Raw genomic sequence first — 144,179 nt, 5'->3', positions numbered from 1 at the left:
AGAATCTGCTTGCAATGCAGGAGACCCTGGTTCGATTCCTGAGTCAGAAAATTCCTGGAGAAGGGATAGGCAAGCATACATTCTTACAGCCAACAAACTTATTCAGTAGCCAGGGCTTCCCTGGTGGCTCAGACGGTAAAGAATCCACCTGCAACGTGGGAGACCCAGGTTCCATCCCTGGGTTGGGAAGGTCCCCTGGCGCAGGGCATGGCCATCCACTCCAGTATTCTAGACTGGAGAATCCCATGGACAGAGGAGCTTGGTGGGCTACAGTCCATACAGTCCAAGATCCCCTGGAGGAGGGCATGGCAACCCACTCTGGTATTCTTGTCTGGAGAATCCCATGGACAGAGGAGCCTGGCGGGTCCATGGGGTCCCAAAGAGTCAGACGTGACTGAGTGACTAAGCACATACACACAAATCACAAAAGCATAAAGTATGTTTTTCATTCTTCAAGACTTCAGTAAAATTTAAATTGCTTATTAATGCTTTTTTTATGTTCAACTTGCATCTTCCATGAGTATCACAGCATGCCAAGGCCAGTCCCATTTTATCTTGTTACAAGAGGTTTTGCTGGATGAGAATGAGAGAAAGTAGGCGTGTTCAAACTCTCCTGGAGCATCCGGAGGATGTGCAGTTTTTGGAGCAGACTTCAAGGAAAATGGAGCCAGGGGAAATGCAGGAGTACAAAGGCAGGATAAAATTTTGCAAATGATAAGCAGAGGAAGGCAGACTTTGGTTGGTCTTATCTCTAGAAACTCTCATATGCGGAGAAGACAAGGATTTAAATGTGCCAAGCAAATGTTGCCTGGGAAAAAAAAGAGCAACCTAAAAGTTGAGAATTTATGCTTTATTTGGTGGATTTCTGAGAATTTCAAGTCCAGAAGACAGCTTCTCAGATTGCTCTGAAGAACTGCTCCCAAGAGGTAGGGGAGCAGCCAAAATATATAGGAGTAGTCAAACATCAATAGATTAAGTTAAAGAAAACCAGACATCTCATATCAATGCATTTAGTACTTTTCTATGTACAGGAAGATATAAGCATCTGGATTCATTAAAATAAGTCCTTTTATATGCATCTTAGCTGACTTGTTGTTTAGTCATTAAATTGTGTCTGATCCTTTGTGAGCCCATGGACTGTAGCATACCAGGCTTCCCTGTCCTCCACTGTCCCTTGGAGCTTGCTCAAACTCATGTCCATTGAGTCAGTGATGCCATCCAATCATCTCTGTCCTCTATTGCCCCCTTCTCCTCCTGCCTTCAGTCTTTCCCAGCATCAGGGTATTTTCCAGTAAGTAGGCTCTTCATATCAGGTGGCCAAAGTATTGGAGCTTCATCTTCAGCATCAGTCCTTCCAATGAGTATTCAGCGCTGATTTCTTTTAGGCTTGTCTGTTTTGATCTACTTGCCATCCAAGGGATTCTCAAGTGTCTTCCCAAGTGCCAGAACTTGAAAGCATCAGTTCTTCAACACTCAGCTTTATTTATAGTCCAACTCTGTACATGCCTAGTATTCTGCTTTCCTTCATCCTGAATCCCTTCGGGGTGCACAGCTGGACATGGTCACAGTGGCTGATGGCTTCAACATCCTTTGTCTACTGACCAGGCAGATTCCTTCACACAGTCTCACCCTTGTTGATTGTACTTCTCTTGGTCTCCTCCTAGAGCTGGCCTCTCTCCTCCACTTCTACTTTTGCCTTTAACTGAGTGTATTTAAGGCGGTGGCTTTATCCATTTTAGAAATTTGTTTCCCTGGGTCTTTCCCTTGTGAGAAACGGAATATTTCCTGACATATCAATAAACAAAGGGTAACTTCCCTGGTGGCTCAGCAGTAAAAATTCTGCCTGAAATTCAGGAGATGCAGGTTCAATCCTGGTTCAAGGTCTTGAAGGTCTTGACTTTGTTTCTGTCTCCACCAGCTGTGAAACACTGGGAGGAGCATCTCAGGTAAAGAATGCAAGGAATTACTTCAACTCTCTTCCCCACACCAATGGAAACATATGTGTCATGAAGAGCTGAGGCAGACTCAGAGTCCACAGCTCTTAATTATTTCTCTGCTGACCACAATGACTCTCTTTCCAATGGACTCCTTGACCATTCAGAGTCGCCTGCTTTTTCATGTGCCATGGAAGATGCAGATAGCATGGCCCACAGATTTAGAGGGGAACCCATGCCACTCATCCACGTGGGTTACTCAGGTCTGAGTCCTGCATGCGGATACAGTCCATGCTAATCTCAATCTTGTTTGTTGCCCCGTTTTCTGATGGTTCACCCACAAAGATCAAGTCAATGGGCTGAACTCAACAGATGGGTCTGCCATAAAGGAAAACAAAAGTGTGTTAGGTTTGGGAATTGGGAATATCCTCTGGAGAAGGAAATGGCAATCGACTCCAATATTCTTGTCTGGAAACGCCCATGGACAGTCTGTGGGGTCGCAAATGAGTCAGACATGACTTAGTGACTAAACGGCAGAACAGTCGTCAGCAACTGCAACCATCATCTAAGGTGAACTGGTGAGACCTCAGGCAACTCAGGAAGGAAATAAAGAATATCTGCCATCTAGCAGCCATCAGAGGCCGATTCCTGGAACTGCAGCAGTGTATGTCATGGCTACAGTCTGGTCATCACATAGTTAACTTTTTTTCTTGGTGGAGGTTTCAGTGTCTATAAGACAGATGGCAGGAGATGGCTCAGAATGTTATCTATAGCTCCTGAGAAGAAACTAAATGTCCTTAACTATGCTTAATGACTAAACTGATACTTGTTGGACTCTTTTCCTTTGTTTCTGCATTTTCTCAGTTTTGCTCTTTGGCAAAAGTAGTTCCACAGGCTGAGGACACGGGAGGCAAGGACCATAGGGCCCTGCTCTCTTTCAAAAGGAATGATTTCATGCACCTAGGCTCTTTAATCATCTCATGCCTAGAAAAGCATTAAACTCCCTAACCTGAGATATCTAGCTTTCTTTGTTAACAGATATCTTTTGTTCCTTCTACTTGCCCTTACTTACAAAACTCCTATATATCCTCCCCCGCACCACTTCACCTCCTCAAGCAGTTTTCTCTGGGTTGTTTGAGGTGCTGCCTCCAGGGCATGAAGTCCTCAGCTTGTCCACACAGTAAAACGTAACTCAACTTTTGGATTGTGGGTATCTTTTTTGGTAGACACAAGTGTACATGTTATTAAATTTTTGTCTGATTTGCTCCTATTAATCTATTCTGTGTCAGTTTAACTCTTCAACAGCCAGAAGAACCTAGAATGGTAGGAGGAACATTTTTGTTCACCAGCAACTCCCTGCGAGCTGCTTGGTGGAACTCCTGGGGGTGTCTACTGTTAGCATAGTGTGGGGAGGCCAAGAACTGTCCAAGGATGCTTCTTCCCACAATATGTCGGGGACCAGCACGGGGAAAGATATTTTTCTGGCTTGCTCCTTTTTTTTTTTTTGAGTTCTCTGGTGATTTGAGGGTCTTCTCCAACTGTGAGGGTGTCTCACCTGGTTAAAAGCTGACAGTTGTTGTGAGTGCATGGCAATTAAAACTGGATAACATCATTTGTAAACATTATCCTAAAGCAGGCTGTCCCAGCTGTGGGTGGCTCTTTTGAAGGCATTGGATTTGCTATCAGAACGTAGAGATTTGTTACTCTGTACTCAAGTGTTCTCATCACTATCTCATTTTTGTTTTGGAATTTTCTGTGAGCTTTTTATTTCAGTTTTTTTTTTTTTTTTTGTCTGCTTCTGGAAGGGTTGTGTGAGATGGGAGGTTGGCAGACTTTGTGCCCTTTAATGTAGGAAACAGTGAGGAGAAAATAGGCATTTCTCTTGCATAGTATCACAGATCAGGAATGACCGGCAAAATAGCCGTCTGGTGATGAGATACCTGCTGTCCAAACGTTCCAGTTGCTGAGATCAGTGCCAAACGCAATGCCTCGTGAGCGTGTGGGTGTTAAAGGTGTGCTTCTTCCAGTGCTGCCAAATATCTCCATTTTGTCTTTGGGTTGTAATTTGCAATTTAAATACCAAAGGCAAGACTATATTTTAAAGGCAGAAATAAAACATGAAACTACTGTCACTGCTGTGGAAGGACGATCAGAATGGAGTTGGTGTTGCTAAGAGAACTCTCTAAAGTGGAGGTTGGCACCCACTGAGAACGTAGGACTCACATGCTTCTCGGCCTGGATGGAATCTGGCTCAGTTTAGTTCAGTTGCTCAGTCGTGTCCGACTCTTCATAACCTTATGAACTGCAGCACGCCACGTTTCCCTGTCCATCACCAACTCCTGGAGTTCACCCAAACCCATGTCCACTGAGTCAGTGATGCCATCCAACCACCTCATCCTCTGTCATCCCCTTCTCCTCCTGCCCTCAATCTTTCCCAGCATCAGGGTCTTTTCAATTGAATCAGTTCTTTGCATCAGGTGGTCAAAGTATTGGAGTTTCAGCTTCAACATCAGTCCTTCCAATGAACACCCAGGACTGATCTCCTTTAGAATGGATTGGTTGGATCTCCTTGCAGTCCAAGGGACTCTCAAGAGTCTTCTCCAATGCCACAGTTCAAAAGCATCAATTCTTCTGCACTTAGCTTTCTTTTTTTTAATATAAATTTATTTATTTTAATTGGAGGCTAATTATTTTACAATATTGTATTGGTTTTACCATTCATCAACATGAATCTGCCTCAGGTATACACGTGTTCCCCATCCTGAACCCCTCTCCCACCTCCCTCCCTGTACCATCCCTCCGGGTCATCCCAGTGCACCAGCCCCAAGCATTCTGTATCCTGCATCAAACCTGGACTGGCAATTCATTTCATATATGATATTATACATGTTTCAATGCCATTCTCCCAAATCATCCCACCCCTTCCCTCTCCCACAGAGTCCAAAAGACTGTTCTATACATCTGTGTCTCTTTTGCTGTCTCACATACAGGGTTATCGTTACCATCTTTCTAAATTCCATATATATGTGTTAGTATACTGTATTGGTGTTTTTCTTTCTGGCTTACTTCACTCTGTATAATAGGCTCCAGGTTCATCCACCTCATTAGAACTGATTCAAATGTATTCTTTTTAATGGCTGAGTAAGGATGAGATGGCTGGATGGCATCACTGACTCGATGGACGTGAATCTCAGTGAACTCCGGGAGTTGGTGATGGACAGGGAGGCCTGGCGTGCTGCGATTCATGGGGTCGCAAAGAGTCGGACACGACTGAGCGACTGATCTGATCTGATCTGATCTGAATACTCCATTGTGTATATGTACCACAGCTTTCTTATCCATTCCTCTGCTGATGGACATCTAGGTTGCTTCCATGTCCTGGCTATTATAAACAGTGCTGCGATGAACATTGGGGTACACATGTCTCTTTCAATTCTGGTTTCCTCGGTGTGTATGCCCAGCAGTGGGATTGCTGGGTCATAAGGTGCCGGGAGCCGGCGAGAGACATTCTGCTCGTGACAAAGGTCATGAGGAAGGAGGCTCGGCATACGCAAAGGTGGGATTGAGCCTCGGGAGTCTCCCCGGATATTCTCGAGTATCTTCCCCCAAAAAACCAGAGTCTGCCTACTTTATTGCTTTGTGCTTTCACCTCTGACTTTACTGGGGGCTGTCCCCCACCACCATCTCGCTCTCTCTGTCAAAGAGTTAACTTACAGCTCCAATTAATAAAGTTCCTGGGCAATTAGGAGTGTTTAAATCCAAACCCCTCAGATGGCTCTCTAACTCGCCTGACAAGTTTACCCGGACTCCTGCAGCTATGCATATGATTGTTTACAGTCTCCCAGCCTCAAGAGGCCCGGGAAGCTTAAGATATTCAAATAGCTTAGAGCCTCTCAGAGAATTAGAAACTGTCAGAATAAGACTAGTAAAGGATTTCATTGATGAGTCAATGTTTGTTGCCAAGTTTTCACATCCCCTGAATTGTATCCTTGAATGTATATTAATTAATATAGTTGGTATATAGAAAAAATAAGTAGTGGCCTTGGTGTTAGTAACTTTAGACCCTTAAGGTAATAAATTCTTTCCTTTGTTGTAAACCCATTACACATCTGCCCTATAGGAATGCAATTTTATCTTCGGAAGATGGCACCAAACCTTAAAATAATTACTCTTAGAGAAAATAAGTCTTTGTTGATAAGTCCTTGTCAAGAGTCATAAAATGTTGGTAGGCCTTCTGGCCAGAAGATGATGTAAATCACCTAAACCACTTGTATACGATAAATTTGCAGGAAAGAAACCCTGGTTTTTGATAAGAATCAAAGACTGCTGACTTTGCATCCCCTATTATCCTCTATGTGTAACTTAGGGTATATAAGCCCCTGTTGAAAATAAAGCTACGGGCCTTGTTCACCAACGCTTGGTCTCCCCATGTCATTCTTCCCCTCAACTTCCAGCTGAGTCTCCATCTGGAGCGCGGAACCCACCACGCTTACTAATTATGCCTGGGCTGCTAAGACCCACTCAAGAAGGTGTCTAGGGTGAGGCACCTTCCGCTATTCGAGAGGGCGCCTGCGGCCTACGTAAGTGGTGCAAACTTCTTGTCTTGAAGTTTTATTGGTCTCCCGCGTAAACCAAGCTACTCAGCCTCTTTTCTCCACTGAATTTTCCTACTGAGCTATCCTCATTCTATTATTCTTTATATCTCTAATTAGCATATAAATAGTCGCCTAGGCCGTCTCTCCTTCGAATACCCTGGATCAGCTGGGGCTGGTCCCCGGCAATAAGGCAGTTTTATTTCCAGTTTTTTTAAGGAATCTCCACACTGTTCTCCATATGCACTCAGCTTTCTTTATAGTCCAACTCTCACATCCATACATGACTACTGGAGAAACCATAGACTTGACTAGATGGACCTTTGTTGGCAAAATAATGTCTCTGTTTTTTAATATGCTAAGTTGGTCATATCTTTTCTTCCAAGGAGTAAGTGCCTTTTAATTTCATGGCTGCAGTCTCCATCTGCAGTGACTTTGGAGCCCCCCAAAATAAAGCCAGCCACTGTTTCCACTGTTTCCCCATCTATTTGCCATGAAGCGATGGGACCGGATGCCATGAAACATTCACAGCCTAAGAGTTGAGAGCTCCGTTCTATTCTGCTTGGACTTTCAGAATTTCTACCCTGGGGGGTGGGGGGCAGCAACATCTCAGGTAGCCCCGAGAGAACTACTCCGAGTTGGTGAGCAGAGGAGCTGGGTTATACAGAAGACTTGCAAGAAAGGGCAGGCAGTCTGAACGCCAAAGGATCATTTTTAATTAAGGAACACCAGATATCTCAGGTTGAGGAATATATCACTTTTCTGTGTTTGGTAAGATGCAAGAGTCTGGGCTCAGTGAACTCATTCCCTTGACATGCACCTCAGCTTGTCTGAAGTGAGTGTCTTGTCTCCACACCCCGAGCTCCTCAGTGCTCTTTGGGGGAGCACCTGCCTCTGAAGGTGGCTGGATGGCAGGCGTTCTCCTTCCTGAGTTTCCCTGGGCTCACAGGCTCTCACTGGACGGCTGCAATCTCTGTTGACCGGGACATTCTTTGTTTACTGCTTCGGTGGGAAATAGTCCATTTCTCATGACCTTTGACTTATTGTCTTAATGCAGCCTCGACCATCTAGACCATCTGCCCAATGTTCCAGAAGCTCGAAATACTTATCAGGTCCCTTACTCTAAAATAACTCATGGCAGCCTACCTATTAAGGACAAATACTCTCCTTTTCTGCATCAGGGTGGATCATTATTCTTGCCAGACAAGTTTAGCAAGCTTGTAGCTTTTACCTGTGTAAGCTCCTGACTTTTTCTCATCCCCAGAACACTTTTATCTAAAAATGTGTCTCCTAAATTGCAATTCCAAGATCCTAAATACTTTTATTTTTTGTAGACCTTGGCCTTTCTTGGTTGACACTTACACATGTGTGAAAATATAAAATAAAAACACCTATTAGTAATTATATGCGCCACTAAAATAAATTTTAGTGGGCTTGAAATAGCATTTTTAAGTCAATCTAAGACATTGGAAAGATACTGATGAATCTTTTAAAAAAATAATTTATCCTTTCTACTCTTCTGTTGACTGCAAGGTAACTCTACAATGTGAGAAAGTCTCCCAGGATAAATAGTATATGAAATTTCATATCTTTTCCCCTGGAATTGGGACTTTGTTGCTCGATTACTTCCCTTACATATTATAACCTCTGTTTTGTGACTATATTGGATGTGCTCCCTAAGATAGTTTATGAGATTGAATTTTGCAATTTAACATGATAGGTAAGACAGAATCCTGGTTGTTCTACTTCAGGTAAAAACTTAGGGAAACGAATCACCAGTCCAGGTTCGATGCATGATACAGGATGCTCGGGGCTGGTGCACTGAGATGACCCAGAGGGATGGTATGATGAGGGAGGTGGGAGGGGGGTCAGAATGGGGAACACGTGTACACCCGTGGCAGATTCATGTTGATGTATGGCAAAACCAATACAATATTGTAAAGTAATTAGCCTCCAATTAAAATAAATAAATTTATATTAAAAAAAAACTTAGGGAGATGTTTGGAAAAACAATGCTTCCTTCATACCTATAAATACATCCTCCCCTGGACGGAGCCTCTTGACACTTCAGGCTGGAGAAGCCTAAGATAAAAGGGCTTCCTGGGCTTGGCACATCCCTGGGGGTCTGCTGCAAGGCAGGGTCTCGGATGTGGGATGCCAGGAGGTAAGTGGAAGGGACTGTGGAGGTGGTGAGGCTCAGCAGAGTCCAAATCCAGCCTTGGAGATGCCACAGGGTGGAAGCCTGGCGTGAAATGAACACAGTGTTACCACAGAAGGAACTGCGAGGCCGTAAAGGGGCCCAGAGAAGGTGCTTGAGGTAGGCAAGTTCACACCTTCACATTTCAACATATATTTGCTTAGCACCTGACCTGCCTCTTGAGAAACCTACATGCAGGTCAGGAAGCAACAGTTAGAACTGGACATGGAACAACAGACTGGTTCCAAACAGGAAAAGGAGTACATCAAGGCTGTATACTGTCGCCCTGCTTATTTAACTTATATGCAGAGTACATCATGAGAAATGCTGGGCTGGAAGAAGCACAAGCTGGAATCAAGATTGCTGGGAGAAATATCAATAACTTCAGATATGCATATGACACCACCCTTACGGCAGAAAGTGAAGAGGAACTAAAAAGCCTCTTGATGAAAGTGAAAGAGGAGAGTGAAAACGTTGGCTTAAAGCCCAACATTCAGAAACAAGGATCATGGCATCTGGTCCCATCACTTCATGGCAAATAGATGGGGACAGTGGAAACAGCATCAGACTTTACTTTTTTGGGCTCCAAAATCACTGCAGGTGGTGACTGCAGCCATGAAATTAAAAGATGCTTACTCCTTGGAAGGAAAGTTATGACCAACCTAGATACCATATTCAAAAGCAGAGACATTACTTTGCCAACAAAGGTCCATCTAGTCAAGGGTATGGTTTTTCCAGTGGTCATGTATGGATGTAAGAGTTGGACTGTGAAGAAAGCTGAGCACTGAAGAATTGATGCTTTTGAACTGTGGTGTTGGAGAAGACTCTTGAGAGTCCCTTGGACTGCAAGGAGATCCAACCAGTCCATCCTAAAGGAGATCAGTCCTGGGTGTTCATGGGAAGGACTGATGCTGAAGCTGAAACTCAAACACTTTGGCTACATCATGTGAAGAGTTGACTCATTGGAAAAGACCCTGATGCTGGGAGGGATTGGAGGCATGAGGAGAAGGGGACAACAGAGGATGAGATGGCTGGATGGCATCACCGACTCGGTGGACATGAGTTTGTGTAAACTCCGGGAATTGGTGATGGACAGGGAGGCCTGGTGTGCTGTGATTCATGGGGTTGCAAAGAATCAGACACGACTGAGCGACTGAACTGAACTGAACTGAACTGTGGCACTGAACTATCTTCATCACATGAATGAGCTTACTTAACCCTCATCAAAATCTCCTGAGCTGAATTGCATTATTGTCCCCACTTTACAGATGAAGACATGAGTTATAGAAGCTATGTGATTCCCAAGGTCACTCATGTATGAAGTCAAGGTATTTGAATCTGGCAGTCTGAACTTGAAGTCTACATTGTTATATTTCTGAATGATACATTCAGTGTGATATTACTTATGTCTTAAAAAAGCCTCTCCACATTATGACTTCTGTGAGTAGTTAAATGTGATGTGTGCATGCAAACACAGAAGAAAATGTCTTAGACTTAAATGTATATGAAGTTGAATGGTGGTTACCTCTAGGAAGAGTTGAGAGGAAGGTCAAGATTGAGATGGCCTTCAAATGAGCTTTAGACTTATCTGTGGGGACTTCCCTGGCAGTCCAGTGCATTGACTTTGCCTTCTGGTGCAGGGGTTGTGGGTTCTATCCCTGGTCAGGGAACTGACATCCCACAAGCCTCATGGCCTAAACAACAAAACAAACAAACAAACAAAACAACAAAAAAGGAAATATTATAACAAATTCAATAAAGACTTAAAAAATACAGGGTGTTCTTATTTTTCAATTCATTGTGGATGCAAGAGTGTACCACATATGAACAACCAAATGATAGCTCATTTCCGGCCCTCCCCCCACTTTCAGATTCTCGAGAATAGTCCTGTTTCCCTTCATTCCCTCTGCAAATCTTGTAAGCGTTAAAGAGCATAAAGGATTAAATTCATTAGCAATTTTATAGGGAAATGTTTCTTCACATTCCTGTGCACACATTTCTATTCATGATATTCAGTATTTGATGGGCAAGCTTTCAGCTGATGAAACAGGGACACAGCCTCCCTCCCTCCGCAGAGCTGAAGCATTATCATCACATTTTGCAATCTTTCAGCACTGGCGATCTGCAGAGCTTAGAATGGTATTAGCGTGGGATGGAAGCTCTCGCCTTATTTGTCTTAAGGAGCATGACAGAGGAATACTTTACAAGCACGACAGAAACTCAGTGAGTCGTTATCAGGAGCCACAGTCCCATTTAAAGCACTCTTACACCCATGATGTCCTTTGAGGCGCTGGACTCTCTGAGGGAAGAAGAGCATGACTTTCTTTAACCCATTATCCAGACGAGAAAACTGAGATGAGGAAGGGGATGTGACTTGCCTTGGTCACAACCACTGAGAAGCTGAGAGTCAAAGCCAGGTTTTCTAAATTCAAATGCTCTTGCATTTTCACTAGACTGTGTTGCCTCACAAAAAAAAAAAAAAAAAATCTTTCAGGGTTGACCAGATGCTCTTTTACATTTACAGACACTATAAATTGCATTGTATACATTTTATAATTTGCAGTGAGACCGAATAGTAACTAGGACAGCTAATTTAAAAGGAGAAAAAACCTGGGCCCCTGTGAATAAACTATATGGTGAGTGAGTGTTTGCTGACACTTTCAGTTAAAGGGATCTTTATTACCGTTTGACTTCTGGTGTTTACATTAGATGTGAAAGTTAAAGATAAACACCACTTCGGGGAGACATTAAAATGTTACAAATGAGCTTTGCTTTATTTAACTGTCACCATCCTTGGAATCCTATGAAAGCGCTCCTTTTGCCTTTTAGGAATGCATGAATGTTTTCTTTTTTTCATAGGATATCACAGGTAAGGTCTGAAAAACATATTAGGATTGTCTTAGTTTAAAAACAATTCCAATTATGCAGTATTAAAATTGGAAGAAATCTCGAGGTAAACTTTTTTCATTTTCTGTCTCATGCCCTCCTTCACCTTTCTCAGCTAGATATCAACTTTCCTTGAACCTGTACTGTACTCTTTCAAAACCCAGCTCTCATTTGGGGAAGAGGTAAATTGTTATTTTTTTCATTGATTTGTGATCTGCAACGTTTTACTTTTTATCATCTTGTCCCAGTTTTGTCTTTCAGACACACACAGGTGGGAAGATGTTTTGTAAGAAAACAACAAAGCGCTATTCCTATGGAAGCTCTTAGGGCTTCCCGGATGACTCAGTGCTTCCTGCAATGCTGGAGCTTGATCCCTTGTGGGCAGGTCCCCTGGAGGAGGAAATGGCAAGCCCCTCCAGTATTTTTGCCTGGGAAATCCCATGGACAGAGAAGCTGGGTGGGCTACAGTCCATGGGGTCTCAAAGAGTCTGACATGACTGAGTACATACATACATGTAAGCTCTCATACAACACAAAATCCATCTAACCCTCCTTCTGCTTTGGCCAGCAATGAAATAATCTGCTGACATTAAGCTGTGGCTTGAAGAAGGACTTCAGCCTTCCCCTTATCACCATGCAAACCTTCCATGTGGTAAATGAACTGCATTCTTGGTTTAGCCATAAGTGTGCTTGCTGCGCAGAAGCAGTGTCATGGTGTCCCAAATGAATACACAATCTTGGCGAGAACAATGAGTTTGCAAACCTTGTTTCTGGAGAGTCTCTGCCATCTGACCACAGCCCCTTAAGCCCACATCTGTAAAAATTCTGAAGACTCCAGTTGTCTCTTTCTGCCATAACAAATTACTACACAGTTGGTGGCTTAAAGTAACAAAAATTTATTCTTTTGTGATGCTAGGGCTCGGAATGCCAACAGAAGTCTCATTGGGCTAAAATTCTTTATGAATGCTTCATTCCTATCTGAGAGAATCCATGTCCTTGCCTCTTAAAGTTCCTAGAGGCTACCTAATTTAGGTGACCAAAAGTTCCTAGAGGTTCCCAGTGCTGTTTCTCTATCTTCAAAGACAGAAATGTGACATCTGTCTGCCTCTGCTTCTATCACCACATACCTTTCTCTGGACTGCTCTGTTCTGTCCTCCAAGTTTAAACACCCTTCTGATTATACTGAATCAGCTCCAATAACCTAGTACCATTTCTGTACTTGAAACTCACTTGATTAGCAAATTTATTCTATCTGCACCCTTATTTCTGCCTTGCCATGTAACCTAAAGTATTCACAGGTTCTGAATATTGGGGTATGGACATATTTAGGGGTCATTATGAGAAATGCTGGACTGGAAGATACACAAACTGGAATCAAGGTTGCCGGGAGAAATATCAATAACCTCAGATATGCAGATGACACCACCCTTACGGCAGAAAGTGAAGAGGAACTAAAAAGCCTCTTGATGAAGGTGAAAGTCAAGAGTGAAAAAGTTGGCTTAAAGCTCAGCATTCAGAAAACGAAGATTGTGGCATCCGGTCCCATCACTTCATGGGAAATAGATGGGGAAACAATGGAAACAGTGTCAGACTTTATTTTTCTGGGCTCCAAAATCACTGCAGATGGTGACTTCAGCCATGAAATTAAAAGACGCTTACTCCTTGGAAGGAAAGTTATGACCAACCTAGATAGCATATTCAAAAGCAGAGACATTACTTTGCCAACAAAGGTCCGTCTAGTTAAGGCTATGGTTTTTCCTGTGGTCGTGTATGGATGTGAGAGTTGGACTGTGAAGAAGGCTGAGCACCGAAGAATTGATGCTTTTGAACTGTGGTGTTGGAGAAGACTCTTGAGAGTCCCTTGGACTGCAAGGAGATCCAACCAGTCCATTCTGAAGGAGATCAGCCCTGGGATTTCTTTGGCAGGAATGATGCTAAAGCTGAAACTCCAGTACTTTGGCCACCTCATGGGAAGACTTGACTCATTGGAAAAGACTCTGATGCTGGGAGGGATTGGGGGCAGAAGGAGAAGGGGATGACAGAGGATGAGATGGCTGGATGGCATCACTGACTCGATGGACGTGAGTCTCAGTGAACTCCGGGAGTTGGTGATGGACAGGGAGGCCTGGTGTGCTGCAGTTCATGGGGTCGCAAAGAGTTGGACACAGTTGAGCGACTGATCTGATCTGATCTGATCTGATTCTGCTTACTGGGCTTCCCTGGTGGCTTAGATGGTAAAGAGTTTGCCTGCACTGAGGGAGACCTGGGTTCAATCCCTGATCTGGGAAGATCTCTTGGAGCAGGGCATGGCAACCCACTCCAGTATTCTTGTCTGGAGAATCCCCATGGACAGAGGAGCCTGGTGGGCTACAGTCCATGGGGTCGCAAAGAGTCGGACACGACTGAGTGACTAAACACACACTCTGCTTACTGTGCTGAACTTTCCAAAGTCTTCCCTTTTCCTGCCTGTCCATTCCCATCATCCTTCTGCATATGGCATGATGCTAAATGCACACCTTTCTGATTGCTTCCCCAGGGCTTTTGTTTATTTATAATATATTGGGGACCACCATGAATAAGATGCTCTGTTAGGTGCTAAGGATTTTGCACCTAGTAACAGATGACTACTGCCTAGAATTATGAGACTAGTAATAAAGATGTGTATGAGATGCTATTGTAGGCTAGGTTTGCCAGGAGGCTGACTGTGAGACAGAGACAGTTTGCAAGAGGCTTAGAGAAGACTTTTAGGATTAGCACCTGAGGATTAGATGGGATGTAAGTGGGAACCAATAGGGAGAGAATTTGGCTTGTGATAGAGCTTTCAGCTGAAGCTCCAATACTTCGGCCACCTGATGTGAAGAACTGACACACTGGAAAAGACCCTGATGCTGGGAAAGATTGAAGGCAGGAGGAGAAGGGGAAGACAGAGGATGAGATGGTTGGATGGCATCACCGGTTCGATGGACATGAATTTAAGTAGACTCCAGGAGTTGGTGATGGGTAAGGAAGCTGGCATGCTGCAGTCCATGGGGTCACAGAGTCAGACACGACTGAGTGGCTGAACTGAACTGAGGCTTTCATTGGAAACCTCGGGTAACCTGATGGCGGTCTGATGACAGGATAATCCTTCAGAACTGTTCCACGTTGGGGCAAGGGTGCAGGGCTTTTGTACCCCTGTGGTAACCAGTGATTTAGTGAAGGTCTCTCCATGAAGCAGGCATGACCTTGGGTGAGGCCACTCTCTTTGGCTGAGGCAATCCCTGAATGCGGCCGACAGCCAAAGGCTATTCACTAACAGCACCCTGAGCAGCTGGGGTCTTCACTTATGAAGGGAGATATGAGTGTGGATTACAGATCCATCTCTGGGGCTATGGAACCATCTAGCAAAGGCATCATTTTTAGTCTGACAGCCAAATGCTATGGAAGTGGCCTGACTCTTCGCTGGACCTTGGTATGGTTAAGAGCTCATCTGTCAGTCACAGTTTGGTCCTGCTTTTCTCCACCTGAATATAACCTCACCAAACACAACATCAGGCAAAGTCACTGTGACTGTGATAGATTGAGACAGGAACAAAGCCACTGAGCAGTCATGTCTACAGTCGGACAAAGATAAGAATTTGTTCAAATAAGAATTTGTCCAAAAAAGACCAAACATTCCCCAATCTTGGCTAATATGAGTGCCTCCTGCTTTTTTTTTTTTTTAAACCAAATATAGCTTTAACTTTGCTTTGCTTCTCCTATCTTCTAGATAAGAATTATTAACATACCAGAAACAATTATTAACAATTGTTTCTGGTTAAGATACTGAAGAATAGAATTGTCCCCACTTTCTGACAACATCCAAGCAGAAAAAAAGCCCTGATTCCTTGAACTCCTCTCCCCTCTAAACCTAACACAAGCCCAAACCCCATGATGAGGTCTTTCGAATGCCCCTTAACCAGATGCCCTTTAACCAGAGCTTCTCTATTGGCTCAGAGGGTAAAGAGTCTGCCTGCAATGTGGGAGACCTAGGTTCAATCCCTGGGTCAGGAAGATCCTCTGGAGAAGGAAATGGCAACCCACTCCAGTACCCTTGCCCAGAAAATCCCATGGACGGAGGAGCCCAGTACACTACAGTCCATGTAGTCACAAACAGTTGGGCACAACTGAGAGACTTCACTTTCACTTTAACCAGATACTCCACGGCTCTCCATGTGTGTGGGCTCCCTGTGGCAACAAGTTGATAAACCCAGCTTTACAGGTATGTTCCTGGTGGTCTTTGGTTGGAGGGCATTGACAACTGAGTCCAGGGGTAGAGACTGTGCCTGACACATAGTCCTACAATAAATATTTGCTAATAGAAGGTCTTATTTAGCTTTGAATTCTTGTGCTTTGAATATTCAGTAATGAGTAATTTATTGGGTATTAATATGCTCAATACATTGTAGAATATATTCTGTTAGTTGATGAATGAGAAAATGAGCCTCTTCTAAAAGGGTTAAAGACATTTTAGAAAAGAGTCACAGGGGGAGACATGGGAGACCCACAGGGCAAATTTATGAAAACCAAAGTATTTCAGTATAACGAGGAACAGGACGCCAGAGGATGTCAGGCCTTTTCTTCTGCGGCCCTGGGCTGAACTTAGTGAATTATCTCTTACGCTTTGTTTTCTGCTTTTCGTTTCCCCTGGAGACTTTACTTTTGAAAGACTACTGTGATGAGAGGTATACCAGGCATTCCTGGGGACCACGGTTAACTGCTGGAACATCTGGGGAATCACAGGAGAACTCTAGAGTGACTTGAGGGCCTTCTCTGAGCAATGTGGATATACCAGCTCTGAACTGCCACTGTGTCTGCTACCTTAGAAACAAGGCACCAGCATTTTCAGAGATTCCCGAAGCTTCCTGGACAGTTTTGAGGTGACACTGTTCATGGGGACCCTGTGAGAAATCAGCAGTTTACCAACCTGTCCGCTCCATGTGTCAGCTTCCTCTTGATCACACCCACCCTCAGGATATGGACTCATTACTTCAGATATTTTCCCCCAGGCCCCCTTTTTTTACTGTCTTGTCCCTTCTCTCCAGGTCCCAGGATTTCAGCACTTATACAACTTTCACTTGACCAATACCAGCTCTGAAAAATTATTTGTTGAACTCATTGACAAGGTACAAATGACTGATCAGGTCAAATTTCCAAAGGGGGCTTGCAGTTCTCCAGGAAGCAGGAAATACATGTCTATAGAATTCAAGCATCCCAAGGGCAACTGGCAAGTGTGTGGGGACAGTTTAGAGTCTCAGTCTTTCCACTGCCCTTGGAATGGTAATTCAAGGCTTTGTCTACTTGGAGGGGCAAAAACCTCTTTCACATGCATGGTAGGCTTTTTGACCAGATTACTTTGGGAAAATGAAGCAAGCTAAAACCATGCTTGTTGAGGAGAGAGTGATAAGGATATTCTTTCTGCTTCTCAAAAAACCAGAATTCATAAGAAGTGAACACTAAGAAGTCTAGAATATACTCTGTACAAATCGACTCTGCTATTTTTAACCTGCTTCCCTGGGTCATTTTAATTATATCTGAAAGATGAGTTGTGAGAGGAAAATGAATTAAATTTCCTTTTATAAGTAATTACAATGCAAATTTAAAACTCTTATACCCTGTTTCTGAGGAATGACAGGGGTGGAGATTTTCTTTCTCTTTATATTTTTACTTTCCTCCCTATTCATTTAAGAAAAGATGTCATGATTAAGTGGAAATAGAAAAGCCATTATAGGGAGTTAACAGTAAAAGGCAACTCAATTTCCTTGTTGCTTTCAATGTTTACAGTGGTGTGTGGGTTCTCACTCCATCCTTCACCAAAGTAACCAAATAACGGAAAGCCTTTCAATGCACTGCTGAAAGTTCTTCCCTTTGTTAAAGGTGAAAGTGAAAGTCGCTCAGTCACTTTCGACTCTTTGCGATCCCATGGATGATACAGTCCATGGAATTCTCCAGGCCAGAATACTGGAGTGAATAGCCTTTCCCTTCTCCAGAGCATCTTCCCAATCCAGGGACGGAACCCAGGTCTCCCGCATTGCAGGCGGATTCTTTATCAGCTGATCCACCATTAAAGATAAACTAATTTTGAAAGTTTTGCTGGTCTACATCACGTACTTTAATTCAGGTGCTTATTTGGTTGGAATGCTGTAAAATGAAGGTCCTTAAGTGTTCTGTTAATTTAAAAGACAGTGAAAAGTGGCACTTATTTCTGATCATGATTCTGATATTTTTAAAGGAGACTTTTTGGTGACCTTATCCATTTAATTAGTGGGTATGAAACAGTGCAGAGCACTGTGGTCTTTGACCCCCATGTCCTCAGCCTGCCTTTTGTCCATGGAAAAACTTTAAACAAAGCCTAGGTTTGATGAGAGAAGTGAGAAAATGCAGATTAAAAAAAAAGAAAAACAGTCAAAGGAGACCAAGTAATAGTTGTTTAGTCATTAAGCAAAGTCAAGGACCTTTAGCTCCTTTGCATGGGCTATGGATAATATTCTGAGCCATACCTTGTGAGCTTCTTTATAGATTCTGAAATTCCCACAAGGTGGGAGAAGCTAACTACTTGATGACCAGACTGTGGCTGTGACGTAGGCTGCTGTACCTCTAAGAATCAGCCTCAAAGAAATGTGAACAACCGACCGTGGAACTGAAAACTAACTGCACCTAAAACAATCACGATGATGCGGGTCAGGCCACTGATGATCAACTTCAAGATGACTATCGGAACTGAGAGTGATCAGTTCCTCAAGGATCAATACAAAGAAATAGAGGAAAACGATACAATGGGAAAGACTAGAGATCTCTTCAAGAAAATTAGAGATACCAAGGGAACATTTCATGCAAAGATGGGCACAATAAAGGAAAGGAATGGTATGGACCTGACAGAATCAGAAGATATTAAGAAGAGGTAGCAAGAATACATAGAAGAACTATACGAAAAAGATCTTCATGACCCAGATAATCACGATGGTGTGATCACTCACCTAGAGCCAGACACCCTGGAATGTGAAGTCAAGTGGGCCTTAGGAAGCATCATTATGAACAAAGCTAGTGGCGGTGATGGAATTCCAGCTGAGCGATTTCAAATCCTAAAAGATAATGCTGTGAAAGTGCTGCACTCAATATGCCAGCAAATTTGGAAAACTCAACAGTGGCCACAGGACTGGAAAAGTTCAGTTTTCATTCCAATCCAAAGAAAGGCAATGCCAAAGAATGTTAAACTACCATACAATTGGACTCATCTCACATGCTAACAAAGTAATGCTCAAAATTCTCCAAGCCAGGCTTCAACAGTACATGAACCATGAACTTCCAGATGTTCAAGCTGGATTTATAAAAGGCAGAGGAACCAGAGATCAAATTGCCAACATCTGTTGGATCATTGAGAAAGCAAGAAAGTTCCAGAAAAAATCTACTTCTGCTTTATTGACTACACCAAATCCTTTGACTGTGTGGATCACAACAAACTGTAGAAAATTCTGAAAGAGATGGGAATACCAGACCACTTTACCTGCCTCCTGTGAAATCTGTTTGCAGGTCAGGAAGCAACAGTTAGAACCAGACATGTAACAACAGACTGATTCCAAATTGGGAGAGGAGTCCATCAAGACTGTATATTGTCACCCTGCTTATTTAACTTATATGCTGAGTACATCATGTGAAATGCCAGGCTGGATGAAGCTCAAGCTGGAATCAATATGGCCAGGAGAAATATCAATAACCTCAGATATGCAGATGACACTACCCTTATGGCAGAAAGCAAAGAAGAACTAAGGAGCCTCTTGAGGAAAGTGAAAAAGGAGAGTGAAAAAGCTGGCCTAAAACTCAACATTCAAAAAAATGAAGATCATGGCATCTGGTCCCATCACTTCATGGCAAATAGATGGGGAAACAATGGAAGCAGTGACAGACTTCATTTTTTGGGGCTCCAAAATCACTGCAGAATGTGACTGAAGCCATGAAATTAAAAGACACTTGTTCTTTGGAAGAAAAGCTATGACCAACCTAGACAGCATTTTAAAAAGCAGAGACATTACTTTGGCAACAAAGGTCTGTCTAGTCAAAAGTATGTTTTTTCCAGCAGTTGTGTGTGGATATGAGAGTTGTATTATGAATAAAACTGAGTGCTGAAGAACTGATGCTCTTGAACTGAGGTATTGGAGAAGACTCTTGAGAGTCCCTTGGACAGCAAGGAGATCCAACCAGTCAATCCTAAAGGAAATCAGTCCTGAATCTTCATTGGAAGGACTGAAGTTGAAGCTGAAACTGCAATTATTTGGCCACCTGATGGGTAGAACTGACTCATTGGAAAACATGCTAATATGCTTATCACATGCATAAAATCAATCTTGACTCCATAGAGTTAAAAAAAATAACATTGAATAGTATGACTATTGTCTTACAAGTGATCATACTTTCTGATGGTCAATCAAACATATATCCTTTAGTGGACAATATAGAAGAATATTTGTGGAGTATGTAAAAGAAAGGATGGAAAAATAAGTTCTGTAGAAATTTAGAAGACATTCCCCAACTGCCTGGAGCAGTTGAATAACTAGGGATTTAGTTGAATTCCAGAAGATGGTAAGTGAGGCACAGACTGACTAAAAGTTTGCCAAGATCATCCCCTCCTCCTTCTAGGTAAAGTGATAGCTGATGGTACTCAGCCTCTCTTGCAGCTATATGTGCCCATATGATTGTGTTCTGACCACTGAGATGCAGGCAGAAAGGATGTACTTCCTCCAAACCTGGCCCATAAAAGATCCTGCACTCTCCCATGTTTTACATCTTCCCTCTGTGAAAACTCAGAATCAGGGGGTCCAGTGGAGAACCATGAGGTCCCTGGGGACAGAAAAGTTACTAGATGGAAAGAATGGTCCTCCAAGTGACTGCATGGGGAAGACTGACGCCTTCAACTCTACCCACAATGGAACCTAGGTGAAAAGTAAGCTTATTCGTTAAGCCCCTGAGATCTGGGGTTGTTTCTTGTGAAGATGCCTACTCTGAATAGTATAATACTGTTCGGTGGTGTAGGTAAAAGGAAAACAGAGGAATAAGTGAAGCCTAGAATGTTCTACATCTGTGCTTCTAAAGATAACAATCTTTTCCATGAATATACGTGGACTTTTAATAAGTTGTTAAGAACTTGAGGCAAGAAGTACCAGTATTTAGTAGTATATCTTGTGGCTCCTTTTAATATCTGTGTTTTTTTTTTTTTTTTCTGATTAACCCCCAAATTTCAGAAACTATCCTTCTAATCACTTGTTATGTTTTTGCATATGTCATCAGTTTTCTGGTCTTAATGCATCCTAATAAGAAGTGTTGGGAGCATGACATACATTTTTATGCCCATGTCATAGTAGAATAAACCGAAGTCCCCCAAACATAAAAAGCCATTTTCCTGAAATCGCATACCTGGTAGGCAGGAAGAAGGCAGGGTTTAGACTTAAGTCAGTGTCATGGCTCCAAATCCAGGGTTGTGTTAACTGTGCCCCACAGTTTCTTGTATGAATAAATGCCTTCTCTATGGATGCTTCAAAACATGGTTGACCATTGACACAATTATGAAGAGAGTTATGTATAACTTACAGATGGCTCTTTAAAAATTGTAAGTCCCCATTTTGCCAGGAATGTCACAGAAAATTTAGGCTTGTTGTAGTAAGACTTTTTAACTTTAAAAAACACTTGGAATATTTTCACAAATAGATTTTCTGGCTGAATATAACCTGGATCACCAGATTTTGAACTCAAATATAAGGACGTTCAGTGTTACTGCAGTTTTGATGTCAGAACAATTTTTTTCTCTGTAAGCAACTATTTTGTCTGCTTCTTCTCCCACCCTCTTTTCCCCTGTTTTCCTATTTATAAAGTATTTTTTTTTCTCAGAAATTAAAGAAATATGAACTTGTGTACAGTTACATATGCACATTTTCTTTGATTTTGCCTGGATTCACGTGAACTCTTTCAATCTGAAATTTTCTTCTTTTACAAACCAAATAGTCTAATGTTTGTTGTTTATGGTATAGCCTTTATTTACTTTGTTATCTTCTTCTGGAATTGTGGTTTTACATGTTTTAGATCTCTGGGATGGGTCCTTCATCGTTCTCTTGGTTTTTCCTTATTTTTTCTTTGTCTTTATTTTCTTGAGTTGCTTTTGTAAATCAGACATTTGGCTTGCTACATCATACAATGTATTGTTCATGGCTCCCAAAGCATTTTGAATTTTGCTAGTCATGTCTTTCGGGAGCCAAATCTTGTCACTATTTCAACTGAGTAAATTTCTCTTGAAATTTATTCAGAAAATTCATCAGAAATTGCTATCTGAGAAATTTTCTTGTCTTCTTGGAGGGAATTTTGCATGAAAATATTTGCCCTGAATACTTAAAATGGTCACCTTCTTGGGTTTTGTTTTGTTTTGTTCCCACTACGTCTGGTGATTTTCTCCCATCTTTTGTAAAGCTAAGGTGACCACAATTTTCGTTATTTCTAGCTTGCTGGAGCAAAGTTCCTTATGGCTCAGATTTCCCCCAACCTGAGATAATTTTCTGGAAAAGTTCTCCATTTCATTTTTAAGTGTATTTCTCTTTTGGTTGCACTTATTGGCCAAGTATTATTTTTCTATCACTCGGTGAAACATTAACGCAAGTAGAGTAACTTAAAACTGCACCCATGTTTTATCTCACAGTTCTGTAGTCAGAAATCTGGGTGGGCTTGATGGGGTTTTTTATTCTTGGGGTTTCACGCTCCAAGTCCTGCCTGGGTTGGGCTCCCATGTGGAGGCTCTGAGGAAGAACCTGATTCCAAGTTCATTCAGAAACTGGTAGGATGAAGTTTTCTGTGGCTGTGGATCTGAGTTCCCTCCCTGCTCCATTGCTGGCTACCTTTGACTCTTCAAGACCACCAGCACTCCATCCCACAAGTCCCGTCCGTCTCCAAAGAAGCAATGCTACGTGGAGTTTTCCTGCTTCAAATGTCTCCAACTTCCACTTCCAGCCTGAGTTTAAGGGCTCATGTGATTACATCAGCGCTGTCAGGATAACAGCATAAGCTGACCCAGGAGGCATGCATGGTGAAGAACCCGCTTAGACAGTCATCCTTTAGAACAGCTACAAACAGGGATAAAAGCTCTTTCATTTTTACCTTCATTTTTTTTTCCATTTCCAACATTACTAATTACTTTTTGTAGATTCAAATTTCTGACTGACATATTCCTTCTGTCTGAAGAGCTTTCCTTACTTTTTTTTTTTTTTTTAAAGAAAATGTCTTTTGGCAATAACTTCCCCCAGCTTTAGTTTACCTAAGAAAATCCTCCTTGTGTGTGTGTGAGTGTGTGTGTGTGTGTGTTTAATTAATTGGTCTGTTGGCTGTGCCGGGTCTTCCTTGCGAGTGTGGACTTTTTCTGGCTGCAGTGAGCCAGGGCTACTCTTTGCTGTGGAGCGCCGGGTTTCTCACTGAGGTGGCTTCTTCCATCGTGAAGCACAGGTGCTCAGTGTGAGGACTTCAGTAGCTGCAGCTTGAAGGCTCTAGAGCCTAATCTCAATAATCGTGGCACATGGGCTCAGCCCCCTGAGGCATGTGAAATCCTCCTGGGCCAGGATCAAATCCATGTCTCCTGCCACTGCCAGGCAGACTCTCAACCACCGGGCCACTAGGGAAGCCTTTCCTTTGTGTTTTTAATAAAAGGTATTTTCAGTGAGTGTAGAATTTATGTTGACAGTACCTTTTTCTTTCATAACTTTAAAAATATCACCCATTGTCCTATTCATATGATTCTTAATGAGAAGGTTCCTATAACTTTTGTTCTTCCATCGGTAATATATCTCTTTTCTTTGGATGCCCTTACATTTTTGGTTTATAGCAATTCAAATAATATATGTCTTGGTTAAATTTTTTTTTATCCTGCTTGGTGTTCTCCGAGATCCTTGGGTTTGGAGTTTGATGTCTGTTTTTAATTTTGGAAAAATCTTGGCAAAATACTTAATATCCATCAAAATGTCTTCTTCTTCTGTGATTTAAGTCATATATATCTTGGACCATGTGATATTTTCCTACAGTTCATGAGAACGGTTTTTATTTCCACTCGTTTCCCTTTGCATTTCAGCTTGGATAATTTCTAGCTCCAAGTTTATCGCTTCTTACCTTGGCCATGTTCAGTCTACTAAAACCCATAGAAATTATTCTCCATTTACAATTTTTTTCAAAAGCATTTACTTTAGATTCTTTATTATAAGGACCAACTTTGTTGGAGTCCTCTGAACTTATGTGTTGTCTGCGTTTTACGTTAGTATCTTTAATATCTTAATAAGTTATTCAAATGCTCTGTCCAATAGTTCCAGTATGTTTTTCATACCGAAATCTGGTTCCAATGATTGCTTTATCGCTTTGCAGTGTCCTTTCTCTTGCCTTTTAGTGTGTGTGGTAAAACCCAGACATCTTATCTAGGAGAGTAGTTAGTAAAAAAAATATATATTTTTTATGTTTAGAAATAAAATGCCTTTTCTGTTTAGGTTTTAAAGTTGAGGCAAGAGTACATTAGTCTAGTTAGGAGTTAAGTTGTGCTCGGGGTTTGCTGTTGCCATAGTTACCCCGAGGGTACTGCAGGCATCAAATTCCTTTAACAATACCTTGTGTTCAGGGTGTGGGTTGGTTTAACAGAGGTCATTTTCTCAATTTCCACTTTCTCTTGGGTTTGGGTTTTCCTCTGTGCTTTGCCCTGAAGAGATTATATCTCTTATACCTCTTTCAGTTTTACTCTCCTATAACTTTCACTGAGATAGCTAGCTGTAGGTGGTAGAGGTGGGGGTGTAGAGGAATCCTCTGAGATGCCTAGGAAGCCTCAGTGTTAAGCAGACACTTCACTCCTGGCTCTCAGCTCTGTGGTGTGTCATCTTCTCCAGCTTTCGTGTGTGGGCCCGCAAGCATGCTGCCCCACCCCCCAGCATTGTGCTCTGTGGACTTCTTCCTTCCGCCAGCGTGCTAACATAACAGACTTTGTTAGTTACCCTTCCCTGTGTTATTTAGGGACGATGGTAGAGATGGGTCCAGGTAAAATTTCAGTAGTGGCTGCTGTTCCACTTCTCAGAACATTAGTATCTGAGAAACCTTCTCGGGATTCTCCCAGTCTCCCTCTGAACATCTGTGGGTTTGTGGACAGACAGTGTGCACGAGAGTGTGAATCCTCTAATATCTGTGGCTCCTGAAGGTGGCATATTCTCACACTCGTGCAATTAATTAATTGTAATTTGTTATACTTTAACAACTAATTAAAATATTTTTGCTGCTTCTTCATCTGTGTGCTCAGTCACTTCAGTCGTGTCTCACTCTTTGCAACCCCATGGACTGTAGCTCTTCTGGGCCCTCTGTCCATGGGATTCTGCAGGCAAGAGTACTGGAGTGGGCTGCCATTTCCTCCTGCAGGGGGTCTTCCTGACCCAGGGATTGAACCCACATCTCTCGCATTTACTGCATGGGCAGGTGAGTTCTTTACCACTAGCCCCACCTGGGAAGCTCACTTCTTCGTACTAGCTTATATGACGTCCAGCAGCCTCTGCCCCAGGGAAAGAAACCCTTGGTTCCTGTTTCTCCCTCCAGGTACCATTGTCTTTCCAGATGTCACATTGTCTATTTTATTTCTCCATAGTCTAAACTTTCTGGTGAGTCCCGGAAAATTCAGCAATTTGCAGTTTGTCTTTTGTTAGAAGTTTGGATGCTATTTTTCATCTCTCCATGTATCCAAGCTGAAACTGATATTTTAGTTGAATAATTTTGAGACAAAATCACTGCAGATAGTGATTGCAGCCATGAAATTAAAAGATGCTTACTCCTTGGAAGGAAAGTTATGACCAACCTAGATAGCATATTAAAAAGCAGAGATATCACTTTGTCAACAAAGGTCCATCTAGTCAAGGCTATGGTTTTTCCAGTGGTCATGTATGGATGTGAGAGTTGGACTGTGAAGAAGGCTGAGCGCCGAAGAACTGATGCTTTTGAACTGTGGTATTGGAGAAAACTCTTGAGAGTCCTTTGGACTGCAAGGAGATCCAACCAGTCCATTCTGAAGGAGATCAGCCCTGGGATTTCTTTGGAAGGAATGATGCTAAAGCTGAAACTCCAGGACTTTGGCCACCTGATGTGAAGAGTTGACTCATTGGAAAAGACTCTGATGCTGGGAGGGGTTGGGGGCAGGAGGAGAAGGGGACGACAGAGGATGAGGTGGCTGGATGGCATCACCAACTCGATTCACATGAGTTTGGGTGAACTCTGGGAGTTGGTGAAGGACAAGGACGCCTGGTGTGCTGCGATTCATGGGGTCGCAGAGTCAGACACGACTGAACAACTGAACTGACTGAATTTTGAGACAAATATTTAGCAGCATCGAGAAAGCACACCCATGAAACTCCTGGAAGCAAAGAAGGACAGGGAAGTGTGGTGCACTGTAGTCCATGGGGCTGCAAAGAGTCAGACATGACTGAGCACCTGAATGACAACAACGAAAAGCACACCCAGGACTTCCCGGGGTCCAGCGGTTGAGACTCCGCATTCCCAATGCAGGGGGCCCGGGTTTGATCCCGTGTGCTGTAGCTAAGACCCTGTGCAGCCAAATAAATAAATATCCATCAATAAATAAAATAGAAAACACATCCAATACAGCAACACAACCACCACAACAATCAGGTTATTCCTCATTCATCGAGAGCAGCTGTCTGGTTATTTGCAATCATATAGGTAACCAAAACCGCTCCCTGTTTTATTTGAAAGCAGGCATGCTAGTTTGGCTTGTGAATTTTGTGGAAGAAAGGTAAGTCCCCTCACCGCGGTGCTCCCACAGTGCTTTCCTGGTGCTTGTATTGTCCTGTGGCACAGAGCTGTGCGCCTGTGGCCCCTCCAGACAGAGTCCCTGCAGCAGGCGTGGGGTCTCACTTACCTTTTTTTTCCTGTTGCTGAGCAGAAAGCCTGGTACCCAGTGGGGACTTGATATGCGACTGCTTAATGTTGCTGAAGGTCTTTGGATCATTCAGTGAGATGGTGCATTTTCTGAGTCTCTTGAGTTCTCAGAGAGATAAGCCTCCACAGATGACCAAAGTCCTCTTCCAACTATTTGACCTATATTCCAACTATTTGACTATATCATCCAGTAAAAAGCACACAACTCAGATGTGCTCTGAGGAGGCCTGGGGCATCTACCTAGGTGGTCTGTATGCCCCGAGATGCCTTATTTCTTTAGCTGGTTTCTAACATCTGGTATTAAATTTCAATTTATCTACTATGTCTCATAGTTGGATGTATTTTTAATGCTCATTGACAAACAGCATTTTAATTTGAACTCTCTCAGGCTCGAGGCTTACATTAAGTGGACAAGTACATGCAGACATGGAGGAAAGATGGAGAACACTGACTGCCTTCATCATGGGTGTGCAGCTCAGCAGAAGTGATGCTGAGTGAATCTTAAACAGTCTAGCGAAGTGAAACCCCCTCATCTGTGAAGTCAGTGGAGACGACACTCGGTGTGTGGCAGAAGCCCTCACAGCTGCTCCTCAGCACTGCAGCTGGACTTGGGGATTTGTGTTTGTTAAAAGGCTCACTGTAAGCCATGGAAGAGAAAAGTTTGACCCTGACTTGCAACAAATAACTCTTGAGCTGCTGGTCTCTGCTGCTCTAGGGTCTTGATAGATGTGGAAGGAACCCATTGTTTGTTGTTTAGTCGCTAAGTTATGTCTGACTCTTTGTGGCCCCCATGGACTGTAGCCCCCCAGGCTCCTCCGTCCATGGGATTTTCCTGGCAAGAATCCTGTGGGTTGCCATTTCCTCCTCTAGGGGATCTTCTCGACCCAGGGATCGAACCCACGTCTCCTGCATTGGCAGGCGGATTCTTTACCACGGCACCACCAGGAGAGCTGTGGATAATGGGCAGTGGGGTTTAATCTGGAAGAAGAAACTTGCTCCCCTGTAGACCCAAAGGCTTTGACTGTGTGGATCACAATAAACTGTAGAAAATTCTTAAAGAGATGGGACTACCAGACCATCTGACCTGTCTCTTGAGAAACCTGTATGCAGGTCAGGAAGTAACAAGTTAGAACTGGACATGGAACAACAGACTGGTGCCAAATAGGAAAAGAGTACGTCAAGGTTGTATATTGTCACCCTGCTTATTTAACTTATATGCAGAGTATATCATGAGAAATGCTGGGCTGGAAGAAGCACAAGCTGGAATCAAGATTGCTGGGAGAAATATCAATAACTTCAGATATGCAGATGACACCACCCTTACGGCACAAAGTGAAGAGGAATTAAAAAGCCTCTTGATGAAAGTTAAGAGGGAGAGTGAAAAAATTGGCTTAAAGCTCAACATTCAGAAAACTAAGATCATGGCATCTGGTCCTATCAGTTCATGGCAAATAGATGGGGAAACAGTGGAAACAGTGTCAGATTTTATTTTTTGGGGCTCCAAAATCACTGCAGTTGGTGATTGCAGCCATGAAATTAAAAGACGCTTATTCCTGGGAAAGAAAGTTATGACCAACCTAGATAGCATATTGAAAAGCAGAGACATTACTTTGCCAACAAAGGTCCATCTAGTCAAGGCTATGGTTTTTCCTGTGGTCATGTATGGATGTGAGAGTTGGATGGTGAAGAAAGCTGAGTGCCGAAGAATTGATGCTTTTGAACTGTGATGTTGGAGAAGACTCTTGAGAGTCCCTTGGACTGCAAGAAGATCCAACCAGTCCATCCTAAAGGAGATCAGTCCTGGGTGTTCATTGGAGGGACTGATGTTGAAGCTGAAACTCCAATACTTTGGCCACCTCATGTGAAGAGTTGACTCATTGGGAAAGACCCTGATGCTGGGAAGGATTGGGGACAGGAGGAGAAGGGGACGATGGAGGATAAGATGGCTGGATGGCATCACTGACTCAATGGACATGGGTTTGGGTGGACTCTGGAAGTTGGTGATGGACAGGGAGGCCTGGTGTGCTGCGATTCATGAGGTCGAAAAGAGTCAGACACGACTGAGTGACTGAACTGAACTGAACTGGCCCCCAAAAGGGAGATTCAGTGGGTGACAGTTGCTATTACCATCATTGCAATTATCTATTTTTATTACTGGCTTCACGAGCCTGCTTTCACCGGTCCTCCGTGACCCTTATTGCACAGTCTCAGAGAAGCATGTCTGACCTCTCTTTGTGCTCAAATCCTTCACTTGGTGAGGTTCTGAGCACCTGAGCTTGCAGATGTCTGGAGTCTTGCCTTGGTCCTTTCACAGCCTGGGCCCCGTGGCAGGCTTTTGTTCTTCACGCATGTTGAAGTCCCTGCTCTTGGGAGGATCATGTAGCCCCACCTTCCCGATGTGTGTACGGCCATGTGATTTATCTTGGCCAGAACAATGGAGGAAACCTGGAGTGCCACTGCCAGGCAGGGCTTCTGACACAGGATACATCTAATCAAGGCTTAAGTCCTTGAATGAAAGTGATGAGCTGAGGTCCACTGATAATGGTGATAGAGATAATGTGAGTAAGAAATAAGCTTTTCCACTCTAAGTCAAGGGCTTTTTAAATTTGTTATTGCAGTACAACCCAACCCATCCCTATTACTACAAGCCTTATCCTTAAGTTCTAGCTCTGGGTTAGAGTTGTCTTTACCTGTCAACTGCCTGTCAACTTATGTAGATTTTGACTTCCTCTCAAGTTGCTCTGCCCTTCTAATAACCAGATGGGTGGAGTAAGGCTACAAGCTGATGCTTCTGCCAGACCCACGCCTGCTCAGACTGTCTTCTACTGCTTCCTACATGTGTGTGTGTTCTGTCACTCAGTCGTGTCTGACTCTTTGTGACCCCATGCACTGTAGCCTGCCAGGCTCCTCTGTCCGTGGAATTTTCCAGGCAAGAATACTGGAGTGGTTTGCAATTTCCTACTCCAGAGGATCTTCCCAATACAGGGATTGAACCTGGGTCTCTTGAGTCTCCCGCATTGGCAGGCAGATTCTTAACCATTAGTGCCACCTGCGAAGCCCCCTTACCTACTATACTTAGACTCTAAGCTGCTCTCACCTTTCAAACTGAATAATAATACACAGACATAAAGAAAGCTGAGGCTGGGAAGGGTGACTCAGTTCATTTCAGCACGCCAGGCCTCCCTGTCCATCACCAACTCCCAGAGTTTGCTCAAACTCATGTCCATCGAGTCGGTGATGCCGTCCAACCATCACATCCTCTGTTGTCCCCTTCTCCTCCTGCCTTCAATCTTTCCCAGCATCAGGGTCTTTTCTAAGGAGTCAGCTCTTTGAATCAGGTGGCCTTTGCACCAGGGTGACTCTGGAAAGTTTCCCTTCTTCCACTTTCCTTTCGTTTCCTGTCTCTCATTGCGTGCTCCCTGTTCAAGCTCCTTGTGCACAAGGAAAGCCCCACAGAGAGGCGAGGCTGAGGGTGAGGCAGGGTGTGTGTCTGGTGCTGAAGGACAGAGGCTACATTGCCATTCTCGGCCTCTTGTCTTCCCTCCAGCAGCCTCCCCATGGTGGGCAGGGGCAGTGTCCATCCTTGTCTGCTGTCTTCAGTGACACAGGGTCCCTGTACCTCCAGATGCAGCCTCCACCCTGCTTCCAGGCCCTCCTAGCACTTTGCCGGGGAAATCTGAGCACCTCTGCTTGTTAGGTTGGGTGTTGTCTGCCTGGCCTTTCCTGGTGCCTCTGTGCGCTTCTTTCTTATCCCTTCTTTTGACTTTTACTCAGGACCCAGGATCCTCCTGGAGTAGAACCTGCTTCACCCTCAAAGTCCCGGGCTTATACCCAGTACCCAGAGCTGAGCTTTTTGGTCTGAGCCCTGTTTCTCCCTGATTTGGTGAATTAGTTGTTGCAAGTAAGAGAAGCCATCTAGAGCAAAAAAAAGAGGGGTTTACTTGGAGGCTAAACAAACCTCCGAAGTAGAAAAGGACAGTCTTTGGAAACCAAGGCAACTCTCAGGACCAGTTACTACCCTGGTATCAGTCCCTCATGGTCCAGGGTCTCTCCCATTTCTCTCAGAGGATATCAGTGTTCCCAGAACCTACTGCTGTGGAACAGACTACCCCCAAGCATATGGGCTTCAAATAACAAGAGGATCTTATTTCTCATGATCCTGTGGGTTGACCAAGCAGTTCGTCTGCATCGAGTAGTATCAGTTACTACCCTGGGATGGCTGGAAGGTCCAGAATGTCCTCCTTCCCTTGGATGGCAGTCAGTGCTAGCTGCCAGTGAGGTGCTCAGCTGGGACCAACGGTCATGGCTTCGGTTCTTTTTTATGAGCTACTGTCTTTCATCCTGAATGGCTATCCATTTGCTGTTTCATGGGGACGCATTTATTAGCTGATGCTGGAGCTGGGAAGTCTCCTGGGACTCTTCTCCTATCCATCACGGCCTAAGTGCTCAGGAGGGATGAGGGGCTGGGATTTCTGCTTTCAGCATCTCCCGTTTTGTCATTGATTGCCTGAGCAGACAGGTGCTGCTCCACGTTTTACCTCGACTGGGTCAATTACAGTGATTTCAAAGGACATAAATGTGTCTGACAAGTCCCATTGGAAAGAAAATTCCTCCAGATTAACAATAAATTGATTTGATTACCCAATCCTGGTATCATTCAGGAGGAAAATGCAAGGCTGAGGTGGAGTGGCATTCTTTATTCATATCAATCTGTGAGAAAATGGAGAAGCTGGAGGCAAGAAATGAAGAATCTCTGCTCTCAGATCAAAGATATTACTACTCAGAGGTAGTATTTAGGAAATAGTAAGAATATCACAGGAACTTCTCTGACGGTCCAGTGGTTAGGACTCCCTGGTTCCACTGCAGGGGGCTTGGGTTTGATCCCTGGTTGAGGAATTAGGATCCCACATGCTGCGGGGCATGGCCAAAAATACATAAAAATAAAAACTATTGCAAAAGAAAAATCCATGATGAACAAAAACAACAAAAAGAATATCACAGACTTACTGGCTGACCTTCCTTTGACGCTGTAAGGGTCCCAAGACCTTCGTATCTGGAACACAGATAGGAGGTGGCTCTGCTGTCTTGTTTGTCACTATTGAGTTATTTTTAGATAAAGAGATATGTTCCAATTGTGTGAGCCTAGTGAAGGAGAGAAGAATAGTAAATTCTGACTGTGATCTGCAGTAGGCTTGGCGTGTAGCTGAGTCATTCCACCTGGCAACGATGGTGAAAGAATAATAAATTCGCTTAATGAAGACAAATAGATTTAATAAGAGCCTAATAGTTGCTCTCGATGTATTGTCTCTGTGCTAAAGGCCTCTCTGACCCTCCCATGCAAAGGTACTCTTCCTTTCTTTTCTTCTCTCATGGTGTCCTGAATATACCTCTGTTAAGGGACTTCTTAAATCTGTTCAGTTAATCAAATATTTATTCAGTTCTTATTAGATGTCAAGTTCTGTACTAAAGTGCATTAGCAGTGCATTAATTCAGAGTCTTCATTCCTTCTCTATCTTGGACCTGTTCACTCAAGAATATAATCCTCATTCCCAAGAAATTTATAATCTGGTAGGAGATTGTCACAGATATTGTGGGTTCAGTTCAGTTCAGTTGCTCAGTTGTGTCTGACTCTTTGCGACCCCATGAGCCGCAGCACACCAGGCCTCCCTGTCCATCACCAACTCCTGGAGTCCACCCAAACCCATGTCCATTGAGTCGGTGATGCCATCAAGCTCAAGAAAGTATTGCTCTTGTTCTTTACTGAAGTGACTTCATTTTTGATTCTGATGGCTCATGCTCCATCACGTTGACTTAGGTGATATTCCATTCGGTCTAAACCCATCTCTGGCAAACAAGGGGTTTGTGGGGCAAGTGATTCAATACTGACCAAGAAGACACAAAGGGAGGCTGGCAGCAGAGGCTTCTGAGAAAGATTGCTTCACTGATATAAAGAGACATAAGAATAAAATATATGAAAACAAAATTCTGTAAAGAGTTATCCTTCAATTAAAAAATTAATTTAAAAATAAAAGAATTATATATATATATATATATATATATATATATATATATATATGAGAAGGAAATGGCAACCCACTCCAGTATTCTTGCCTGGAGAGTCCCATGGACAGAGGAGCCTGGCCGGCTCAAGGACCTCAAGGAATCCTTGGGGTCTCATAGAGTCAGGAATGACTGAAGTGATGTAACATACACAAACATTTATTAATTTGGCTGCATGGGTCTTAGTTGTTACAATGTGGCCAATGAGGTCTTAGTTTCCAGACCAGGGATTGAACCCATGATCCCTACACTGGAAGGCAGATTTTTAACCACTGGACCGCCAGGAAAGTTCCAGAGAATGAAGTATATTCTGATTTTTAAATGTGATACCTGGGAACAGTATATTTGCTTGCTCCTCAGAGGACAGCTTACCCTCAGAGCACCCATCAGGATAGAAAAAGGTGGCAAAAATCTGGGTTCCTGGTGTGTCTTTCAGTTGTTTAAATAACCCAAACTGGAGGTATCCTACACTAGGTGACCTGCTCTGATGCATAATAAATATCCTCGATGCTGACACCAACGACTGGCTGAAGGCTTCCTTACTGGTATGGGGTGAAGTGATATTTACTGAAATAATGCAAGATATAAAAAGTACAAAAAGAGACACAAAGTGCTATGACAATTCAGGAGAATTTGGGGAGAAGAGAGATCAAGAAAATCAGACTTACAACAAAAGACACACAAGGGCAGCACATTCAGACCAAAGGCATTTTGTAGTATGTATCTACACACAACACGCAAAATTGCTCAGTCGTGTCCGATTCTTTGGACCCCATGGACTATACAGTCCATGGAATTCTCCAGGCCAGAATACTGGAGTGGGTAGCCTTCCCTTCTCCAGGGGATCTTCCCAACCCAGGAATCGAATTGGGGTCTCCTGCACTGCAGGCAGATTCTTTGTGAACTCAGCTATTACCTGGAATACAGAAAATTTGAAAACAAATATAAAAAAAAATTGGGCTTTTTCTATAAAAGTCAGTATTTGTTTTTCTGTACTAGTCTCCAGTGCTCACCTAGCAACAGAGGCTGGGCTTGAAAGAACCTCAGTCCCTGGCGTTCCCCTAAGGTCTGCCGCCCTCACGGGTGTACTCTGGTGACCCTGTTGGCTGCTGACTGCTATCTCTATTAAAGGAGAAACCTTTGCTACAGAGATACTATTATATTTGCTATTGGTAACACCTGAGAATAAAATCTATCCGAATAATGCAGCCATAAGCCAAGAGGTTTGGGGTAGAAGCTAAAAAATAGAGTGTTTTTTCCATCCCTCCCGTCTCCTTTCATCCTTCTGTCCTTGGTCTCTCTCTCTTTCTTGAAAGAAAGGAGAGGAATGGACTCATTTGAAATCATTTGAAGGTTAGAAAGATGAACTTTGGGGTAAAGGAAAACCTTAAGCCTGTTTCTAAGTAGAGGACAGAGTTCATTGTGTGTTGAGTGCAGGGAGAGCTCTGAATAAAATGAATGACCACTTGGAGTCTGCTGGAGCCCTTGGACTATAGTATCCCCAAGGTACCATATATTCTGGATCTTTATTTTCCCATGCACTTTGGAGTAAAAGCGCACATTATGAGCTAGGGAGTCCTGTCATTGTGTTTAATACACTATCAAATTTGCCTACTAAGGTAGAGGACTGATTAAGATAAACACACATGATGATCTCATCCTGGAAGGAATTCCTGTTGCAAAAAAACTTTGACAAGAAGATCCCCCTTTTATCTGAACAATAAAATAGATCAGTTTCTCAAAACTGTCGTGTTTGCCCAGTTCATCTGGTGAGAGAATGGAAAAAGGGAGGCATCCATTAATTTTATAATCTGCAGTCCATCACTCTGACAAATCAGGAAGGAGAGCGCATGGGTACACATTTGGGGGAAAAAAGTTTATTTTTAAAACGTATGGAGTAGGGGGACAAATTTCATCAGCTGGATTCTGACAACATATGCAGATAAGACTTTGTACTTGAGAAGCCTTCACTTGTCCCTGTTTCCTATAAAGTTTCTTTTATTGGCCAGCAGTAGCATATTAAAAATACAATTTTAGCTTTAAAAATACAGCTAGTGATGTAATTAAGCATATTAATGTGAGGTTAATATTTCAAAATGGAATGGCTAGTGATGTACTGGAAAGAAAACCAAAGAAATTATTTAATCTGATTTGGGTCTTTCCCAATCTTTCTGCTAGCTCTTCAGGTAACAAATTGAACCAGAAGTTAGAATTGCTGCATATGGGAATACCTGAAAAACATTAAACAGGTCTTGAGCTGTTTAACAAATGAGATCCAGCCGGAAAATAGAAACAGGAGGTGAACGCATGTGTGGAAGGACAGAACAGTCTAACTTTGGCACTCTTCAGGAACACCAAGGATTTTGTTAATGTTTCATGTGAGAAGCCAGTCAAGCTACAAACATCTAGAAGAATCAAAAAGCATTTCCCAAAACTGATACAGCTGTGAAAACCAATGGGAAGACGCAGCGCACAATGGATCTTCACTCACTGCCTGCAAGACATCTCAAAGTGCCCATGACTGGGGTCTCTAAAAGAAAGCGTGAGTGAAAGTGTTGGCTTGCTCAGTCGTGTCTTACTCTTTGCGACTGTAGACCGCCAGGCTCCTCTGCCCGTGGAATTCTCTGGGCGAGAATACTGGAGTGGGTTGCCATTCCCTTCTCCAGGGGATCTTTCCGACCCAGCAGTCGAACTCGGGGATCTTGCATTGCAGGCAGATTGTTTACCATCTGAAGCCCTTATAAGATATCAGGGTGATGTCTTATCACAGAGAAAGGCATGTGAGGACACAGGGAGGAGGGGGCTACCAGCAAGCCTGAAGGGAGGCCTCATGAGAAACCAGCGGACACCTTTATTTTGGACTTCCAGCCTCTAGAACTTGAGAAGAAAATTTGGTTGTTTCAGCCACTCAATCTGGGGTATTTTGTCATGGCAGCCCTAGCGCACCAAAGCAGTCTTCACGGCCAGCACCATAGCACCTCTCTGACCATTTTCCTCTCATCACAAATCTCCAGCCTGCCAAATTTCTGTTCTAAATGTGAGTGCTCTGATACAAGTATGATTAGATTAGGCCCACTCAGACAACCCAGGATCATCTTCCCATCTTAAGGTACTTAACCCTAATCTCATCTACTAAGTCTTTCTGCCATTTAAGGCAACAAATTCACAAGTTCAGAGATTAGGACATGAACACCTTTGGGGGTAGAGGAACATTATTCTATCAATCAGCAGCATAAAATACAGTCTTGAGATTATAGGAATTTATAGTTAAACCAACTGCAATGGGAACAACCCTTTAGTAGAGAAAATTTCTTCTTTCTTTGCATTTTCTCATATTCGAATTCTAGGGCACACTTTTTTTTTTTTTAAGATTTATTCATTTGTTTTTTTGGCTGTGGTGGGTCTTTGCTGATGCATGTGGGCTTTCTCTACTATTCCTTGCAGTTCTCGGGTTTCTCACTGTGGTGGCTTCTTCTGTTGCAGAGCACAGGTTCTAGGCGTGGGGACTCGAGAGCGTGGGTTCAGTAGCGGCGGCATAGGGGCTTAGTTGTTCCGTAGCATGTGGGATCTTCCCGGACCAGAGATGGAACGGTGTCCCCTGGATTGCAAGGAGGACTCTTCACCACTGGACCTCCAGGGAAGCCTAGGGCCCTAATTAAAATGTGCCTTGCTCCTTTTTCTCTGGCAGAATGTAGAGGATTTACTTAATCCACATTTCTGTCATTAAAGAGCTTTCTATACCACTTCTTAACATCTTGCCTGCTTTTACAAGATTCCTTCTGGCTCTATCTATTGAGCCCTGTCTCTCTACTGAGGAACTAGTAGCAAAAGCTGTTAGCTGCAAGGTCCTCTCCTTGGAACTGTAAATGAACTCGACTCCACTGAAAAAAACACTGTGAATCTTTTTCTTGGAAGCCTTGCCCTGCCGATGGAGAGTTAGGGAATGGTTTGCATGGCAAGCTGCTGTTTTGTGATTTGGGCCTCAGAAACTGTATTAAAAGTCTATTAAATACTTTATCAACTTCTGTTGGAGCTACAGATAACTTCAGTCAGAATTCATTTTCCACACTCGCCAATTATAATATCAGAAGTGTGCTGTGCTGAATTTTCATATTTGCATTTGATCGCTAAGAGGGCCAGCTGGTAAGCCTTTTCCATTGTAAGTGGATGTCATGTGCATCTTTAAATTTAGATATTAAAACACACACCAAACACACAAGGCCGGAAAAATGCAAAGAAATACCAAACAAAAAACCCATTTTTGGCAGACTCACAATTGAATGTTGAATCACCAATTAAACAGTTCTACCCAGAAGGGTTGTATCAATTTATTGTAAGTTATTTTCACTCTGATCAGAACCTAACTTGCTTATCTTTTTTTTTTGACAACCTCTGACTTCAATACCCTAACATTCAGCCTTCATATTCTGGAATCACTCCCTGAACACAAAGTGACAGCTGTTTTCCAAGATACAAACAGCCCTGAATTCTCTAGGACCACTTGCGCTGTTTCTTCTATGACTTCAGCTGGTGCCCCGCCCAACAGCCAAAGTCCTTCCACTTCTTGAGGATGTAATAATGTTTCATGGCTCATTTGAAGTCGAGCGGCACACAGCAAAGCCTTATGGCAGGAGCTGAAGGTGGCATCCTGGGGGGCATCTTTTGCATGTAAGGGAAGAAGTCAGGGACTGGCGGTCCCCAGCGGCTTCCCTCAAGAGGAGCTCAGCCTAAGCAGAAGGCGAGGAAGGAGGATTTAAGTGTGGTGGGTTTCATCCTAGAAGAATGTGGATTTACGTTCTGTTGTATCAGCTGTCAAGTTCCTAAAATGGATAAAGATCTTTGTAGTCACTTTGTGAGAATTCTCTGCATGGGATCAGATTTTTTTTTTTTTCACATGTAGAGAAAAATCATGACAGAAGTTCAGGAAGTACTTCTATCATCCGAAATGGGTGTAAACAATGAGGAGGAGGTGGGGGAGATGCCCCAGAGTGCAAGCGTTGCATGTTTCCAAGCACCCCACTTTTCTGCACTGCTCTGCAACTCACGGGTCAGGGATGAAAGGGGAACGAAGGACTCCTCCCTTTCTCTCCCAGCGTCCTACCCCAAGAGAGACTCTTCCCATGGGTAAACACAGGACGATTTGTCAGCTGTGATGGATCCGGGACCATGTCTTTTGATACTATTATTTTTTTTTAATAAATGCTCTTTTAAATGTTTATTCTCTTTTATGTATTTGCGACTGAGTCTTAGTTGAGGCTCGCAGGATCTTTGATTTTCGTTGCAGCACACAACATTAGTTGCGGGACGTGGGATCTAGTTCTCCGACTGGGGATTGAACCTGGGCCCTCTGCCCTGGGAGCGGAGAGTCAGCCACTTGACCACCAGGGAAGTCCCAATTCTGCGATTTTTAATGCAAAATTTTAAAGTATCTTTCCCTCCAGGTTATCATTATGCTTTTTTAGATCCCTGCCGAGGACTTCTACAACTAAGAGAATTCTTGCCTCCAGCAGGTGCAGTTGATGGCATCCGTGCCCTTAATTCTTGATGGGTCTCTGCGTCCATACCTGAGTCTCTTGATTCTGTAGTTCCTCTCACTAGGGAGGTAGAATCTGTTTCCCAACACCAGGTGATTTGCTTCAGCCACTGGACTGAGGCAGAGGGGTGGCTGCCTATTCTGAGCATCAGCCCCACAGGATCGTGGCGTAACCCTGTCCACCTTGCTCCTTTGTTGGTGTCCTGAGCCATCAGCTTCTCTACAGGTGCACAGAGGAGTCAGCCCACAGACCCAGGAGGAAGGTGGCTGACCCGGCCTACAGCAGTAGATCGCCCAGTGATCTAGAGACACTCACATTGTAATAGTCAGTGACTGTAATTTTAATGATCACAGTTTTGTGGTTTATGCTTTTGCAACAATAACTTACGGACATATGTGTTGACATTTAACAAACACTCCATAGCTATTTAGGAAATGAATGGATGAATAAAACTATACCCAGAATGTGTTTCTCTGTGTGTGTATATGAACGCAAATACATATACGTATGTAATATATTTAAAACATACACAATGTATATTTTTATCTGTTTACAGAGTCAAACAACTCCGTATTTTAGTTTTCACACTTCACTTTTGAATTGTGGTTTGGGATTAATTGGCTGGTTGCAAAGTTCACACGGAATAAGACACAAACCTACAGTGCAACCTGACTCACTGGCTTTATGGTCTATAGAATATAACTTCAACACCATGTACATTCAGACCTAGGACACTGTGAAGGTTCAGTTCCAGTGCAGTTCAGTTCAGTTGCTCAATCACGTCTGACTCTGCAACCCCATGGACTGCAGCACGCCAGGCTTCCCTGTCCATCACCAATTCCCGGAGCTTGCTTAAACTCATGTCCATTGAATTGGTGATGCCATCCAATCATCTCATCCTCTGTCGTCCCCTTCTCCTCCCGCCTTCAATCTTTCCCAGCATCAGGGTCTTTTCAAATGAGTCAGTTCTTAGCATCAGGTGGCCAAAATATTGGAGCTTTAGGATCAACCTTTCCAATAAATATTCAGGACTGATTTCCTTTAGGATTGACTGGTTGGATCATCTTTCAGTCCAAGGGACTCTCAAGACTCTTCTCCAACACCACAGTTCAAAAGCATCAGTTCTTCAGTGCTCAGCTTTCTTTATAGTCCAACTCTCACATCTATACATGACTACTGGAAAAACCATAGCCTTGACTCTACAGACTTTTGCTGGCAAAGTAATGTCTCTGCTTTTTAATATGCTGTCTCGGTTTGTCATAGCTTTTCTTTCAAGGAGCCAATGTTTTTTAATTTCATGGCTGCAGTCGCCATCTGCAGTAATTTTGAAGCCCAAGGAAACAAAGTCTATCAGCTCCAAGTCATCACAATAAAGCAAATACTATGATAATGTGAGTCACACAATATTTTTGGTGCCCAATGCATTTAAAACTTATGTGTATATTACAGCCTGCTAAGTGTGCAGTAGCATGATACCTAAAATAACAATGTATATACCTTAATTAAATTTTTTATTGCTAAAAGTGTCTAAGCATCATCTGACCCTTCAGTGAGTTAAATATGTTTGCAATAGTAACATCAAAGATTACTGATCATAAGTCATTATAACAAGTATAATAATATTGAAAAAGGTTGAATTATTATAAGAATTATCAAAATGTGGCACAGAAGCACAAAGGGAATGAATACTGTTAGAAAACTGTGCCCGTGATCTTGCTTCACACAAGGTTGCCACAAACATTCAATGTGTTAAGAACAGTATCTGCAAAGCACAAGAAAATAAGATGTGCTTGCAATTAATTTTTGTATGTCTTTTGTTGACTGGCTTTCCAAATTGCTAAGTAAAATAAAAGCTGCTGCTGCTGCTGCTGCTGCTGCTGCTAAGTCGCTTCAGTCGTGTCCGACTCTGTGCGGCCCCATAGACGGTGGCCCACCAGGCTCCCCTGTCCCTGGGATTCTGCAGGCAAGAACACTGGAGTGGGTTGCCATTTCCTTCTCCAATGCATGAAAGGGAAAAGTGAAAGTGAAGTCGCTCAGTCGTGTCCGACTCTTAGCGACCCCATGGACTGCAGGCGACCAGGCTCCTCCGTCCATGGGATTTTCCAGGCAAGAGTACTGGAGTGGGGTGCCATTGCCTTCTCCAAAATAAAAGCTAGATTTTGCAAACTGAATAATAGTGATAGTGACTCTACTCTTTCGACAAAAAAAAAAAAAAAAAAAAAGAAATGCACAAGATTTTTAATTTACTAGGTAGTCCTATGACTTTAAAAAGAACACAACATCTATTATAGGCAAATTTGAAACTGTGCTGCAAGAAATAACCGGAAAAATTTTGTTCTGTGTTAGTGTTATAATTGTGCTTAAGGAGAATACAGAAGGATTAATTAATTTTATTGCTCAATAGATGTTTAATTCTGGTTTCATAAGCTAAAATTGGAAGTAAAACCTAGAGTTGATAATCGCAGTCTAGTTTTTGTTTAAATCAATTACTACTTCTAAACATATTCAGTATGGTGATTCCAAAAAAGATAAACAGAAGACACATCGTCCAGATGTGAAATGAAATGGTAGTTGATAAGAAACTGCTCAAGCATCCTATTTGCAAAACATTTTAACTTAAAAAAATTTTTTTTTAGATTGATCAGAGTATTATAAAATATATAATATATATGTATCAGTTCAGTTCAGTCACTCAGTCATGTCCGACTCTTTGCAACCCCATGAATCGCAGCACGCCAGGCCTCCCTGTCCATCACCAACTCCTGGAGTTCACCCAAACTCACATCCATTGAGTCGGTGATGCCATCCAGCCATCTCATCCTCTGTCGTCCCCTTCTCCTCCTGCCCCCAATCCCTCCCAGCATCAGAGTCTTTTCCAATGAGTCAACTCTTCTCATGAGGTGGACAAAGTATTGGAACACTCAGGGCTGATCGCCTTTAGAATGGACTGGTTGGATCTCCTTGAAGTCCAAGGGACTCTCAAGAGTCTTATCCAACATCACAGTTCAAAAGCATCAATTCTTCGGTGTTCAGCCTTCTTCACAGTCCAACTCTCACATCCATACATGACCACTGGAAAAACCATAGCCTTGACTAGACGGACCTTTGTTGGCAAGGTAATGTCTCTGCTTTTGAATATGCTATCTAGGTTGGTCATAACTTTTCTTCCAAGGAGTAAGTGTCTTTTAATTTCATGGCTGCAGTCACCATCTGCAGTGATTTCAGAGCCCAAAAAGATAAAGTCTGACACTGTTTCCACTGTTTCCCCATCTATTTGCCATGAAGTGATGGGACCAGATGCCATGATCTTCGTTTTCTGAATGTTGAGCTTTAAGCCAACTTTTTCACTCTCCTCTTTCACTTTTATCAAGAGGCTTTTTAGTTCCTCTTCACTTTCTGCCATAAGGATGGTGTCATCTGCATATCTGAGGTGATTGATATTTCTCCCAGCAATCTTGATTCCAGCTTGTCTTCTTCCAGCCCAGCATTTCTCATGATGTACTCTGCATATAAGATGAATAAGTGTATATATGTATAGATGGGCACAATGAAGGACAGGAATGGTGTGGACCTAACAGAAGCAGAAGATATTAAGAAAAGATGGCAAGACTCCACAGAAGAACTATATAAAAAAGATCTTCATGACCCAGATAACCATAATGGTGTGATCACTCACCTGGAGCCAGACATCCTGGAGTGGGAAGTCAAGTGGATCTTAGGAAGCATTGCTATGAAAAAAGCTAGTGGAGGTGATGGAATTCCAGCTGAGCTATTTTCAAATTCTAGAAGATGATGCTGTTAAAGTGCTGCATTCAGTACACCAGCAAATTTGGAAAACTCAGCAATGGCCACAGGACTGGAAAAGGTAAGTTTTCATTACAATCTCTAGGAAAGGCAATGCCATAGGATGCTCAAACTACTGCACAATTGTACTCATCTCACATGCTAGCAAAGTAATGCTCAAAATTCTCCAATGTATGCTTAAACTTCTCCAAGTATGTTAACTGAGAACTTCCAGATGTTCAAACTGGATTTAGAAAAGGCAGAGGTGCAAAAGATCAAATTGCTAACATCTGTTGGATCATAGAAAAAGCAAGTGAATTCCAGAAAAAACATCTACTTCTGTCTCAATAACTACACTAAATCCTTTGAGTGTGTAGATCACAACAAGCTGTGAAAAATTCTTGAAGTTATGGGAATACCAGACCACCTTACCTGCCTCCTGTGAAACCTGTATGCAGGTCAAGAAGCAACATCTAAAAATGGACATGAAACAATGGACTAGTTTGAAATTGGGAAAGGAGTACATCAAGACAGTACATTGTCATCCTGCTTATTTAACTTGTATGAATAAATTAAATGGAGGGCTGAATGAAGCACAAGCTGGAATCAAGATTGCTGGGAGAAATATCAATCACCTCAGATATCCAGATGATACCACCCTTATGGCAGAAAGTGAAGAGGAACTAAAAAGCCTCTTGACGAAAGTGAGAGGAGAGTGAAAAAGTTGGCTTAAAGCTCAACATTCAGAAAAGTAAGATCATGGCATCCAGTCCCATCACTTCATGGCAAATAGATGGGGAAACAGTGGAAACAGTGAGAGACTTTATTTTTGGGGTCTCCAAAATCACTACAGATGGTAACTGCAGCCATGAAATTAAAAGATACTTGCCTCTTGGAAGAAAAGTTACGACAAACCTAGATAGCATATTAAAAAGCAGAGAGATTATTTTGCCAACAAAAGTCCATCTAGTCAAGGCTATGTTTTTTCCAGTGGTCATGTATGGATGTGAAAGTTGAACTATAAAGACAGCTGAACACCGAAGAATTGATGCTTTTGAACTGTGGTGTTGGACAAGACTGTTGAGAGTCCCTTAGACTGCAAGACGATCCAACCAGTTCATCCTAAAGGAAATCAGTCCTGAACATTCATTGGAAGAACTGATGCTGAAGCTGAAGCTCCAATACTGTGGCCACCTGATGTGAAGAACTGACTCATTTGAAAAGACCCTGATGCTGAAAGATTGAAGGCGGGAGGAGAAGGGGACGACAGAGGATGAGATGGATGGATGGCATCACTGACTCAATGGGCATGACTTTGTGCAAGCTCTGGGAGATGTTAAAGGACAGGGAAGCCTTGCGTGCTGCAGTCCATGGGTCTCAATGAGTTGGACACGACTGAGTGACTGAACAACATATGCATAATACAGGCTTCCCAGGTGGTGCTAGTGGTTAAGAGCTCGCCTGCCAATGCAGGAGATGTAAGAGACAGGGGTTTGACCCCTGGGTTGAGAAGATCCCCTGGAGAAGGGAATGGCAACCCACTCCCATATCCTGGCTAGAGAATCCCATGGACAGAGGAGCCTGGTGGGCTACAGTCCATGGGGTTACAAAGAGTCGGACACGACTGAGCGACTAACACACGCACACACACACAACTGCTCTCTTCAGTTAGATAGTTGGCCTTTGAAAAATATTATTCAAGTCATCCATTGATGGAATGACCTAATAGATCATATGACCGATTTGACCAATAATAGAATAATGCAACAAAGAGATCTGTAAATCATTTTATTTTTAAGAAAGTTTTAAATTATAAGAATGATTCTGAAGACAGATCATGAAGGTATCTTGCTTATTTGGTGAATTTAGATCTATTATAAAATCACAAACTTGTATGTGATAGTATGCATTCTGAGGGCTTTAAAACATCTTTCTTATGTGATTATTTAGGTGATTCTTTCATTTACTCCATCTTTCATTTGGAGTTTCCCTGATAGTTCAGTTAGTAAAGAATCTGCCTACAATGGAGGAGACCCTGGTTTGATGCCTGGGTTGGGAAGATCCCCTGGAGAAGCGAAAAGCTACTGACTCCAGTATTCTGGCCTGGAGAATTCCATGGGCTGTATAGTCCATGGGGTCTCAAAGAGTCAGACACGACTGAGCACCTTTCATTTTTACTTTTCTTTCCTTTGTTTATAGAATGTTTGTATGTGCATCTGTGTATGTGCATGCATGAGTGTGAAATATAAGTAAGAATTTAATACATTTAGTTTACAGGAAGCTTTGAAGAGACAGAATCATCACAAGTTTTAGATTTTTAACATATATACATTTTATAGACAATATATTATTTCCAGGGAGTAGAGCAGATATTCTTCTTTGATGATTACTTTTGGATTTTCTTTTGTCTATAACAATATAGAATGCTTTTTAAATTTACATTTAAGTAAATGCTAAATCAATAGTAGGTTACACACCCATATGGTGAGTATATATATAGAGAGAGACATTACCCAGAAGATATGCCTTGTTCAGAAAGAAAACTTGTAGAAATATTCCCTTTAGATAATTCTTATTACTCAATAAGAGCAGAGATACAAAGAAACAAAATATTCTTACATCTCATCTCCAATTCTCAATTTTTCTGTAATTTTTTTTTTTTTTTTTTTTTGTGGTCTAACTTTAAAATAGGGCAAGCTAGACTCAACTGTGTTTTTCAAATTTTATAATGAATAATGTTCATGGTCAGATTTTGGGACAGAGAATTAGTAATGTTAATTATGAGTCCAAACTCTGGTATTGACCTGTTTCTTTTTGAAAATTATATGGTTTATCTTTCAAATTTCAAAATAGAAATAGATCTATTTTTGATCACATCGTGATATATAACCAAAATCAAACAAGACAGAATACCTCTTGAACACTATGTATATAAGATCAACCTACATATATATAGGGACAAAATTGTCTTCTACTTAAGTATTTTTAGAGTGTCTCTCCTGATTTTAACAGAAACAGAATAGTTCCTAATGAACAGAGATATTAGACCATATTTGCTGCTCTCACCCTTTTTACATTTATGTGCATTTTATCACTTTGAAAAATCCCAGTGAGTCTGATCCTTATTTTTCTCAATGGCTTTTATACACAGTAGAGAATGCTCTTTGTAAAGCATGAAATTAATGTCTTATCCGTGTAATAAGTTGAAATGAAAGATTGTTACGTATCCATAATGTTGTTGGCTTATTTTTAAAATGATGAAATATCAATTTTTTTTCCTACATAGCAGTACTTCTTTCTGTACATATCACATGTATTATTTTATGTGATACAGTAGCCACAGGAAGTTACCCAGAACAGGAACTAACTTTTCCAAAGAAAGAAGGAACTGAAGCTCAGTGATGGCAAGGTAAACGTTAGATGATTGCTAGGCCCCTGGTAAAGGTTAAAGATGGAATTAGGACTCCTAATTCTGTCTGCTTTCCATGGCCACACATTCATTTGGCAGTTAGTGAGAATCTGGGTCAGTGCTAATCATTATACAAAGGTAAATAAGTTGAGGCAGTAATAAGCCAGTGCAGCAGACAGACAGGAGAAAGACATGCAGAAGACTGCAAGTTAGTGTTGCAAGAGCTGCATGACCAGGAGTGGGTGGAATCAGGGACAGCTCCACTGAGACAGTGACAGTGCAGGAATTCTTGAAGAACTCCAGGAATATGAGGATAAACTTTTGATTCTTCCTCCAAACTTACACACCAAATCTATCAACGAAGCCCAGCTAGTCTTTACCTAAGTATATATGGAACCCAAGCATTTCTCCCCACAAGTCTATTATTCTAGTCCAAATCATCACAAAGTCTGTCCTGGAGGCTCAGCTTGCTCTCTCACATCTGCTATCATTAATTAGCATCAGTGCTGCTTTTTTTTTTTTTTTTTTGTATTTAAACAGCTGCTTTGTTTTCTTTTAGGGAGGCAGACAATTATTAGAAGTGATATATAAAGTAAATATTAACATGACATATGCGGTTATTTAAGGGATTATGAAAAACACTGGGCTGGAGGAAGCACAAGCTGGAATCAAGATTGCTGGGAGAAATATCAATCACCGCAGATATGCAGATGACACCACCCTTATGGCAGAAAGTGAAGAGGAAATAAAACGCCTCTTGATGAAAGTGAAAGAGGAGAGTGAGAAAGTTGGCTTAAAGCTCAACATTCAGAAAACGAAGATCGTGGCATCTGGTCCCATCACTTCATGGGAAATAGATGGGGAAACAGTGGAAACAGTGTCAGACTTTATTTTGGGGGGCTCCAAAGTCACTGCAGATGGTGAGTGCAGCCATGAAATTAAAAGACGCTTACTCCTTGGAAGGAAAGTTATGACCAACCTAGATAGCATATTGAAAAGCAGAGACATTACTTTGCCAACAAAGGTCCGTCTAGTCAAGGCTATGGTTTTTCCAGTGGTCATGTATAGATGTGAGAGTTGGACTGTGAAGAAGGCTGAGTGCCGAAGAATTGATGCTTTTGAGCTGTGATGTTGGATAAGACTCTTGAGAGTCCCTTGGACTGCAAGGAGATCCAACCAGTCCATCTTAAAGGAGATCAGTCCTGGGTGTTCATTGGAAGGACTGATGCTAAAGCTGAAACTCCAATACTTTGGCCACTTCATGTGAAGAGTTGACTCACTGGAAAAGACCCTGATGATGGGAGGGATAGCGGGCAGGAGGAGAAGGGGATGACAGAGGATGAGATGGATGGATGGCATAACCGACTCGATGAACATGAGTTTGAATGAACTGTGGGAGTTGGTGATGGACAGGGAGGCCTAGTGTGCTGAGATTCATGGGGTCGCAAAGAGTTGGACACGACTGAGCGACTGATCTGAACTGAACAGATGATACTTGTGTTTTTGGGTTTTGTCTTATTTCACTCTGTGTATCAGGCTCTAGGTTCATCTACCTCACTTCAGCTGATTCAAATTTATTCCATTTCATGGCTGAGTAATATTCCCTTATCTGTATATGTACCACAACTTCTTTCTCCTTTCATCTGTCCCGTCAGTGGTTCTTAGTAACAGTACAGTGACAACAAAGTGAATCAGCTCCCCCCTTCCATGGAAGGCTCCAGCGGTTTTCCATCACATGTAGGCTCTGGTTCCGACCCTCATTATGACTACAGAGCCCTCTCAATCTGCCTCTGCTGCCTTTGCGGTTTCATCCTGCACCATGTCCCTCCTAGCTTCTCCTTCAACCAAACTGCTTTCTTTCCATACTTCAAAATACCGAGACAGAGTGTAATGATTACTTTATGTGCCCACTTGGCTGGATTATGGTGCCTAGATATTACGTCAAGTATTATTCTGCATTGGATAGATTTTGATGAGATTAACGTTTCAATCAGTGGACTTTGAGTAAAAGCGATTACCCTTCATCCTGTGGGTGGGCCTCCTTCAATCAGTAGAAGGCCTTAAAGAGGATAAAGTGTGACCTCCCCTAAGCAAGAAAGAGTTCTGCCAGCACTGCCTTCAGGTCTGAGCTGCAACACTGACTCTTCCCTGGGTCTGTCACCTGCTGGCATGCCTGAAAAATTTTGGCTTCACAATTGAATGATCCAGTTCCTTAGAATCTTTGTTCTCTCTCTCTCTGTCTACACACACACATGCACACACATGAACATCCTGTTAATCTTGCTAGTTTTGTTACTCTGGAGAACTCTGACTAATCCACACCCCCAAGGCCTTCCCACATGTTGCTCTTACCCTGGGAAACTCTTCAATTTTCAGCTTAAATGTCATTTACACAGCAATGATTTCCCTGACCTTCTGAATGTGAGCTCTCTCTTTTTTAAGAAACTCACTTTTATAATAAATTTTCCTTTTGCTTCATAGTATGTGTGACAGTTTGTCATAATATTTATTTGTGTAATTATTTGTTTAGTGGATGCGTGTCACATTAGAGCAGCATTTCTCAACCTGCTTTTCATTATCGCCCTCTAAGGAGTCTTTGTCGACGTTTTTTTCCTAATCACCTGCCTCCTTAAATATGCTGTCCATCTGTTTATGTACTGTGCAATATCTGTGCTGTATACATAAAAAGAGTGAGATTTTCTCTTTTGCCCCAAAGAATAGTTTTTAACCTGTAGAGGGCCACACAGATCCTTAGCTGCCATTCCCTTTTCCAGGGGATCTTCCCAACCCAGGGATTGAACCCGGGCCTCCTGCAGTGCAGGTGGATTCTCTACCATCTGAGCCACCAGGGATTCTCATAGGAGTACATTAAATGTAGTGCTCTTGAATCCTCCCCAAACCATCCTCTCCTCCCCCTGTCTGTGGAAAAATCGTGTTCCAGGAAACTGGTGCTAAAATACTTGGGGACTGCTGCTGTATAGAGTGCACGCACTACAGGGGAACCCTGTGATAGTCAGGGTGTTACTTCTTCCATTCTCTGCTGCACACCCAACACGGGACCTCGTATGTCAGCATAGTGAGTGCTCTTTCCCAGCACAGATACTGGGAAAGATTGAAGGCGGGAGGAGAAGCGGATGACAGAGGATGAGATGGTTGGATGGCATCACTGACTTAGTGGACATGAGTTTGAGTAAACTCTGGGAGTTGGTAATGGACAGGGAGGCCTGGTGTGCTGCGGTTCATGGGGTCACAGAGTTGGACATGACTGAGCGACTGAACTAAGTGTTCAATAAACTTGCATGGAGTGAAGTTAATAAATGAATTGACTGCCTAGATAAAGCATTCTGGAGAAATTGCAACTGGGTGCTGTTTCTGAATTTACCACTTGTGACCTCAGACAAACCTCCTAGACCTCATTTCTTCATTTTTAAAGAGGGAATGGTGTTAGTTGCTCAGTCGTGTCTGACTCTTTGTGACCCCATGAACTGTAGCACACCAGCCTCCTCTGTCCATGGGATTCTCCAGGCAAGAATCCTGGAGTGGGTAGCAATACCATTCCCCAGGGGGTCTTCCCAACCTAGGGACTGAACCCAGCTCTTCTGAATTGCAGACAATTCTTTACCATTTTAGCCCCCAAGAAAGCCCAGAGGGAATAATAAGTTCCTAAATCACAGTTGCTATGAGGACTAAACAAGATCATGAATGCAGAGGGTTCAGTACAGTAGCTAATGAAGTTGGTGCTAAAAAGCACGCAAAGAAAAAGAGCTACCTTTGCTAGGCAGTGTGTGTGTGTGTGAGAGAGAGAGAGAGAGAGAGAGAGAGAGAGAGAGAGAGAGAGAGAAACGGTGACTGAACTGGAACATCATGACTTGAAGGCTGCGAGGCTTTGGGCTGAAAGTGTATACTGTTGGGTCCTCTGGCTTTTCGACTTTCAGACCCAGATTGGAACCACATCCTTGGTCCTCCTGGGTCTCCCGCTTGCTGACTCAACCTGTGGATCTTGGGTCTTGTCAGCCTCCACAATTGCACGAGCCAATTCCTTACAACCAATCTCTTTCCATACTCAGAAACCGCCACCTGCCAAACAGGAGAGGCAGCCTCGATCCCTGGGTCGGGAAGATCCCCTGGAGAAGGAAATGGCAACCCACTCCAGTGGGTTCCTGGGAAATCCCATGGACAGAGGAGCCTGGTGGCCTACAGTCCACGGGGTTCCAAAGATTTGTACACAACTGAGTGACTAAGCAACAACAGTATTTATAATACATATGAAATTAAAAATCAAATAAAGATGGGGAGGACCATAATTCTGATTCCCTAAATAGATATATTTCTCCTTTAAAAGACACTGTAAATAATAAATACTTATTTATTACTTTATTATTATTTATTTATTGCTTTGTTGTTACACACAGACATATTCAGACATATATGCATATATACACACGTATGTATACATACATATATGCGTACACACATATATACATTTATATAAAATATGTCTATATAGAAACACATATATGTATCCATATATGTGTTTATGTAACTAAAATACAATATTCTCCAAACTTTTAACTCTCCTTTCACATATATCAAAGCTGAAAAGATGTAGTTAGAAAATAAAAATGGCACATGTAGTTATGTGATGTTTATGTTTTATTTCACCCCCTGTAAGAAAAATGTCCAGTTGATAACAACTCTTTTCAGTGTATATAGTCAGTCATTTTTGAAGGATGTTCTTTCAGAAAGCTCATCCTTTAAAATAAGAAGTAAAAAAAAGCAGTCAAGCAAGTGTTACCTTACTGGGAGGGAGATGGCGCTCAGATCATGCACTCCCTTGTTTACAGAAACTGGAACCAGATTTCATCTGTCAAGAAAGCAAAAATGCAAACTGTGAAAAAAATGGCTGGCCGTCAAACTGACAAGTTCAAATCAGGAGTGTCATATCAGGGAGTAATTGGCCCTTCAATGTATTGTCAGAAAAATGCTTTAAATTGTTGATATTGTCAACTTTGCCTACAACAGTCGTCTTTCTTAACACTTAAAATACAGAGTCATTTGCTTTCTTCCATAGTTTGCCCAACAATTTTTAACTAAAGTAATTGTATATTCCCAGATAATGGTCCAAACTGAAGAGAGGCTGTCCAGGTTTCAGTGACGAGCACTTGAAAAAGTCTGTTCATCTCCCTTCTTCTTTCTCCTCTTCCTTCTCTTTTTATTCCCTTCCATCTCTTTCTTTTCCCCCATCCACCCTTCTCTTGCAAAAGACCCTGATGCAGGGAAATATTTAGGGCAGGAGGAGAAGGGGGCAACAGAGGATGAGGTGATTGGATGCCATCATCAACTCGATGGACATGAGCTTGAGCAGATGCCAGGAGACAGTGAAGGACCAGGAAGCCTGCAGTCCACGAGGTCGCAAAGAGTCAGACACGACTAAACGACTTAACAACTGCAACCCTCCTCTTCCGCATCTTTCTTTCTTCTTGATGTCTATCCTGAAGATGCAACTTCTCCTAAGGATGGGGCAAAGCATAGAGAGGACGGGTATCTAGATTTGAACAGAAGGCAGGCATCCTTCCAGTGAACTGTCAGCAGCTCAGTTTCTCCTCCAATATGACAAGTTGGGCTTTCCTCCACATCATACATTGCTAGACACAGGGTAGAGCAAGTATTTGAAATGTATCCATTGCCTCAGAGGAGAACGAGCTGGCTCTTTTATTATATGATCTTTAGCCTCATGCAGTTTCTCCTCTATGAGAAAGAAAAGAGCTTCTGAAGTAGCAAATTCTCAGAGCTTACTGGGAGTTTGTAGAAAAATCGTCTTAAGGAGTGTACCTGGCGGATTTGTCATTTCCATGGCTGTGCTAAGTGCGCTTAAGATTATTTACTCCATCATGAATAATTTACATTTACAATAATCAAGGGAAAGCTCTGAAAAGGTGCTTCTCCTTATTCTCTAACCAGAAATTGTTGACTGAACAAAGATGCAGGATTATAGGATAGTCCTTTATTTACATGCTAATGATGTCTGAGAATTCTTTAAAGGTATTATTATAGTTGGATTCTTAGACAGTAATGTCTCATGCAAAATGCAAGATGAAAGGAAATGACAAAGAGGGAGAGAAGGCTCAATTCCCCAGTCATAAAGTGACACTTTGGCATGAAGTTGGTGCCACTAAGGCATGAAGGTGAATAAGCTGGGATTTTTAAGGAATGCCACAGCTTCCCCCATCCCCTGGAATAAGATTAGGGTCTCTCCACCTCCCTGTTGACTCAGATGGTAAAGAATCTGTCTGCAGTGCAAAAGACTGAGGTTTGACCCCTGGGTTGGGAAGATCTCCTGGAGAAGGCAATGGCACCCCACTCCAGTATTTTTGCCTGGAGAATTCCATGGACAGAGGAGCCCGGTGGCTGACAGTCCATGGGGAGGCAGAGTCAGACACAGCTGGGTGACAGACACACACACACACACCACCTCCCTGGCAAACCTGGTACCTGTTCCTTTCTGCGTATCGTCTTTATTCATAGGCTGTTGTGATGATTAAATAAGGTAATGGGCATAAAGCACCTACATTGCCCACTATACAGTAACAATCGGTTTAATGATCATAGTAATAATAACTTTTTTCTGTTGATGTTTCCCTTATATGTTCTGATAGAGTTTTGGAATATTCGTGTGGCAGGTTTGGCACCAAATCACTGTGTAAGATGTGTGTGATAATTTGGTGGTTTTCCTGTCTGAGAGGGTGCATAAATGGAGCTGGGCAATGCGAGTGGAGAGTCAGCCAGTTGATCATGAAGCATCATTGACTACATGTTTGGGGAGGGGGTGTCTTTGTGCAGCCATAAACTCCAGGAGCTGCTCCAAGTGAAGAGCCACAAATGAAGGAGTAACCGTCTGATCTACCAACAGGAGCAGCAGCCATCGGCAAGGGAGGAAATTACATTTACCAGTGTTGTCTCTTCTGATAGTCATAAAAGGAACATCATTACTTTTCTGCTTCCCAGGTGACCCTAGTGGTAAAGAATCCACCTGCCAGTGCAAGAGACATAAGAAACACAAGTTTGATACCTTGGTGGTTGGGAAGATCCCCTGGAGGAAGGCATGGCAACCCACTCCAGTATTCCTGCCTGGAGAATCCCATGGACTGAGGAGTCTGGCAGGCTATATTCCATGGGGTCGCAAAGTTGAACATGACTGAAATGACTTAGCATGCACACACTTATCTGGGAGTTAACATATACAGAGAGGTTATTCTCAAAGCTTTCTTTGGTCTGTTGGTAGTTGGAGAGGAAATTGTATGTGGCCTCCATTCTGATCAATCTTCATAGTAATATAGCCAAATTTTATTATTAATATTTTAGACAGATTTCTCATTAATTTGGAAGCCTCTTCCTGCCCCTTAGTTTGTATTAATGCAGTAGGGCTCAACTGTGGTGCTTTCATTGGGGCTTCCCTGGTGGCTCAGATGGTAAAGCATCTGCCTGCAATGCGGGAGACCCGGGTTCGATTCCTGGGTCAGGAAGATCCCCTGGAGAAGGAAATGGTAATCCACTCCAGCACTCTTGCCTGGAAAATCCTATGGACGGAGGAGCCTGATAGGCTATAGTCCATGGGGTTGCAAAGATTAGACTCACAATGAAATGTATGAGGCATCCCACGAGAAGCTTTTATAAAGGCATATTATCTGGGTCTGATCTCAAACCTAATGAGTCAGAATTTCAAGAAGGGAAGGTCTGGACTTGTGTATTCTCAAAGAACTCCAAGGACGATTTGATGCCACAACACTGTCACAGCTCTAAGCTCTTTAGTTTACCTTGACATTTTATTCCTTTTCAGAAGAACCAGGGCAAGCCAATCTGGTAAGTCTTAATTGAGCTTGAACACTTCTTCAAATTTTTAGTGTCAGAAGATTGGATTTTCTTGAGTTGGCTGGAAGCAGGACAATTTATGAGTGAGCTGGATCCTATTGTTCTGATTTACGGCACCCTTATGGAGACTTGGTCATCTGGAATGAATGTCTGGCCTCTGGTGATGGCCATGGGCTTTGGAGAGTGAGAGTTTCCAAGGCTCTGTTGGAACCTTGAGTCAGAAACCAAAATATACTCTTCTTCATGCAGCGTCTCCATTCCAAGCAAGGTGTCACTTGGAAAGAAGCTTATCTTCTTTGAGTTTCAGTTTCAACATTTCTTCATTAGGATGAAACCTAGTTCAGAGCAGTTGTGAGAATTAAATGGGAGAAAACAGAGGATGCACACAGCTTGGCATATTGGTGGCAGACAACATTAGTGTCCTTCCTTCTTCACCTGCTTTCTTCTTCTTCTTGCAGCTTCTCTTCATTTTTAATGCAGTGTCTAGCAGTTACTCGGTTAACCATCTCACCCTGTGCCCAAATGTCAGAGTGCCTGAGTCCTTTATCAGTACAGACCTTGTGCTTTGCTTTCTGATGCAATCCACAAGTCACTTGGGTATTTTCTATTCCTCACAGGTTTAGAAACCTTTGGTTGAAAGTTACACAAAAGTTACAAGACCATGACTTCCTGTGAATCTGGGTAAATTCCTGAGTTCACTTATTCAGGGCTCCCTTGGATTCTTGAGGATTATTTTGGTCCCATCAGCTCAGCTATTGGGCTCTTCTAGCTTCCAGAAGAAATCACTGAAAACACTTGCTTAATTTTGTAGCTATAACCAAGACTTGTGCAGTGATTAAAGAGATGAGAAGTTATATCGTGACTACCTTTCCTGTGCCTTGTCCCCAGAGCCTTTGCTCTCAAACCACCTTGCTGAACCTACGTTCCCCACACTTGCCTTCCCCACCTCACCCCGGACCTGTGGGAGACGCAGTCTAGGATCCTTGATTTAACATCTTGATGAGCTTGTGTTCTTAAAAATGCCAAGTCTTGCAATGATCAAAGGATGAAAACATAAACACTCCCAAATCAGTAGCTTCCTGAGCCCTCTATTTCCACAAAATATAAACATAATTTTGAAACATTATCAACGGTTGTGAGCATTTAGAATTATTGCTGGATGAATTTTTTTGAAGGCAAACTCCTGCCCTCTTATGTCCATTTGCTTTTCTGCTTGCTGTTTAGGACATCAAGAAAGTGGGTGAGATCCTCATAGCTCATGGGCCAGCCAAGAGTTAGTTTTCTTATTTTTAATGCTGAGAAGAATTGGTTAATTAGTGGCACTAAATTGCCACTCTCCACATACCGCTCTCTATCTGTACCCAAGTGACTTTGAAGATTGCATCCTATCTTCACTGTCAGAATTAATCTTGTCCACATCTTTGGTTTTCTCATGTGGCAGGTGAGTCTTCAAAGAAGAAAGCTAAGAAACTTTCACTCCCAGGAATCAGACTTTTCTTTCTTAACATATTTCTTCTAAATTTAAGCTGCACAAATTAAGGAGGTTATCACTGGTATCCCTCTCGCTTTTATTAATGCACTCAGCCTCTTCCCTTTCCTTTTTTTTTTCATTTATTTTAATGTATTTATCTCAATACACCAGAGAGGCCTGGATTTCTTAGGTGCAAGTCCTGGCTCTGCCACATATTAGCAAGTTATTTCTCTCCCTCTTACAGTTTTCTCATTTGTCAAAGGTGAATAATAAATTTGCCGATGTAACTATCACAGGGCTGCTTGTTCCAATCTATTAACCTGTTTCCTCTGGAGTATTTGAACTTCAAATTCTTGGTTAGGCATGTGACCTACTAGAATACAGACTACATTTCAATTTACTCATATAACTAATGAGTTATATGTGGTCAAGTAATTAAATTTTGTACAGTAGAATATAAGGATAAGTGATATTTACACTAGAATATAAGGATAAGTGATATATGCAACTTTGAGGATGTATCTTTAGAGATAATGGCCCTGTCCTTTAACTTCCTCTGTTCTAGTTTGTGCTGATGAGAAGGGATGCAGGGACTAAAGTGGAAATAGTCGTGTTGAACCTCAAAGAAAGGAGGTCACAGAGAGAGGGCTGGTTCAGTGTTCCTTGGTGTCAGGACCCAAGTTCTTTCTGTGTTGCCATGCTCAGCCATGTAAGGACATCACATTATCATATTTTATTTTATCATGCTTCACAATTGTTCAAATTATCTTGTTTATTTTTTGTTTATTTTTAAAGTCTGCTTCAGTCAGTTTAGTTAGTTCAGTCGCTCAGTCTGACTCTTTGCGACCCCATGAATTGCAGCATGCCAGGCCTCCCTGTCCATCACCAGCTCCCAGAGTTTATCCACACTCATGTGCATCAAGTCGGTGATGCCATCCAGCCATCTCATCCTCTGTCGTCCCCTCTCCTCCTGCCCCCAATCCCTCCCAGCATCAGGGTCTTTTCCAATGAGTCAACTCTTCGCATGAGGTGGCCGAAGAATTGGAGTTTCACCTTCAACATCAGTCCTTCCAATGAACACCCAGGACTGGTCTCCTTTAGAATGGACTGGTTGGATCTCCTTGCAGTCCAAGGGACTCTTAAGAGTCTTCTCCAACACCACAGTTCAAAAGCATCAATTCTTCAGTGCTCAGCTTTCTTCACAGTCCAACTCTCACATCCATACATGACCACAGGAAAAACCATAGCCTTGACTAGATGGACCTTTGCTGGCAAAGTAATGTCTCTGCTTTTGAATATGCTATCTAGGTTAGTCATAACTTTCCTTCCAAGGAGTAAGCGTCTTTTAATTTCATGGCTGCAGTCACCATCTGCAGTGACTTTGGAGACCCCCAAAATAAAGTCTGACACTGTTTCCACTGTTTTCTCATCTATTTGCCATGAAGTGATGGGACCAGATGCCATGATATTAATTTTCTGAATGTTGAGCTTTAAGCCAACTTTTTCACTCTCCTCTTTCACTTTCATCAAGGGGCTTTTTAGTTCCTCTTCACTTTCTGCCATAAGGGTGGTGTCATCTGCATATCTGAAGTTATTGATATTTCTCCCGGCAATCTGGATTCCCGCTTGTGCTTCTTCCAGCCCAGCATTTCTCATGATGTACTCTGAATAGAAGTTAAATAAGCAGGGGAACAATATCCAGCCTTGACGTACTCCTTTTCCTATTTGGAACCAGTCTGTTGTTCCATGTCCAGTTCTAACTGTTGCTTCCTGACCAGCATATAGGTTTCTCAAGAGGCAGGTCAGGTGGTCTGGTGTTCCCCTCTCTTTCAGTCTGCTTACCTCACCTGAATTTAAGAGCTATCTGCCTCACTTGCCACTGTATTCCAAGTACCTGGACTGCAGTTGGGACACAGTAGGTCCAAACATGAGTTGAATGAACCAATGAATCAGTGATGGATACACAACTTCAGGAGACTGCAAGCCCCGGACCAGTGACAGTCATTGGCAGGAAAATGCCGAGTCCTCCTGGGTGGTGTGGAAGAATGCTAGAGGGCAGTGGTAACTGGTGGAGTGGTGGTGGCTACTGGCGGAAGCGATGGGGCAGACAAGTAGCAGGTGAGACAAGAGGATCATGATTGGATGTGATGAAGCAGTAACCTAGGAAATCCAGGGATAGATTTATTTGTGAAAACACTTAAAATATCCTCTGGAATACTGACATATCTGGGTCTATAGACAGAGGGAGTTTTGCATACATTGGACTTCCTGTGTCAGCTGATAGAGACAACAATCAATTGAATTTTGAATTATTGTTGTTTTTCTGATTTTCGTTATCAAGTTGTACTTGATAATGGGTGGATATTTGGGTTAGAACCTTTATAATTTATAGCTTCAAAGATGCAATTAGTTTTGCTTCTAATTGTCTGTATCTTGCTGAGTCTTGGATTCTTAAAATGCCTTCTCTTCCTGTACACATCTTGCTTCATGCTTTCTTTCATAGCCTGCACACTCCTTCTTCACATATCTTAGGGGTGGGTCAGAGGTTCATTAATATTGTCCACTTGATTTCCTCTGGTTTCTCCAATTCATTAATCACAGGGCTGAGCCTTTTCATTGGATGTGCCCTTTGCCTTTGTGCTATCTGATTCACATGGTTTATGGATATAATTTATGGGTAATATATGTTTTGTCTGACTAGGCTCCAGGTGCCTGAAGTGACCCACAGGGCAGTGGTGTGTATACAATGTGTGTGGGAGGAAAGCTGAGATAAAATGTTCTGGGAGGAATTATAAAGTATAATAAATTATTTTCTGCTTCACCTGACTTCCTCTCTGTCCCAGCTTCAATATCATCATGTGAAGGGAGGGCGGGGGGGGGGGGGGGAAGAGGAGGAGGGAGGCAGCTATAGGCAGTTATGGATAATTCTCCTTGGTTTACTTTAACGCACAAGAACTGCCACCAAGGCTTCAAATCAAGAAAAGGGATACACAAGGCAACTGCGGCCACAATGCAATGAAATTTTGGGAATTTGAAATAAAACAAAGGAGTTAGGGGAAGAGTTTATTGTTGGATAAAACGACTGTAGGAGATTGGTTGAATGTAAAAACATATATAAAATTAGGAAAAAAAATAACCTGAAGGGGAATTTATGTCATTGCTCAATTTTACTAGTGCAGATTTTTTTTTTTTTTACTACAGATTCCTCCTACCTAAGTATGGGAGGAAAGATCACCTCTTGAAGCCCTGAGATTCCTCCTACCTAAGTACAGGAGGAAAGATCACCTCTTGAAGCCCTGAGATTCCTCCTACCTAAATACGGGAGGAAAGACCGCCTCTTGAAGCCCTGAGAACTGTCTGGCATTGATTTTCCTGATGTCACTGTGTATTCGGGATTCTCCATCTTCAGTTAATCTGTCTGGAAGCAAAGCATTGTGCTTTTGGATTTTCTCTACTGAAAGATGTTCCCTGACTTCTTGGTGAAGGCAAAAAGAGGTACAGTGTTTTGAAAGAAAAATAAGGCTAATATGACTCTTGAATCTAAATTGCCTAGGGTGTTTGTAAAGACTCATGGATTTGTCTGGTTGGAGAAGAAATATCTGGAGAAGGCAATGGCACCCCACTGCAGTACTCTTGCCTGGAAAATCCCATGGACGGAGGAGCCTGGTGGGCTGCAGTCCATGGGGTCTCAAAGAGTCGGGCATGACTGAGTGACTTCACTTTCACTTTTCACTTTCCTGCATTGGAGAATGAAATGGCAACCCACTCCAGTGTTCTTGTCTGGAGAATCCCAGGGATGGGGGAGCCTGGTGGGCTGCCGTCTATGGAGTCGCACAGAGTCGGACAGGACTGAAGCGACTTAGCAGCAGCAGCAGAAGAAGAAATATCAGTAAAGAATCTGCCTGCAAAACAGGAGACCCTGGTTTGTGATCCCCTAGAAAAGGAAATGGCAACCCACTCCATTATTTTTGCCTGGTGAATCCCTTGGACAAAGGAGCCTGGTAGGCTATAGTCCATGGGGTTGCAAAGAGTCCGACAGGACTAAGCGACTAATACACTTTCAGAAGAAACATCAGAGATCATACAAAACAATCCACTTGGCAGTTTTAGGTAAAGAAATCAGAGATACTAAATCACTTAACCCATTGTTATGTAACTGCCCTTTAGGTTTTCAGATCAGGAAGAGGTCTTTGGTTTTTGACCTCCGGTATAATGTTTCTTTAATGTTAACTTGAACCTCTTAAGCAGTCACTTCTATTAAAGTCCTATTATTTGTTTCTTTATTTGCTTTTATATATTTAAGGTGTGTAATTTCATGATTGAGAGAGGTCTGACAGAATGTGGTCCACTGGAGAAGGGAATGGCAAACCACTTCAATAGTCTTGCCTTGAGAACCCCATGAACACTATGAAAAGGCAAAATGATAGGACACTGAAAGAGGAACTCCCCAGGTCAGTAGGTGCCCAATATGCTACTGGAGATCAGTGGAGAAATAACTCCAGAAAGAATGAAGGGATGGAGCCAAAGCAAAAAGAATGCCCAGCTGTGGATGCGACTGGTGATAGAAGCAAGGTCCAACGCTGTAAAGAGCAATGTTGCATAGGAACCTGGAATGTCAGGTCCATGAATCAAGGCAAATTGGAAGTGGTCAAACAAGAGATGGCAAGAGTGAACATCGACATTCTAGGAATCAGCGAACTAAAATGGACTGAAATGGGTGAATTTAACTCAGATGACCATTATATCTACTACTGTGGGCAGGAATCCCTCAGAGGAAATGGAGTGGCTGTCATGGTCAACAAAAGAGTCCTAAATGCAGTACTTGGATGCAGTCTCAAAAACGACAGAATGATCTCTGTTTGTTTCCAAGGCAAACCATTCAATATCACAGTAATCCAAGTCTATGCCTGGAGTTACAGGCAAATTTGGCCTTGGAATACAGAATGAAGCAGGGTAAAGACTAATAGAGTTTTGCCAAGAAAATGCACTGGTCATAGCAAACACCCTCTTCCAATAACACAAGAGAAGACTCTACACATGGACATCACCAAGTGGTCAACACCGAAATCAGACTAATTATATTCTTTGCAGCCAAAGATGGAGAATCTCTATACAGTCAACAAAAACAAGACCAGGAACTGACTGTGATTCAGATCATGAACTCCTTATTGCCAAATTCAACTGAAATTGAATAAAGTAGGGAAAACCACTAGACCATTCAGGTATGACCTAAATCAAATCCCTTATGATTATACAGTGGAAGTGAGAAATAGATTTAAGGGCCTAGATCTGATAGATAGAGTGCCTGATGAACTATGGAATGAGGTTCGTGACATTGTACAGGAGACAGGGATCAAGACCATCCCCATGGAAAAGAAATGCAAAACAGTAAAATGGTTGTCTGGTGAGGCCTTACAAATAGCTGGGAAAAGAAGAGAAGTGAAAAGCAAAGGAGAAAAGGAAAGTTATAAACATCTGAATGCAGAGTTCCAAAGAATAGCAAGAAGAGATAAGAAAGCCTTCTTCAGCGATCAATGCAAAGAAATAGAGGAAAACAACAGAATGGGAAAGACTAGAGATCTCTTCAAGAAAATCAGAGATACCAAGGGAACATTTCATGCAAAGATGGGCTCGATAAAGGACAAAAATAGTATGGACCTAACAGAAGCAGAAGATATTAAGAAGAGGTGGCAAGAATACACAGAAGAACTGTACAAAAAGATCTTCATGACCCAGATAATCACGATGGTGTGATCACTGACCTAGAGCCAGACATCCTGGAATGTAAAGTCAAGTGGGCCTTAGAAAGCATCACTACGAACAAAGCTAGTGGAAGTGATGGAATTCCAGTTGAGCTATTTCAAATCCTGAAAAATGATGCTATGAAAGTGCTGCACTCAATTTGCCAGCAAATTTGGAAAACTCAGAAGTGGCCACAGGACTGGAAAAGGCCAGTTTTCATTCCAATCCCAAGGAAAGGCAATGCCAAAGAATGCTCAAACTACCACACAATTGCACTCATCTCACACGCTAGTAAAGTAATGCTCAAAATTCTCCAAGCCAGGCCTCAGCTATATGTGAACTGTGAAATTCCAGATGTTCAACCTGGTTTTAGAAAAAGCAGATGAACCAGAGTTCAAATTGCCAACATCTGCTGGATCATGGAAAAAGCAAGAGAGTTCCGGAAAAATATCTATTTCTGCTTTGTTGACTATGCCAAAGCCTTTGACTGTGTGGATCACAATAAACTGTGGAAAATTCTGAAAGAGATGGAAATACCAGACCACCTGACCTGCCTCTTGAGAAACCTATATGCAGGTCAGGAAGCAACAGTTAGAACTGGACATGGAACAACAGACTGGTTCCAAATAGGAAAAGGAGTTCGTCAAGGCTGTATATTGTCACCCTGCTTATTTAACTTCTATTCAGAGTACATCATGAGAAATGCTGGGCAGGAAAAAGCACAAGCTGGAATCAAGATTGCCGGGAGAAATATCAGTAACCTCAGATATGCAGATGACACCACCCTTATGGCAGAAAGTGAAGAGGAACTAAAAGGCCTCTTGATGAGTGTGGAAGAGGAGAGTGAAAAAGTTGGCTTAAAGCTCAACATTCAGAAAACGAAGATCATGGCATCTGGTCCCATCAGTTCATGGGAAATAGATGGAGAAACAGTGGAAACAGTGTCAGACTTTATTTTTCTGGGCTCCAAAATCACTGCAGATGGTGACTGCAGCCATGAAATTAAAAGACACTACTTCTTGGAAGGAATGTTATGACCAACCTAGATAGCATACTTGGAGAAGGCAATGGCAAGCCACTCCAGTACTCTTGCCTAGAAAATCCCATGGATGGAGGAGCCTGGTAGGTTGCAGTCCATGGGGTCACTACGAGTCAGACACGATTGAGCGACTTCACTTTCACATTTCACTTTCATGCAATGGAGAAGGAAATGGCAACCCACTCCATTGTTCTTGCCTGGAGAACCCCAGGGATGGCAGAGCCTGGTGGGCTGCCGTCTATGGGGTCACACACAACCGAAGCGACTTAGCAGCAGCAGCAGCAGCAGCAGCAGCAGCAGCAGCAGCAGATAGCATATTGAAAAGCAGAGACATTACTTTGCCAACAAAAGTTCATCTAGTCAAGGCTATGGTTTTTCTAGTGGTCATATATGGATATGAGAGTTGGACTGTGAAGAGGGCTGAACGACGAAGAATTGATGCTTTGAACTGTTGTGTGGAGAAGACTCCTGAGAGTCCCTTGGACTGCAAGGAAATCCAACCAGTCCATTCTGAAGGAGATCAGCCCTGGGTGTTGTTTGGAGGGAATGATGCTAAAGCTGAAACTCCAGTACTTTGGCTACCTCATGCAAAGTGTTGACTCATTGGAAAAGACTCCGATGCTTCGAGGGGTTGGGTGCAGGAGGAGAAGGGGATGACAGAGGATGAGATGGGTGGATGGCATCACCGACTCCATGGATGTGAGTTTGAGTGAACTCTGGGAGTTGGTGATGGACAAGGAGGCCTGGCGTGCTGCGATTCATGGGGTCGCAAAGAGTCGGACACGACTGAGCAACTGAACTGAACTGAACTGAACTGAACTGATGGGACCAGATGTCATGACCTTAGTCTTTTGAATGTTGAGTTTTAAGCCAGATTTTTCACTTGCCTTTTTCATTTCCATCAAGAGGCTCTTTAGTTCCTCTTCATTTTCTGCCATAAGGGTGGTGTCATCTGCATATCTGAGCTTATTGATTTTTCCTCAGGTACCAGTTTACATTTCCACCAACAACATACCAGTGTTCTCTTTTCTCCACATCCTTGACATCACTGTTTATTTATTTTTTGTTTGTGTTATTTACTTTAAATAATAGCTATCCTAACAGGTGTAAATTGATATCTCACTGTGGTTTTAATTTGCTTTTCTCTGATGTGTAGTGATGTTGAACACATTTTCTTATATTTGTTGACCATTTGTGTATATTCCTTGGAAAAATGTTAATTCATTGCCCATTTAAAAATTGGGTTATTATTTATTTACTTATTTTTGCTATTGAGTTGTATTAGTTTATTATGTATTAATCTCTTATTAGATATATGGCTTGCAAATACTTTCTGTCATTCCATATCTGGTTTTTTTTCATCTGATTGATTGTTTCCTTTGCTGTGCAGAAACTGTTTAGTTTGATATAGTCCCATTTGACTGTTTGTTTTTATTATCTGTGCTTTTGGTGTCATATTGAAAAAATTTTGACAAGGCTAATGTCAAGAAAATTTTTCTCTGTTCTCTTTTAGGGATTTTATGGTTTTGTTGCAATGAAAAGGGGGGAAAAAAAAGAAGAATTTTTTTTTTCTTTCTCTTTCCTGAGAACAAAGAAGAAAAGAGAATGGGCCTGAACATTCCTAGTCTTTAACTTTAACTTTAACTCCTCCTAACTCTGAATGCCTGTAACTAAGTTTGTTTTTCTGCGCCCCCCCCCCTCCCCCCCCCCCCCCCAGCTCTGCAGGAGTCATGCTTCACTCCTATATTGCTTTGAGCCTATTCTCAATATCTTGTGCTTACGCTTACAATACTCTTTCCTTTATAGGTCTTCTCTTTACATATCAGAGGGAAGGCTGCAGAGCCCCCGAACTGCCAGACTCAATTCCCGGGTGACTGACGCCAGCCTGTGACTCTCTTTGAAACACTGCAAGAGGAAGAAGTCGAGGCCCTGACACCTTTGCTCCTCATCACCGACTCCTGAGTGTGAGCCCTCATCCTATCGAAGCCCCTAGACTCCGCATGGATGGGGATGCAGTTCTTGAGGCACGAGCACAGTAGTGTTCCCCTTTCCACTGACTGTGACTTAAATTACTTTTCTATTTCCTCCAAACTCTGTCTCCATATTTTTGATTCATCTTCGGTGGGCAGGGAAATCCAAGATTTTAGCCAGCAACAATTTAAGGTCTTACGTTTAGGTCTGTGATCCATTTTGAGTTGACTTTTGTGTATTGTGTAAGATAAAGATCCAGTTTCATTATTTCACATGTGAATATCCAGTTTTCTCAACATCAGATGCTGAGGAGACTATCTTTTACCCATTCTCTACTACTCGCACCCTTGTTGAATATTAGTTACCATATGTATAGGTTTATTACTGGGCTTTCTATTTTGTTCCATTGATCTATGAGTCTGTTTTTTAATGTGTATCATACTGTTTTTTATAACTATACATTTGTAACATAATTTGAAACCAGAAACTGTCAGTCTTGTTCTTCTTTCTCAAGATTATTTTGGCTTTTCACAATTTTTGTGGTTTCATATGAATTCTAGGATTATTTTTGCTAATTTCAGTGAAAAATACTACTGAAATTTTGATAGAGATTTCATTGAATCTGTAGATTGCTTTGGACAGTATGGGCATTTTAACAACATAATTCTTATCCATAAGCATAAGGTAGCTATATGTTATTTGTGTCTTATTTCATCAATCTCACATAGATTTTTCAACTCCTCGGTTAAATTTATTCCAAAGTATTTTATTCTTTATGATGCTATTGTAAATGGGATTGTTTTCCTAATTTCTTTTTTAGGATAGCTTGTTTTTTGTTGTTGTTGTTGTTGTTGTATATTGGTGAGCATAAATGCCTTCACACTTAATTTTATAACTTGCATCTGGTACTCAAATGTCTGCTAGGAACAAAGATAAAGCAAAAGTGGAATACCTTCTCATTTTTTTTTTTTTTTGGTGTTATTTAAGAATGCATCACAAAGGGGGGAAAAAAAGAATAGAGCATGAAAAAAATGACTACAGGGAAATAAAACTTATTGGAAAGCCGTAGGCATCACTTTGCATTTATGAACACCTTTTTCCCCCCCCCTTATATTTTAAGAATTAATGAAAATCTAGTTAGTTTTGGGGTCAAATATGTAGTCTTGACTTCCAGAGTTAGGACACTTTAAAAAGATTCCCTTTATAAACAAGATTACTTTCTCTTCTGTAGACTCTGAAGTAAGTACATTACAAATGTAATGCATCCAACTTTCTTTTCCTTTTATTTTTATTAATTTGTTTCTTAACAAATCAATTGTTTATTAGTGTTTCTGTGCCTCCTAATCAGTTTGAAGTCACCATGGTTACTCAGTTTCTATTACATAATATAAGGAAAGCGAAAGGGGAAAAAAATTGATGAGGGCAGAAATTTGTTGTAAACCTCTTAAGGTGGATACTTTTATCCATTCACTGAACAAATGTTTCCAGGTTCTGCGTGGTGAGTTGAGGACACTTCAGTGAATAAGTCCATTGTGGATCCTCCTTCACTGAACTTACTACCTGGGATGACAGGCACTGAAGGCAATGTGACGAGAGGGGAAGAAGCAAAGCAATATGACTTTTTTGTAATACATATTTTACAGAATAAGAAGCAGAAGCTGTTAGACTAAGAATCTTGTTCAAACCAGTATATGATAGCTGCTGCTGCTAAGTTGCTTCAGTCGTGTCCGACTCTGTGCGACCCCATAGACAGCAGCCCATCAGGCTCCCCTGTCCTTGGGATTCTCCAGGCAAGAACACTGGAGTGGGTTGCCATTTCCTTCTCCAATGCATGAAAGTGGAAAGTGAAAGTGAAGTCGCTCAGTCGTGTCCAACTCTTAGCGACCCCGTAGACGGCAGCCCACCAGGCTCCTCCATCCATGGGGTTTTCCAGGCAAGAGTACTGGAGTGGGGTGCCATTGCCTTCTCCAAGTATATGATAGAGATAACTTTAAATCCAATTCTGCCTCTTCTAGCTACTTTGCCAAGTTTGAGGCACTATCCTAGGTGCTGAACATTCAAAGGGTATGCAGTTATAACTTTGGAGAAGGAAATGGCAACCCACTCCAGTATTCTTGCCTGGAGAATTCCAGGGATGGCAGAGCCTGATGGGCTGCCGTCTATGGGGTCACACAGAGTTGGACACGACTGAAGCGACTTAGCAGCAGCAGCTTGTTGGAGAAATGGGGCCAGTGCATCAGAAAGTACCAGTATAGACGAATACTCTGAGACAATAATTTATGAGTTTCAGATAATAAAACGATGGGCTTAGATGCTTGGGAGAAACCATTGTGGGAGGGAATGTAGGTAAATGGGGCCCTGGAGGACATATAAATATTAGATAAATGAATAGGATAAAAGATGGGTGAGAAAGCATATGGGTTTAGTTAAAACAAGCTTTATACTAAGCTGTTGGTTCTTTTAGGAGAATGTTGAGAGAGAAAAATGAAAAAGTACTTAGGATCCTTGATTAATAAGATAAGTATTTGGGCTTCATTCTGTAGTTTAGTTCAGTTCAGTCACTCAGTTGTGTCCGACTCTTTGTGACCCCATGGACCGCAGCACACCAGGCCTCCCTGCCCATCATCAATTCCTAGACTTTATCCAAACTTATGTCCATTGAGTCAGTGATGCCATCCAACGATCTCATTCTCTGTCATCCCCTTCTCCTCCTGCCTTCAATCTTTTCAAGCACTGGGATCTTTTCCAATGAGTCAGCTCTTTGCATCAGGTGGCCAAAGTATTGGAGCTTCAGCTTCAGCATCAGTCCTTCCAATGAACACTGAGGGCTGATTTCCTTTAGGATGGACTGGTTGGATCTCCTTGCAGTCTAGGGACTCTCAAGTCTTCTCCAACACCATAGTTCAAAAGCATCAATTCTTTGGTACTCAGTTTTCTTCACAGTCCAACTCTCTCATCCATACATGACCACTGGAAAAATGATAGCTTTGACTAGATGGACCTTTGTTGGTAAAGTAATGTCTCTACTTTTTAATATGCTCTCTCAGTTCAGTTCAGTTCAGTCCTCAGTCATGTCCGACTCTTTGCGACCCCGTGAATCACAGCATGCCAGGCCTCCCTGTCCATCACAAACTCCCGGAGTTCACTCAGACTCACGTCCATCGAGTCAGTGATGCCATCCAGCCATCTCATCTTCTGTCGTCCCCTCTCCTCCTGCCCCCAATCCCTCCCAGCATCAGGGTCTTTTCCAATGAGTCAACTCTTTGCATGAGGTGGTGGAAGAATTGGAGTTTCACCTTCAACATCAGTCCTTCCAATGAACACCCAGGACTGGTCTCCTTTAGAATGGACTGGTTGGATCTCCTTGAAGTCCAAGGGACTCTCAAGAGTCTTCTCCAATACCACAATTCAAAAGCACCAATTCTTCCGTGCTCAGCCTTCTTCACAGTCCAACTCTCACATCCATACATGACCACAGGAAAAACCATAGCCTTGACTAGATGGACCTTTGCTGGCAAAGTAATGTCTCTGCTTTTTAATATGCTATCTAAGTTGGTCATAACTTTCCTTCCAAGGAGTAAGCGTCTTTTAATTCCATGGCTGCAATCATCACCTGCAGTGATTTTGGAGCCCCAAAAATAATAGGTTGGTCATAACTTTCCTGGCAAGGAGTAAGCATCTTTTAATTTTGTGACTGCAGTCACCATCTGTAGTGATTTTGGAGCCCCCCAAAATAAAGTCTGACCCTGTTTTCCCATCTAATTCCCATGAAGTGATGGGACTGGATGCCATGATTTTAGTTTTCTGAATGTTGAGCTGTAAGCCAACTTTTTCATTCCCCTCTTTCACTTTCATCAAGAGGCTCTTTAGTTCTTCACTTTCTGCTGTAAGGGAGGTGTCATCTACATATCTGAGGTTATTGATATTTCTCCCAGCAATCTTGATTCCAGCTTGTGCTTCTTCCAGCCCAGTGTTTCTCATGATGTACTCTGCATATAAGTTAAATAAACAAGGTGACAATATACAGTCTTGACTTGCTCCTTTTCCTATTTGGAACCAGTTTGTTGTTCCATGTCCAGTTCTAACTACTGTTTCCTGACCTGCATACAGATTTCTCAGGAGGCAAGTCAGGTGTTCTGGTATTCCCATCTCTTTCAGAATTTTCCACAGTTTGTTGTGATCCACACAGTCAAAGGCTTTGCCATAGTCAGTAAAGCAGAAATAGATGTTTTTCTGTAATCAGAAAATCTTTTCCTAAAGTACAATAAATATTTTAAGATTTGAAGACCATGCAATGTATATTGCAACAACTCAGCTCTGTTGTTGTAATATGAAAGCAGTCATAGAAAATATGTAAATAAAAAAGTGAGGCTACACTCCAATAAGACTCGGCTGAAGCTAGCAATAGTTCATTTTTAAACAATAAATTCACAAATAAGTGCTTTGGGGAGTATGATTTGGTAGTGCTCTGTCAGGGATGATAAAGGAGGGATAAGTGGCTTAAGAAAATTAAGTAAAAGATTTATCCATTGAGAATATTCAGAGTATTATGAAAGACAATATGGGTAGCAAGAGGAACACAGATTCTGTGGAGGAAAAGACAAAAACACCTACCGAGAAGGAAATACTGGTAAAATTTTGGCAGCTGACCAAATATGGACGGTGAGAGAGTCAACAATGTCTCCAAGAAGGTGAGTCTAAGAACAAAAATGGTGAAAAGCACTTCTAAGAGGAGAATACCGTAAATGAACACCCCTGGGCTGTGGGGCAGAGAGATATCACCTTGGTGATCAAGATCAAATGGCTGTTGTAGATCTGAGAACAGCTAAAACACTGATATATCCAAATTAAAGTAATGTGGAGAGTTCCCTAGTGGCTCAGACAGTAAAAGCATCTGCCTACAAAGCGGGAGACCGGAGTTCCATCCCTGGGTCGGGAAGATCACCTGGAGAAGGAAATGGCAACCCACTCCAGCATTCTTGCCTGGAAAATCCCATGGATAGAGGAGCCTGGCAGGCTACAGTCCATGGGGTCGCTAAGAGTCCGACACGACTGAGCGACTTCACTTGACTTGACTTGAAGAGTTAATGTGGTCTAGGTCAATAAACATCATTTCACCTTTGGCAGAAAAAAGTATCACCATTCCTGGAGAAGAGCATCCCCAGTGAACCCTGCATACTTCCATAATTTAAGTTCAATATGTTATGAACTATTATAAAAATTTGCCAAACACATAAGGAAACAAGCTACTGTCGGTTATTGTCAATAGAAGTAAAAAAGAAATAGTATTTCAAGTTTCAAAATCTTCAAATATAGGAAATAATTGTACATGAAATCTGTAAACATAGCATTTTAAAATCTAAATACATATATTTAAGTTGAATACATATAAAGAAATAAAGTACCAAAAATCTATTAAAAATTACAAAGGAGGTTTGAAAGAGAACTAAGTAGAATTTGAGACATCAAAAATACAACTGCTGAGTGGAAAACTCAGTGAATGGAGAACTTTAACCAAGCAGGACCCTCTGGAACCTTGCCTTGTATCCTCTGCTTTAGCTCCTTTCTAAACTACCTAGATAATCGTATTTGATGCACATTTCCTGAGTTGCTTTGCAGAGGTAATAAACCTCCCCCTCTCCAATATACTCTCCAATAAATGGAAGATGCTAACTACTTGATGACCAAGAGCTCATAGCATCAGGACTCCTGGAGCATAAGGACTGATAACGTTAACCCCTGTGACACCACCCTGCCACTGCCTCATCAGCCAGGCAGAGAAGTGCACAAGCGGATCCCAGAATCTGTGACTCCCCTCCCTCACCTGGCTGTTACAAGTACTTTGCCAAAACCTTCAGAGAGCTCAGGGCTTTTGGAACACCAGCCATTGCCTTCTTGCATGGCCCTGCAACAAACCTTCCTCTGCTCCAAACTCCAGTGTTTCTGTTTGCTTGGACTCACTGTGCTTTGGGCACCTTGCATTAACAGAAGAAGGTCATGTACAGATTAAGAAGGTATTAATGATTAAAGAATCTATCCAGACTTCAACACGGGAAGACTAGAGAATAGAAAAATCTAGAAAAAGAGTTTAAGAGTCATGAAGGATATCTTGAGAAAGTTTGCAATACTTAAAGCCAGATTTTCAGAATGGGAAAATTGGGAACATGGATGAGGTGATAACTGAAGCATTGATGTCTCAGAAGTATGATGTTAATCACACAGAAGAAAAGAACAGAAGTTCATGCCTATACAATATAGTGAAATTTCTGAAGACTCAAAACGAAGACTATCACACAAAAAGGAAGAGCTACAGAAAATCCCGTTGATGACAGTCTCTTCAACAGCAGGATGAAAACCAGAAGAATACGAATGCGTCACAGTTTTAAGAAAAAAACAGCTGTTCGACCTAGAATTGTTGACCCAGAAAATCTGCAAACAACATGGTCGCTATATAGGACATTTTAGGTTTAAAAAAGTAAACCTGAGAGATTTACTTCTGCAGATCTTTCACCCTTGGCGGATTCATGTTGATGTATGACAAGACCAATACAATATTGTAAAGAAATTAGCCTCTAATTAAAATAAATAAATTAAAAAAAAGGAACTTTTAAAGGATATGCAATAAATAGGCTTTTAAATGAAATTTATTTGGACTTGAATGACGTGTTGGCTCCTTACTATTTGCACAGCTTTTGTGTTGTTCTCTCTGAGCCTTTGTTTATTTATGTGAAAAATGAATACAGCATTGACTTCACATCAAACGACTAGACTGGTCCTTGGCACGCAGTAGCAGTTGGTGTTTGGTGAACAGTGAGAGAGACCACCATGGAGCCATGGGAGGGAAATAAATTATTCGTGACTCCTGAATTCATAAATAGTTTACCCTTTTTACACATTGAAGTGATTTTATCCGGATCAAGTCGATCTGTGGATATCTGAATTGTGTTGGCTCTGATGTCGTTTTATTACCAGATGTTAAAGCGTCTGTCTACAATGAGGGAGACCTGGGTTCGATCCCTGGGTCAGGAAGATTCCCTGGAGAAGGAAACGGCAACCCACTCCAGTACTCTTGCTTAGAAAATCCCATGGACGGAGGAGCTTGGTGCAGGCTACAGTCCATGGGGGTCGCAAAGAGTCGGGTACGACTGAGCGACTTCACTTCACTTCACTTCACTTCTTCATCAACAAGACTCTGAATTTTACTCTCATAGACTCTTGAGATGACAGAGACATTAAAGGGACTTTAGATGGACCTACTGGAGAAGGCGATGGCACCCCACTCCAGGACTCTTGCCTGGAAAATCCCAGGGACAGAGAAGCCTGGTAGGCTGCCGTCCAAGGGTTCGATAAGAGTCGGACACTACTGAACCGACTTAGCAGCAGCAGCAGCTGCAGCAGATGGACCTAGAGATTGTCATGCTGAGTGAAGTAAGTCAGAAAGAGGAGAAATAGCACATGACATCCCTTATATGCAGAATCTAGAAATGATACAGATGAACTTATTTACAGAATAGAAACAGGCGCACCGACTTAGAGAATAGAACGTATGGTTGCCTGAAGGGAAGTATGGGAGGAAGGGATAAGTTAGGGAGTTTGGGGTCGACATATACACACTGCTATAATTAAAATGGATAACCAATAAGCTCCTACGATATAGCATAGGGAGCTCTGCCCAGTGTTATGTGGCAGCCTGGATGGGAGAGAACGGTTTGGGAGAGAACGGATACATGTGTAAGCGTGGCTGAGTCCCTCTACTGTGCCCCTGGAACTATCACAACCTTGCTAATCAGCTCTACCCCAATATAAAATGTTTAGAAAAAAATAAAGGACTTTTAGGCTAGTAGATCAGTAAGTGTGCAATGAACATTGAGGCCCAAACATATTGAAGTACTTATCCATGGTCATACAAATTAATCGTTGAATCAGTGTGCTTTTTTTTTTCTTTCTGGAAAACTGTATGAAATAAGCAAAAAAAGGAAAAGAAATGAAAAGAGCCAGTATTTGGCTTGTCATTAAGAGTCCTCTGTAGCCTGATGGCAGCACCTAGTCACCTCTGTGGCCCTCTACTCTCCTGGGTGAACTATCTCCTCCTCCTCGCTTGTGGTTTCATTGAACACACTGAACTCCTTTAGAGTGCAGGCTTTTCTCATTTTTTCCCCCCTTATCTGGACTATCCATTTAATTTTCTCCCAAATGTTGCCCATCTTTTCATTTCATATATTTTTTTTAAATCACTTTTCTTACAAGGCTCTCAGCAACACTCACTTCGCTTTTAATTCCTCTTCTCTGGTGACTGCCCTGCTCTATCACACTGCTTGCTGCCCTCGTTTAGTCCAAGAGTGATGTTTTGTCTCCCGAACAAGGTACAGATCACAGAGACAAGGTACCTAATTCATTCTTTCCCTCCAATCATGCTGGGCGTATAATAGGAGCTCGATCAATGAAAGCGTGTGTGCAGAAAAGTCTCATTTAAAAATGATTCCTTCAGGAGGAAAGGTGTTTACATCTAAAGAGTTATTCATTTGAGACTGCTGGGACACACCATTTGTTACCAGCCTATAAGTCATCGTACTGAGTCTCATTACTCTACCAATTTGTCACCATACTTTAAAGGTTGTTTGGTTTAAAAACCATTCACCATTTTAGTGGGAGAATAACCCATCTCCAACCTCTTTAATAAAGGTTTAATAACCATTTATTTCACTTCATGTATAAATAATCACACCATATATTTCAGGGGCAGGAAAAGAAATGTATATAAACGCAGGCCCCTGTAATTACCACAAAGCCTTCATTATTTTTATCAGTACCCTGCTTTTTGGCCCTAGAAGTAATCTCCTCAATTAGATAACTACTTAAGGTTATTGAAAAATAGGCAATATTTTTCAAAAAATGACCTATTATCTTTGCTCTCTATTTTTCTAATTTTAAAGACATAGTAAGACACTGATTAGAATATATGTAACAGTAGACACTTAGATGAAGAGACAAACTGTGAAGCTTGTCTCTAGGTCCAATTCAATTATGGGTTTATGTGGAAATTTTTGCTTCCCTTCCCCAGCAGTCTGTTTCTACTATCCAGATGTTTGATTGATAGATCCTTTCATTCTGATAGGGGTTGATATTAGTTAAGAATCACCACTTTCACTGGTGAAACAAAATCCTAGGGTTTTAACACATTGCTAATAATTAGACATGTGGTCTATAATGTCAAATACAGATTGAACACACTGGCTGAGAAGTTGAATGGCTTCATACTGTTCTGAAACAATCTGCCAAGTCTCTTATTATATACCTGGAGGCTGATTCTAAAGATTTTGGTCTGACCCCTTATTTCACTGTAGCTGAATCATTTAATCAGATTTTATAAAACTCTGGGTTCTAGTGCAATGAAATATTAGGCACATCTTGCTCATCAGAAACAAAGGAGAAAGTCATCGGCTTTGGGACTCAGCCATTTATATTAAATATCTATATAAAATACTACCAGAGACATCAGTATATATCTAATCTGTGAGATAGCCCATTTAAGAGATTTTTAAAATATATAGTTTATTCCATATGACTAACATTTCATTCTTTTTTGCTTTGGCTCCATCCCTTCATTCTTTCTGGAGTTATTTCTCCACTGATCTCCGGTAGCATATTGGGCACCTACTGACATGGAGAGTTTCTCTTTCAGTATCCTATCATTTTGCCTTTTCATAGTGTTCATGGGGTTCTCAAGGCAAGAATACTGAAGTGGTTTGCCATTCCCTTCTCCAGTGGACCACATTCTGTCATTTGCTCAATATGACAGCAAATTTGGAAAACTCAGCAGTGGCCACAGGACTGGAAAAGGTCAGTTTTCATTCCAATCCCAAAGAAAGGCAATGCCAAAGGATGTTCAAACTACCACACAATTGCACTCATCTCACATGCCAGTAAAGTAATGCTTAAAATTCTCCAAGCCAGGCTTCAGCAATATGTGCACCGTGAACTTCCTGATGTTCAAGCTGGTTTTAGAAAAGGCAGAGGAACCAGAGATCAAATTGCCAACATCCGCTGGATCATCGAAAAAGCAAGAGAGTTCCAGAAAAACATCTATTTCTGCTTTATTGACTATGCCAAAGCCTTTGACTGTGTGGATCACAATAAACTGTGGAAAATTCTGAAAGAGATGGGAATACCAGAACACCTGATCTGCCTCTTGAGAAATTTGTATGCAGGTCAGGAAGCAACAGTTAGAACTGGACATGGAACAACAGACTGGTTCCAAATAGGAAAAGGAGTACGTCAAGGCTGTATATTGTCACCCTGTTTATTTAACTTCTATGCAGAGTACATCATGAGAAACGCTGGGCTGGAAGAAGCACAAGCTGGAATCAAGATTGCTGGGAGAAATCTCAATAACCTCAGATATGCAGATGACACCACCCTTATGGCAGAAAGTGAAGAGGAACTAAAAAGCCTCTTGATGAAGGTGAAAGTGGAGAGTGAAAAAGTTGGCTTAAAGCTCAACATTCAGAAAACGAAGATCATGGCATCTGGTCCCATCACTTCATGGGAAATAGATGGGGAAACAGTGGAAACAGTGTCAGACTTTATTTTTCTGGGCTCCAAAATCACTGCAGATGGTGACTGCAGCCATGAAAATAAAAGATGCTTACTCCTTGGAAGGAAAGTTATGACCAACCTAGATAGCATATTCAAAAGCAGAGACATTACTTTGCCAACAAAGGTTCGTCTAGTCAAGGCTATGGTTTTCCTGTGGTCATGTATGGATGTGAGAGTTGGACTGTGAAGAAGGCTGAGTGCCGAAGAATTGATGCTTTTGAACTGTGGTGTTGGAGAAGACTCTTGAGAGTCCCTTGGACTGCAAGGAGATCCAACCAGCCCATTCTGAAGGAGATCAGCCCTGGGATTTCTTTGGAAGGAATGATGCTAAAGCTGAAACTCCAGTACTTTGGCCACCTCATGCAAAGAGTTGACTCATTGGAAAAGACTCTGATGCTGGGAGGGATTGGGGGCAAGAAAAGAAGGGGACGACAGAGGATGAGATGGCTGGATGTCATTACTGACTCGATGGACATGAGTCTGGGTGAACTCCGGGAGTTGGTGATGGACAGGGAGGCCTGGTGTGCTGCGATTCATGGGGTTGCAAAGAGTCGGACAGGACTGAGTGACTGATCTGATCTGATGTGAACATTTTTATGGCACAAACATACAAAAAAAATCAAAGAAAAGAAATTCAAAAAAGCATATTTTACTCTTTCAGCTGTTTAAATGTCCTGTTTTATTTTTTAATTTGGAATTTTGTTGGTGCTGTTCTCCAAAGAAACTCAAATGTGAATCAGAATAAAGAGTACTGCATAACCCTGTGTTTGGTCCATAAAAATAGAAACATTTGAAATTTAGCACACAATATCAGGTGTTCATTATATGCTACACATCACTTACCATACAACTCATTACTGATAATTAGGCTCTAATTAGAATACTGTGGCACGTATACATAATAGAATATTAGTCAGCTATAAGAAGGGACACAGTTTGAGTCAGTTCTTACAGGCGCATGAACTATACAGAGTGAAGTAAGTCAGAAAAAGACAAATATCATGTATTAACACATATATATGGAGTCTAGAAAGACAGTACCCACAATTCTATGTGCAGGGCAGCAGACGAGACACAGACATAAAGGAAAGACATTTGGAGTCAGTGGGAGAAGGAAAGGGTGGGATGATTTGAGACAGTAGCGTTGAAACATGTACATTTCCATATGTAGAGTAGATCACCAGTGGGGGTTTGATCTATGATGCAGGGAACACAAACCCTGTGCTCTGTGACAACCTGGGGGGCTGGATGGGGCGGGGAGGGCGGTGGGAGGGGGGTTCAGGAGGGAGGGGTTACATGCGTGCCTACGGCCGATTCTTGCTGATGCATGGCAGAGGCTATCACAGCACTGCAAAGCAATTATCCTCCAATTAAAATTAGCGATTTTTTTTTAAATGAGAAAAAGAGCAAAGAAAAAAAAAAAAGTACTTTGAGAAAAGAACTCAGAGAAACAAACCTGTGAGTAAGAGCAAGTTTCTTTTTTACCTTTTTGGACTACAATCTCTATGAACACTGTATCACCACCATCCAGATTCCATAGTAGTTGTTGACTAAAGCATTTATGGATGTTTACATGGGAAGCAGTCACACTGTGAGAATTTCAAAGTATTTCCCAACTGGAATACCATCTGGGGCAAACGAAATTTTTCTTACAAAAGCATTCTGGTTGGACATCAGTAGTTAGGCATGTCAAGTAATCTTTGCCTGACAGAGACTGTGTTTTGTGAAAGGAATGTGGCCATTCCTGTGAATATCCTCAGCACAGCTCACTGCGTTTGGCAGGAAGATACTCCTTCCATCCAGATGAAGGAGCTGAAGAACACTCCCTTGGTTGTTTACATGTCCATTCATTCAGTCAACCACACAAGCGTCCACTCACGAATGGCTTTAGTTCCTGCCCTCAAGGGGTTCAAGACCATAAGGAGAGATAAGCATTGACATACTCCTGGTAGAGGGCAATTGCATCCATACAATTCTTTTTTAAAATTCATTTTTATTGGAGTATCGTTGCTTTACAATATTGTATTAGTTGCTGCTGTTCAGCAAAGCAGATCAGCTGTATGTATACATATATCCCCTCCTTTTGGATTTCCTTCCCATTTAGGTCAAGACAGAAGAGCATTGATTAGACTTTCCTGAGCTATTTGGTAGGTTCTCACTAGTTATCTATTTTATATGTAGGATTAATAGTGTATATATTGACATATGTACACCCAGAGAATTCTTCACAGGGCTGGCACACAGGTTGATTGGAGGAGGAGGAAAGGGTTCATTTACTGGTGATAGAGTGAAGGGCAGGATAAATAGAAGCTTAGCAGAGAAGGTCAAGCTTGAGGGGAGGTAGGGGGATTTCAAAGGCAGATGAGGTATATGAGCATCTTCAAAGAGAAGGAATACCTTGCCATGAAATACAGAGGGTGAAAAACATCAGTGTGCTCAGTCCAAAGAGCAGAAATAGGTTGCCGTTAATGGAGGTGGAAGTGGGGTAGTGTGTGTGTGTGTGTGTGTGTGTGTGTGTGTGTGTGTGTGGTGGGAGAGGAGTCAGAAACGGAGCAGCCTGCGTGAGACCATGAACACCAAACTCTTTCATCTTGTCAAGGCGGTTGCTCATTGCCTGTAGGGGTGTGATGTTTGTGAAGACTTTCAGAGCAGACTAACTTATCCAATTAGGGTTTAGAAAAAGGTGTTTCATTCCTTTATGTTTCCCAGACTATTTTGCACCCACTAACATTTTTGAAACACTTGCTATAAAAACCCTTGAATCTCTACCCTACCTATCAGCAACCCCTTGACTGAGGGGGCTGATTTTGGATGATTTATAATGAAGTAATTTTAACTAAAAATACTTATTTCATCTCTATGTTAATGTTGTATTATTCAGTTCATTTAAACAAAAATCTTTATAATAGTTTATTATTTTTTAATTAAATTATGAAAACTTGAATGCATTTTGCTATGCAAGAAATAATGTATTCAGTTTATGTTAGCAGTCATTATGTTCGTGGACAAATGATTTTTCAATGACTCAGTTTTGAAATGACATTCACTTTCTTTCATGTTGGGAACTAATGCTAAAATATTTCTTGAAGTAGAGCTGTATATTGCAGCACCAAAAACTACCTAGATGTCTTTGACCAACTGATATCGGGTTTATTAAATTTAATGCTAAGAAACTCAAGCATGGTATAGTTAACTTTCATGTTTTATCTCTAGATAAAATTACGAGTGGATTTTTGCAAGCATTCTTTTCCCAAAGAACACATTTTGAGTATAGATAGGGTTTGTTTCTAATAAATAAAAAAAGTCAGATAGAGGTTAAAAATGATTATATCTACTCTATTATCATTGTGTTTTATAGTATGAGAGGCCTTTAAGGTGCCATATAAATATTTGACTTGATACTGGAATTTCTATATTTGATGATGTTAATCTTGAGAAAAGTTTTATGCTCCTCTTAAATTTGCATTTGACCTTTTCCTTTTCTATTTTAACTAATAAGAGTGTATATTAGGAATGTGGACCAAAAAAATGAAAATCTATTGTAAGTTGTAGAGATCATAGAGTTCCTGGCACAAGCAGATACTCAAAAAATATTTGTTAAAGAAATGGAAGAATAAAACCATAAAGTGGTGACAATGAAACACATTTCAAGACTGTTGCAAACCAGCCAGTCCTGAAGGACATCAACCCTGAACATTCATGGGAAGGACTGATACTAAAGTTGACGCTCCAACACTTTGGCCACCTGATGCCAAGAGCCAACCAACTCATTGGAAGAGACCCTGATGCTGGGAAAGATTGAAAGCAGGAGGATAAGAGGGTGAAAGAGGATGAGATGGTTGGATGGCATCATCGACTCAATGGACATGAGCTTGACTCCAGAAGACTGAAGGACAGGGAAGCCTGGCGTGCTGCAGTCCACTTGGTCCCAAAGAGTCAGACGCGACTGAGCGACTGAACAACAATGTATCTAGAACCAGGTCTTCCTGAGGAGACTCTTAGTAAATGTTTGCTCCTGTTATGGGTTGAGTCATATCTCCCCAAACTTCACATGTTGAGGTCCTAACTCCCAATTCCTTAGAGTGTAATCTTTCCGGGACTTAGGGTCTTTGCAGAGGTAATCAAGTTAAAATAAGGCTCCTTAGAATAGGCTCCAATCCATATGACTGATTTCCTTATAAAAAAAGGGAAATTTGGAAATAGACATGCAAAGGGGGAGAACCCCATTACACATGAAGACAGAGATCAGGGTGATGTTTCTGCAAGCCAAGGAATGTCAAAGATTGCTGGCAAGCCTCTGTAAGCTAATGGAGAGGCATGGGACGGGTTCCTCTTCATAGCCTCAGAAGTAACCTATTCTGCAGACATGAGTCTTGAACTGGTAGCCTCCAGAACTGTGAGAAAACATTTCTGTTGTTTAGGCCACTCAGTTTACGGAGCAGTATGTTCCCTATGTATGAATGAGTTCTGTTCTGAGAGAGAATGTGTTAAGTTTAACCTGTTCATAAGTCCGACAAAGTTAGCCTAAGTACCCAGCCAACACAGGTGGCTGTACAGTACTGTACTGTAATAAGTTTACAACACTTTTCACACAAATAATGCATTAAAAAAAATAGCAAACATGCAGATTATGTTTACTTCCAGACATCCTGGGCTTGAAATAAAGATATTGTACTACTGTAGTAAAATACACAAAAGCACAACCACTTTGTGGAGGATGTGGGCATGTGGCGATGTGCACAAAACGTGAACTCACGTGATTGGACATGTGAACACGCTTTCACATCTTTGAAAGTTCGCAAATTGAATGTTCATATGCAGGGGACTTACTGTAATTTGCAGTGGCAGCCTTAGACAGCTAGCACAGTTCCCACACTCCATTTCAGTTTATGTCCTTCGGCATCTCTCAAATTTTGTGACAAACACTATAAAGGGAGAAGAAAAACTGGAGCCCAGAAACTTAATAAAATTTAGAAACAATTGCCATGTTTTGAGATAACTTTAGAAGCACTTCATGATGTTTGAATCATGAGAAAACATCCCTTTGGGTTGTATTTATGTAGAGCTTATGCTGTGTGCAGCTGTAGGTTACAACAATCTTTCTTTCTTTCAAAATGCCTCAATAGAAATTTGATTTACTCAATGTCAAATTAGATTTTGTCATTGAATTTTTGAACCACGAAACCTTTTATATACCCCAAAGATTTCTGATCACAGAACTGCAGTTTCAAGACGAGTCAAATGTCCTGATTCTGAGAAAGCAAATTTGCAGCTGTCTCAATGAGGTAGACAAGAGTGCTAAGGCAGATATTTTACAGTGTGTAACATAAAACTTGCATTCTTGTTTTCGCCTGAAAAGAACCTCTCCTGCCCCAGGGAGCTGTGTGAGGTTCTAAGAGTAGCAGTGTTTCAAATTCTTATCAAGCATTCTTCCCGTATCGCAGTCTCATTATCAGAAGGAACCAATACCAGGCAATTTGTGCATTTGGGAGTAAGGATGCCAGATGGAAGTGCCCACCATAAGCCTGGGGATCTTTGGGTTTTAACCTCCTATTCTTCCTGTGACCTGCTGGGAATTTAAGTCTTCTTCTGACGCAACCTTATCATTGCCCTTGCTACCCTGTGTCACATTTACAATGACCTGTTGGTGTGTCTGTCACTCTGACTGATTGGGGATTCTTCAGCAACAGTGCCGGTGTCTTAACTACTTTTTTACCCCAGCAGCAGTGTGCGCGATGGTTGGCCCAGAGGAGACACAGGCTCCTCCTTAGGCTCAGGGCAGAGCAACACTCTGGTGCTTAGCCCTGCAAGGGACCCTGAGGACCCGTAGGAAACACACAGTCCAACCTTGTCCCAACAGGGGTCAAGAGAGCTGGGAAATTTCTACACCAACTCTCATCATCCACGGAGTGAAGGCTGGGAGTCAATTTCCCATACTCCTGTTTGGGTATACAGGCAGAGCTGCTAACTGGAGAGTCCTCAGGCAAAAATGCACAAGTGCTCAGGCAAGCGGAAGTTGGGCAGTATGTTCTGTAATGACAAGGTGAGGGGCGCTGACCTGATCTGCTGAACCTACTTTACCTCCCACCGGCCAACTGCCATCAGACCCAGTTCCAGTGCCTTGAAGTCTGTGGGATTCCTGGACCCCCGAGGTCCTGTTTCTTATGTGCCCTCCTCCGCGGAGTCTTGTGTGGCCCCTCCAGGGCCCAGGTACTTCCTGTGTCCTGGTTTCCATGGCAGCAACGCCTGTACCGGAGAGCTGCTCTGCGTGTCATGGGCGGATACAGGCAGCAGACACGCGAATCCGTTCATTTATTCACTCCTTCACCCACTGTGAGGCTGTGCTAGCCACTGTGGCACACACAGGGAAAGGCAGCTGGCAGCTTCTGGCCTCTCCGAACTTACAGTCTGGAGAGGAAGACATATCCATTAATAATCGCAGCAAGAATCACAATAGCAATCATATGTAAATTGTGTGCCATTAGTGAAGGCAAAGAAAGGGTGTGATGCAAATCAAGTACTAAAAACTGTAAAGATAAAAATACATATTCCACTGGGGATGAGTTGGCCATTGACTCTTTTCCTTCTCCATCCTTACAACACACACACACACACACACACACACACACACACACAGCACATACACACAGAGCAGTGTTATGACAAATTCCCAGAGTTTTCCTTTGGAGGATGTGGAATTGTAATAGGGAAGAATTACATCTGTTTCATTTACTTGAATCTATGTATTCAGTTGCTTTCTTATGAGCAAAGGGATGTTGCCTGTAGGTCTGAGCATGCATAATGGCTCATCTGTCTCCAATATCAGAGCATTAACTTTTGTTTAGGTGACTCAGTGGTAAAAAATCTGCCTGCCAATGCAGGAGACACAGGTTCAATCCCCGGTCCAGGAAGATCCCCTGGAGAAGGAAATGGCTACCCACTCCAGTATTCTTGCCTGGGAAATCCCATGGGTAGTGGAGCCTGGTGGACTACAGTCCATAGGATCACAAAGAGCTGGACATGGCTGAGTGACTGAGCATACCAGCATTCTTCCCTGGAAAACCCCATGGATAGAGAAACCTGGCAGGCTATAGTGCATGGGATTGCAAAGAGTTAGACAAGACTGGAGTGACTAAGCAGCAACAAATTTTGTTTAGCTCACAGGAAACCTTCTGACCAGGCCTGCCTGTGAAAGAAGAAATTAACACATCGTCTCTAGTCTGGCCAAAAGGAGGACATTTTTGCAATGACTTATCACCTTTTTACTTTACCTCCTTATCTTCCCCCTCTTTGTTCTATAAAAGAAACTAGCTTTCAAATTCAGGCAAGATGGTTCTTTGGAATAGTACTTCAGCATCTTCCTGGTCTGCTGACTTTGTGAATAAAGTCTCTGTTCCTTGTCCCATCAACTTGTCTGTTCTTTTTTTGGCCTGTCACTCAGTTTGAACTTGGGCTTGATAAGAGAATTGGTTGTCTTACCAGGTAGATGAGAACACCATCTTCCTGCAAAGAAGTTCATTCTCCTAGCTTTCCAAGCAGATTTTCCAGGCCTCCTTGAGTTTATTTTCACAAGTAAGACTGTAAAGCTTTGTGGATGTGGTAATTTACTTTGCTGATACTTTTCAAAAAGGAAAAGTACTGACTTTGGCCCCCTAGGAGCCAACCATGTCCAGGGATCCAGGTACTGGTTATTTTATCTTCAAGTCTGGTTCCTCATGGAAGAGTGCTAACAGCCTCACTGTCGACTGAAGCAGTGAAATAGTTTCAGACTCAGCGATTGACTACTGCCCACTACAAATGGGAGCAGAGAAGACAGGAAGGTGAACTTCCACAGTTGAGTCTATACTAGACTTAATCCCATCGATTGGCTAATTCGCTTGTTCATGTTCATTTAGCAGATTTTACTGAGCATCTATTAGGTACTTTATTAGACAGCAAGAATACAAGAAAAAAAAAAAGCTATCAACAATAATTAAAGCAATGCTAATAGCTGATTTTTCTCCATTAAGCTCTTAGGAGATTCCAGATGAGCATCTAAGTGCTTTACTTAATTTATTCTTGTGAGTCTATGATGTTGGTGCTATTTCTGCATCTTTGTCCAGCTGAGGAAATCAAGGCTTAGAATTTGGTTAAGCAACTTGCCAACTGTCACAGAGACAGTGGTTCAAGGATAGAAATGAAAAAGAGTTCTGGCTCTGGTTCCTCCCTCTGCTTAAGTTCCAGATTTCCAAGAGTGTGGGCTCTCATGAGGAAGACAACAATAAAAATGTTTATTAAGATGGATAATACACATTGAATACTTCTTATGTTCCAAGCATCGATCTGAGTATTTTATGTGTCTGACTTCATTCAATACTCACTATCTCTCTCTGAAGAGGACACTGTTGTCATTATCCTAAATTTATACATAGGGAAACTGAGGCACCACGCTGTTGTGGAACTTGCTTGAACTCATAGATGCTGAAGGACAGGGCCAAGTTATGGAGACAGGCAGTCTGACCCCAAAGCTGCACTTTTAACCTTTTCTCATTGTCTCCTTCTGATACTGTGATTTGGATAATCAAGGGCTATAATTAGAAAGAACATGTGTTAAAATTAGATTAGATAGGGAAGGAAGAGTTAGACAAGGTATCGTATAAGAGGGGATGGCTGAGCTGAATTCTGAAGGTTGTGCAGCATCAGGCCAGGCAAAGACTTGGAAGAGGAGGATGCCAGGAATGGGAGCCATCCAGGAGAGGATGCGGAAAGACAAGGGAGCCAGGTCTGTTTTGTGGAACTGCAAGGGATTCCATTTTTCTCTATTACAAAGCATAATGAAGGAGGAAATAAAAAATGTGATGGGAAGTGAGTGCTGGGCCATGTGAAGCAGTCTGGGTCTTGTTCAGGAATGAGAAGCCATGAAAGAGACTGACACTATTTATTCATGAATAGTGTCAGATCTATGTTTCAGAAAGATCATTCTGGCTTGTGGGCTAAGACCCACAGAGCGGGCTGTTATAGACATCCTTGTACTCAGAAGACAGTAACTTGTAGACTAGGATGGGAATAAGAAAGATAAGAAGATCCAATGTTAGGAAGTAGATCAAAAGGCAGTATAGTTGGGATGCCCAGGGGCTGGGGGACAGGTACAGAGGAGTGAGGGATGACCACAGGGTTTTGACAGAGTGGGTAAAGGTGAGCCATCTACAGAGGCAAGAGATTGGAGTGTGATGACAACAGGTTCCCTTGCGGATATGCGGAGTCTGAAGAGATTTGGGAAGACATGATAGGTGTCCAGTGGACAGTCTAATGCATGAGTTTAGAAGTCAGGAAATAAAAGATCCAGATTGATATAGGATTTGGGGGAGAGTGAGCTTCAGTTCAGTTCAGTTAAGTTTAGTCGCTCAGTCGTGTCGGACTCTTTGCAACCCCATGAATCGAAGCACACTAGGCCTCCCTGTCCATCAACAGCTCCCAGAGTTCAGTCAAATTCATGTCCATTGAGTCGGTGATGCCATCCAGCCATCTCATCCTCTGCCGTCCCCTTCTCCTCCTGCCCCCAATCCCTCCCAGAATCAGGGTCTTTTCCAATGAGTCAACTCTTCGCATGAGGTGGCCAAAGAATTGGAGTTTCAGCTTTAGCATCAGTCCTTCCAAAGAACACCCAGGGCTGATCTCCTTCAGAATGGACTGGTTGGATCTCCTCGCAGTCCAAGGGACTCTCAAGAGTCTTCTCCAACACCACAGTTCAAAAGCATCAATTCTTCGGCGCTCAGCTTTCTTCACAGTCCAACTCTCACATCCATACATGACCACTGGAAAAACCATAGCCTTGACTAGACGGACCTTTGTTGGCAAAGTAATGTCTCTGCTTTTGAATATGCTACCTGGGTTGGTCATAACTTTCCTTCCAAGGAGTAAGCGTCTTTTAATTTCATGGCGGCAATCACCATCTGTAGTGATTTTGGAGCCCCCAAAAATAAAGTCTGACACTGTTTCCCCATCTATTTTCCATGAAGGGATGGGACCAGATGCCACGATCTTCGTTTTCTGAATGTTGAGCTTTAAGCCAACTTTTTCACCCTCCTCTTTCACTTTCATCAAGAGGCTTTTTAGTTCCTCTTCACTTTCTGCCATAAGGGTGGTGTCATCTGCATATCTGGTGTTATTGATATTTCTCCTGGCAATCTTGATTCCAGCTTGTGCTTTGTCCATCCCAGAGTTTCTCATGATGTACTCTGCATAGAAGTTAAATAAGCAGGGTGACAATATCCAGCCTTGACGTACTCCTTTTCCTATTTGGAACCAGTCTGTTGTTCCATGTCCAGTTCTAACTGTTGCTTCCTGACCTGCATAGAGTGAGCTTATTTAAAGGTAATTTTCAAATTTTGGAGCAGGTGAAAGTGTCAGTTCTAAAGTTGTGGGACATGTTTGATGTTGGTGAGCTCATAGCTGAATCTCAGAAATAATCTCATGAAATATTACAGCTCATTTTCTTTAGAAAAATTAAATAGCATTCTGTATCAGTATAGCCCTTTGCAGTTTTTCTAAGAGTTTCATGTACATCATCTCATTAGAATAAGGTCTGGTGGGCAACACGGGCAATGAGGGCTCGTCTCTAAAATTAAGAATGGTGTTTTAAAGATCTACGTAACTTCAAAATTCCTCACTAGCCAGGAGCAGAGCTGGGATGAATGCAGTGCTGCTCAGATTCTAACGTGCGTTGCAATCGCCTGGGGATCTTCCAGACTCCGATGTAGTGCTGGTGACGGTGGTGGTGGTTGGTGGAAACGGCGGTGGCGTTCTCAATTTCTAACATCTCCCCAGGTGATGTCACTGCTGCTGCTTCAGGACACATTTTGAGTATCGAGAGACTAGAGAACAGATTTTCTGTCTCCCTGTTTAGATGTCTGGTCATTAATGCATCTTGAGTCTAGATCTAAAAGTCTAAGAGTGGGCCAGACAAGTCAAGAAATTTACTTTTAGGACTTTCAGGGAGGGAAGTAGACCCTTAAGATCTTGAGAGTGCGCTATCCCTTTTGCAGATGACAAAACCATGGGTTTTGGCAGAAAGGGAACTGACACAAGCCAGAAAGCCTCCATCTGGAATTGGAATAAAATAGGACTCCTGGTTTTCTGGCTTGGAGTCCAGTGTTTGCCACACCTCAAGCAAATTTGCCTGCATACAGCTTCCCTGGTGGCTCAGAGGTAAACGATCTGCCTGCAGTGCAGGAGTCTCAGGTGACGTGCGCACAGGCAAAGGTATATAAACGCTAAGCATGAGTAGCTTTTCTATTTTTTTAAAGATGAGCCAAAGCAGGCATATTTAATTTAATTATTATTTATTATAATTAATTTTAAATTATTGTTTCTTCATTGCACGTGGGCTTGTCATTGCAACATGTGGGGTTTCTCTAGTTTCGGTGTATGGGTTTCCCTTGTTGCAGAGTGTGGGCTCTAGAGTGCAAGGGCTCAGTAGTTGGGCTGTGCAGGCTTAGTTGTCTCAAGACATGTGGAATCTTAGTTCCCAGACCAGGGATCGAACCCACGTCTCCTACAGGGGCAGGCAGCCTCTTAACCACTGGACCACCTGTGCTTAGTTGCTAAGTTGTGTCCAGCTGTTTGCCACCCCATGGACTGTAGGACCACCAGGGAAGTCCCTAAATCATGCGTGTCTTATCCCGAAGCTTGCTCTGCTCAATAGTCTGGGAACACCTGCCCCTGGGGTTGAAGGAAAGGCAAGTTTGCACCCGGTATAATTCATTGGTAAAACTTGAATGGGGAAGAGCAGAGAAGAGAGGCTTTGCTTCTGGTATTAAAACCAAACAACTATTAGGCCAAGTTCCAGTCCTTGGTTCTGACAGAAAGAGCTGAGCCCTGATTTAGTTATCCTGTGTCCCACTACCTGTGAGTTATGGACTTACACTTTTAAAGCCCAATTTGTCCAGCTGGGAGGTGTCTATTGTGGCCAGCGAAAGTATCATTTTTCATGCAATGATCTTTACTTTCATATTTAAATCCCATTTTCTTTAATTTAAATTTTGCTGAAAACAGCCATATTGCTGCAAGTGTAAATGAAGGTAGAGGAACATTAATGGTGTCAGTTCACAGCTGTTCTTAAGTTGAATGATTACTGCTCACTCCCCTGGATCTCTGTTTGCTATGCCTGCACTATTCAGTTAGGAGCACAGAGCACTTTTTTCCATCATTGTTATTAGGATCAGGTTCAGGCTGAAGAATTTGCATGGGGTACAAGAAACTAGAACAAGGCGGAGACTCTGGTGACTACACACAGCCAGCTTACGTTGGAGAGGAGTCTGGGAGCTCGGCTGTTTTTGTGTGAATTCATTACATTTGCTTAAAAGCATCTAAATTAAAGCTACATTAATTACTGGTGGGTATGCACCCTGAAGCATATGTTGCTATTAATTGTATCCATTATCACAAAATAAACATCTCTTTATAAAAACAAATGATGCTTTGTTTTAATATGTGGCTTGAAACTCTCTCTTCCACAGCTGTTGCTACTTCTGTTTTGGTGCTTTCTCTACAAAGGACCACCTGTTACAATAGACATTTCATTTGTTGTTATTTGGGAAAAATAAGACTCAGCAAACAAACCCCACCTTCTTAAAGTGTAAGAATCATAAAAAAATGAAGCCCCAGAGGAAATCTGTGGTTTTTTCCTATCAGGAGTTTTCAACAGGAGCTTGGCTCCTACAGCTGAATTCTTTTGGCCCTGAGGCTTCAATCTAGATTCATTTGATTTTTAGATTTTAAAGGATCTCATTCTTGTGTGGGCATCTTTGTGTTGTAGATGCAGAAACTGGGTATAGCTGATGCTGAATCAAGGCAAAACCAGTGTCCCCTGCCTCTCTAATGGGTGCTTTTTGGGCTCTAGCATTTGGCCTTTTGTGGGCATCAGCCTGGGGGCAACACTGATGAGCTGAGAGACCTTGGGAAAATTACTTCTGCACTAATCCCCAGTTTCCTTCACTCCATAAAGGGATGAACAGCTAGTTCATCATGATTGATGGGAAGATTAGAAGAGTTAGTACAAGTACATTGGTTAGAACAGGGACTGGGATTTGGTTATCTTCAAACAATGGCTGACTATTCCAATAATAAGGTTGTCATCGCTAGTACCATTACTACCAGTGCAAGTAATGAACATGCCATAGTCCATTCTTGGAGCACTTGACACGACAGCAAATTACAGGTCATCTCTAGCATGGGACCTCAAACTGCTGTTCTTATGCATAGTGTTCAATCTTTGGATGCTATTTTGTGCTCCTGAACAAAGAAATATAGTAATAAATTAAATTACAATTGAATTGTATAGGGGTACCCCATAAAATAGTGACTAAAATTGCCAGAAATTATTGGGAAAACTTTCTCATCATTGACCACTTTTCTGTCTTTTTAAATAAAGAGAAAGAAAAATTACCTTGGCATTTTAAAGTTGATCGCAAATGGTCAAGGACTTGATTCTGGATTTTACCTAACCACAGTGACATTCATCTGTTCATTCACACTTGAATTCCTGTCTGAGGGGGAACCTTGTTCCGAGGCACAGAAGGTAGTGGTTACACAGTACATGCTAAATGCTTTAGTTTCGTCATGAACTATATGTTTGGGGAATAAAACTAGATGAGGTTATAGTTCCTCACCTTGGGAAATCCGGGATTTGGCTGAAGGTGCATGGTATAGTGTCTGATACAGGTAGCCGTGGGCTGGAGAGTAAAAATAGACCATTTCCAGTAAAGTTCATTATAAGGGGAAATTCTGGAGCAGCCTAACCATTTATGAAAACATTTGTTTAGGAAATGCTGAGCATGACATAGTAGCTTCCTAGAGACACACAATGTATTTTGCATTTTAAAGATTTAGAGTTAATAAATACATCATTTAAATTTATTTAAATTAATATAATTTTGATATGGAGTTCTTTTATCAATGAAATACCTCTGAATATCTCCCAGGACACTAGCTGTCTGCATGGAGCCAGCTTGAAGCTTGAGAATGGTCATCTTCCCCTAAACTGACCATGAAAAGTAGGAAGAGAATGTCTCTTGTCCTTTCACATTTCTATAGGCTCTTCATGGCCTCCTCCTCAGCCATTTATTTCAACATTTCTTTCAACAAAATTGATTAATGGCAATAACCCAAATTTTCATCTGACTCTGCCTGTTAAAACATAGTTGACTTTGGGCAAGCTCTCTATCCTTTTTTAGGTTAAGTTTCCTCATCTGCAGGAATGAAGATAAGAATATCCATCTTCTAGATAGTCTGTGAGTCTTAGAATTCAAGTAAGGTAAAGAAAGCATTTTGATTGTGAGTCCTGATGCAAATATTTGAGTACTATTAGCTGTACTTTCGGAGAAGGCAATGGCACCCCACTCCAGTACTCTTGCCTGGAAAATCCCATGGATGGAGGAGCCTGGTAGGCTGTAGTCCATGGGGTCGCTAAGAGTTGGACACGACTGAGTGACTTCCCTTTCACTTTTCACTTTCATGCATTGGAGAAGGAAATGGCAACCCACTCCAGTGTTCTTGCCTGGAGAATCCCAGGGACGGGGGAGCCTGGTGGGCTTCTGTCTATGGGGTCACGCAGAGTCAGACACGACTGAAGTGACTTAGCAGCAGCAGCAGCAGCAGCAGCTGTACTTTATCTTAAACCTTGAGCTTATTTATATTCTTGGGTAGTGCTATCTCCTGGGCTTAACAATTCAAAAAAATTAATTTCTGCTGTGTAAGAGCGTCTCTCTTTAGTTGTCCTGAAATTGCCCTAAAATTCTCCTTAAACTCCAAGCAGGACCTCTGAAGATGGTTTAGCTGGGCTCTATGATTTTAGCCATAGGAGGGCCAGTTTCTCCTCTTAGCACTGCACTGGCTGATACCCAGGGGGACCCTTGTTTATGCCTCAGACTCACTGCCTACAAGCATGGCATTGCTTTGTTTCATCTTTCTTCCAGACTCAAGACTGTTTTACTCTTGTCTCAGCCTCCATCTTCTCTTAGGACTTAAGAACTCAAGGGATTTAGTCAATTTACTGGTTACACATAGGTTAAAAACGTCTCCTCTAGGAATTATTATTAATCACACATTCTGATAAAAACATCTCTTCCTCCTGTATTCTCACCAAGAACCAAGAAACTGACACAGACATAAAAAAAAAAAAGAAAAACGTAAACCTGTCAAATAATACTTAGAAGCAGAGATAAATGGTAATATGAATTGTGAGGTTGTGCATTTATTATTCAAATAACTTACTGTAAGAGTACTAAGTGGTTACCATGTCAAGCACTGGGATAAATGCTGGAGATATAGAAATGGATTCGAAATAGATTCTTTCTCCTAAGACACCTTTCCTGAAAGAGGATTGTGCAGGAAACAGATTTAAAAAGACTGAAGAAAAATGCTATCGGTATGATGATATTTGCACCTTTCTGCTTTCAGGACTTCTGTCCATTTTATTAATGTTAGATGACTGTCTTCTTTAACCCCTTTCCTTAGACATGCTTAAGTTCAATCAATCTTTAAGTAGTGACTCAGACATCAGTGGAGATAGGTGAGGGAGCTGGGAGAGGTAGGAGGGAAGCTCTTAAGCAGCTCAGATTGCTGAAGAGGCGTTCTAAGTTTGAATGGTGATTGCACTAGACCGTATCAGTGGTTCCTGACCTGAGGTCTTCAAAGGCAATCAGTATTTCCAAAATTCACATGCAAACAATGCAAATATCCATCATTTGGTTATAAAGGCTATGTTTAATAAATTCAATGAATGCCATGAAATTAAAAGATGTTTGCTTCTTGGAAGAAAATTTGTGACCAACTTAGACAGCATATTCAAAAGCAGAGACATTACATTGACAATAATTGTCCGTCTAGTCAAAGCTATGGTTTTTCCAGTGGTCATGTATGGATGTGAGAGTTGGACTATAAAGATAGCTGAGCACCGAAGCGTTGATGCTTTTGAACTGTGGTGTTGGAGAAGACTCTTGAGAGTCCCTTGGACTGCAAGGAGATCCAACAAGTCCATCCTAAAGGAAATCAGTCCTGAATATTCATTGGAAAGACTGATGCTGAAGCTGAAACTCCAATACTTTGACCACCTGATAGGAAAAGCTGGCTCATTGGAAAAGACCCTGATGCTGGGAAAGATTGAGGGCAGGAGGAGAAGGGGACAACAGAGGATGAGATGGTTGGATGGCACCACCAACTCAATGGACAGGAGTTTAAGTAAGCTCTGGGAGCTGATGATGTACAGGGAGGCTTGGCGTGCTGCCATCCAAGGGGTCGCAAAGCAGACACGACTGAGCAACTGAACTGAACTGACTGAATGAATTCAATATTTTTGGTATACAAAAATATTTAAATGCTAGAAATGTCTACATAGGACATTTTAACATTAAACATACTTCTAAGTGGTTAAAAAGTCAGAAGCTATTGTTCCAAGATTGCAAAGATTGCAAGATTTCGTGGATGTTTCTGGGAATAAAGAATAGAAAAATTTCTGAACCATTTTTAAAACCATTTCTGGACTTTAATTCTGTACTATAGTTTTCTCTACACTGGAAAAAATTTTAAATTTTAGAGGCATAACTAAAAGGCATCTATTATTGAGTTCAGAAGGTCCCCTGGAGAAAGGTATGGCAACCCACTCCAGTATTCTTGCCAGGAGAATCCCATGGACAGAGGAGCCTCGTGGGCTACAGTCCACGGGGTCGCAAAGAGCTGGACACAACTGAAGCAACTTACCATGGCTCCTTTGGTCAGCGTGATCCTCGTGGATCAGCCTTGCCTGTCTCTCTAGCTAAAACTTTCACCCACCCTGATAACACTTGAAGTTCCTAAAACATCTCCAGTTGTTTTATGCCTCTGGGCTTTCTCTCTGAAAGGCCCTCTCAATCTGATCCAACCACGAACACCTTCCTAGAATTCTAGCTCTCATAGCATTTCTTCCCTGAAGCCTTAACTCCTCCTTCTCAGGCAAATTAATCACAGTAAATCCTGATGCTTTGTTGATGAGGTTGCTTACTACAGTAGATGATGAATTCTGGAGGGTGGGATGTCCAGCCCATAGAACAAGGTCCAGCCCAGAGCAGATGCCCCTAAATGTGTACTGAATTAAACTGAAATGAATCATCTAGTGACTTTTTAGAGATTTTAAAATAGAAGGAGAAGGAACACACATTGATTTCTAGTTCCAGGGTTAGTCATCTCTTCAATGTCTGCTATTCTACTTATACAAAGAGAATGTCAAAACAAAGAATAATTATACTGTGATGACTAAATTGTGGAGGAACAATATTGAACTTGGGGATTTGATGCTTAAGAACAAAGTGGGTTGTGTGCTGATGGGGAAATGACTACCAAGCATTTGTCTTCTTGCCTCAGTAGGTTGTGGTGGAAGATCCATTAGTAAGGCATTTAGAATGGCAAGAAGACTTGAGTGCTTCTCGAAATGGCAGGTCCTACAGTAGAATGTGAGAGTTGGACTATAAAGAAAGCTGAGTGCTGAAGAATGGATGCTTTTAAACTGTGGTGTTGGAGAAGACTTTTGAGAATCCCTTGGACTGCAAGGAGATCCAACCAGTCCATCCTAAAGGAAATCAGTCCTGAATATTCATTGGAAGGACTGATGCTGAAGCTGAAACTCCAATACTTTGGCCACCTGATGCAAAGCACTGACTCATTTGAAAAGACCCTGATGCTGGGAAAGGTTGAGGGCAGGAGGAGAAAGGGATGACAGAGGATGAGATGGTTGGATGGCATCATCAACTCAATGGAAATGAGTTTGAGCAAGCTGCGGGAGTTGGTGATGGACAGTGAAGACTGGTGTGCTGCAGTCTGTGGGGTTGCAAACAGTTGGAGATGACTGAGTGACTGAACTGAACTGAACTGAAAGTAGGATTCTGAGGGAAAAACAAAGTTAAAGAAGCCAGATAGCCATGTTTATATTTGAGTTAAATTTCTCCAGGGAGAAAGAAAGAGAGACCAATTTTCAGCATTCCAGAGCAGTGTGCCAACATTATAGTGTGGTGATCATATTTATACTAGTTTGAAAACTAGTAACCACTAGAATTCTCTTGATCTTAAGGATAAGCTTTCTCCCATAATACAACAAAATGTAACATAACATAGCATTGTACAGCATACTATACCAATCTGTGATTCAGTAATAGTCAAAGGAACTAAAAGATATATACATGCCTCTATGCCAGCAAATTTGGAAAACTCAGCAGTGGCCACAGGACTGGAAAAGGTCAGTTTTCATTTCAATCCCAAAGAAAGGCAATGCCAAAGAATGCTCAAACTACCACACAATTGCACTCATCTCACATGCTAGTAAAGTAATGCTCAAAATTCTCCAAGCCAGGCTTCAGCAATATATGAACCGTGAACTTCCTGATGTTCAAGCTGGTTTTAGAAAAGGCAGAGGAACCAGAGATCAAATTGCCAACATCCGCTGGATCATCGAAAAAGCAAGAGAGTTCCAGAAAAACATCTATTTCTGCTTTATTGACTATGCCAAAGCCTTTGACTGTGTAGACCACAATAAACTGTGGAAAATTCTGAAAGAGATGGGAATACCAGACCACCTGATCTGCCTCTTGAGAAATTTGTATGTAGATCAGGAAGCAACAGTTAGAACTGGACATGGAACAACAGACTGGTTCCAAATAGGAAAAGGAGTTCATCAAGGCTGTATATTGTCACCCTACTTATTTAACTTATATGCAGAGTACATCATGAGAAACCCTGGACTGGAAGAAACACAAACTGGAATCAAGATTGCCGGGAGAAATATCAATAACTTCAGATATGCAGATGACACCACCCTTATGGCAGAAAGTGAAGAGGAACTAAAAAGCCTCTTGATGAAGGTGAAAGTGGAGAGTGAAAAAGTTGGCTTAAAGCTCAACATTCAGAAAACGAAGATCATGGCATCGGGTCCCATCACTTCATGGGAAATAGATGGGGAAACAGTGGAAACAGTGTCAGACTTTATTTTTCTGGGCTCCAAAATCACTGCAGATGGTGACTGCAGTCATGAAATTAAAAGACGCTTACTCCTTGGAAGGAAAGTTATGACCAACCTAGATAGCATATTCAAAAGCAGAGACATTCCTTTGCCAACAAAGGTCTGTCTAGTCAGGGCTATGGTTTTTCCAGTGGTCATGTATGGATGTGAGAGTTGGACTGTGAAGAAGGCTGAGTGCCGAAGAAAAGAGTGGGACAATATTGAGTGACTGAACTGAACTGAACTGAAATAATATATTCATAGGAATAAATAATTAAATGTGTTCTTTCAATTCAAAAAAATATTGAGTGGGCACTTGAGTCATTTGGCGATCTTGTCAAAGTCCATATTATAGTAGGTCTGGGGTTTGGCCTGAGAATTTGCGTTTCTAACAAGCTGTGAAGGGATGTCTGTACTGCTGTGTTGAAGTCACTTTTATTTATTTATTTAATTTTATTTTATTTTTAAACTTTACAATATTGTATTAGTTTTGCCAAATATCGAAATGAATCCGCCACAGGTATACCTGTGTTCCCCATCCCGAACCCTCCTCCCTCCTCCCTCCCCATACCCTCCCTCTGGGTTGTCCCAGTGCATCAGCCCCAAGCATCCAGTATTGTGCATCGAACCTGGACTGGCGACTCGTTTCATACATGATATTATACATGTTTCAATGCCATTCTCCCAAATCTCCCCACCCTCTCCCTCTCCCACAGAGTCCGTAAGACTGATCTATACATCAGTGTCTCTTTTGCTGTCTCGTACACAGGGTTATTGTTACCATCTTTCTAAATTCCATATATATGCGTTAGTATACTGTATTGGTGTTTTTCCTTCTGGCTTACTTCACTCTGTATAATAGGTTCCAGTTTCATCCACCTCATTAGAACTGATTCAAATGTATTCTTTTTAATGGCTGAGTAATACTCCATTGTGTATATGTACCACAGCTTTCTAATCCATTCATCTGCTGATGGGCATCTAGGTTGCTTCCATGTCCTGGCTATTATAAACAGTGCTGCGATGAACAGTGGGGTATGCGTGTCTCTTTCCCTTCGGGTTTCCTCAGTGTGTATGCCCAGCAGTGAAGTCACTTTTGATATCAGGATGCTTGGGGCTGGTGCACTGGGATGACCCAGATGGATGGTATGGGGATGGAGGTGGGAGAGGGGTTCAGGATTGGGAACACATGTACACCCATTGCGGATTCATGTTGATATATGGCAAAACCAATACAATATTGTAAAGTAATTAGCCTCCAATTAAAAAAAAAATAACAGCAATCCTGCATGGGTAAAAGCATTGGCATAGCTCTCAATAGCAAAGCTAAAGTAATTTTAGTCCCAAATAGTCACTCAGCTGTACATGCGAGAGGCCCATCAATTCAGTTTTGGGCTTTTTGCCTTCCTACCTTGTGATTCATTTATTTTTCCCTTCTATAAGTCTGATTTTGTACATGATTAAGTATAAACTGGTTGCTGGGAGATATGGTAAATGAGACTTCACAGTAGGAGTAGATAGAAAACTTAACTGTTAGGTAGTCAAGTGAGAAGAATAGAAAAGTAAATTATTAGCTAGTCTCATTCCTATTCATCATATGACTTTTAAGAATAACAGGATATCAATTAGGTGCTAGATAACATCTTCCTCCGCATTAAATTTGTTATTTGACACTACATTGCTTAATCAATCTTGTTGTATACTAATTAAATGGCTATGGCTGATGATTTTTTTTTTTGGAGAAAGGCAATTGGTTACCAACCAATAGCAGTCAATGTATGTTCTAAAATTCCCTACTCTGAGTGAGAAACCTCTGTTTTGTGTACTATCCTGTGGGACTAGGGAACGGGAAAGATGAAACATCAAAGAGAAGAGAATGTACCCTCGTTACTTGTTAGTTACTTGTTCTAAAATCAAAATGGTGAATAGTAAAATGGATCTTGCTATCTGAAAAATAATGATAATAATAATGATGACAGTAACAAATATAAAATTTTAAAAATAGAGTGGGTCAAGCTGATCTGTAGCTCAGTAAGGGGATGCAAGGTCATAGACATAACTGAGATCTCAAGTCCAGAGGTTAGTCTTGAATGTTCATTTATGAACGAGGAGTTTCATAGCAGAAATCTGGAAAGCAATTCAAGACACTAGTCTTCAAACCACCCTAACGTTACAAGGCCATATTTGTAAGGTAAAAAGCTTTTTGAGGCACTGACAAGAGGCAAGACAAGAGGCACTGATGGAGTTCACTAAGAGGCCGGAACTTCTTGCTCCCACACTGATATCCAAAGCCACCCCTTGATATTGCTGTTAGCACTTAATGTAAAAGATCCCAATATTTTAAAAGTGTGGCATAGCCTATAAAGCACTACTCAAATTAGAGTTGTTTTTTCTACTATATTCGAAGGAAAAGAAGTCTTAAATGAAACACAGCCTGAATCTGCCTTGAACCCATTTTTAAAGAATTGCGAGCAAAGTTTTTAGCATCTGTAAGAATGTAATTATGCTTCCATTGCTTAATGTATGGACTCAAATTCTGACTTAATTATTCTGCAACTAAATTTATATGTCATTTATGTAGTAAATCTTGGCAACTGCTCTCACAACTATCATTGGAAATGTAATTAACTTGGGTTAGATAAGTTTTACAGTGAGAACTAAATGCAGTGTAATACCAAGGCATTATTTAAAAGGCAAAGGCTAAATACATCTTTCTAAACTTTCTTATTTGTTTGCGATTTCTTTTCCCAGAAGGCTAAGTGTTTAGTTTGCTTCTTTTTCCAGCTTCACATTTTAGTCTGCTAATTGGAAGTTTTTCCTTTTCTTTCTTTTTAAGGAAAAGAGTTCTACTCTTTGTATCACATCTTTTACTAAGAATTCAGTTTATTTTTTAAAAAAGCCTTCTCTGCATGTGATAGAGCAGTTTGATTATATTTTAAAAGTTAGTTCTCTCTGTTTTACTGTAGTTAAGTATTGAATTTTCTTTTTGTAATTTGAAACTAAGATTTCCCTGGAATAAATATTTTACTGAACCTAAAAACTGTATTTTTTTGTGACTTGTTAAGAACTGACAATGCCCTGAGCTATTTTTATTGTGAAAAATACAAATGATAGCTTTAAAAAAATAGAGGAAAAAGGAAAAGGTAGGTTGAGGGCACTGTGCTCACACACGCGTGTATGCTCAGTGCGTGCTCCGTCACTCGGCTTGTGTCTGACTGTTCATGATCCTTGGCCCACCAAAGTCTTCTGTCCATGGAATTTCCAGGCAAGAATACTGGAGTGGGCTCCCATTTCCTCCTCCAGGGTGCCCCAAAATATTTTAAGCTTATTGAAGAAATATTGATAGAAAATAATTGTCTTCCCATAGGTTTGGGATTTGGATAAATCATGATACTACATTAAGATTATATAATGAAATCTTTCATCATCATAAGTTAATGTTCCTTTTTTTGTTCAGGTGGTGAATAATATTTCTCCTCTTATAGATGAGAAAAATGCAGAGGAAAATTTTTTTTAATTTGAGGTTTATTTATTCTATCTACCCTCATAGAATTAGGTTTATACTAACATAAATTTCTTACATTTATCTCATTTAATTATTATTCATTTGTTGTATCAGATTTTTTACAAATGCTTTCATATAAATACACATGAAATTAAACATAAAATAAATCATACATAAGAATCAATTCCAAGTAAATTATAGATCAAAATATAACATGAAAAACAATAGAGCTTCTAAAAAATAGTATAGGCAAATATATTCATGATCTCGGAGTACATGATATTTGTTAGAATTTACAAAAGTTTGAAAAAAACAATAAAAAGGAACAATTATCTACAAAAAGGAATATACAAATAGCCAATAAACATATGAAAATGTTCTTGACCTTTTATACAGACAAAATATAAAACTAATTTATATATCACTAGGCATCACATAAAAGAGCTAAGTCAAAAAGTCTGATAATGCTAAGAGTTGACAATACATAGAACAGTACATCTCGCAAACAGCCAACTCACTGGAAAAGACCCTGATGCTGGGCAAGATTGAAGGAGGAAGGAGAAGGGGACGACAGAGGATGAGATGGTTGGATGGCATCACCGACTCAGTGGACATGCATTTGAGGAAATTCTGGGAAATAGGGAAGGCCAGGGAAGCCCAGCGTGCTGCAGTCCCTGGGGTTACAAAGGGTCAGACACAACTTAGCAACTAAGCAGGAACAACAAGAGCACTTGCAGTTCTCATCCATGGCTGACGGGAGTGTAAATGAGCATCAGGCACTCTGGACAACTTTTTAGCAGGACGTTCTGAAGATCCCCATATGTACATCCTATGACCTAGAAATTCCACACGTAAGAATATGCCCATAGGAATGAACACATAAACTCACAGAGACTTAGATCAAGACGACTCAGAGGGAACAGTCCAAGACGGCACCCTGGGAGGATGCTGATCTCATCTCTTCACAGACATAACAGACCTACAGATACATAAAGATTCCCTGTGAAAAGGACCTGAAAACTAGTGAATATCTCCTCCACAACAAAGGATAACAGAGTCACATTAACAGATGTAGGGGAGGCAGAGACCTTCTAGCCAAAAACTCCACCCCAGTGCATTTACCCACGACTGGTAGAGATCTCATAAATATGGAACATTTTTTGGGGGGGGGGCAGTCCACTTCAGGCAACCTTTAGGACCTGAAATCCTGAAAGGAGCCACCCAAACCTCCTACATCCAGGAGAACCACAGATATACAGGGAATAGAGAATCTTTGCTTTTAAAGGACTCATATGTGCACTCATTGGCCCCAGAACCCAGTGCAAAAGCAGCAGCTTGAAAAGTGCCCAGACCGTACGTGAAGGAGACTTATTTGCAACCATGAAAGCACATGCTGGAGGGGTAGGAACCTGCTGGGACCCTCTCTGGGGATGGAGGAGCTGGCAGACATCGATTTTACCTTTTCCCTCTAACGAGCTGACACTGCCGGGCACCGTTTTTCACTCTCCCTCCCACTGACTAGCACCACTGGCACACGCACTCCGGTGGCCCCTCCAAAACCGCTGGGTGAGCAATACGCCCCGTGTGCTACCCGCTGACCCTCCTCAGCCAGCGAGCAAGTGCGCTGTCCCCGTATCACTCCCACAGCTCCACCGCAGCCAGCTGGGTGCACCGTTTGCACGGGGGATGCCTCTGAAACACTTGGTCCTGGTGACCTCATCCCCAAACAGTTGGAGAGAGAACTTCCTGCAAGCTACCACCCCATGGCACTGCACAGATAGATTCAACACCCGCTAGGCTTCCTGTAAAAAAAAAAAAGGCCTATTTATTTCTGCTCGAGGGGCGTGCTTTAGGTTTCCACACATCTGGAGCCTGTGGAGGGCTCTCAGAGAATGTGGGTCAGGGCATGCCATTTTTGTGCTCGCTTTTTATGTTGCTTCAGCTCATTGGTACCCACCCCCGTCAACCCCCTAGAAAGGAGCAATCACTACTATAAAGCCTTAAATTCAAGAACTGTTACTGAAGAGACATCTCTAGACTGCCTAACCTGGAGGCCAGGAGGGGTTATAATTATGATCCAACAGGACTGTACAGGTTTGCATGTCTTTATACCTGCTTCCAGAGACTCTCACTTCGCATCAGCCTGAAACCAAGGGCTAACCAAGATCCCTCTCTCTGGAACCTTCACAGATCTTGGCACACCTTCAACAACTGGGACCTGAAGAACAAACCAGACTGCTAAGACACAAGCACAAAAATCTGCGAGACAAGCAACAGCTAGGGCAAGGTGTAAATGATAAGGTTATCTCATTCACAAGGCCACGACCTCAAGGCTGGGAGAGAGTGTTGTTTCATCTGATACATAGAAACAAATAGAGAGAGTCAAGTAAAATGAGGAGCCAGAGAAATACCCTCCAAACAAGAATACAATATAAAACCCTAGGATGGGAAACCCTTAATGAAAGGGAAATAACATAATTGAAAAGAGTTCAGAGTAATGATCATAAATAAGCTCATGAAATGCAAAAAAGGATGAATGCAGTAGGAACTTAAACAGAAAGACAGAGAGTATTAAAGAGTAACAGAGAGAAGTCAAATAGCTCAAAAACACACACAACCGAAGTGAAACATACACTTGAGGGATCTGCCAGCAGAACAAATCGTTCAGTTCAGTTCCGTCCCTCAGTCGTGTCCGACTCGTTGCGACCCCATGGACTGCAGCACACCAGGCCTCCCTGTCCATCACCAAGTCCCAGAGTTTACTCACACTCATGTTCATTGAGTCAGTGATGCCATCCAACATCTCATCCTCTGTTGCCCCCTTCTCCTCCTGCCTTCAAATCTTTCCAGGCATCAGGGTCTTTTCCAATGAGTCAGTTTTTTTGCATCAAGTGGCCAAAGTATTGGAGTTTCAGCTTCAGCATCGGTCCTTCCAATGAATATTCAGGACTGATTTCCTTTAGGATGGACTGATTGGATCTCCTTGCAGTCCAAAGGACTCTCAAGAATCTTCTCCAACACCATGGTTCAAAAGCATCAATTCTTTGGTGCTAAGCTTTCTTTATAGTCCAACTCCCACATCCATACATAACTACTGGAAAAACCAAAGCCTTGACTAGATGGACCTTTGTTGGCAAGTAATGTCTCCACTTTTTAAAATGCTGTCTAGTTTGGTCATAGCTTTTCTTCCAAGGAGCAAGTGTCTTTTAATTTCATGGCTGCAGTCACCATCTGCAATGATTTTGACCCCAAAAAATAAAGTCAGCCACTGTTTTCTTATCTATTTGCCATGAAGTGATGGGACCAGATGCCATGATCTTAGTTTTCTGAATGTTGACTTTTAAGCCAACTTTTTCACTCTCCTCTTTCACTTTCATCAAGAGGTATTTAGTTCCTCTTTGCTTTCTGCCATAAGGATGGTGTCATATGTATATCAGAGGTTATTGGTATTTTTCCTGGCAATCTTGATTCCAGCTCTGCTTCATCCAGCCTGGCATTTTGCATGATGTATTCAGCATATAAGTTAAATAAGCAGGGGGACAATTATATAGCCTTGACGTACTCCTTTCCCGATTTGGAACCAGTCTGTTGTTCCATGTCCAGTTCTAACTGTTGCTTCCTGACCTGTGTACAGATTTCTCAGGGGGCAGGTCAGGTGATCTGGTATTCCCCTGTCTTTCAGAATTTTCCAGTTTTTTGTGATCCACACAGTCAAAGGCTTTGGTATGGTCAATAAAGCAGAAATAGATGTTTTTCTGGAACTCACTCACTTTTTCTATATTCCAGTGGATGTTGGCAATTTGATCTCTGGTTCCTCTGCCTTTTCTAAATCCAGCTTGAACATCTGGAAGTTCATGGTTCATGTACTTTTGAAGCCTAGCTTGGAGAATTTTGAGCATTACTTTTCTAGCGTGTGAGATGAGTACAATTGTGCGGTAGTGTGAGGATTCTTTAGCATAGCCTTTCTTTGAGATTGGAATGAAAACTGATCTTTTCCAGTCCTATGGCCACTGCTGGGTTTTCTAAATTTGCTGGCCTATTGAGTGCACCACTCTCAGAGCTTCATCTTTTAGGATTCGAAATAGCTCAACTGAAATTCCATCACCTCCATGAGCTTTGTTCGTACTGATACTTCCTAAGGTCCACTTGACTTCACATTCCAGGATGACTGGTTCTAGGTGAGTGATCACACCATTGTGATTATCTGGGTCATGAAGATCTTTTTTGTGTAGTTCTTCTGTGTATTCTTGCCACCTCTTTTTAATATCTTCTGCTTCTGTTAAGTCCATACTATTTCTTTCCTTTATTGTGCCCATCTTTTCATGAACTGTTCCCTTGGTGTCTCTAATTTTCTTAAAGTGATCTCTAGTCTTTCCTGTCCTATTGTTTTTCTGTTTCTTTGCACTGATCTCTGAGGAACGGAAGAAAGGATCAGTGACCTGGAAGACAAGGCAGAAACTCATCTGAACAAAGCATCAAAAAGAAAAAAAAAATTAAAAAGTGAAGATAGAGTAAGTGACCTATGAGAAACATCAAATAGAAAAATATTTGCACTATAGGAGTTACAGAAAAAGAAGAGAGAGAAAAAGGGGAAGAAATTGTGTTTCAGCAGATAATGGCTACATGTCACTAACTTAGGGAATGAAACAGACATCCAAATCCAAGAATCCCAGGGAGTTACAAATAAGATAAACCCCAAAAGACCCAAAGTTAAAGAAAGAATCTTTAAAACAGCAACAAAATAATAACTTGTTCAGTGCAATGGAACTCCTTTAAGATTATAAACAGATTTCTCAGCAGAAACCTTGTAGGCCAGGAGGAAATGGCATGATATATTTGAAGTGATGATAGACAAAAATGAAAACAGAACTTGAAACCAAGAATACTGTACTGGCAAGGTTATCAAGAATTGAAAGTGAGATAAAGAGCTTTTAAGACAAACAAAATCTAAAGGAGTTCATCAGTACTAACCTGGGCCTACAACATATGTTAATGGAACATCTTTAAGCTAAAAAGAAAGAGCAACAATTAGTAACAAAAATCATATGAAAGTAAATATTTCACTTGTAAAGGTAAATGTAAGTGTCATGAATCAGTCACTTCCAGAGGGATGGTATGGGGAGGGAGGAGGGAGGAGGGTTCAGGATGGGGAACATGTGTATACTTGTGGCGGATTCATATTGACATATGGCAAAACCAATACAATATTGTAAAGTTAAAAAATAAAATAAAATAGAATAAAAAAAATAAAGCTGGTATAAGAACTTCCCTGGTGACTTGGATGGTAAAGAATCCACCTGCCATGCAGGAGACCCAAGTTTGATCCCTGGGTTGGGAAGATCCTCTGGAGAAGGCAATAGCTACCCACTCCAGTATTCTGATCTGGAGAATTCCATGGACAGAGGAGCCTGGCGGGTAATAGTCCACGGGGTCACAAAGAGTCAGACACGACTGAGCCACTTTCACTTCACTTCACTTCAAAACTGGTGTAAAGATTAAAAGACAAAAATAGCAAAATGACTATAACCACCATAATTAGGGTAAACAAAAAATAATGTGTACAATGTGATACCAAAAACATAAAACATGTGGGGCAATAAAAATATAGAATTTTAGAATGTGTTCAAACTTAACTTGCTATCAACTTAAATTAGACTGTTTTATACATAAACATATATGTCTACTAGATGTTTATATTTATATATAAATATTTATTTATATATAAATATTTATATAGTTCATATACATTCATATATAAATTATATATAATATACATAAATTATATTTATTTCATATATAAATATAAACATATATAAACTTTTAAATTTTATATATAAAACTGTTCTATTTTATATATTGTTCCATTTATATATTTATATATAAAAGTGTTATATCATGCTGCTATGTATATGTATAAAAACAGTCTAATTTAAGCTGATAACAAGTTAAGTGTGAACACCATCTGAAACTCTGTGTTTTTACTACCCCACATATTTTATGTTTTTGATATCACATTGTACATCCTTTTTTGTCTACCCCTTTATTAATCAGAGTGTTTATTTTTGTTTTGCTCTTTTTCTCTTTTATTCTTTATACCAGCTTTGTATGTTGTTGTGTATAAACCCTACGGTCACTACAAAGCAAAAACTGTGGTAGATACACAAAGGAACCTAAGGACAACACTGCAGAAGTCATAAAACCAAGAGGAAGAAGGGAAGAGAGAGGAAGAAAGACAAAAACACAGCAGGGCAATAAGTACATTCTATCAATAATTACTTCAAGTGTAAACATGCTAAATTCTCTAATCAACAGACATATAGTAGCTAAGTGGATTAAAAAAAAAGTCTCATCTACATACTGCCTATAAGAGATTCACTTCAGATATAAGGATACATAGAGGCTGAAACTGGAGAAACATAAAAAATGTTTAATGAAAATTAGAAACCAAAAGTAAGATGGGGTAGCTATATTTATATCAGACAAAATAGATGTTAAATTAAGACTGTAATAAAAGACAAAGATAGGAATACTCAGAGATAAGGGCATGAACCTAGCAAGAAGATAGAACATCTGTAATATCTATGCACTCAATGTAGGGGCACCTAAATAAATAAAGCAAATATTAACAGATCTAAAGGAAGCAACTGACAGCAAGAAAACAATAGTAGGGGAGTTTCATATCTCACTACATCAGTGGATAGATAATCCAGACAGAAAGCCAATAAGGAAATATTGGCCTTAAATGATACATTATGCCAGATAGACTTAATAAATGTTTACAGGATATTTATCCAAAAGCAACAGAATGTACATTCTTCTCTAGTGCACTTGGAATATTCTCTAGGGCAGATCATATGTTAGGCCTCAAACCTCTCAATAAATTTAAGAAGATTGGAATCACATCACACACCTTTTTCTAATCATAGTGGTATGAAATTAAAAATCAATTGCAAGAAGAAAACTGGTAAAGTCACAAATCTATGAAGATTAAATGACTGAAAAACAAATTGGTCAACAAAGAATTCAAAGGAGAAAGGAAAAAATATCTTGAGAGAAATGAAAATGGAAGTACAAAAACTCTGAGCCTTACACAATAAAGATATCACAAGGATTAAACAAGCACATGTGAATAGCCCCATGTTTACTGTCTAGGTAAATCTTAGCTGAATTTCATTCCTTTTCCCCTCAAATTTTTGTTGTCATTATCGTTCAGTTGCTAAGTCATGTCCAACTCTTTGCGACCTCATGGACTGTAGCATGCCAGGCTTCCCTGTCCTTCACTATCTCCCAGACTTTGCTCAGATTCATGTCCACTCAATTAGTGATGCTATCTAACCATCTCTCCCTCTGCCACCCTCTTCTCATTTTATCTTCAATCTTTCCCAGCATCAAGGTATTTTCCAATGAGTTGGCTCTTGGCATCAGGTGGCCAAAGTATTGGAGCTTCAGCTTCAGCTTCCAATGAATATTCAGTCCTTCCAATGAATATTCAGGGTTGATTTCCTTTATGATTGACTGGGTTGATCTTCTTGAAGTCCAAGGGACTCTGAAAAGTCTTCAGCAGCACAGTTCAAAGGCATCAATTCTTCTGCACTCAGCGTTCTTTATGGTGCAGCTCTCACATTCATACATAACTATTGGAGAAACCATGGCTTTGAAATACAAGGGGTATTTTATGTGTTTGTATCTTAACGGTGCTGCTGCTGCTAAGTTGCTTCAGTAGTGTCTGACTCTGTGCAACCCATAGACAGCAGTCCACCAGGCTCCCGCGTCCCTGGGATTCTCCAGGCAAGAATACTGGAGTGGGTTGCCATTTCCTTCTCCAATGCATGAAAGTGAAAAGTGAAAGTGAAGTCGTTCAGTCGTGTCCGACCCTCAGCGACCCCATGGACTGCAGCCTACCAGGCTCCTCCGTCTCTGGGATTTTCCAGGCAAGAGTGCTGGAGTGGGGTGCCATTGCCTTCTCCATCTTACAGTGCATGGCAGCCTAAAAGACGCTTGTAGATCTAAGTTAATTCAAGTTTTGCTGAAAATTGAGTACATACTTTCAGGACCTAGATCAGGTGTTAACTTTTTATCAGATTGAGAATGTGACATATTTCTTGAGAATCCAAGATTGACAAGGGCCAACTGCCAGCCTTTACTATTTCTTCAGGCTGATGGATAGCTTTTTCCTTTTCCACCGGTATCTCTAGGAAGATTTGCCTTTTACAGAGTGAAGTAAGCCAGAAGGAAAAACATAAATACAGTATACTAACGCATATATATGGAATTTAGAAAGATGGTAACAATAACCCGGTGTACGAGACAGCAAAAGAGACACTGATGTATAGAACAGTCTTATGGACTCTGTGGGAGAGGGTGGGAAGATTTGGGAGAATGGCAATGAAACATGTAAAATATCATGTAGGAAACGAGTTGCCAGTCCAGGTTCGATGCACGATGCTGGATGCTTGGGGCTGGTGCACTGGGACGGCCCAGAGGGATGGTATGGGGAGGGAGGAGGGAGGAGGGTTCGGGATGGGGAACACATGTATACCTGTGGCGGATTCATTTTGATATTTGGCAAAACTAATACAATTATGTAAAGTTTAAAAATAAAATAAAATTAGAAAAAAAAAAAAAGAGAAAAAAAAAAAAAGTTTCTAGTCCCTGAAAAGTGGCAAAACAACTTGTCTACAAACATATTTCTATAATAGATGATAAAAACATGATTCTCTCAGATGTGAAGGGTGATATTTCTGTACAGATTTCAATGTATTCAGGAAACCAAAGTTGAATAAATGAGATAAAGTTAACATTGATCCTTCTATTGAGTGAAAGGCTATGGTTTGTCAATAGGATGTTTTAAATTTCCCCCCTATATTTGTAGCTGTTTTAGGTCTCCATTCTCATCATCTTTAACGGTTTTGAGAGTGGCCAAATGAAGTACAGCTTTATAAGGATTCATTTTATGTTACTTTTAAATGTTTGCCTGAAAACAGAATTGCATTCCTCATTGACTATCTGAAACAAAGTTTAAAAGAAAAAAACCTGAGCAGCATTCCTAAAATACTAGTTTTATGAAGACTTTATGTTTTCCCTTTTATTATTAGAGAACAGGCTGTTTGAGAGTATGAAGACTGATTTGCCTGATCCATGAATTGAAAAAGTAGGCACAAAATACAAGGTTTCTTCTGAGTGAATATAGTGGTAGTGCCAGTCACTCAGCCATGTCCGACTCTCTTCGACCCCATGGACTGGGGCCTCTGAACCAAGGAATTCTCCAGGCAAGAACACTGGAGTGGGTCGCCATTCCCGTCTCCATCTTCTGAGCAATGACCTTCCTACTTGCCTCTTTGGAGTGTGAAGAACGCTGATGTGAAAGCAACGTCATCTATCCAAACCTAGAGTCTCTTAAGCAATGTGTGTATGTGGGGAAGGAGTTTTTAAGCATTTTGATGTTTAGAAATGCCTTTGTTTTTCTTTTACTCTTTACCATAGTTTGATGGGATTTAAAAGTTTAAATAAATTTCCCTTAAAAATTTAAAGGCAACACGGGGTCTTCCATCTGCTGATTAATGCTGATGAGAAAGTAGATATTAATTTACGTTTTCTTGTATGACTAAAGAAAGCTGAGAACCAAAGAATTGATGCTTTTGAACTGTGGTGTTGGAGAAGACTCTTGAGAGTCCCTTGGACAGCAAGGAGATCCAACCAGTCCATCCTAAAGGAAATCAGTCCTGAATATTCAATGGGAGGACTGATGCTGAAGCTGAAACTCCAATACTTTGGCCACCTGATGTGAAGAGCTGACTCATTGGAAAAGACCATGATGCTGGGAAAGATTGAAGGCAGGAGGAGAAGGGGACAACAGAAGAAGAGATGGTTGGATGGCATCACCGACTCAGTGAACATGAGTTTGAGTAAGCTCCAGGAATAGGTGATGGACAGGGAGGCCTGGCGTGCTGCAGTCCATGGGGTCGCAAAGAGTCGGACATGACTGAGTGACTGAAATGAACTGAACTTACATGAATAGGTAACTTTCCATTCGCTAACTTTGGAAATCCTAAGGAAACTTTCTTCTGTGGTGTTCTTTAATTTTACCAGTGTCCTATAATTTGGGGGCATTTTAATTTATTCCACTGTTTTCATTTATTTTACTTACTCTCTGTGGGCCCTTTCAATGGGCCTACCTATTTCTCCAACTCTGAAAAATGGTTGTCTAGTTCTTCTTTTATTATTTACCTATCATCCATTTCTTCCATTCTCTCTTCTTGAAGTTCTATTGTATAGACATCAGTCCTCCATAGTTCTTGCTTTTTTGTCATGTTATTCTTCTCTTTATCCCCTTCTCCAGTCTTGATCTTTGTCTGTCTTATCTAGTTTTAATTTTACCAATAAGGCATCTTAATATATATGTTCTCATTTTTCATACCAGCCTATTTCATGGATGTAATATCTTCCCATATCTCTATGAATATATAATAAAACATATCTAATCCTTTCTTTTTTATTGAGGCAAGTAGTTCACTTGGTTAGTTTTTAAAACAAACTTGTCCTTTCCATTTGTGATGCTGTTTTTTTTTTTTTTAAGTCAAATGTCTGGTGATATTTGTTCCTTTGTTTATATTTAAGAAAAAAAAGAAAAACCAAGTTGATTTCATAGAGGACTCTTACCTCTGCTACACCATAAAGCTACACTTTAGGTTGCTTGAATGGATTGTATGAAGGCAGCCTATCCCTCAAATACAAAATAAGAATGGACCCTGGGAACACTATTCAGCAACTTTAGGTCCTTTAGATAGAGGCTCAATTAAAAAAAAAAAATATATATATATGATAAACATGCATTTTTGAGGGTAGAGTTTCCAGCAGTGGTAATATAAAGAGTTTGGCAAATTTTCTCTGCAAAACATAAATATAAAACTGGGAAAAAGTGCGAAAAATCACTGTGTTACCACTCTGGAAATCAGCTTAGGCAAACAACCAATTCAGAAATGTTTATTCATAGAAAGTGGGAATCTATAGCTGTTGCCTGAGATGGCTCCTAGATGGCTCCTATTCCTCTCCTCCTTGATTCAGTTTGCAAAGGAGTTTTATCAGGATGGGGCTGGCTGTGAAAACAAGAAATTTTGCTCCCACTGGGCCAAATTTTATTTGGATCAGAGAATGAAAACTCATGGCCACTGCCCTTGATGGGACAATAGTAAAAAAGAAAAAAAAATAGTGAAAACCAGAAAACAAATAGAGAATACACATAGCTCTGTTTAGATTGAAGTTGCAAATCCAGTTAGGGGCCTGGATCAACTACAAATTTAACAGAGATCCAGGAGCTGAGAGAGCCATAGAAGGATTAGACAAGCTCCCTACACAGCCTTGAATGATGGGAAGTTCCTATTCATGAGCAATAAAAACCTGAAGGCACATAACTTGGATTGCAGACCTATTACATGGAGAAAGCATAGGCATATAGATCAGTGGGACACAGCAGGGAGCCCAGAGACACACGGGTACAGAGACGCTGCACACAGTCACTTGATTTTCAACAAATGTGCAAAGACATTTTCAGTGGAGAAATAATAGTCTTTTTAAAAAATAGTGCTGGAATGATTAGAAATTCATATGCAAAAACATGAATCTCTGTTTGTAAATCACACCTGATTAAAATTAAATCCGAATGGAACACAAATCTATATGTAAGAGCCACAACTATAAAGTGCCTAGAATAAAACATAGAACAAAATATTTCCTATCTTATTTTGGTAAAAATTCTTAAATAAAATGCCCATGAAATAGAATTTGATAAATTTGACTTTTTGACCAGAATTAAAACCTTTTCTCTGGAAAAGACACCACTAATAAAATGAAAAAAGAAGCCACAGAGAGGCAGAAGATATTTGAGAATTGTATATTTGAAAAATAATTGTATTTAGAATATATAAAAACTGCTTACAAGTCACTAAGAAGAAGAGTAACAGTCAATTAAAATTTGGGCAAAATATTTGAATAGACACTTTGCAAAAGATGATATAAAAATGTAAAATTTTCTAATAAGCATGTCAAATATCATTAGACATTGGGGAAATGCACATTAAAACTACTGAGGGATACACTTACATACTCTTTATAACTAAAAGTGTCATGTTTTGGTAATTATTTGGAGGAATTTGAACCCTCCTACATTGCTGCTGGCAAAAACAAACAACTAAAAAAAAAGGTGCAATCACTTTGGGTAACAGTTTGTCAGTTTCTTAAAGAGTTAAACATATATTTACCATGAAACCCGAGTCAGCTTCTAGGTATCTACTTCTTTGTCTTTTCAATTCTTCACAAATTTACTGTCTTCTTGTATAAAAAGTACAAAAGCTGCCTGCTGTGGTCACTTCTTTGAGTCTTATATTTTTTATGGACTTCCATGTGTACGAAATTAGATCTGTCTTTCTCCTAACTTTGTCTTATGTTGACTTAATTATTAGACCCGGCAAAGAGTCTGGAATGGAAGAAAGGAAGCGCTTCCTGTCCCTGGAGCGGCGCACACCTAACGCTGAGCTGTGCTTAGTAAGATGTGACTGTGGACGCCGGGTCTGACATCTTAGACGATTTCTCCCCGTGACCAGTGACATCATCTTTCATTAAGATTTTTCTTGATTTCTTCCTGAGGAATGTATCCTTAGAGTAACATCTGCTTTCAACTTCCTAAAGAACAGAAGTTTCAGAGCATGAGGTGGTGTGTGACTCTTTATTGAACTGCCTTATCTTTCCCTTGAATCTGGCACAACTACTTCCATGCTTAAGGCATATATTAGTCTTTACATCTAAAATTGCTTCTTTCATGGACTCATGGTTTTCAACTTTATTGAGATATAGTTGACATATGACATTGTGTAACTTTAAAGTTTACAAATTGTGGGTTTCACATACTTAAATATTTCAATATAGTTAGCATAATAATCTAAGCTAACACTTCCATCATGTCAAATATTTACCTTTTTTTTTTTGGTAGTGAAAACATTTACTATCTACGCTCTAAGCAACTTTTAAGTGTGTAGAACAGTACTTTTATCTACAATCCCAATGCTGTGCATAAGAGCCCAGAACTTCATCATCTTCTAACTGGAATTTTATACTTTCTGACCAACATTTGCCTACTCCCCCCACACTTTGGACTTTAGTAACCATCATTCTAACTCTGTTTCTACAAATTTGGCTTTTTCATGGTCCCTACTCTTAAATCCAAGTCCAGATGTAACTAAATAATTCTTTGTGTAATATTATATCTTCCAAAATTACACTTTCACAGCAATAAAATACAGATCATACTTCCACTAAACCCCACACTTTGTACATTTAATGATCTTTTCCTATAATATAGATGGAGATTGTCAGTGATAGGTTATGCACCATCAATCTATATTAACATGTCAAAGGACAGGGATGCCAATCCCATCTAAGGAGAGACCTGTTTTGATTTTGAAACGAGAATTTATGGCCTCAGGATCCCTTTGATTAATTCATTTCTTACATCCACTCCCTACAGGTGGCTGACCATGCTTCTTTCACATAAATAAATGATATGTTAAGACCTCTTTGCTATGAGAGATAAAAGTTGACCATTATTACCATGATTTACTGGTTTAAGTGATTATAGCATAGTGGATTGCTGTTACCTTATTAATTACAAATTAATTTAATTTGGGGAGGTTGAAAGCACTAGCTGGTCTTCTCTAATGAATTGTTTTTGGTTGAATTGCTAGAGGAGTCTTTTATGGTGGTGATACGAGCTAATGGCATAGGCTTCCATTTATGAAGACTAGGTTGTAACTTAGATGAGAGCCATAAATAATGTGAATCACATCATGTTTTAGGTGGCACTCATATGTTCGGATACTAACTTAATCAGCGGTCTCAGAGGAAATGAGCCTCATCACAGAGAAGACTGAGGAGCTTTCCTGAGACCTGCCTTGGAGAGGGTTTTATGAAATCCTCTGTGCGTTTGGTGACTCTGAGCTCTGGAGTAGCTCCATCATCTGAGTGTAGTCGGTCTCTCTGGGATTGAGTTCAGGTTCAACCTCATACTAGCTGCACGTAACCTGCAGGATCTTGAAAACGTTACTTCAACTTCTAGGCTTTGGCTTGCTCATCACAAAATTAGGGAGAATAATGGTATTTACTTCAAGATGGATGGTGAGAGGGTTAAATAAAATAAAAAATACAAAATGCATGAAGCAATTCCCTGACATGTAGTTAAATGCTCAAAAGTGAGCTGTACTATTATTACTGTTGTTTTTATGGTTATTGACCAGCCTTCTTAGAATCCCCTTTCTTACCCTTCAATTCTCTCTTCTTTCTCCACTTCGTGAGTCTTGTATTCTTGAATCATTTTCAACATCAACCTAAAAATACTAACATTGCTGCTGCTGCTGCTGCTAAGTCGCTTCAGTCGAGTCCGACTCTGTGCGACCCCGTAGATGGCAGCCCATCAGAGTCCCATGTCCCTGGGATTCTCCAGGCAAGAACACTGGAGTGGGCTGCCATTTCCTTCTCCAATGCATGAAAGTGAAAAGTGAAAGTAAAGTCGTTCAGTCGTGTCTGACTCTCAGCAGCCCCGTGGACTGCAGCCTACCAGGCTCCTCCATCCATGGGATGTTCCAGGCGAGAGTACTGGAGTGGATTGCCATTGCAATGAGTTTGCAATAATTTTGGTGTCTAAAATAGCATTTTGTCCTTATGGTGTTTAAATGGATTTTTCTTTAAATGTGAAAGGCATTTAATTTCCTCTTTACTATTGCTTGTTGCATGACTCATTTTTTTATGCCAACATGTCTAAAAGTTGATTGGTTAGTTAAATTTTTGATTCATGCATTAGTCATTTTAGAAGGTACTTATTGCAAGTATTATCCTTGTTCTTTACTCTGAGTGTATAGGCATACCTCGCTTTATCACACTTCACAGATACTGTGACTTTTACACGTAGAAAGTTTCTGGCAACCCTGTGTCTAGCACATCCACCTTTTTTCTGACGGCATTTGCTCACTTTGTGTCTTTGTGTCACATTTTGGTAATGTTCAGAACATTTCATTCTTCTCATTGTCATATTTGTTATGATGATCTGTGATCAGTGATCTTTGATGCTACTACTATGACTCACTGAAGGCTCAGATGACTGGTAGCCGTTTTTAGAAATAAAGAACAACAACCATCTTTAATTAAGTGTGCGAATTGTTTAGACCTGATGCTACTGCACACAATGGTGGTGGTGGTGGTTTAGTAGCAAAGTCATGTCCAACTATTACAGTAAAGTATAAACAACTTTATACGCACTTGGGAACCAAAAAATTTTGTGTAGCTTGCTTTATTATGATGATTGCTTTACTGTGGTGGTCTACATCTGAACCCCCAATATCTCTGAGGTATGTTTATACAAATTATGTTGTTTAGATTAAAAATATCTTCTTGACTATATGTTAGCTCAGAAACTGCTTGTGTACCAGCTGTGCGCCAGGCATTGCTCTAGGTACGAATATGCAGTTAAAGCTGACCATGGATTTAACAACATTGGTAATCTTGATAGATAATAGCCCGATGAGAGGGTGAACAGGAGTAGAAAAATGGAAGAAAGCAAGAGTAGATGACTCTTTCAAGAAGTTTTTCAGAGAAGAACAGAAGGTTGGGAACCAAATGAAGAAAAAAGCAAAACAAATCTGCACAATCAAGAGAAGTTATTATTGTTGCTGTTATTATTGAGAGATGGGAAAATGATAGCTTGTTTGTATGCTAATGAGATTGATCCCATATTGTTGATTCAGGAAAGAGGAAGTAGATGAGGCAGTGTCCTTGAAGAAATGAAAGGCTACCGAATGTGTAGCTAAGACAAATGCTGGCCTTTGATAGGGACAGAGAGCCCATTCCCAGCAAAATAGAAAGAACTGAATATTGGTCATCAATATCCATTATTAGCTAAACCGTGCTTAGTTATGTTTCCCTCTAACACTAGTCGTGCACCCGGGAGAGGAGATCCTAGAATGTCTGGTTTTGAAGGTCGGTGGGGACTGCATATGGGGAGAGTTGAGGGGCTGTAGGAAATAGCCCACACTGTCAAAGGCTGCACACAAAATCTCAGATGCTCCAAGTCCCAGCTCAGAGACAAGAGTTTGAAAGGAGCCTGAGTCAGATCTACCTGTGGATGTTGAAGAGACTCCCAGAGAGATAGGATGTAAATGGGACTCGCCAGGGATGAAGGTGCTGGCAGTGGCTGATCTGGGGAGTTCATGCTACTAAATGGACCTCGGAGCTGGCAAGAGGCACTTTGGAACCTTCTCTGTAGCCTATTAGAGCAAGCCAGGGGCTCCCCCAACCAGGGCTGGTGCTAGCACTTTGGGTCCTCGGGCCATGAAGAAGGGGGCAAACAACACGTCTGATAAAGGATTGATATCCAAAACATACAAATAACTCACACAACTCAATACCTATACAGCACACAGCCTGACTAAAAAAAAAAGGGTTGCTGTTGTTCAGTCTCCAAGTCACGCCTGACTCTGTGACCCCATGGACTGCAGCACACCAGGCGTCCCTGTCCTTCACCATCTCTTGACATCTGCCCAAGTTCACGTCCATTGAGTCGGTGATGCCATCCAACCACATCATCCTCTGTCGTCCCCTTCTCCTCCCACCTTCAATCTTTCTCAGCACCAGGGTCTTTTCCAGTGAGTCATTTCTTCGCATCTGGTGGCCTAAGTATTGGAGTTTCAGCTTTAACATCAGCCCTTCCAATGAGTATTCAGAGTTGATTTCCTTTCAAATGGACTGGTTAGATCTCTTTGCAGTCCAATGAACTCTGAAGAGTCTTCTCCAGCACCATAGTTCAAAGGCATCAATTCTTTGGTGCGCTGCCTTAAAAAAAAAAAAAAAAAAAAAATGAATGGTGAACCCGAATAGACTTTTTTTCCCCTAAAGAAGACAGACAGCCAACAGACACATGAAAAGATGCTCAACTCTTAGTCACTAGAGAAATACTTATCAAAACCACAGTAAAATATGATTTCACACCATTCAGAATGGCTACCATCAAAGCTACAACAAATAAGTGTTGTCAAGGATATGGAAAAAAGGGAACCCTTGTGCTCTGTTTGCGGGATTGTAAATTGCTGCAGCCACTATAGAAGACAGTATGGCGGTTCATCAAGGGCGCGTTATTACGTTGGAATGGATAAACAGGCTCCTAATGTACAGCACCGGGAACTGTGTTCAATGTTCTGTGATAAACCGTCATGGAAAAGAATATAGAAAAAGAATACATGTGTATAATCGAGTCACTTTGCCATACAGCAGAGACTGGCACAGCCTTGTAAATCAATGATACTTCAATTAAAAAAAAGAAAGAAAGGGAAAAAGTACAGCCCCTTTAAAAACATAAAAAGAAATCTTGCAGCAACGTGGATGGATCTAGAGAATACAATACTAAATGAAATAAGTCAGACAGAGAAAGACAAATACTAAATGCTCTCACTTATATGTGGAATCTAAAGAGAAAACAAATGAAACAGAACAAGACCAGATTCATAGATACAGAGAAAATAACCGGTTGTCAGAGGGGATTGGGTGAAATAGGCGGAGGGGATTTAGGAATACAAACTTCCAGTCACAAAATAAATAAGCCGCAAGGATGTAAAAAAGCAAAACAAAACAATAGTGTGTGGAATAGAAATATTTTCCCATTTCATCCGTGAAGTCACTAGCTCTGTTGCTGTTTTCTGCTTTCAGCCCCTTTTTTGTGGAGTGACACTTGGCCCACAAGGTCCACGTGGCATCCTTAGAACGTGGGAGTGTGAAAATTCAAACGTGTGTGTATGTGCAAAGTCAATTATATGTGTTTGTATATGTATCGCATTATTTTTTATTGGAGTATAAATTGATTAGCAATGTTGTGTTCGCTTCGGGTGTTCAGCGAAGTGATTCAGTTGTGCATTGACATGTATCTATTCTTTTTCAGATTCTTTTCCCATTTATGTTGCTAACTAACATTAGGCAGAGTTCTCAGTGCAGTACAGGAGGCCCCTGTTGGTTATCCATTTTACTGGAGTTGGCAAGTCCATTGCTAACTTTATTTTTTAAGTTTTTATTTTATTATTAGTACTGAAATTGGAGTATAGTTGCTTTATAATGTGTGATAGTTTCTGTGGCACAGTGAAGTGAATCAGCTGGATGTGTATATATATCCCTGCCCTCCTGACACTCGCTCCTACCCTGTGTGTGTCCCTGCCCTCCTGACACTCACTCCTACCCTGTGTGTATCCCTTCCCTCCTGACACTCGCTCCTACCCTGCTGAATTTAGTCTTGTGGACTCTGTGGGAAAGGGAGAGGGAGAGGGTGGGGAGATTTGGGAGAATGGCATTGAAACATGTATAATATCATGTATGAGACGAGTCGCCAGTCCAGGTTCGATGCACGATGCTGGATGCTTGGGGCTGGTGCACTGGGACGGCCCAGAGGGAGGGTATGGGGAGGGAGGAGGGAGGAGGGTTCAGGATGGGGAGCACGGGTATACCTGTGGCGGATTCATTTCGATGTTGGGCAAAACTAATACAATATTGTAAAGTTTAAAAATAAAATAAAATTAAAAAAAAAAGAAATATTTTCAAAGGAGAGTAGGAACACCATATTGTTGAAAACTGCATGAAGATCAATATTCTGCATTTCCTTTCAGAGCATGTGCATTGACTTAAATACCTGTACATACCCCTGGCTTATCCATATCACAGGAGCACTGGTCCTTCAGCCGGCTTTGGTGGGAGACTTGCTCAAGGACAGGCTCACACTAAGAGAGAAGGTGCCCTTTCCCCTTTAATTATGGTAGTAGAAGGAGGTTTTAATCGCTTTAATTAATGCCTGAGGTTTCTTTGAAATTTCTGTGCCCTTCTGTACAGCCGTGATAATATCACAGTCTTTTTGTGAATTAGTTTCAAGAGCAGTGGGAGACACTGAGTTTATTCTCATGAAATGGCCTTTGATTTCTTCTTATATAAAAGTTGCTTATCATGGTTGCCATCTTGGCTTTGCCAGTTGCTCTGAACTAATTTCTCATTCCTATTCTCAGAGTGATGTTTTATTTAAATGAAACTTCTACTAAAGAATTCTTTTTGTTTTGGGGCAAGAAAGAAAGAAAAATTGTGGAGAAGGATGCCTAAAATTATTTTTACATGTTATGGGCCTTTTGTGAACTTTGAAATTCCTCACTTAATGGATGATCCTGGATTTGAATTTGGAATCAGAAATAGACAGTAGGAAAATAGATGAAGTTTGAAAAAGAAGCTTATAGGTTAGATAGTGGGCTTCCCAGGTGGTGTTAGTGGGAAAGAACCCACCTGTCAATGCATGTAGACTTCAGAGACAAGAGCCTGATCCCTGGGTTGAGAAGATCCCCTGGAGGAGGACACAGCAACCCACTCCAGTATTCTTGCCTGGAGAATCCCATGGACAGAGGAGCCTGGCAGGCTACAGTCCACAGGGTCACACAGAAAGTGAAAGTGAAGTCGCTTAGTCATGTCTGACTCTTTGTGACCCCATGTACTGTAGCCTGCCAGACTTCTCTGTCCATGGGATTCTCCAGGCAAGAATACTGGAGTGGGCTGCCATTTCCTTCTTCAGGGGATCTTCCCAACCCAGGGATCGAACCCAGGTCTCCCGCATTGTAGGCAGACACTTCACCCTCTGAGGCACCACGGAAGTCCTCAGGGTTGCACAGAGTCGGGTACAAATGAAGTGATCTGATTTAGCATGCATGCAGATTAAATAGCAATGTGATATCGCTAATAATTCTCTGCTTTTGAAAGTTATATGAGATGTTAAGAGTTGGAGAATCTGGTTGAAAAGTGTAAGAAGATTCTTTGCATTATTTCTGCAAAACTTTTTAAAATTTATTTTTAATTGGAGGGTAATTGCTTTACAAGGTTGTGTTGCTTTCTGCTGTACGACGTGAATCAGCTATATGAATACATACATCCCTTTCCTCCTGAGCCTCCCTCCCAGACCCCCAGCCCAGCCCAGAGTATGAAAACCTTTTGAAATAAATAGTTAAAAAGAAGTTTCCTTACTTTTTTTTGAATTCATGAAATTGTGGAGATGAGAATCCTAAAATTAAATCGAAACCAATGTAAATGAGATGACAATGTGGAAATAGGCTACGTGTTGGGGAAAACAGGTAGACTGTTTGAGATGACAGATTTTGGAGCAAAGCTATTAGAGTTGCTGAGAAGAGCGACTTTGAAGAAGACCTTGTTAAAAAACATAGAAATTGCCAAAGTAATGATTGTGGTCACATTTTGGCATGCTGTCACATGAGAGAGGGATTAGATTTTCTTCTGCATGAACTTAGTAGGTTAATTAAGGTCAATGGATAAAAGATATAAAAGATGATTTGGAGGTTATTATGTAAAAAACACTTCTGACAGTTGCTTAAAAATGAAGTAGACTGCCTTATAACACAGTGTAATTGCCATCACTGGGAAGTTAAACCAGAGGGCAAGTGATGCTTGCCTTTTAAAACTGCAGAAGGGGTTTCTGAATTGGGTAGGAAGCAAGAAAAAATAAGCTGAAGGTCTTTTCCAATATTAATAGTCTATGATTTTTTTATTATTAAATACTAAAGTGATGCTCCCAGTTGTGTAATTTACTGTACCAATACTACTGTATTAATGAATACTACTTCTAGCATAATATTATGTTTAGCATGTGTGTATTTGTGTGTGTGTGTGTGTTTGTATGTGAACCCCTAAGGTTCAAGGTTTCTAAAATATTCACCCCAAGCTGATGATTTTTACGGATTATATAAGTGGATACTATTAGATGCTGCACAGTCCTGATTAAATGTGATTTATTTGTCTGTATAACAGTAGCTCGAGACTGCTCCAAATATATCTGCAGGGTGCAGGTTTGGAATTAATGTGTAAGAGTACTGGGACACAGGGAGCGCACTGGCTGGGTTTGCTGATGTTTCGTGCAGCCAAGGACTCTTAACTTGATGGATGGTTGTTTCTTTCTTGATCAATGCATGAATCATCTCTCATAGGTCAACAAAGAGAGAAATCAGTGGGTGAGCCTGCCCACTGCTGGATTAAGATCAAAGCCTGGAGAGAACTTAGCATTTCTAGGGCAGATATAAGAAGGTGTTTTTATTTGAGTCCTTGGCATGTTATTCTTTTTCAAGCTTATGTTGCCCATACTGGATGAAAAAGGGCCAGTATTTTTTCTTACTCAGTGGAATGACTTTAGATGAGATCATGGTAGACCATCCTTAGACTTCTGTCCGGATGTTCTGCACATAATAACAGTTAATTTATAAATGAGCTGTAATAACTGTAGATTAGGATAAATTCTTGAAAATGTCTTCGTTTCATAAATCATCATTTTTCTTTAGGAAATGAGATAGTATTTAAACATACAATATAACACTTCAATTAGTCAGTCTTGTTTCAGTCTGTAAGATGAAGGAAGAGGATCTTTTACTCCATTGCAGAGGTGCAAATGTTACTCGAACAGTTCCTATAGGTGGATCATGAAAACATAACCTAAGGGATACTGCTATGCTCAGATGCTCAGTCCTGTCCAACTCTGCGACCATGTGGACTGTAATCCACCAGGCTTCTCTGTGCCATGGAATTCTCCAGGCAAGAATACTAGAGTAGGTTGCCATTTCCTCCTCCAGGGGATCTTCCTGACCCAGGGATCACACCCACCTCTCTTGCATCGCCTGCTTTGGCAGGCAGATGCTTTCCCCTAGCGCCACCTGGGAAGCCTATTAAAAACTTTGGAGTTTCAGATATTAGTCTTTCAGATATTATTGTCTTAAGACAGTATTAGGAATATATAGATGTGTTAAAAATAAATGGGAATTCTACAGGAAGATCCCCTGGAGAAGAGAATGGCTACCTACTAGAGTATTCTTGCCTGGAGAATCTCATGGATAGAGGAGCCTGGCAGGCTACAGTCCATGGGGTTGGAAAGAGTTGGACATGACCAAGCAACTAACACTACAGGATAATCCTTACTGACTTAAATTCAGCAAACAAAAATATAGGTGAGAGAATGAATAAAAAGCCCTATCTGTGGAAAGAACTGGCTCCGCTTGAGAAAAATGGGATTCAGAATCAGATAGCTCTCGACTGATTTTGCAATATCGGAGACTTAATTTATTTTTCCTGAGTCTTACAGTATGTATTTCAAAGAGCTGCTATGAGTATGAAAGGAGATAATCTTGGTTAACTAGCACAATGTCTGGCACAAACCAGACACATTCAATTTTTCATTAAGAAATTAATTGCATAATTATTTTTTTGGATAGAAAATAGTCTCAGGACAAGACTACATATGTAGTCTTCTTTTTGCTATTCTAAGACTAGCACTGTGCCTTGGATATAATAACTGATTAGCTAGTATTTATGGTCTGAATTATTTCAATAATTTTAGTTCCTATTCTCTTGGCAGTTTAATTGAAGTGTGGCACTATGGGGTTAACACTGAGGGAAGCATTGCAGAAGCCAGCCATGAGCCTCCAAAGCCTCGAAACTGGCTACTTGAACTGTTCCATCTGTTAGTACAAAGATTCTCTTTTTCCAAGAAGGAAAGAAGTATCACCTGGGAATTGCAAATACAATCTTCCTCCTAGAAGTGGAATAATTCAACCTGTTCTGTATTTACAGCAAAACACTGGGGCTTTTACTGGAGGAGGAAGGCTGGAACAGTGGTAGTCAAAAGATACCAAGAAGGATAAGGAAACACAAACTTGGAAAAATCACATCATTCTGGTTTCTTTCAGGATGCCTTGCAAAGCCACAAGAGAGTCAAGTCTTTTTGGATCTATCTTCTTAGATGGTAGATGAGGACAGCTGTTTCTGGCATGAGTGAAATTGTTTTTATTCCTTCAAGATTTGGAAATCAACTCCATCTTTCACACTAATCAGAGAAGAGATGACATTAACTTTCATAAGTGATTAAGTCCCTTCCAAGAAACCTCTCAACCTTTCCATGAATAGAAATGTATGTTTATATGTGTGTGTTCTATCAGTTCAGTTTAGTAGCTTAGTCGTGTCTGACTCTTTGGACCCCAAGGACTGCAGCATACCAGGCCTCCCTGTCCATCACCAACTCCCACAGCTTACTCAAACTCATGTCCGTTGAAGCGGTGATGCCATCCAACCATCTCATTCTCTGTCATCCCCTTCTCCTCCTGCCTTAAATCTTTTCTAGCATCAGGAACTTTTCTAAGGACTCAGTGCTTTGCATCAGGTGGCCAAAGTATTCAAGCTTCAGCTTCAGCATCAGTCCTTCCAATGAACACTCAGGACTGATTTCCTTTAGGATGGACTGGGTAGATCTCCTTGAAGTCCAAGGGACTCTCAAGAGTCTTCTCCAACACCACAGTTTAAAAGCATCAATTTTTCAGTGCTCAGCTTTCTTTATCGTACAACTCTCACGTGCATATATGACTAATGGAAAAGCCAGACCTTTGTCGGCAAAGTAATGTCTCTGCTTTTTAATATGCTGCCTAGGTTAGTCATAGCTTTTCTTCTAAGGAGCAAGCATCTTTTAATTTCATGGCTTCAGTCACCATCTGCAGTGATTTTGGAGCCTAAGAAAATAAAGTCTTTCTGTGTTTCTATTGTTTCCCCATCTATTCACCATGAAGTGATGGGACCAGATGCCATGATCTTCGATTTTTGAATATTGAGTTTTAAGCAACTTTTTCACTTTCCTTTTTCACTTTCATCAAGAGACTCTTTAATTTTTCTTCACTTTCTTCCATATAGGTGATGTCATCTGTGTATCTGAGGTTATTGACATTTCTCATGGCAATCTTTATTCCAGCTTGTGCTTCAACCAGTCTGGCATTTCACACGATGTACTCTGCATATAAGTTAAATAAGTGCAGCCTTGATGTACTCCCTTCCCAATTTGGAACCAGTCCAATATTCTGGCCTGGAGAATTCCATGTACTGTATAGTCCATGGGGTCTCAGAGAGTCAGGCATGACTGAGCGACTTTCACTTTCACCTCTGTTCCATGTCCAGTTCAAACTATTGCTTCTTGACCTGCATACAGATTGCTCAGAAGGCAGATCAGGTGGTGTGGTATTCCCATCACTGTAAGAATTTTCCGGGTTGTTGTGATCCACACAGTCAAAGACTTCGGCATAGTCAGTAAAGCAGAAGTAGATGTTTTTCCAGAACTCTCTTGCTTTTTTGATGATCCAACGGATGTTGGCAATTTCTCTGGTTCCTCTGCCTTTTCTAAATCCAGCTTGAACATCTGGGAGCTCTCGGTTCATGTACTTTTGAAGCCTGGCTTGGAGAATTTTGAGCATCATTTTGCTAGCGTGTGAGATGAGTGCAATTGTGTGGTAGTTTGAACACTCTTTGAGATTGCCTTTTTTGGGGATTGGAATGAAAACTGACCTTTTCCAGTCCTATGGCCACTGCTGAGTTTTCCAAATTTGCTGGCATATTGAGTGGAGTACTTTCACAGCATCATCTTGGAGAATTTGAAATAGCTCAACTGAAATTCCATTACCTCCACTAGCTTTGTTCATAGTGATGTTTCCTAAGGCCCACTTGAGTTCACATTCCAGGATGTCTGGCTCTAGGTAAGTGATCACACCATCGTGATTATCTGGGTCATGAAGATTTTTTTTGTGTGTGTATAGTTCTTCTGTGTATTCTTACCACCTCTTCTTAATATTGTCTGCTTCTGTTAGGTCCCTACAATTTCTGTCCTTTATTGAGCCCATCTTCACATGAAATGTTCCCTTGGTATCTCTAATTTTCTTGAAGAGATCTCTAGTCTTTCCCATTCTATTGTTTTCCTCTATTTCTTTGCAGTGATCACTGAGGAAGGCTTTCTCATCTCTCCTTGCTATTCTTTGGAACTCTGCATTCAGATGGGTATATCTTTCCTTTTCCTCTTTGCCTTTCACTTCTCTTCTTTTCTCAGCTATTTGTAAGCCCTCCTCAGACAGTCATTTTGCCTTTTTGCATTTCTTTTTCTTGGGGAAGGTGTTGATCACTGCCTCCTGTACAATGTCATGAATCTCCATCCATAGGTCTTCAGGCACTCTATCAGATCTAACCCTTTGAATCTATTTGTCACTTCCACTGTATAATCATAAGGGATTTGATTTAGGTCTTACATAAATGTTCTAGTGGTTTTCCCTACTTTCTTCAATTTAAGTCTGAATTTGAAAAGAACTCTCAGAGTGTAAAGTTGCTTATGTAGACCAATTTGTTCAGAAGTTCACTTACTAATTATGAGATTTTTGCCATTAGGACGCTATAATAACAGTTCTCTGATAAAAATTTTTAATTTTAAAAAGATCTACTGAACTAATTTTTTTCTTCTGTCTCATCTTCTGTTGTTCTTTTTTTCTCCATTTTTTCAACTCATCCGAGGTCTCTGGTCTTTGAGTCACTTCTGATCCTTCACTTTTTGTGTAATGAAGTTCTGATTTTTCCTTCACATTTATAGAAATGAGTGATTCTGTACCAGCAACCCTAAGCCCTTCTCCAAGTACTCCCCTAAGAGCACACCCTCTTTAACATTCATGTCCATACAAAACGTATAGACAGACCACAGCAGTTAAAAGAAATATTTCTCTAACTGCTGTCAGCAGTTCACTTCTAAGACGGAATATAGTAAAATCTTGCCACTAGTGAAAGTTTTGGAAACAGAGAACAAGGAACCATTGTCTGCTATGAACTCCATAGGCCTATAGAGACTTAATTATCAGTGTGGCTGCATGGAATGTCACACCCGGTGTAAAATGCCAGTGAAACTACACAGAGCTCGGGGCAGCGGGGGGATTTGTTGAGGCTCTGCTGTACCATGAGCTCTGAAGTCAGAAAACCTCACTTGAGTTTCTGGCCCTGTGACTTGTTATATGATGTCTACGAGTCTCAGGATTCTCTTCTAGAAAACAGGAATACTTACATACATCTCAGGCATTAGTTTTAATGCCTCTCAATCCTCCTATGAGAGGAAATTAAGAGCATACATGTAAATACATTAGGGCTTCTGTGTTTCTTTGCTTCCTCACTAGCCATGATTTGAGAAGCAAGATTTGTCTTGGCAACTTATCTCTATCCTGGGCTGTCTGTATACATTTTGGGAAACAAACAACACTTTGAGTTAGGTTTTTCTTTTCCTTCTTTCTTTCTTTCTTCTTTATTTTTTTAAGGACAAAAGGCACTCAGACACAGAGAGTTGAGTTAATCATCTCCCTCAATCCATTGGACATCATCGTCATGGTCCATGCAAATATCCTCCCATTGTATTTGTCATTTCATTTTTATATCTATTCCTACCCCGTCACGCTTGCTTCTCATAGGTGAACCTGTCGTGGTGTTGCTGTGTATCCTTTTGTTTGTATATATTCTCAGAAAACAAGTATTATTGATTTGTTTGTGTGTAGTTTTAATTTACATAAATTATATTGTGTTCCAGGTCTCATTTTTTTATTTTTTACTCAATGCATTGCTTTTTAAAGTTCTGTCCAAGTTGTGTGCTTGTATATCTACATTTTATTGTGTCGTCTACCTCTACTGTATTTGCCTCTCCCTTCTCTCATTTCTGGGGATCTGAATTTTCTCTAATTCTATCGGGTTGGCAGAAATTGAGAAACTGGACATTTCCAAGTGATAGGGATACAGAATCCTCATGCGCTACTGGCAGGAGGTTAGGTGTGCATACTCTGGAGAGCACTGTCTGAGTATACGTGTGAGTATGTACGTGTGTGCACGTGCAGGCATACATTAGCAGAAGGATATAGATCTAGACTGTGGAGGATACAGAAATACACTGATAAACACACACACACATGTCTTATGATCTAGAAAGTGCTCTCTTGAAGTCTGAACAATGTAGGTTCATGGCTTTCCAGTCTGCAGCACAGAAAGGCAAGATAGGAGGAGGTATGGAGAAAGTGCTGAATGTCAGTTCACTGTTCTGTCACGGTGTGATAATGCGTGTTACGGAAGACACAAAGTTCCTTCTGTATTCTTTCTGGTGAGAATAAGGCAAAGTTCCTAATCCTCTTGGGCCATGAAGCCCTTTGGCAAACTGGGAAGACCCATGAAACTCTTCTCAGGATGTCATTTTTAAACACATAAAATAAAATTTATGTGATTACAAAATAAACCAATCATACTGAAATTAAGTTATAAAAATATTAAAATATGCTGTGTTAAAACTATCTATGCTTTGTTAATGTAGTAAATAACACACTCTAGCATCATGTCTAACAAATAACTACCTGCAACAACTGTAATGTGATAAGAAAATAACTGTGATTAAGCTGGTGATGGAAATCACAGATACTACTGACGCTACTGTGGTTTTGATATTCATCACTGAAGGACATGTCCTGAACTCTAGGTTAAGAATCCTTGGTTTAAGGAAAGAAAATTGTCTGACCTTTGGTCATCACTGATCTCTCCTGCCAACGCCTATTTGCAGTCAGACCACTGGACGTCTGCTTGGGTCAGGATCACAGACTTAACTTCTGAAGAAGAGTCAGCCTTGGAAGACGCATGCTTTCCATAACCCTGGAAGCCTGAAGGTGGAGAAGCACAAGCTCAAGGGACAACGGCCACCAGTATTTGTTTCATCAACATGCCATCCCGGCAGGGCCTTTGTCTTGCTCTGCTGTTACCCTGTGGACTCCCATGGTCATCCTTTGAGACTAAAGTGCAGCCAAAGAGTGTTCCATTGAGAGTGTGTGTAGGTGAACATTTACAGAAGAAGCAAGAGCAGAACTGAACATGCTTTGAACTCACCCCTCTCTGCTCCCTCTCTCCACCCTCCATTCTAGACCTCAGCATAGCCCCTCCTGTCTTGTCTCTATCAGACACCCTCCAGCTCACAAGAATCTTCAAATTCCCCCAGAGTTTCTGGCAGTTTGCTTTGTTCTTCCTTTAGAACCATAATCCTCTCTTGCTCCAGTTGTTTCCTTGGGGTTTATTGTGAAGGGAAGCAATCCATAGTTCTTGCCAGTTCGTCCTCTTGACAGGAATATATCAGCTTCACTATCTGAAAAATATTTTCCAGTAGTCATGTACAGATGTGAAAGTTGGACCATAAAGAAGGCTGAGTGCCAAAGAATTGATGCTTTTGAACTGTGGGGCTGGAGAAGACTCTTGAGAGTCCTTCGGACTGCAAGGAGATCAAACCAGTCAATCCTAAAGGAAATCAATCCTGAATATTCATTAGAAAGACTGATGATGGAGCTGAGGCTCCAATACTTTGGCCACCTGATGCAAAGAACTGACTCATTGAAAAAGACCCTGCTGCTGGGAAAGACTGAAGGGAGGAGGTGAAGGGGGCATTAGATGATGAGATGGTTGGATGGCATCACTGACTCAATGGACACGACTCCGAGCAAACTCTGGGAGATAGTGAAGGACAGGGAAGCTTGGCGTGTCCATGGGGTCACAAAGAGTTGGACACCACTTAGTGATTGACAACAAAGATCTGAAAAATAGAAATTTAATATATAGTCTTTATGGGAAGGTCTTGAGAATGAAATGAGGCAAAGCAGCATCCTTGGTCAACCGCTGGCCCCAGCAGGTATGCATGCTCTCTGCCCTAGTTTTCGCACATGTAACATGTCAACAGTCTGGTATGTGCCAGTGTCCACCACTGGCAAAAAGGCACGTAGCAGAGGTGCTTCCCCCAACACAGGGGCTCTCAACCTCGGCCACGCAATAAATCACCGAGGGAGATGCATCGCAGTTACGCGGGAATCTCTGTGGGAGGGATCACAGCAATTGCACTTTTAAAAATGTCTCATGTGATTTCAACGTGCAGTCAAAATAGAGAATCTCTGAATGAGGTTCTTGACTTGAAAATTACTTCTATTCCTTTGTAGCTCAGTAACTCTGGGTCACCAATGGACAGAATGAAATTCCTGGGTGAAATGCTCAGTTTCTACATAAAGTAGCCAAGCTGGTTGTCTCCTGTGCACACACTCACCTGGATACACTCTGTATGTGTGCTAAGCTGACTGAAACACTCGAAGGTGAGACAGATCTGAGGAGGAAGAGGAGGGAAAACGACGTTTCTGGATGGCAGAGCATCTTTCCATTATTCTTTGTAGAGAATAAGAAGATATATCCCCAGTGAATATTAAAATCCTAAATTTAGAGAACTGAGCCCTTTGCAAAAGGATTTGCTCACTTGAACTTAATAGAAACAAAACAGTAATATTCCCCGAGATGACCACATCATCCGTTAATATAAAGTTTGCCCCTGTAGGGCTGGATCTGCGGGAGATTTGTCCAAGTGAAACCTGTGGTTCTGGGTTATGTGACTCATCAGTAGTTCTTCTGGCTCTCTGCTATTTGAAATAAACCAGATTTAGAGCATCTCATCTCGAGTTATTATAAGCCCTAGTGTTTTAAAGTTGCCTGCCAATTCAGAGTTATATCTGTCTGTTCTTTCCAGGGAGTGAGGCATGGGATGGGGAGGAAGACTTGGCACCCAGGGCCCTTCCTCGCAAAGAGAGAGCGCAGATGGTCCTGACAGCTGGGGATGAGGAACCACAAACCATGGACGAGACCGCAGCTGAAGACGGATTATGAATTTTCCCTGGAAAATATTGCCTGAGCAAGAAGTAGTGGAAGTTTAGGCAACTCTACTACATGAAAAATACACACAAAACTTTGCAGCCAGCATCTCAAGGTGACACTTTGAAACCCTAAAACTACCATGGGTGATCCAGGGGAGGCGGGAAACTCAGCCCTCACCAGTGTGACTCTTACGCCATTTGTTTTCTCAATTCTAACAATGTCTTCCAATTGCCACTCACTGCAAATTTAGCCAGCAGCGAAGAGCAGATTGCCAGGGCGAGAATGCAGAAAAGAAGAGAGCCTGGAAGGATGACAATTAACTTATGGCTGCCCCGAAGAAAACATCTGAGGACGCCTGTCTGCAGAATCTTCCTCTTCTTTTTAACATCAAACTAAAAATCACAGGAACCCATCTGCCAGTGCCTCTGACTCAGGGTTCAGGGTTCAGGTGGGAACTGACTCCCCCACCCTTTTTTTTTTTCTTTCCCCAGCCCCAGTCAGATTTATCTCTCCTTGTCTTGTTTTCTCCAGGTCTACTCTGCCAAGTGACAGTAAGTTTGACAAATGACTCCTTACTCATAGATTGAGTGTTAATGCATTCATTAAAAAGTAATAACAAGCATTCATTGAATGCTTTCTATATGTCAGGAAATGTATTAAAAGCATTCACATGTATTACTTCCGACCAAGTTAACATCTTCATTTTGAAAGCTAGCTAATGATTTAACCCAAGAAAACGGCCCAAATGTCAGAACTTTAGGCTCCCAGCAGGGGAGAGAGGGTGTCTTTATTGGCTACAAAACATGGAGATTCTCAAATCACATCTGATGGCCTATCATCCATTTTATCCTTGGAAAGGCATTTATTAGAAAGCATATAAAATATGGGTCAGAAACCCTAAATTAGAGATGAGCATTTTTTATAGACAGTGATATTTAGCCATCACTGAAATTCTCTGAACTTTAGTCAGAAGCCCTAAATTAGAGATGAGCGTCTTTTATACACTGTGATCTTTAGCCATCACTGGTTTCCCTGAACTTTAGTTTCCTTACCAATAAAAGCAATATAATCAATAAGACCTTTATGGGTGATGGTGGAGATTAGATCTCACTATCAGTTTGTAATTTATGTGTGAATGAGAAAACCCTTAACTGCAGTTGGTTAGGAGGTCAAACGGAGAAGGCAATGGCACCCCACTCCAGTACTCTTGCCTGGAAAATCCCATGGACAGAGGAGCCTGGTGGGCGGCAGTCCATGGGGTAGCTAAGAGTCAGACACGACTGAGTGACTTCACTTTCACTTTTCACTTTCATGCATTGGAGAAGGAATTGGCAACCCACTCCAGTGTTCTGGCCTGGAGAATCCCAGGGATGGGGGAGCCTGGTGAGCTGCCGTCTCTGGGGTTGCACAGAGTCGGACATGACTGAAGTGACTTAGCAGCAGCAGCAGCAGCAGCAGCTTAGTTGCTCAGTCATGTCTGACTCTTTGTGACCCCATGGACTGTAGCCCAAACGCTCCTCTGTCAATGGGATTCTCCAGGCAAGAATACTGGTGTGGATTGCCATTCCCTTCTTCAGGGGATCTTCCCAACCCAGGGATGGAACCTTTGTCTCCTGCATTGCAGGCTGATTCTTTACAATATGAGCCAGCATAGAAGTCTATTTGTAATTTAAAATTATGTGTACATATATAAAATTATGTGTGTGTGTATATATATATATATATATATATATATATATATATATTAGTCATACTGATGTTTGTTACTAATAAGTCTCCTGTAAATTTTTCAAACCAGAATCACCAAGGCCACTTTGGGATTCCCATGGATATTTTTTCAATACAAAATTTGGAAGTCTTTAATCATTTAAGAACTTCATTCTAATTTAAGACAAACTTAAGACAATATTTGCCATGTTTATTATGGATTAACATTTACTTGATGAACAGATGATAATTACCTTAAAAGGACTATTTTCAGTGAAGTGCTAGTATATCTTGTGGACAACTTTAATTTCTTACTCAGTATGTGTATGTTTCTAGGTTGTGTGGGTGTCTGATAGTCTTAGTAAAAGTTTAGATATATGAGTATAATGCTGCTGCTGCTGCTGCTAAGTCGCTTCAGTCGTGTCCGACTCTGTGCGACCCCATAGACGGCAGCCCACCAGGCTCCCCCGTCCCTGGGATTCTCCAGGCAAGAACACTGGAGTGGGTTGCCATTTCCTTCTCCAATGCATGAAAGTGAAAAGTGAAAGTGAAGTCACTCAGTCGTGTCTGACTCTTAGCTACCCCATGGACTGCAGTCCACCAGCCCTCCTCCGTCCATGGGATTTTCCAGGCAAGAGTACTGGAGTGGGGTGCCATTGCCTTCTCCGATGAGTATAATAATTCCTATTTAAGCTCAAAATCATCTCAGCCAGTAGCTGCCAAATTATAAATGGTGTTATTGTTACAAAAGTGCTTCCCAGGGGCCCTAGTGGTAAAGAACCTGTCTGCCAATGCAGAGGATGTATGAGATGCTGGTTCGATTCCTGGGTTGGGAAGATTCCCTGGAGAAGGGCATGGCAACCCAGTCCAATATTCTTGCCTGGAGACTCTCATAGACAGAAGAGCCTGGTGGGCTACAGTCCGTGGGGTTGCAAAGAGTTGGAGACTGAAGAGACTTAGCATGAACATGCGTATTGTTACATAAACACTTTTGAAAGGCCTGGGTAAAATTATTAATATTTTTTTTATGCCAGAACTTACTTATACATTTTTCCTGGTTTGGCAAAAAAGTAGACAGCAATAGTTTGGGAAATTTGATTCATTTGGGAAATGAATAAAAATGAAGTAAGGATTTTTCTGTTCAATTTCAGGATGTTTTGCTCATCTGGTTTGGAACTTTTGCTCATTAGTCTGATAGGTCCATATTAAAAGAAACAAATACTGCTTTGGATAAGTTTTGATGGTCATATATATAATAAGAGAAGTAGGTGATGTTTTCCATTAGTTTCTTAGTAGTGATAGTAAGAGAGATCCAGATTATTTTTGTACTGGCATTGAAGCTATTCTAAATATGACTTAAGTCATATGCAAGCCTTAGTTTTGACAACTGTTTCCCACTCCATTCCTCATGCTGTGAATTCTGCATCAGAAAAGGTAGTTTGCTCTGCTTCCTTTACTGGAGGATGAGTGAACACCTCTAAGGGTTCTGGCTGTGTTTTACTTCCCTTTTCATCCACAGTCTCTTGCTCAAAACCTGCACCAAAACATTCAGAATGATCTGCGGCTCTGACATCACAGCTCCTCTGGTCTCCATTTTTACCTGTGAAGATGTTACCTGAATTTCAAGGTTCTTCTTGAAATTAATATTTCTTTCATTTTCTCTTTCTTTCTTCCTCTTTCTTTGTTTCTATTTCCTTCCTTTTCTTTTTTTTTAGGTCCAGGCTTCATCTTTCCAAATGTGGTTTTAAGAAATGTGTTTTCTATTTTCATGATAGTTTTTAAGGATATTAAAATGCTTAATAACTTATAACTTTTTTGAGGATAGAAATAATAACACATATCGCCATGGTTCCCAAAGCACATGCCACATGCCATTCCACTCGGGGCCCCATGGTGAATTTATCAGGGTGCTGCTGAGTATTCTACATTTTGCAGGGAAACACTGGCAGCTGACATCTGTTGGTCACTGCTTGCTTCTGGGTATCTTACATTTCGCAGGGAAACACTGGCAGCTGACGTCTGCTGGTCACTGCCTGAACTACAAGCCTGAGGTAGTTGGTAGTTTCAATACTGGATCACTTTATATTCCTTTTCATGATCTGCAAAGCTGGGTCTTGCTTTGATTTTTAAAAATGCAAAAAACGAATGTGAGGCGATAAATGAAGGCAGTCAAGCCCAGTCTGATACCAATATTTGAGAATTTGTACTGGTTCAACAGACATATGCATCCTGTTAGTAAATACAAATAAAGTAAAATATTTGTATATTTTCTTGATTTTAGTGCATTATTTTCAAATGGCTAGTAACTTGTTATGATAGAATAGTTAATGTTAGTGGAGCCTAATTACTTAATAAATGAAATGATAAGTGTTTACTTTTACTAAGTGAGTGCTGTGAAAAAAATTATCGAGGCCCTGAGGGTGCTGAGAGTCGAGAAAGTTTGAGACCCTTTGTTATATTGTATGATATTTGTATTCTTTGCTAGCACCCAGAATGCTCTGCTCATTGTGTATTCAATCAATACTTTTTTTATTTGAAATAACTGATGTTCATGGTATAGTGGTGAGTTTACTTAGAATTTGCTTCTCTTTCACATAAATAAAATATTTGAAAGATTTCAAAATGAAAAAAACAGCAAGCATCGGATATTTACACGCCCATGGTGCTATGCTAGGTACACTGTTTATGAGATGCAAGTGTATTGCCTTATACAGTCCCCACGATAGATGTCATTCTTAAATTACCTTTTCATATCACTTCTCTTACATATCCAGACTCTTCAATGTCTGACAAGGTGAAGGGGAAAAAAAATGGTATTTGACCTAACATCCGACTCATGGACTATAAAAAATTTTATTAAAGAAGGTGGAGACAACGTCAGCCTGAACTTGGACAGTCAGCATCAGTCAATAAGGGCCACGCAATAAAGCTCTACAAGTTTGGTTTTAAAAGAATCCCGGGAAGCTTGCCTCTGCGGAATTGTATTGATTGCCCTTTCCCATCAGATGCTGGGTAAATTACACAAAATGCTCACTCACACTATTACACGAGACAGGGAACAAACGAGCAGGTCAGCAGCCAGCAGCTTCTTACACTGGGCAGAAACTCTCTCCAAAAGGTTTTGTGCATGCACAATAGATCGAATATACAGGGGCACAGGAATTTCTTAGTCTCTGAGATGGGCAGTATCATGGGAGATTAGATGGAATAGCCGAGATGAGTGAATATTGTCATGGACAGATGGGTAGAAAAGGGTAGAGAGGTTCCTGGAAGAGGACGAGAGAAATAGAAATCACACTTCGCAGATTTTACAGTTTTCGCCTCAGGCCAGCCTGGAGCTACCAGACAGTTTGATTGTCATTTAAAATCTGAATTCCTAGTTTATTTAAGAGAATGTGAACCTTAAAATGTCTCTTTACTTCCATTTGCAATAGGGCAAGTGAGGGTTTTTCTCACACATAACTTCTTAAGGTCATCCAAGAGTAATAACTTTGTAGAAATGTAATAATTTTTGTTGCTGTTCAAAGAAATCTGTTGCCCATATGTCATCTTCTTTATCGTTTGTGTTTTTTTTTAGCAAATTGTGAAATTATGGTCAAGAAAGGGAAGGGAAAATAGGGAGCTGTTGCCTCTCTTAGAAACATGATTTGAGAGGAAATGTGATGCTTTGATTATATTTGCATTAATTCATTTCAAAGTTGGAAATGCTGAGGTGCTTAATTGATCATTTTTTAATAACCCAAATAAGGCTGTTAATCAGTATTTACATTTAGGAGCTATAGCCAGTCAACAATGGGCTTAGTGTTTTTAAGAAAAATTATCTAAAATTTGAAAATAAGGGTTTTGTAAATAGACTCACACACACTTTACTTAATTATCTAGCAGAATGCACATTTGTTTGACTTAGCTATTTACTATTTGGTTAGAGTCCAGACATCAAGAACCTACATGTTAACATGAAGATATCTTCCAGTAAGAGAGATACTTTCAAAGGGTGCCGTTTTATTGCTCTGTAGAGCATCAATTGCTTTTGTATCTATTACCAAATAAACAGGATGGGGAACACATGTATACCTGTGGTGGATTCATTTTGATATATGGCAAAACCAATACAATATTGTAAAGTTTAAAAAAAATTCCAATATTCCTTTGATTGACTCACAGTATACATCACCATTCTTAACGGGCTTTGAACTACCTTTATCATCTTACTGACATTCTTGTTAGTTAATGAGTTGAATAAAACAGTAGGCACGTGGTTATTCTGTTTGCATGAGAGTCATGTTTTAATCTTTTTTGAAAATTACATTGGGGTACCAATCAGATGGACAATCTTTGCTACGTACTCTGATCCACCTCTTTAAAGCAATCAGCTCTCACACTATTAACTGCTTAGAATTCCAGACAGGCTTAAACTATAATTTGGATGAGGAAGAAGTACTCATTAGAAAAACTGCCTAGGCAATTCAAGCTATTCATGTGTGTTGGCCATATGTTTTCTGGCCAGAAATGATGCCTTTTAACTGGAGTATATGCTGTATCCATCCCTAAAGCAGGCATCACATTATCTTGGCGACTCAATGAAGCATATTTGGGGGATGCAAGTGGTCGAGAATGAAACTGATAATTCTGAGTGCTTACCATATGTGAAGCAGTTGTTATTCATGTTCTAATTTAGCCTTTTAAATAGCTCTATATAGTAAGATTATTGTCCCTACTGTACAGATGGGAAAATGAAATTCAAAGAGCAAAACTTATTTGGCCAAACTACATGACATGGGTTAAACCCAGGTTGACCTGACTCCCAACTCACAGATTTTCTACTACCCTGAAACCGAACCTGAGGGTTATTTCCATAGTTAGCTAGGAACTATCAATTAATGAGAATACTCCCTAACTCTCTAAAATCAGCACATTTTTTCTTTTGAGAGTGACCAAAAATTTTGATCAGGTATTTACAATGATATTCTGGGTACTGTGCCACCAACAATTTGTAGAGTTTATAATACATAGAACCAGAATGGGCAAATGAAGCAAGTGAAAGAAAATAGATTGTAGAATGATTTTAAGGTGAGAGCTTCTTTATCATAACATATTTTATAGTATATTCCAGCTTTCTAATATCAAGCACTTTCTTCTGGTTTTCCAATTCGGGGAATTCTGTATCATGTTAACTCTTGATGGTGTCAATGCTGGGTCCTGCTGTGGAGTTCAGAGGCTGGATCCCCTCTCTGCCTGCCTCAGTGTATCCATAGGTGGCACTTGGTGATTTTGGCTAGGCCAGTAAGTCACTCTTTCCTGATATTCTGAGATTTTAGTGGATGATGTAAATATAGGAGGCAGTAACAAGTCTGAATCACTGCAGGGGCAGGATGGTTTGCTATGGCTCCTGCTTGGCTAATCCTTTGGGGTTCTCTTAATGTGGCTGAGACAATGCCCATTCCACATTCTTCTTTTATTCATTTTGGTAAATTTTAAGCAGGGTGAGTGACTGACACATTCAGATGCAAACTTCCACCCCTCCTTGTAGCTAGATACGGCTAATTGACTACGTTTCAGATAACGGGATGTGAGCAGTTCAAACACTGGTTTTCTTGCCCTGATGCTCTTTTCTGTCTCCATTTCTGGAGGTTCCAATGAGGCTGTTGTAGCAATGAAGTCCTGACCTTGCAAAAAAGGACAACGATTTAGGAAATGGCAGAACAACAAAATGGAGGGAACTGGATCCCTGATTGACTCTATGGAAAGGGTGGAACCACTTATACAGACTAGCATGACTCTTATGTGAGAAAAAAGTCCAGCATGCGTAATTTGTAATTCAGGGGCATCTCCTTATTCTAGATGTGGAGTCTCTACTTTATATATTTAGAATCTTCCCAGTTTTTTTTTTTTTTTTTTTTACATTAGATCCTTCAGTCTCCTTCAATTCTGTGTACTCCTGATTTGCCTCCAATAAATTATATTTTGATTAAGATAGTCAAATTTGGGTTTTATTGCTTGCCACTAAGAATTCTGACTGATATGGTCTTCTTCATTATGTTATTTAAAGTGCTTTTAGTTTGTCCTGATGGAGAAGGCAATGGCACCCCACTCCAGTACTCTTGCCTGGAAAAGCCCATGGATGGAGAAGCCTGGTAGGCTGCAGTCCATGGGGTCGCTGAGTCAGACACGACTGAGCGACTTCACTTCCACTTTCACTTTCATGCATTAGAGAAGGAAATGGCAACCCACTCCAGTGTTCTTGCCTGGAGAATCCCAGGGACGGGAAGCCTGGTGGGCTGCTGTCTATGGGGTTGCACAGAGTAGGACATGACTGAAGCGACTTAGCAGCAGCAGCAGTTTGTCCTGAAGTCTCTGCTGTAATCACATTTTTTGTTTGTTTCTGTTGATTTATTTAGTGACTGCCAGGCACTAATTTTTATCTTAATGGACCCCTATTTACTAAATATGAGTTTAGACGCAGACAGCTCTCATCACTGTGCCTCATCATTCAAGAAAATTGTTAAAAGATGGCATAGACTACTGACAATATCTTGAGTCAAACATCTAGAAAAGATCAGGAAGAAAATATGCTTAGTCCATCAGCTCTTCCGGGACCAGTCCCAAGACTCTAGTCTCTACTGCCTAGGACTGATTCATAGCTGATGTCTAAGGAATGTGTGTTGAACTATTTGTTGACTATGTCATTGCATTACCAGCAACAGGAAGGACTAAGTCCACTGAACTTCTAATTAGGCAGCTTCTTAGAAATTCACTGAAGACCATACTTAAACATATATAAGGACAAAGGCAGGACACAACGCTCTTCTCTCTGCACCTCTACTTTCCTCCTTTCTTTGGCAGAGCTCCTCTCTGAGATGAACCTGTGATTCCGTGTGCTGCTTTGCAGGCATTCTTTGCCCTTCTCTGCCCTAAGAGGCTGGCCTCAGGGGCAACATCAGTAGGACTCCTGGGTGCTCAGTTTTCTGTTGAATTTCCATCTTTTGGAAGGGCAGCCTTCAGGGATGGAGAAGATGGGGAAAATAGTGATGTCAGAGTGTTGGACTGGGTGGTTCCTTGACTGAAGAAAAAAAAATACTCCAATTAAGAATTCTAATTCTTTATAACCATCTCTCTCTCAAGAGCTGACAAACTGTTCCCCTAGCTCAGCTCTTAGGTCCCAGAAGTGGTAAAAGCTCAGGGCCTGTTAGAGCCAGGGTACCACACTGTCTCTTTGATTCCTCTACAAGCCCACATATATGATAGTCATTTCATAAACAAACCTTCTTGAGGTATCTTTTGTGTGTGTCTCTTGTTTCCTGTTGAACCTCTGGCTGACGTTCTTTATGTTCAGAATTTGGAACTGGAGAGTTGTATTAGCTAATATATAAACTAATGAAAAAACTCAGTGTCCAGGGACTTAAAAATATTGGATTGTATTTCTCCTTCATAAGGAGAAATTCTCCATCAGAGAGAAGTGGGGATGGCAGGGCTTGTTGGGGGCCAGCATGAGGCACTCCATCCGTGGCAAAGGTCACGAGGAAGGAGGCTCAACATACGCAAAGGCGGGATCGAGCCTCAGGAGTCCCCCTGGAAATCCTTGAGCATCTACCCCCGTAACCAGAGCCTGCCTACTTTACTACTTTGTGCTCTCACCTACACCTCTGACTTTAGGGGGGGCTGTCCCTCACCACCTCTTTCAGAGAAGGAGTTAACCTAGAGCTCCAGTTAATAAAAACTCCTGGGCGTGACAAGAGTGTTTTAACCTACAAACTCTTCTGAAGGTTCTCTAGCCTGCCTGACAGGCTTGTCCGGCCACATGTGAATGCTCACAGCCTCCCAACCGTGAGAGGCACGAGATGCTTTAAACCTTCTAAAAACAGGTTCCTTAGAAAAGTTAGAAAACCATTAGTATAAGTATAGTGGGCTGATTAGAAATTGTATTGGTGAAGGGTTTTTCATTTGTTGAGCCAATGTTTGTTGCTAAGTCTCCACGTCCCCTGCCCTTACACACATTAATGAACATATAGAAGAAATAAGTATTAACCTTTGATATAAATCACGTTAGACCTTAGGCTAAGTAAATTCTTTCCTTAACTAAAACCCACTACACCCTCACCCTATAGGAATGTAACTTTATTTGGGTGGCGTCTGTTTTAAGAATAATCACCCCTGGAGAAATAAGTGTCCTGGTTGACTGACCGCTGTCACAAGGAGAGGGTCATAAATTATCAGCAGGCCCCCTGGCCAGAAGATGATGTAACACCCCTAAGACCTCTGTATACATTTGTATGAAGCACCTGACTTTGATAAAAGTCAGGACTGCTGATCCCACATGACTTTTGCATAACATCTTAGTGTATAAAAGTAGACCATGGAAAATAAAGAATGGGGATCAGTTTCTCGAAATACTGATCTCCCCATGTCGCTCTCTCTCTCACTCTGGCTGAGTCTCCATCTGGAGCGTGGAACCCACCAAGCTTACTAATTTTGCCTGGGCTTCTAAGATCAGACCGGGGAGGCCTCAGTGTCTCCTCTCCTTCGGGAGAACGGAAGGACGCCTGCGGCCTACGTAAGTGGTGCAAGCTTCTTGTCTTGAAGTTTTATTGGTCTCCCGCATAAACCAAGCTACTCAGCCTCTTTTCTCCACTGAATTTTCCTACTGAGCTATCCTCATTCTATTACTCTTTACATCTTTAATTAATATCTAATTGAAGCTATTGTATCCTGATCCTCGCCAATGCCGTCCCCGCTTCGAACTCCCTGGATCAGCTGGGGCTGGACCCCAGCACGGGCTGGTAGCAGCTCTGCCCTCCCTGACACACATCTTCCACAGCGTAGATGGATGTTAGTTAGCTGCCCTGGTCCATGGTCTCCAGCCAGCATTACAGAGGAAAACACCCAAAGGAGTTCACTCCTTATCTTTTGTTTATTTATTCATTTGTCTGTGTCTTGTCTTAAATCTCCATTGCATCATGCAGGATCTTCATTGCAACATGTGAATTCTCTAGCTGTGGCATTTGGACTCAATAGGGGAAGTGTACAGGCTTAGTTGCTCCTAGACATGTGGTATCTTAGTTCCCTGACCAGGGATCAAACCCACATGCCCTGCATTGCAAGGCAGATTCTTAATCATTGGACCACCAGGGAAGTCTCACGCCTTAGCTTTTTAAGAGAAAGATTCCAGAATGAAACACATTACTTTTCACATTGCGTAGACATTACCTCTCACGGCTGCAGTTAGGTGACAGAAATGCTGGGAAGTTTAATTTTTCTTTGGGCAGTAATGTACCTTGCTGACTTTCTATTACTATGGAAGTAGAGAAAAATTGTCATTAGTAGGTGACTAATTTAAAGCCAGAGGTTCATTTTAGTTCAAGAGGAGCCAATCAGACACTGAGTATACCCCAAGGATACAATATTGTAAGGTATTTCCTCCTCTCTATGAATTGATGGCTTAGCAAGAGAAACAGGAGCTAAGACAGATAGTTTCAACACAATACAGGGGATGTAAGAAAAGTCTGGCACAAGTACTGTAGGAGCATAAGCAGTAGTTAGTCCTTGTTTATAGCTGCAAAAAGGCATAAGGAAGGACGGAGTTGAACTGTGGCTTGACGTCATGAGGACTTCCCTGGTGGCTCAGATGGTAAAGAATCTGTCTGCAATGCAAGAAACTTGGGTTTGATCCCTGACTCAGGAAGATCTCCTGGAGAAGGGAATAGCAACCCACTCCAGTATTCTTGCCTGGAAAATTTCATGGACAGAGGAGCCTGGTGGATGACAGTCCAGGGGGTCACAAAGAGTCAGACACGACAGAGTGACTTTCACTTTCACTTTTCACTTTGAGATCGTAAGCACAAACTGTTGTCCTATCACCAAGCTAACCACCTGTACAAAGTCACCCATCTTGACATGGAGATGAGCCCATGATAATATAAAGTTCTGCCAAGCTCCTATTCCCTGATGGAATATGGCCTAAGTGGATATTAATGCTTGAGGTTGCTATAATCTTTTGCATACAGTGCAAGAAAAACTGACTCACTTGATCTTGAGCTTTACCGATTGACCCTGAGGTCATTGTCAGAGGCAGGAGAATCCAGAAATGACCTGGAGTAGAAAGAGAATGATCTCTGCCAGGTTTGGTATCCTCTGAGTTGCAAGAGAAGAATAAAATATAGAGACAACTCAACTTTCTGCAGCCTCCCTTTGAGAAGTGAAGAGGTTCTTGGGCCAACCTGCAGAGCAGACTGCATGGAGCTGTTGTTGGTTCTCATTCTCCCTGAGGCTTTGATAAGCTGTGCCTGGTAGGCTGCAGTCCATGGGGTCGCTAGAGTCAGACACGACTGAGTGACTTCACTTTCACTTTTCACTTTCATGCATTGGAGAAGGAAATGGCAACCCACTCCAGTGTTCTTGCCTGGAGAATCTCAGGGACAGGAAGCCTGGTTGGCTGCCGTCTATGGGGTCGCACAGAGTCAGACACGACTAAAACGATGCAGTAGCAGCAACAGCAGCAGCAGCAGCAGCGTGCTAGTATTAGAACATCTGAGACCCAATGTGACCATATATCTTAGGAAGGAATGGTGACCTGATGTACCTTCTTTCAAATACACATATTGAATATATGCTACACCCCGTGCACCATGCTAGAAGCCAAGGAGCTTCTCCTAATCCCTTATATCCTTACAGTAAGTCTTCACTCATAGAAGGAAAGCCACCCCTATCTCTTCTTAGCCTCTGTAGAACCAGCTCCAAAATACTCTGCTCATAACATGAAGAACCATAAATGGTGGACTTTTTGTCTGGGCTGTGGTGAACCTGCAGCTCAGACAGCTTCCTACAGACCATGGCAGAAGAGGAGGGGCAGACTAGGTGAGTGTGGCTCCAGACCACCCCAGAGCCCATTCTGCCAGGGTACTCTGTTTTTACTGGAATTATGTATGGATTTGTTATTGTTCAATTGGTCATGTCTGAATCTTTGTGACCCCATGAACCTCAGCATGCCAGGCTTCCTTGTCCATCACCAACTCCCGGAGCTTACTCAAGCTCATGTCCATCGAGTCAGGGATGCCTTCCAACCATCTCATCCTCTGCTGTCCCCTTCTCCTCCCACCTTCAATGTTTCCCAGCATCAGGTCTTTTCAAATGAGTCAGTTCTTCGAATCAGGTGGCTGAAGTATTGGAGTTTCAGCTTCAACATCAATCCTTCCAATGGCTATTCGGGGTTAATATCCTTTAGGATTGACTGGTTGGATTTCCTTGCAGTCCAAGGGACTCTCAAAAGTCTTCTCCAACACCACAGTTTAAAAGCATCAATTCTTTGACAACCTGCTTTCTCTATGGTCCAACTCTCATAGTCGTACATGACTATTGGAAAAGTCATAGCTTTGACTATGTGTTAGAATTCCACATCAAATTTCTTAAACAAAAGAAGACAGGAAAAATGGGCTTGAGGATGACACAGAATCTGTGCAAGTCACTAACTATTTATAGCTACATTTGGATGCTTCTGAGTCATTGCAAGGGTTGGGGCTCCAGATATTAAATTCCTGGATTCCTTTGCCACCTGGCCTAAGGCTGGCTCTCCCAGGGAGGGAGCCTGGCAGACAGGGGAGAGGAGCCCCTCTCTCCTTTCTTGGTCTTTCTTGGTCTCCAGCTGCAGTGGTCGTGACGGCAGCCACAGAGAGGGTGACGGTATTGGTGGCAGTAGCAGCGCTGTGATTGCAGAGGCTCCTGGGATCCCTCGCAAGAGCTGATGTCCTTTTGTGAAAGCCTCTGGTGTAAAATGACCTTGAGCTTTTATTAACAGGCCTTCTCTTTCTGTTCCTCCAGCCCATAGATGTAACCAATACCTGTATTTCTTCCTCTCTGTTTGAAACACCTGCAAACATTTCTGCTTTCTATTTGGATTCTGAGAGATCCAAACGGAGTATGGATGGGTGTTTGTTGCTGAAACCAATGCAAAGGAAATGAGGAATTGAAAATAACTACTGCAGAATAGTGGTTATTAATTAGGCTTTTAAATCTGTTATAAGAAATGGGTAAAGATAAGGGCTGGTGCCCTGGGCACTGGGGATGATAGAAAGGCTTTTTTTTCTGAAGTGGCTGCCCCTCTTGTGATGGTTCATAAGTCCTGAGAGGGACTCATGTGGTTAGATGTACAGGTGTCCAAGTCAATACTGGTCAGAGAGAGATTATTTCTCCAGTACAATTGCTGATCTAGACACCATTCACATATAAGGACAGTTTCAGAAGCAGATTTCCCTGTCTGGTCACTGGATTGTTCATGTGAGCACAAGGAAAAGGGGAATGTTCCGTGTGCCCGGATAACTGTGGTGGCTTACTTCCCGTTTGAATGAAGGTGCTTGCCCACACAGTGACTTAGAACTGGGCTCACCCAAAGTGGATCCCCTTTCCCATCACCCCCACACAGAATCCCGTTGAAGGAACAACCATCTGCGTGCCATTCTCCTGCTCCAACACAATGTTCAGAAGGTCATGGGTCTGTTTATGCAAATTAAAGGATTAGGGAGGTGTCCCTTGGAAATAAGACTGGATGGGATTAGATTAGGTGAGATAAACAAAAAGCCAAGCAGAGGTCAAATTTTTGCTAAAGAGAGAGAAAAGGCGTGTGTTCTGGCCATTTAAAGTCTGACACTAAAAGCTGAGGTAATTGAAGTACGATTGATCATAAAATGATGGAGTTTATTGGACTGAGAATGGAGAGGGGAGGGCCAGAACCAAAAGGAGAAAATAACTATGAAAGCGGAGTCAAACCAGCACAAAGCGTCGGCAGATAAGTCCTAATGGACTCAGAAATGAAGGCTAACGGGGACTTAGCCTCCGTGAAGCCATCTGAAGGGTATATTAATTCAAAACTGAGATGAAAAAGAAACCCATAATCCCAAGGTGTAGGGAAAAGAATGAAATATCAATATGTGAGTGGCAAGAGGATATAAGAGACCAAACCAGAACAGGACATCAAGATATATCAGGAAAAATTATAAGGGAGCAAATAGCACATGAAAAGCAGGTGGTAAGGGGGTTATACCTGAGAGTCTTACAAAAAAGAACAAAATAAATTGTGGTGCATGGGAAGTGAGATCTAGAAAAGTATAATTTCTTTTTCTTTTTTTTTTTTTTTGCAGCAAATTACAATAAGCGAGGAGGGATCTGGCATTCTGGTATATTTTCAGGGACGCTACTCTGACTTGACTAATGCTTACAGTGACCATACAATTTATTACCCCAATAGGGACATTTCTGAGAATAAAGGAAAGAAAGAAAGAGTGAAATCACTCAGTCATGTCCGACTCTTTGCGACCCCGTGGACTGTAGCCTGCCAGGCTCCTTTGTCCATGGAATTCTCCAGGCAAGAATACTGGAGTGGGTTGCCATTTCCTCCTCCAGGGAATCTTCCTAACCCAGGGATCGAACCCAGGTCTCCTTCATTGCAGGCAGATGTTTTACCATCTGAGCCACCAGGGAAGAGAATGCTATAAATAGTTACATGGGGCAACAAGCATAAACAGAAATGATCCTATGCAGTTGGGATGTCTGGTTATTACACTTAACAGGGAGCAGTATACAGGAGAATAGTTACTATGAGGAAGGTTAATATGGAACACAGACAAGAGTGTTTGCAAGTGTGAGTCAAAAAAAAAGGAAACAAACAAATGTTTGGATCTGTTCCGTTCTGCTTTTCTCTTCTAGCTCATTGAATGCAAATGCATCAACACAAACCAACACAAAGGCTCAGCCTTCCCTGGATGATGGGAACAGGATGCTTACTCTTTGTACGCCAGAGCAACTAGCTGGACCAAGTAATACCTGTGGTCCAGCAAGTTGCCATGGTGATGAGGAAGGCAAAAGCTAGGTATCAACGGCTAAAGCTTGCAAGAATGAACAGGGCTGGAGGCAAAGGAGAAGTGAGAACAAATTAGGAGAAAGATGATGTCTCAAGTGTGAGGACAGCCAGTGGTACGGCAGGCCAAAGCTCGGGGGCATAGAGTCCCCCCTCCTCATGTGACCTTGGTTGGTAGATTCATCTTTACCCTGGGAGGTGGGGTGTGCAGCTGTGGAGGAAACAGAAGTGCCTATACGACTTGGGCATGTAATAGGAGTAAGGGAAACTGGGCTGCTCTAAGTAATAGGGAATGCTGGAAAGTGGGGCAAAATTGAGAGTGCATTGCAATATAAAGTTAATTTACAGCAAAACAAAACTGTTGTAGTCAAATGTACATCTTCTATAGCTCCCTGGGGGCTTCCCAGGTGGTACTAGCGGCAAAGAACCTGCCTGCCAATACAGGAGATGTAAGAGGCATGGTTCACTCCCTGGGTTGGGAGGGTCCCCTGGAGGAGTGCACAGAAACCCACTCCAGTACTCTTGCCTGGAGAATCCCGTGGACAGAGGAGCCTGGCAGGCTACGGTCCATAGGGTCACAAAAAACCAGACATGACTGAAGCAACTTAGTGCACGTGCGCGCACACACACACACACACACACACACACACACAATCTGTATGTACATTCCTCAACCTTTAAAGTTCTGAAGAACAATGCAGGGTGCAGGAAGGAGAGGTGGCAGAATCCAGTTTCCTCAGAAAGTCTGACAGTGGTTGACAGAAAAGTCCTGATTGATCAACCTGGGGCAAAATAGTGAATTCCATTGAGTCGTGTGTTTGACTTCTCTGCTTTAAAAGTTCATATATCCTCCTCCCTCCCCCAGTTCTGCGTCAGTTACACTGATGTTGCTTCCCAGTTTCATGGGACATCTCTGACTCCTCCTTGTTTCTTAGTAGCCTACAGTTCTGCACTATGTATTCAGTGCTTCATGCTCCGGAGTTGTACCCAAGGACTCCCCTGCTCCTGCCCCTGTAGAAGGTGTTCTCTTGCTGGATGTGAGGTAGTATCACCAGGAAAGATACTGGTGCACTGACGGCTCTCCAAGTGAGGGTGTGGAGGGCAGAACTGTAAAGATGCCCTGAAATGCCTGTAATTGTAATCAGGCAACCCTAGTTTAAGTACTCTGATGGTCTTCGCGGATAGAATTAAGGTACTGATTACTAACTGATGGACCTTAAAATGGGAAGGTTATCCTGGTTTATCAAGACTGTCTCAAGGTAATCAGGGAAAAGGAAGGGGGAAGAAAGAAAGTGAAAGGCATTGAAACAGGTGAAATGTCATGTATGAAATGAGATGCCAGTCCAGGTTCAATGCACGATGCTGGATGCTTGGGGCTGGTGCACTGGGACGACCCAGAGGGATGGTATGGGGAGGGAGGAGGGAGGAGGGTTCAGGATGGGGAACACATGTATAGTTTTTTTTTAATTAAAAAAAAAAATAAAGGAAAAAAAAAAGAAAAAAAAAAAAAAAGAAAGTGAAAGGTGTGGCAGAAGAAGGAGGCAGAGGAAAGATGAGGATGAAGGGGAGACAGTTGAAGAGCGAGAAGGCTTTGCCCACTATTACTGGTTTTGAAAATGGAGGGAAGGGACCATACCCAGGGGATGCAGATGGTCTCTGAGGATGGCTGAGGATGACTCCTGATCCACAGGCAGCATGGAAACAGGAATCTCAGTCCCACGACAACGTGGAACTGAATTTTGCCAACAATCTGAACCTTCTTAGAAGCAGATTCCTCCCAGAGCTTTCTGATAGGATCCCAGTCTTCCAATACCTTGAAAGACTTGGATCATAGAAACCAACCAAGCCCACTGGATTTCTGAACTGCAGGGCTGAAAATAATGCATTTGCATTATTTTAAGCTGTTAAGTGGTAGTTTATACAGTAATGATAGAAAACTAATTCATAGGGCCAGGCAGTAGAGCAACAGTTCCTTGAGGGCAAACTCAGTATTTTCTTAACTCTGAAAGCCCAACGGCCAGCACACTTCCTGGCAGACATTCACGCCACAGGCAGATTTAGAGTAAAATAAGGTGCTTCTAGAGGTAAAGAGGAGAAGGCAATGGCACCCTACTTGAATACTCTTGCCTGGAAAACCCCGTGGACCGAGGAGCCTTATAGGCTGCAGTCCATGGGGTCACTAGGAGTCAGACACGACTGAGCAACTTCACTTTCACTTTTCACTTTCATGCATTGGAGAAGGAAATGGCAACCCACTCCAGTGTTCTTGCCTGGAGAATCCCAGGGACGGGGGAGCCTGGTGGACTGCCATCTCTGGGGTTGCACAGAGTCAGACACGACTGAAGCGACTTAGCAGCAGTGGTAAAGAATCCATCTGCCAATGCAGGAGACACAAGAAACACAGGTTTGATCCCAGGGTTGGGAAGCTCTGTCTCTGTGAGGAGGGGTTAGCACCATGGAGTCTGAAGCTTGTCTGCCGGGAATCATATCC

Source organism: Bos indicus x Bos taurus, chromosome 10 (assembly GCF_003369695.1).
Source record: "Bos indicus x Bos taurus breed Angus x Brahman F1 hybrid chromosome 10, Bos_hybrid_MaternalHap_v2.0, whole genome shotgun sequence".
Lineage (NCBI taxonomy): Eukaryota > Metazoa > Chordata > Mammalia > Artiodactyla > Bovidae > Bos > Bos indicus x Bos taurus.
Note: the sequence above shows the minus strand (reverse complement) of the source record.